This window comes from Trachurus japonicus, chromosome 8 (genome assembly GCF_045865225.1).
Source record: "Trachurus japonicus isolate A0001 chromosome 8, Traja_1.0".
In the NCBI taxonomy this organism is placed as follows: domain Eukaryota; kingdom Metazoa; phylum Chordata; class Actinopteri; order Carangiformes; family Carangidae; genus Trachurus; species Trachurus japonicus.
The window spans coordinates 30,039,192-30,178,063 of NC_140914.1; the positions used below are offsets into that span (position 1 = coordinate 30,039,192).

The window sequence follows — 138,872 nt, forward strand, 5'->3', positions numbered from 1 at the left end:
GTAGATAGTCAGAAAAATTATCTTGCATTGAAATAGGCTACAATAAAAACAAATAACTCCCAAATCTGAATGAAAGGGAGCATAAAGAAGAAGAATCATATTTAATATGCCTCTTTATCCCAGAAAACTTTTTTTCACAAACAATGTAAAGCAGGGTTTCCATTACTTTGCACCCCTTTCCACTATACAGTTACAGCTCTACTCGACTCGGACTTGCTCTCTTTTTTCTCTCCTCGTCAGCTCCAAGCACACTCGTCTACACCTCGTTAAGCGTACAGCTATTTCATAGCTGTAGGGGCCAGTGCTCGGTGCGATTGCCCCGTGGCCCTAATAACTATAAAGACAAAACAATATATTTATCGAAAATGGACCCAGAGGTTAACAAGTGTGGGTAATGTAGATTCATCTACATTAATATGAGGCTCTTTTATAACCAAAAGAAAACTCCCCGGGGTCTCTTTAAGTCTGGTCTGGATAGGCTCAAGCAACATGAAAAATGTCCAACACTCTGGTCCAGAACACCATATATCAACAACATCTGTCAGCACCGCATATGAGAAAAGGAACTAGTTATATTAAAGCGGCTTCGCAGCAGTGGCCAGGCCAGGTAATTTCATGCATTTATTCATATTTATTGCATTAGCTGAGGCTTGAACCTCGCAATCTCTGACAAGAACCGTCCCCTAACTCATGGAGCTAGCTGGCTAGAGGTGAGACCTGTGTGGCTTCCCAAATTGATTAAGCCAGTTTCCAAGATGACAGCAGTTGTCAAGGCAGATTTTAAAACAGCTGTCAAATTTCTGTTATCAAGACAAAAAAACTGAAAATACATATATTGCATCTTGACAGCATGGAAATGTTGGTCATTTGTGTTTTGCTCCATAAGTAAAAGTTGAAGATTTTCTTGTTAATGTCTCCTGTTGTGCAGTAGTTGTGTCTGTCCCTGCATCGCCACAGCAGCGTATAATGGGAGCGGACAGATCTTAGGCTGTTTAGGCTGTTGACATCCCACAAAAACGCAATTTTCTTTCCACAGACAATGTCAGATGGCTATTCAAACATACACCGAGGGGTTTGTTTACTTCAAGAATTGTGGTGATGTCATCATCCCTTCATCATGCTGCTATTAGTCTGAGCAAGTATATTACTGTAACAATAAATTCACATATAAATAGTCACTTATAGGGGACATATGGAAAACAACAATATGATCAACTGGGCGGGGTGAAGAGATGAAATGCTGCCCCCTAAGGATATGGAGCAAGCAATTCAATCTAACACATTACAGCTTTAATGTCCATGCTGCAGTTACCAACACCTGTGTAATATGTCTGTCTGACCCACCACAGACAGCTCTCCACTCTGCAGCTGCACTGCAAAAACTCAAACTCAAACTTATTTCCAGTAGAAACAATCTCATTCTTCTTAAAATAAGACTCATCACATACAAAGTAGCTTATTTTTTTAGACACTTTTTTACTTCATTCAAGGGTATTTTTCACTTAAAAAAATTAGAAAAATCTGAAATGAGTTTTTCTTTCTTATTACAAGCACAAAAAACTTGCTTTCACTGGCAGATTTTTCTACTTATTTTAAGTGAAAATTTGTTTGACACAAGTGAAAATGATTTAAACAAGATAATTTTTAGGTGATGAGTCTTATTATAAGTGGAAAGAGGTTAGTTTGACTAGAAATGAGACATTTTGACAAGAAATAAGACAAATATTCTTGGAAAGATTTGGGTTTTTTGCAGTGAGACAGTCAGTAAGTATCCCCTCCAGTCAATATCTCTGTGCACCTAAGTGTGCCACTCCCTTCATCCCAACCAGTGATTGTCATTTCAGATGGGTGGATTTATGAGACTAACATGCCACGCAGCTCTGAACTCTTCAGTCATATAATGGTGCTGTCCGGTAAGGCCTTTAAACAGTCCCTCCAGGATTTCGCGGGCTTTTTTTTGTGATTGTTGCGGCCTAAAATGCCTGATTTTGCGGCCACATTTTGAAAAAATTGCGGTGCATGTTGCGATGTTTTAAGCGCTTTTGTTGCGATTAAATTGCGGGAGACAGCTAAAGTTGCAAAAAAAGTTGCAGTTTTGTTCTGAATAATTAAAAATCAAAGGAAAATTGAAAATTTTGAAATGTCACAAAATAATGTGAGGTCCTGTTATACCAGCAATTTTCCACTTGTTAAGAAAGGCACAGGAAAATTATATAGAGTTGAAAGTTGTTTTACTTTTAATTAAAATGTCTGTTTAAATATCGTGGTAAAAGAACTGTTTTAAAATGCCATTAAAACAGTCCAGTCTTTGAATAAAAAGGGGAGGGTGGCTACTCAAGTCCAGGGCCAGGGCCTTAGGATGGGGGAAGGGGCACCTGGCCGCCGGCTGCTCTGCTCCGGCCCTGCAGTGGCGCACTCACTGGATTCCCCCTCGGCGAGTGCTGCGGGGTTGACACAGCCTCGGGTGGTCAACCAGGACAACTCACACACTCAACACGTTAAACTCAGCTTGTGTTCCTTTACTTATCACTTTGTGCACGTTGTATCAAGTTTCTTGCCGTCAGCCAAGCCACGCTGTTCCTCCGTTGACTCACTTTCAACCACCGCTCCGTCCAGACTCGCACTCTCTGCTGTGTAACTCGCGGAAAGCACCGACTATTGGTCCAATTTGCGGAAAGGTTGCGGTGATTGTCCAAAATTGCAAGATCGCAAAAATTTGCGGGGATTGGTTGAATTTGCGTTAATTGTTGCGATCGCAACATTGTGAATTCCTGGAGGGACTGTTTAAACTGTAACTCAGCACTGGATCCCTAGCTAGCTAATGCTACCCTATTGCCCATGTATTTTCAAATTATTTAAATCATCATCTTTCCAATTACTTACTGACAATGCCAACTTCACAGAATGCATTAGAAAACATATACATAGTATGACTTTTATTATTATTATTCCACTGCAGCCACCACTATCATGCCACTCTCATTTAAATTATTCCACATTCATGAAGTCAGCTTCTGAGTGGTGCATACCACCCATCGTAAACACATCTCAGACAGTCTTAACCCTTGATTTAAAAATATGAATGCAAATTACTTTATTAAACCCCAAAGGGAAATTCATTTGTCTGTCAGCTCATCACCATTTACAGAAGAATCAAAAAGCCCAATGGCTAAAGGTACAAAGCTCTATATTAGAAAATAAGAGTTAACTATAACGTATAAGTTATAGTTCAAATAGGAGAACAAGGTACTAAAAGTACAAGATATTAAGAGAACAAGGTAGCTTTGTACTTAAAGTGCAACATAATAATATAATTGTCCCACATATATATCTAACTTAATAATATAGAAATAGAACTTCATTCAATAAAAAAAAATCAAAAAGTTTTAATAGGATTCAATGGGGGGGGGGGGGGAATCCAAAACTAGCCTTTACTGTTGTTAAAAGCTACTGTTGATATTATTGTGTTACCATGCATCAGAGACTGAAGATGAACTTCTGAGATTAACAAAAAGGAAATAAATACCACACATGGCCTTGGTCAAATGTATTCATCAGCATTAAGACAGCGAGAATAATAGGAAACACAAAAATGCTCTCAAGGATTCATTAATGTACAACTTTGATAGCGTGATTTAAGTTGCACAGTTATGCTGTAACAAATCAAACAGCTTTTGTGACTGTATGAGCTAAAACTGTAAAAAATTAAGCTCACTCTCTGATTCCTGGATAGAGTGGCAGCATGTGACCAAAGTCTTATGGAGGTGAAAAACTGTTATGTGTCAAAATAGAATAATTCCCAAATATCTATCGGTTGTAGATAGCCTACAGGTTTTGATAGGACAACATCTGGGTCTGGACCTCAGCTGACAGCTCACTCTAAATAACCTAAATCAATAATTCCTCATCACAAGTAGTTGTGGACAGTTAATGAGCTCCTGTTTCACAGCAGCAAAAAATTGAATCCAGATGCAAAAACCACAAAGTTCATTAAATACATGACATGGTGCATCAGTGTATAGACTCAGATACTGGCTAATTCCGGTGCCAGGATCTAAGACAGAGTCGGAGGCATTACAGACATTGTGTCAGAATCAGAGCGTGTCCAAGTCAGACACAGACAAACAAAAGAGATGCACTGCTCAGCTAGAATGGCAAGACAGACGGAGTAGAGAGAAATACACCACAAGGTAGCAACCCCCCCCCCCCCAACACCAATACACCTGATCAGCCCTGCAGTCAGGCTAATGACCAAAGTTATTCAATCTTCTCTACAAGCTTCCCCTGTATTTGTTAACAATGCCCACACTTTTAATACCTCCTGTTTAACACAACCAGCCTGCGGTGACATCATGATCCAACACCTGAGGCAACAAGATCAGCAATTCATAAATAGCCTAAAGATTTTCATTGAGAAAAAAAAAAAAAAATCAGCACTTCATCTCAAGTAGCCAAAAGATCTGAGCAACAGATTCCACAGTTATTATTGCAGCCACATGAATCCAGGTGCGTTTACTAAGAAGCCAGTGGAGTTGATGCAATCCAAACAACTTCAGCATCAACTCCATAGGTGATCCCCCTTTCCACCTCAGTACACGAGCCGTGCACCATCATTCACTCTCATTAACTTGATCCGCGGACAGCTGAGCAGAGCGGGTCGCCCCATGCTCACCCCGTCACCCCCCCGCTGTCAGGTAGAGAGAGAGAAATCAGCACCTCACCTTCCTATTTCATGTCAGTGAGCAGGCTGAGCCTCGAGAAGCGCTGGATGAATCGGAGCAGCAGCGGTACGCCGCAGGTATTCTCCCCCGGCTTTCAGACCGCAGTCGCCGCGTTGCTCACCTGGCTGCGTGCCGCTGGACGCTCCGCGGTGAAGAGACACAACCAGCTGCTGGGACTCTACCTCTCTCTCTCTCCTTCTCTCTCTCTCTCTCTCCTTCTTTGCTCCAATCACCAGCAGCGATCGTGAAGTTCGTCATTCCAAAGCCCACAGACCGGAAACTGTGAGATGTTGTCTTCAAAATAAAATGAGTGATATAGATAGGCTACTGTATCTGAGGTTTCATGGTCACAACGCTTTATTCTCTTCAGATATGTTATCCTGAATTATAGCCTATTATAGAGACTGGTGCAGATAAGAGCCTCAACCCCACCCCAAAAAAGAAAATAGAAGAAAATTCGAAATATGTTAAAGAAATAGAGAGGTAGAAAGAGGTGATAATTACAAGCCTGTTAACAGAAAAAAAACAACAAAAAAAAAAAAAAAAACGATGCAGTGTACAACATCAACAGAAAATGTGACAAATGGCAAAACAGTTTTTATTTTGAAGCCAGCAACATGTCTTAAAAATCAAAAAGAGTAACTTGTTTCCTCAGTTCCCATATTGATTTTTAAGTGGAAAGTCTGCCAATTACTTACTTGATGTGATTTCAGCTGCTCAACAGTTTCAGGTCTCTTTCGTCATATTTTACATTTCCTAATAAGTCTGAATATTCTCATTCATCCAGGTCATTGTCTCTCTTAAATTGAATCATAGGCAACTAGACTTGTATTTGTCTAGGAAGACGTTTTGCCTCTTATCCAAGGGGCTTCATCAGTTCGTACGCATCGGTCTCTCTAGTCCGCACTAGTCTGACCCTAATAAAATGATAATAATCACAACATTTTCAGTGGGTGACAAGTGGGGGCAGCAGGGCAGGTTAGCACCTGGACTCGTTGACTTCTTTCATACCACCTCTGATCACATGGAGGGCAGTGATGTAGCCATGCAGCAACTATTCTGTGGAAGGTATTCATGAACCTAAAATATCTAATAAATTGAATCTAATCTAGTTATCATACACTACTTTCAGATTAATTTTCAGAATGCACCTAAAATGCACTACAACCTTTACAGGTTAACTTAATTTGACCTTCTCTTAACTTTTGAATGCACACATGTCCAACTGTTAAATGTTTTAGGAGAGCGTGTCTGATTATCTGGGACCCGAAAACCTTATGACCGTGGGTTCATCACTGAGGATGTGTCCAAGCTGCACCATCTGGGTGTATGAAATAGCTGTCAGCAGCTGGGCCAGTGTACCTGATAAAGCTATAAGTCATCAGTAGATTCAAGACAACATTCAGTTCAAATTTAATTGATCATATCTATCCATGGGACATAAAGGCATTTGTAAAGAGAGCAATACATTAGCCAAATAAAGTGTTTATACCTGTTTCAATGAACATCCTTAGAAAGCCAGTGATGGGGCACATGGACTCTAAGTCAAACTCTTCACCATCACTGTCCTCAACTGGCAATGTGATTTTTTTTTTTTTTTTTGGAACATCTTAAAGTACACAAAAAGCAGCATAAGCATAAGCAGCATAAGAATAGCATCCAAGAGGCTGATTTTCTTTGCGATGTCTGCAGCAGCAGCACTGTTCCCCTCATCAATTTGGCGCAGTATGGAGCAGGCCATCTCTTTGCGAAACATGCACCTGTTCTGGCATACATTTATGAAATAATGCAAAAAAAACAAAACAGTGTGTGCGTGTGCACGCCTGTGTGCAAATGTATTACAAATGGAGCATACAGCCCTATAGAACTCTGCTGCAATCTCCCAACACTGTAAGAAACAAAACAACTGTGTGAGGAGTGTGTGTGTGTGTGTGTGTGTGTGTGTGTGTGTGTGTGTGTGTGTGTGTGTGTGTGTGTGTGTGTGTGTGTGTGTAGACAGTGATACATTACACAAAAGAACAATGTCTTAACATATTAGACACAATCATATACAAAACACAATAACTGTGCAAGGAATCTGTGTGAGTGAGTTAACATCTGTGTGTTTATGCATTACAATGGAGCTGGAACAGTGTCAACACTGTATTTACAATCAAAACAACACAACTACAGTGTGACCGTGCATTCACACCAAATGCGATGAACGCCACAAGTTTCCATTCAAAGTCAATGTAAATGACGCAATGTCACGTCGGGCAACACATTCCAGGCGATAAGAGCGACGCAGTGAAGCGTGTATCGCTTGAAGTTGAAAAATGTGAACTTTTCAAGCGACATTGCATGACGCTGTGCCGCGACATCCAATCAGCGTTGATATCCAACCACGTCACTGACACAGCTACCATAGTTATGCGAGACAAACATTTCAAAACATGGTGGGGAAGATTACTGTGGCTGTGTAAAAAAAAAAGAAAAAAAGGTTGGGGCTATGTGCCGTTTCCTCAGATCAATAATATAATACATCCATGGCCTTTTCCCGGAACTTTACAACACAACGTCATACTTTTACCGCGATCGTAATTAAAAAGATAATGCCTGCAGAGGGTCGGCGAGGAGGTACAGCTTCCTCCCAAGTGAATATTTCATATGTATTTATATTTATTAATATTTCAATATTCAGCCATGGTTGACGAGAGAAAGAAAATAGCGGGAGGTGGGTTGCGTTATCGGGGTGAAGTCTGTCCAACTACCCATTTCTCCGACCATTCATTTCTTTATTTTTGCGTCCATTAGTCCGACCACCCATTTCTCCGACTTAAAGCAGAAGGAAGTGATCCGGTTGTTTTGGCTAACTTTTTGTCAGCTGATGGAGTTAGCAATCCCCACCCTCATGAATCTATTGGTCCTCGTCCCTACGTCACCACATTCACGCGCATCCCTTGGCTGCACACACAGCCCTTCATGCTGTTCTCTCTCCTCATTGAATAAAGGTTGTAGGATACAAGGAAAGTTTTCTCCTCGGCTTACAGCAGAGCAGAGTGACTGACAGACCCGTGTTTCAGATCAAACACTCTATATAAGTGATTGCCGTCGGAAGATATAACTATTTAAGACTTATATTAACACACATATTCCGCTTACTTCTGCTTTAAGTAGCCCTAACCCTTAACCTAACCTTAACACTGTAGAATGGGTAGTCGGAGAAATGAGCCGTCGGACTTTTGGGCAGTTGGACTGATGTATGCTCCCTGCGTTATCGCGCAAATGAAGTGATGATCAAAAATGTGACAAATGTGTCAAGTGATGCGATACTCGCGTTACAGTCGATGACAAAGCAATTTTTCATCCTGACTTGACCATTTCCTATGCAGACTATTTAAAATTCCAGAGCTACATGGTTGGTGAAATAATGGTGAGGTGTGACGCTGGTGCAGGATTTGACCATTTGAAGCCAAAGTACCATCTGCATTATTTTGTGGAACAGAAGCAAATCTTTCATCTTCCAAGAGAAAACAACTGTCCCTTTCTTTAACAGAAACAAACACTTTAGGGTGCCTTTTGGTCTTGTTCACTTCTGAATGTTCGATTTCTGACTAACGCCCTGGTGACTTGTTCTAGAGGATTTCTCCCACTCCTCACATGTTCTTTGATTAGTTGCAGGTTGTTTTCAAATGGAAAAAGCAGGGTGGTTGTGCGCACATCCAATGCCTATTTTAGGCTAGGTGCTGGACAGTCAGGATAATTGAAAAGAAAAAAGGGAATATGCGCACACTGATTTAAGCTCCCATTTATTGGATAGCCTACTTGCTTACAACGTTTCGACTGATGTGGTCTTCCTCAGGCAAATGGCGTGACAAGTGGCAGGCATATACATATATAGGCTGAAGGCCTGATGACACCACACCTCTGTCATTAGTTGGATGGGCTTCAGGTGAGCCAATTCTATCAACCAATCTCTATCCAGGGGGCCATCACATGCAGTACCACACATGTGATTTATATGATCCGGTGTCCATGTGGCCTTTCTTACGTTGGAAAAACATCAAGGGAATTGCGTACCAGGATCAGTGAACACAGAAGCAAGATCAGATCAGGTGACGAGCGCAGTCCTGTGGCCGCCCATTTTAAACAGGCAGGCCACAGTGTCAGCGCACTGCATTACCTGGGAATAGAGAGGATCCAGAAACAGCGTAGAGGTGGTGACATTGAAAGAAAACTCCTTCAAAGGGAGACCTACTGGATCTACTCCCTCAATACCATGTCACCTAATGGCCTTAATGAGGACTTAGACATTAGGCCCTTTTTGTGAACTAGTATTTGGTGTCTAAAAATCTCCATATTAGTGTTCTTTAGACTTTGTGTATTTGTTTTATTGCTGATTATTGACTATAATCTCATGTTTCTTGTGTACATCTTTTTAACACTTGACCTGTGTGTCTGTGTATATTGTGTATTGTGTTTGTTAAGATTTATTGTACTTTCTTGACCTCTGGGCACACCAAGTGGCCTAGAATTGGCTCACCTGAAGCCCATCCAACTAATGCCAACTAATGACAGAGGTGTGGTGTCATCAGGCCTTCAGCCTATATATATGCCTGCCACTTGTCACGCCATTTGCCTGAGGAAGACCACATCGGTCGAAACGTTGTAAGCAAGTAGGCTATCCAATAAATGGGAGCTTAAATCAATGTGCGGATATTCCCTTTTTTCTTTGTTTTCAAATGGAAAACAGAAAATGTCATTTAAGGAGCAGTTGAAGTTGCTGGCATCTTAATGGAGATGATTTAGTCCATGTACATTGTATACAGGAAAGGTCTTGCCATACAGGACAGCACAGCTGGTGACAAAGTGTTTGATGAGTTCATATTGGAGATAGGCATTTCAAATCCTTTCATCTGACTCCAGCAGTATCGACATGGCTACCGTTAAGGACAAGAAATGCTTGTACCTTTCAGGGGACACAACGATTTTTAATACCACGGGTCCTGTGTATAGCAGAAACTGTCGAATTTCAGTGGCTTTCCACCTATCCATTCCATGTAGACCACGTGGTTGCCGAGCAAATTCACTAGGCATCCTCCCTCTCAGTGCAATTAGTTCTTGAGAAATTGCATCCTTTTGCCTCACAGATAAACGACAGATTTTTGGGCCACGAGTCAAGTAAATTAACAGGCGTCTTACTACTCCCAAGCAGACCATATGCATGTAATCTAACACAAATGAACTGATACAAGGAATTCCTGCAGCAATCTATCATCTGTTCGAGAAGTGCATTGCTGTTCACCTCTGATTATACATCTCTCACAACTCTCATACCAAGTATGACCCTTAATACATTTGAGATATGCTCTTGCTGGCGCATCACAGAGGAGAGCATCAATATTGACAGTGTAGATTTGACTTTTATAAACTATACCATTGTCTTTGAGATGTTTGTACTCGGTCAAAAAGTCTTTCATATAGTCCTCAAGTGGACTTGGCATACTTTTTCCACTAAACATTGCTGCAATAAAGGGATCAAAATGGTCACACTTTACTAGCCTCGTAAACCAGCCTCTCGCGGAACTGCATTTCATTTCATTCTGAGGGAGAGTCTGGCCTCATCCCCATTCTAAGCGTTTGGACTGAAACCCTCAGAAGGCCGAGCCAATCAGCGTCGCCGCTGTGATTGACACAGCACGTTGGCCAATCAGGGACCGACTGGTGCAAAGCCCCGTCACTACACCAACTTGCTGATTGGCTGAATGGGGTTGTCTGTCAACGCTACTACTCCCGCCCAGCTCCCGCCCACCCCAGACGCATGGAGCGGGGATGAGGCCAGAGTCTCCCTCAGAATGAAATGAAATGCAGTTCCGGGAGAGGCGGGTTTACGAGGCTAACACTTTACCAGTATTGGCCAGAATTGGACTCCCAGGGTTTCGAGACACAAGACATTATGAATGGATTAATGGGGAAATTCCACTTTCTACATTTCAGCAACTGCACTCTGAGCTGATGTTTCAGGCCTCACTGGAACACTGTCACTGACTGTCTCTCTATCATTTTCTTTACTTTGGCCTTGTTCTTGTTCTCTCTCTCTTTCCTGCTTAGGTGCCCTTGAAGTTAACAAAATTGAAATTATGGTCATACTCCCGTATTTGTGTGCACAACACCTTAAGGGAGACATTTTCCCGAAGAAAATTTATATGCTACCCTTGTATTTCTTTAGGAAGTACACACCCATTGCAGCTCAATCTGTGCAGCTTCAAGTCAAGTGGAGACGGGTCTTCCCAAAGAACAGCTCCTCCAGTGCCAACTCAGACTGAAAAGCCCGCCACACTGCGTCAAAGACTGACCTGACCCTGAAGTTCTCAAAGTCCCCCTGGAGCCTGTCTGTAAGGAACCGTATTGCAGCGGTCAGGGTGGGCAGCAGACCCTCCCCTGTGACCGTATCCTTGAATGGGAGTACCAGGGCGTGATCAGCAAACAAGAAATGGAGGGCCTTCAGGTCGAAATGCTCAGCCGGTTTGACGTCCATTGGGATTTCGGTATCGAACCGTATGACCGCCTCGATCCGGCATCCCAGCTGTGTCACCAGCCTTGCCTGTAGGTCTTTCATGTGTTGTAAATACCTGGCCGCACGTCCCTGCATCGCTGCGGCGTAGTTGGGGTGAGCCAGGCCACAGGACACTATCACCCCAGTCACCGGGTGTTTGAATGGCATCTAGACATGGGCATGAGGTGAGTCGACATACATCTGGAGGAACGTCAGGTTGCCCTTCCACCCAACTATACCCCTCAGATCCTCTGAGATGGACATAGCTCTGTTGTCCAGATTAGACTGAAAATTTGTTGCCTCTTGGATGCAGAGTGTCGTGAAAAGTGGAGTGTGCCTATGTTCCCACAGCCCTATGTTCCCTCAGCCCTATGTTCCCACTGGACTCTCTCTACCTATCTGGACTCTAATCTATCTGGCCTGTCTAGCCTCTACCAGGTCTTTTTACTAAACTTAACCAACTGCTTTCTTCATTGCCTAAACCCAATCAATGGTGGGACCAAAGGGTTGTGGAAACATAGGGCCTAATTTTCAGTGACAACAAAAGTTAGAAATGTGGGAACATAGGGCTGTGGGAACATAGGAATGACCCCGTGAAAAGTGCCCCCTTTGACCCAACAATCTCCTCCAGCCCATACCTGAGAGCAGGTGTGTGTCAGGGTCCCTGGCTGACACTCTACATGCCATATGGACTGACATTGCTCTTAACTGCAGAGGGGTCAGCCAGGTCACTCATCTCCAGTGTTTCTTGCATTTTCTGGCCGAATTGGTTTAGATAGACCCCAATGTTCAGGAAGTAACAGGAGTCTGCCAGTTTGATGGCCTGATCCAGCAGATCCATAACAAACATGGCATCCTGAGACAGGATGTGGTAGTTTTTGCTGTCGAAAGACCCCTGTTTTTATCTCTGAAACGGGAACTTCTGACAAGTGATGCAGGGGATGCCTGGACGAGAGGCAGGGCGTGAGCTCTCCTAACAACAAATGGCTTTTAATAAATGGCAACCGCCATTCCGTCATCCCACCAGTCCGACATAGGCCTCTAATTGTCTAAATGGCAACACTTAATTTTCTATCAAACGTCCCATCATTCCAACAATTCCAAACCTATGACGTTAGGGGAGCATACATCAGTCCGACTGCCCAAAAGTCAGATGGCTCATTTCTCCGACTCCCCATTCTACAGTGTTAAGGTTAGGTTTAGGGTAAGGTTAAGGGTTACGGTGCGTTCACACCAAACGCGATGGACGCGATGAACACCACAACTTTCTATTAAAAGTCAATGTAAATGACGCGATGACGTGGCCGTCGCGTCCATCGCTTGAAGTTGAAAAATTTGAACTTTTCAAGCGACATCGCGTGACGCTTTGCCGCGACATCCAATCAGCGTTGATATCCAAACCACGTCAGTGACAAACCAGTGACATCAGACGCACATTTCAAAAAATGGAGGAGAAAATTATTGTGGCCGTCTGTGGGTACGTGGAGCTGTACGACACCACATCTCACTTTTACCGGGACCGAAACAAAAAGGATAATGCCTGGAAAAAAGTCAGCGAGGAGGTACAGCTACAGCTTCCTGGTAAGTTGTGAATATGTAGGTTGTTTACAGCTATCAGACGTGACTGTGGAGGTTGTTAGCAACGGTTAGCACTAGCATGAATTCACATTGCAACAGACTTGTCTGCCAACGGTATGTACATGGGTCAATGACAAAAACAGCTTCTAAAAAGGATTTTTTTTAAAAGTATTTTCAATATAGATGTAAAGCATATATTTGAGTCCAGAACAATGTGTTTAAACAAGTTTCATTTCTTGAATAATTTTTCTAACTGTTTTAACTCAATTTTTAACAGTTTTTTTAACTTCACAACAAGAAAAATGTCAGGTGGCGCAACCAAATATTTATAAAAATATATATACATTCCTAATATTCTTTTTTAATTAAATCTTTGGCAACTATCCTTCAGAGTGTGTACACTAGGTAACACATTATTATTTTATCATTGTGGTTTTTCTTTTTACAATAATTTAAGATTTTGAATTCTGTAGGTCAGGTTATAAGTATCGTTAACATCCCATTTTACAATTAAAAACAGGAAAATAATTACACAAATACACAAATTCATATATTCAGTATAATAACTACACAAATTACATTTAGAAACCATTTGGTCATTTTAACCTATCATTTTTTGATTTAAATTGGTTGCACCACCTGACGAATATTGGTTGTACCACCTGACAACATTAGTAATGACATGAAATATGCTGGAAAAAAATTACATTTTCATTTCAAATAGTAACATGTGTCTCTATTTAAGTGTTCTTAAATATAGACTTGAACCTAACCCTAACCCATCAGCAACACTTCACATAAGATTACATTTGATACAACACTAACTATAACACTATTCTAAATGGCAACAATGAAGTATCATTTAACAAAACCGGAACATTTTCTGAGTTGTTCGGTCAACATCAGTAGACAATATCTGAGCTCAGTTTTGTGTATTGAAGTATTCCCAGTCAGAATGCATTAGACGCGTGTGCCGTGAATTGAGAGGCTCTGGCTCTGCAATCACTTTGAGGACTTCAGCTGCGTAGAAAAAAATGATGCCAGCACGTTCGGGCCAAGTGAATGCATTTTTTCCTCCCAGTTGCTGCATGCAGCTCACCTCAATCTCTTCCCCCACTACTTGAAGGACCTGCCCCACAAATGGCTGACCTTCGTAATTCACCATGATAAACTTCCCATTTAGATCACTGCTCTCATGGGCGCTGGTGCTCTCATGGGCGCTGGTGCTCTCATGGGTGCTCTCATGGGCACTGGAATGAGCACTGGTCTGGACACTGGCTGTTTGGAGGTTTACCATTATGGGATTGTGGCACTGGCAGATATGTGGTCTGCTACAGAAGCAGGAGATCTCTCTGTGCATGACTTTCCCTGGTTCGGTGGAGAATACTTGGTGCATCGCCAAAGTTCCCTTTACAGGAGGCACAACGTCAGGGACCGCTTCATCGAATCTTCTGATGTCCTCTTCAGTCACCCAGAAGAACTTGACATCAGATTTCTTCTCTGTTAGGAGGTTGTAAAAATCTTCTGGGGTCTGGACATCTTCACCCCTTTGGACAGCAGAGTCAGCAGTGCGCTTCACTGCACCGCCAACTCCATCGGGGGCGCCTCTTCCATGGGACTTCTCCGAGAAGTTCCATGTCACCTGCCGGAAGCCTGAGAGGAAGGGAATGGTGCTGAGCAAATAAAAATTCTTTTTATTGCGGTATTGGGTGACTGGACCATCGCTCATCACATGGAGAATTGTTGGAGATGGATGCCAATTCTTCATCACATCCCTCATCACTGGCTCCAAGTGGGCCCACACAGATGAAGGGATGCAGAGATGGTCGCATAGGACTGTGAGCCTGCTGCTGTATAAGCCATACTTGTGTGGACTGTGGCCTGCTTCCGACTCCCTCCAAAATGAAAAGCCTGCACCTCACTGTTAAGTTTGCAGGAGAAATTCTCTGAAAAGTCCACATGGAGGACAATTTCATCTTCTCTTAGGCTTTCTTTTAAAGCCCTGCACTCTTTGGCTTGGTGCAACCAGTTATAGTGGTGTTTGGCTAGGCTGTCAAGCTTCTGATTAAAAATGTTCAACAGTTCAGCACATGTTCCAGTTTGTGTTTCTTTTACAAAATTCATGTATGTTTTTGGCCCCTCTGACACAGATCTGATCCACTGATGCCATGTGATGGTCTCTTCTGCCTGTGGTATTGGAATTTCAACCTCATTATAACAACATTTGGGGCAGACTCGATACATGCATGTCTTGTTGTCTGGACTGCATACAATAGAAGACAACAGCTGAGACATGCTGGTAGTTTTCAGGAGACCTTTCTGGTGCAGTTTTTCTGTCAAAAGTTTGACATTCTCATGGTCTAAGCACGCACATGTATTCCTGTCTGATAATTTTGGCTGCGTTACAAAAAATGGACAATATCGAACAAACTGTCTGTAAGACAGCCTGTGACACTTTTGCACTTCAGAATTATACTGCAGGTGGAGTTCAGTGAGGGGTTTAACTAATACACGTCTCTGTTGTTTGTTTTTGTTTTTTGTGACTGTGTCCTTTCTCCCTGGCAGTAAGCGACTGTTCTCATCTCGACAGAGGAAGTCTACAACTCTTTCTTTTCTCTGAATGGCCACTGGACTTGATCTGTCTCCTTTAGATTTCGCCTTTTGCTTTTCAGGCTTCATTTTCTTTAATCTTTCTATGCGTTTTCTTAACTTTTCAGACTCTCTTTTGGCAGCTTCCACTTCTCGTTTCATTTTTTGCATTTTCCTGCGCAACTTTGCTTTCTCTCTTCTCCATCTACTGCATCCTGCTCTTTGTGGTGTTGAGGATGCCTTAGGTGTCTCTACACTCACAACATCATCAATGTTGGAAGGGTTAGGTTCAAGCTCTGCTGGGGATTCTATTGACTCTGGTGTAAAATTCAAGATTTCCTCCATGGCCCTTTTACTCTCCCTGTGCTTTCTCTGATCTTGCCTCCACTGTTGCCTCGTTTTTTTCTTTTCTTGCTTAGACAGTTGGCTGATGGGGGGCTTCACAATTTTTCCCTCTCTCTTCCTCCTCTGATAACTATAAAACACAAGAACTAGTAAACTGACAAATTCCCATTTAAGAAACTGAAAGTTGTAATATAATAATAATAACTGTAAAATGAACTGTTGTGTCTCGATTAATTACCTCTCTTTTCTTTTTGCAAGATATGCTTCCCTTGCAGCTGGATCATTTTTAATGTGCGCCCGATGTCGTGCTGATTTTTCTTTCGTTGATAGTGGCATCTAAAATGTACAAATTATCATGTCAAATGTTTTAAAGTGTATAATATCTTTAAATTTAAAAACTAGTAAACATTTTAAAAGTCTCATGGATAATCTTAGAGCTTTGAATAGCATTATATAGTAGGGCTCGGCCGATATGCTTTTGTGCCGATTCGATTCTCTAACGATTTTTGGGTCCCGATTCGATTTAAATTGCGATTCTGATTAAACAAGTATTTCGATTCGATTTTACCAAGTATTGCGATTTTATGTTTCAATTATTGTGATTTTCTTTCCTTAAACAAGAGAAGGTTGAACCAAACACTTGACAATAGATCATAAGTCATATTTACAAAAAACAATCACATCAGTTTGTCTGTTGTGTTCGTTTGTTCACATAGATATCTGTGAACAAACACAACAGGCCGGTATGACTTTGTCGAGTGTAAAGGCACAGAATACATGATTGTACAATAAAGATTGGTCGTCCCAAAAAAAAAAAAAAAATTTTTTTTTTTTTAAGAATCAAAAAAAAATCGATTCTCATATGAGATCGCCAGAAAAAAATCGCGATTGATATAAAAATCGATTTTTTTGGCCCAGCCCTATAGTGACATTCCTTGCGGTTGTGCCACCTGACAAACTGGTTGCACCACCTGACGATCGCAACTAATCTCAAATTAAACAGGCTATTGTTTGGATGCTAGCATTAGCTTAGCCTTGTCATGAAGTTCAAACAGACAACTTTCTTAAAAAATAAAGAGTTTTATGATAAAATTACATTTTTTTTTTCAGTATTTGACAGAGATCTACAAACCTTTTAGCTTAGTCCCAAGGGTCTCTTGGGGTCCCCTGGCTGATGCAACATCCTGTTCACAGCTATTGTCTCTGACTTCAAAATAAAAGTCCAATATTTATGGTTGCGCCACCCTGACATTTAGGAAATGTTAATTGCTGGACAAAAGTTTTGCAGTTATTATAAAAGCTTTAAAACTATTAATATAAGAAAAAAAACATTATCCAAAAGACTTAAAACATAAAACAATGCCAAAGTATTTTATTTTGAATTCATCATTATTAAAATTACATTTTTTTATAGTTTTCTTAGCCTGCTCACTTGCTTGGACAGTTGCACCACCTGACATTTTAGGGTTGTGAGAAGCCAAAACATAAAAATTTTTTTTTTTTTGAATTAACTAAAAAATGTATTAAAATAAATAGGTTTTATAGAATAAAGTGACAGATGTCATGAATAGATTAAATTATTTTTTAAAAAAAGGACTCGGACACAAAAATATGCATGTCATCTCATTGACCCACATACCAGTCTACCACTCAGTCCTCCCATTAAGCTGGCCTGCTCTCCCTGCCTTTCCTCCCACCACAAGCTGCCTCCATCAGATCTTGTTAAAGGGATAGTTCACCCTAGAATGATATTTCACTCATTATCTACTCACCCTCATGTTGACTAAGGGCTGGAAGAATTTTCAGAGTCCACCGTCCCTTCTCTGAGTTACAGGGGGTCTTGGTGTAGCAGTGCATTTCAATGCCACGGTAGCAAACGGACACCAGAGCTCTTCGTAAAAAAACACACACAAAAAAACATCCAAATACCTCCATGATGCTCGTATGTAATGTCCGTCTTGTGCTGAAGCCCCAAATTGCGTAATTGTCCCGAAAAAAATTAAATAAGTCCACATTCCAAGCATGTTTGTAGCATTAGCTCCTATGTCTGTTGTCCGGGCTCTCCCGCTGCCAGCGCGCATGCGCAAGGTTCGCACTGAGACCGACGCGCTGGCAGCGGGAGAGCCCGGACAACAGACATAGGAGCTAATGCTACAAACATGCTGGTGGACTCCGAAAATTCTTCCAGCCCTTAGTCAACATGAGGGTGAGTAGATAATGAGGGAAATATCATTCAACTATCCCTTTAACATTTCCGTGTTTCCCACATTCTCTGTTATAAACTGTTTTCTTGTCTGTAACACAGGGGTGAAAGTAGTTTTAAATTCTTGCCGGTACTATTACCAAAAGTTATTTTTCCCGGCATTATTATTATTATTACTGATTTTAATTGGGACATTTTGCAACAAACGTTAAACGTGGTACACGTTTCGAAGGCTGGGTCAGGGGTAGACAATAAAGGAAATTTTGAAGATCGCTGGCCCCACCATTCTAACCACTGGCCCAGGACAATGTCAGGTAGCCTATTGATCCCCATAATAAATAAAAAAGAACATATCCTAGCCTGCAAACAGCCTACGGTCTCGCCATTGAGGCTGGAGCTTTCTTATATATCAATACCAATACTAGTAAATTTCCACGATTCTCGATACTTATACAATACCACGATTTAATTAGAAGAAAAAAACATGTGCTTCTAAATTGGCTACTTTATTTAATAAATAAATAAATAACTGTTTCTCATCAAACTTGTATTTAAGCTCTAGCCTACTGTGGTTTAACAATGAAGTAAAAACAGAGTTACAATGGTAACTAGAAAATTTCCTCTCGGGAAATTTTGAATGGGCCACGGGAGCTACTGCCGGTTGTGCCATCTCTGTCAACATGGGAATCAAACCCACGATCTTAAGGTCAAGACAGTGCTGATCAGACAGACACATGATCATCTTTCTATAAGCACTGATATGGAGGAGCTGTAACCACATTAGGTTAACTGTGTGTGTGTGTGTGTGTGTGTGTGTGTGTGTGTGTGTGTGTGTGTGTGTGTGTGTGTGTGTGTGTGCGTGCGTGCGTGCGTGCGTGCGTGCGTGCGTGTGTGTGTGTGTCTTGTGTAATAGGGCCAGGACTCAATTAAAACAATCTAATTAATTAGTTTTGTAATTAATCAATCACAATTAATTGCATTTTAATCGCATATAAATATTTGACCTGAGAACAGTGAGAAGCATTTTTTTCACATGGATTTTAGTATACCATTGAATGACTGAATAGCTTAAGCAACAAAACATTGTTTTTTTTTTCAAGGTGGTACTTAACCAAGACCAACATGCAAATTATCGATTAATTCATTAAGCGATATTTGATACAGATTTAAATGGTCTTTCCTGCCAATACACTATGATGATTACTGTAGTATTTAACTAGGCTACATAAATCACAGTAGCATAAACTGATTTGTTGAACGGACCAGGTGATGGGCTGACTGGTCCTGTCTAACTTCTGTGTACTGGGTGCCATTGTGCAGGGTGTTAAAGCCTTTGGAAACCTGACTATATATGGTAAAAATGCTTATATTATATCAAAGTCAAGTGCCTCATTAAGCATCCACAAAAGTCTGAGTGACAATAACTATTCATAACTATTAGAAAACCTTGTTTAAAAACAGCTCATTTTGCTATTGAGGCACTATTGATGCCACTGGTCAGGACAGTGTGGGCGTGGCAGATAACGCTATGATTGACAGCTCCATTGTCATAGCAACACGTCAATGGCGACCGTTAAAAAAAAAAAAAAAAAAAGTCCTCACCGGAGGACGTGCATCGATTGATTGATGCTATTTAGCAGCTAACTAGACTACCAGCTTCGTTTTGGAGCGTCATAACCGTCTTTGGTCGTAGTCTCACAGAAAAAAAGAAGCTTTTAACCGTCACTCATGTCTGTGTGAGCGCCAGGAGGGGCTGACAGACACACACACAGAGACAAGGCAGGTCGCGCTGGAAAGCTAATAAATGCTAAAAGCTAATCGCCAATTTACACACACCCTCCCTCCCTCCCTCCCCTCACCCCCCCAAAAAAACCGGCTGTATCGGCTGTATGTAGAGAGGAGTTGTGAGGAGTTGTGGGCACACACACAGACAGACAGACAGACAGACAAGGTAGGTCGCGCTGGAAAGCTAATAAAGGCTAAATGCTGATCGCGGATTTACACCCCCCCCACACACACACACACACACACATAAAAGAAACGGCTGTATCGGCTGCATGTAGAGGAGATGTGAGGAGTTGTGGGCACTGACAGACAGACAGGGCAGGTCGCGCTGGAAAGCTAATGAATGCTAAAAGCTAATCGCCACACACACACATCCCCGGTTGACATGGCTCTGGTTGTGAGGACTTGAGAGGAGTGGAGGAGCGACCGTTAGCAGAACGGTTTTGTTCGCCGCCACTGGGGGGCTGGGTGAGAGAACTGACGTGGCGATTTATGAGTGGGTAGGATTTATTGCGTGATAAATCCCAGAGATAACTCCGCCCAATTCAAACCTACTGTACAAAACCTTAAAAGACAAATATTTTCAATTTGGATGGAAACTTTTTTCTAATTATTTTTACATGTTTAATAATATGTACATAAGACCCTAAAATACATGGTTAGGAGGCTTTGGTGGATTTGGGTTTCCAGAGGCTTTAAGGCAGCCTTCCTCCACTGCAGTCCCTATGGTCCTGGACCCTCTGGCTGGTGGGGTGGGCTGCTTTCAGCTGGGGGGGACTCTATCAGCTGCTCCCACGAGAGGCATTTGACGCATTTGACACCAACAAGGTTTAACTTTAAAACCAGATTAAATCATGGTTTAAGTTTAAATTCTGTTGCACGTTAACTGTGTTTTAATCACATGAAGGTGTGTGTGTGTGTGTGTGTGTGTGTGTGTGTGTGTGTGTGTGTGTGTGTGTGTGTGTGTGTGTGTGTGTGTGTGTGTGTGTGTGTGACTGTAATCACATGAAGCTGGCTCTAGAGTCTGTGTGTGTGACTGACTTGACAAATGGTTAGTTAGTAGCTGCATCCTGTGTCAGTCTGATTTAGCTGTGTCTGTGTTTATAAACATTTAAACGAGCGCCAGGTGGATTGTTTATGAAGTTAACGAGCCCCCGCAGGCTGAGACAGACAGAAACGTGGAGAAAAAGAGCCATTTTCTGCCTCTGCACCGGTCTCACATTTAGGCTTAGGGTGAGAAAACGGTAACTCCTATCAGAACAAAACACAGATCACATTGCTCTAAGGACTTCCTGAAAATTTTGGTACGATTTGGTGTTTCTACAGTAAATATTTTGGCGACGCTGGCAGTTTTAAAACATCAGGCCGTTCTGCTTCTCTCAGAAAATATTTGTATTGGACTCAATGAGGAGCAGAGACAGACGTGGCCGCACTTAGAGGCTCAGAGTTTAAATTCTGTAAGTCTCTCTGATATTTTGAGCAGATGATGAGTGACAGGACAAGTTTGTCTTACAAATTCTGAAAAAATTATTTGTGTAGGGTGTGAATTGTGGCCGTTTGGAGTTTGGATAGAGAAAAAATCTGGAGTTTTTCTGGCATCTCTCCCACTCTAACCGATGATGTCACGCACTCTGACACGAACATTCCGTGCAATACACACCCATTATAATCTCATAATTTCTCCAAAAATGATCATGGTCATTGATCATGGATTGATCAAAAACTATATGACCTATCAAAACGTGGAGTAATACAACAATACACAAGACTTGTGTCTACTGTTTAAAGTTTAAATGGAGTCTCTAGGTGAAAGTATGCCTGAGCAGTAGACGTTTGTTAAACTCCAATGATTGGTCTTTTTCGCTCTTTTTTTTCCGCCCGTCCCATTGACTTACATGCAAAAATTTTGCGCAGTTTTTCGCGACTTATGTTGCGAAAAATTCGTAAACTATTGAGAAAAGTAATAGCATACCGATCCCGATCAAACGCACGTTTTGATATATAATTTGGCTAGTAGCGAATCGAAAATCGTCCGGAAGATGAAAAATAAAAACTAGGAAAAAATCCACACAATAACAGTAGTGGTCCCTGCAGCTATTTCATAGCTGTTGGGACCAGTGCCCGGTGCGATTGCCCGTGGCCCTAAATATGCCCCAACACAAACGGAAAGTCATGTAGTCATTACTTTTATCTGCAGTAGTTCAATGATACAACTGTTGCTGTCATTCATTCACTTTAGGCTGTTTCCACAGACTGGTGCAAAACGGACTTATTGTTTCATTTTCAGCTCCGTTTTGTTTTGACACACGTTTGTTTTTTCTCTGCTTCAAACCCCATAATGTAGCCTACTATGGTCTAAACGCGCACCACCGCTGTGGCGCACACCGAGCAGCTGGAGCCGCGTTCACATAAACAGACCGCAAGCTCGACTGTAGCCGCACCGAGACCCAGCACGTGCTCTGGCCCGCGTGTAACGTCCGCATCGGTCCCGACAGGACTCGCCACGACGCGCTGAGGGCAAAGTTTCACGGTACCGGAAAAAAAGGTTCAGTCTTCAGCAGCAGCAGTGAGCGAGCGGGCGGCGCGCGTTCCGCGGTGCACAGCTGCACACTGCAGGTGCTTGCAGGTGGTGCTGACGTCCCAGGGCACAGCGCTGCTGCGCACAGAAAGTAGGGGCGCATGACGTCTGTCCGACTACCCATTTCTCCGACCACCCATTTCTCCGACTCCGACCATACATTTCTTTATTTTTGCATCCATCAGTCCGACCTCCCACTTCTCCGACTTAAGTAGCCCTAACCCTTAACCTTACCCTAAACCTAACCTCAACACTGTAGAATGGGTAGTCGGAGAAATGAGCCGTCGGACTTGTGGGCAGTCGGACTGACGTATGCTCCCCAGAAAGTAGATCATGTCTCTGTCTTTGATCGGGTTGGGATCTCGTAACACTGTGTTATAATAATTGAGACAATTTCACAGAAATCATTTCAAACCACAGGGAATTCATGTGAAATTAGATTTATAAATTTTTTTTTACTTTTTATTTTATTTTATTTTTTTAATCTCTCTCATGATCTTCCTGGTACTGCGTACCGCCTCTGAATCTTTTAGTGGTACGCAGTACCGGACCGTACCGGCTTACTTTCACCCCTGCTGTAACAACATCTATTGCACGTCTGTCCGACCTGGGTGAGGGATCCCTCCTCTGTTGCTCACCCTGAAGTTTCTCCAACTTTTCCCCGTTAAAAGGGTTTTCTATGGAGTTTTTCCTCAGTGGATGTGAGGGTCTAAGGACAGAGGATGTTGTTATGATGGGATGTAAAGCCCTTTGACACAAACTGTTTGTAAAAATGGGCTATACAAATAAAATTGCAAGTTGCCCATAACATAACATAAGCGGAATCATCAAGTTTATACTTTTTGATTGCCTGACACTTTTGATTCCTATGTTTGTGTTTTAACAAGTAATGTTTTTGAATTTGGAGGTGCCGGAAGAGAGGCAGGGAGAAGGATGAGAGCAGGAGGATGAAGATAGAGGAGCTCCACATCCATTCCCTTGAGAGGAAACAGGCAGCACCTCCACCTCCACCTCCTCCACCAGCATGTGAGGATGCTCAGTTCCTCAACAGCCTGCTTCCTTCCCTGAAGAGGTTGCCACCCCAACAAAAAGAACATGTTAAATTTGAAATCCACAGAATTATTTATGAAGCGGGCACATACACCCTCAATCTGGAACCTGTAGCTGATTAGCTTATTGGGTGACAACCTCTTCAGGGAAGGAACCAGAAAATGTCATGACCCCCGGAGCTGAGGCGCGAGGTAACCTCCCTGGGTTTTCTGGGGGTTTTTTTCTGATTTTTTTTTGTTGTTTACATATCGTCGCTGTCTGATGAAAAAAACGTATCTCCAAAATTTGTTTTTTCCAGGAGCATGAAAAAACTGTTTTTCTCAGGAGGTAACTTATAAAGTAAACCAAAAAGACACAAATACAAACACACAGGAAGGGACAACAAAGACAGGGGGGAAGGGCTGGGGGTGGGGGGTCCAGTTGTGCATTCAGTCACTCGTCCTCAGCTAGGGCATAGCTACAGTGGGTCCGATTGAAAGTCTATCACTCCAACTGAAGTCCATCTAACCGCTTCACAAATTCAATAAAGCCATCCCACGTCCCATGGAAGTTCTGAAGAGCACCATTAACAGTATACCTGATCTTTTCTAATTTGAGATTACACATGATACTCTTGATAAGATATGTGTGGGTGGGTGGGGCAGAATTTTTCCAATTTAGTAAAATCATCCGCCGTGCTATTAAGGAGGAGAACGCCAAAGCCTTGCGCTGACAGGAGGTCAAGGATATGTTTCCTGAGTTTACCCCAAAGATGGCCATAAGGGGACAAGGAGTTGTGGTCGAGATACTTAACTTAACTTTTCTTAGGCAGTGCTCTTCCCAAGTGGTAACATCAATGTTACCGGCCTTAAATGCAGGTACAGGTATCGCACTGGTCTTTTTTGGGATGGAAAAGAGAAAGATTTAACTCTTGGAAGAGGTTGGAAAAAACTTGCCTTGATAGAGCCTGAACACCGTGTTCTGCACAAGAGTGCTGATACTGTGTGTGGAGGTGACTCATTGATTTAAACACTGGCTCCAGATACATTTTGGAGGAAGATGACCTGCAGTAGTGCGATGGCACTTTTGGTAAGTCCAGAAGGAATTTTTTCAGGAACTCCTTTTCTTCAGTGGCCACTCTCACTCTCTTTCGCTCTCTCTCTCAGTCTGAGGACTTTTTCCTCTCCTCCCCACTCCACCCCAGACCTGCCAACCTTGGCAAAATATTTTGAGTACCACTTGTCGCGCGGCTTTTTTTGCAGACTACTTTGCTTTGCACGCAGTTACTTCCCCATTCACTATCGGTAAAAAAACAACAGTAAAATGATATTTATGACTTATATGGACATTTTAACCATTTTTTCATATAACATGTCCTTCTAAGCCATGTACATTCTGTACTGTATCAGCAACAGCTTTTCAATGGAACAAAAACACTTTCAAAACATACAGCTGTTAACAAACCAAGGTATATTATTTCAATTTTGTTGATGCTTTTTTTTAATGCTCTTTTAACTACAGCTTCACTCGCAGTCATCACTCCAGAACTTGAACAGAACTTGCTCTTAGCAGTTTTTCCTCATAGGTTGCTGACTTAGCTTTCTTCAGAAGAGCCTCAGTGTACCCCTCCACGTGACAGACGGTCCCCTTTGCAGCCATGCTTACTTTTCTCGTAACCAAAGCACTGATCATGTCAGTGCTCAGGCTAGCCCTGTACTGGGTCTTGTTTTTTGTCACGAGGCTGAAAATCCTCTCGCAATCTGCATTGCTGTGGAAGATGACAAGGATTCCAAGCATGACTGCTGAAAGGTTGGGGAAGATCTCTTGCCCCCCTCTCTTCAAACGGCCAATATCAACCCAGGCTTCGTCTGTGCGTTTTTTAAGGATGATGTCATCAAAGCTGCTGGTTTGATACATTCGAAACTCGTCTTCCACTTGATCCACAGTGACCTTCTCAGGCAGAAGAGAAGGAAAGCGGCTGATAAAGAACCGGAGAGAAGCAAATTTCACTGACTGCCTCTTGGTAATATCTGCCACAACAGCATGCATCAGCAGTTCATCCCCAAATGGAAATTTGGAAACCATGTACTCAGCTGCAGATGAAAAGAACTTCCTCACATCTCTGAAGAATGGCTTAAGCTCTAGGTTACCCTGACTTTGGATAAAGCTCAGAGTGTCCTGGCCAATGGAGAGTTCCTCATCAGGTAGCTGATTCCCCCTTGTGCTGTACAGTGTTGGTTTAATACCTCTACCAACTTCATCCACTCCTCCCAACCCAATGTTCAAAAAAGAAGGCGAATGAGGGGCCAGTCCTATCTCGGCAGGAAAAACAAAGAGGATGTTTTGAAGGAGGCGAGACAAATGGGCATACCATGTCATTCCACGGCCTGCCAAAAGTCTTCCAAACTGAACTGCAAACAATTGGATGAATCAAAAAGAGAAGAAATCTTCAGTTACTTCTGGGATGAATTAGATTGGAAAGAGAGGAAAATTTACGTCAAATCACTAGTGGAGTTGAGTGATGTGAAGCGGCGGCGGACAGGTGCAGAAGAGTCCAGGCGTTCAGTTTCCATTTTGTATCACCTTGTCGGCGATGGCAAGAGGCTTAGGGTGTGGGAACATAGGGCCTAATTTTTAGTGACAACAAAAGTTAGAAATGTGGGAACATAGGGCTGAGGGATCATAGGGCTGTGGGAACATAGGAATGACCCCCCACAACAGATGAAGCGCACCTACGGTAGTTAACTCAGCCATGGTTGACGAGAGAAAGAAATAAAACAGCGGGAAGTGAAGGACATAGCGGGAGGTGGATTGCGTTATTGCGCGATGAAGCAATGGTGAAAAATGTGACAAACATGTCAAGCGACGCGATACTCGAGTTACGGGCGCAGGGGCGGTTCCAGAGAATTTTTTGTGGGGTGGCACAGGGTTTAACGACAATTAATCTGGGGGGGGCGCCCAAAAGTAACAGAAACGGGGGGGGGGGGGGGGGGGGGGGGGGGGGGGGGGGGGGCGGGCTTTGTACAGGGAACATAGCAGTTCTGTTTAGTAGTCAGTTTTAAACACCACTGAAATTCTTACAATGTAAAAAAAAAAAAAAAAAAAGCCCATGATATTAAAAATAAATAAAATTAAAATGTGAAATAGATTTTTCAAAAAATAGAATAAAAAGCTCAGTGTTCTGTGTTTTATTAAGATTAAGCAACAACACCAAAATGAAATTAGGACAGCACTGCCACTCAAATTCTCAAAGTGAAATTGACAATAACAACTGCTCAGCTCTTTACATTGTGTAAACAATTTTATGTTCTGTATCACAATCAGATCAAGTAAAACTCAATGTACAGTACTATTCATTTGGGAAGTGCTGACACTTCAAAATAACTGTATTTTGTGATTGCCGTGTTTGCTGCTGAACAACCTTACAAATTCATCCATATCTAAGGCCTTGGCTCTCTTGGACTCCACACTTAGCACTCCAAGATCACTTAGTCTTTCATTGTTCATGGTGGTGCGCAAGTGATTTTTGATCAGTGTCAGTGCAGAAAAACTGCGTTCACATGCAGCTTTGCTTACAGGTAGGACCAAAGCAGTTTTGCACAACCTGAAAAGTTCATAGAAGACCTCTTTAAATGGCTCCACGAACTCTGTAAACTCCAGCAAACTGGTGAGATTCCTCATTCCAGCTGCCTCCTTTCTCTTCAAGATCCGCTTAGCTTGGTGGAGCTCATGCTTCAGATCCTCCAGGTTTGTCTCATAAATGGTTCCAAACAAAAACAAAGGAGCCTCCTCTAAAAAGTTGTTGCTTTTAGGATTGAGTGCCTGAATCCCTCTCATCATATCACAGTTGGTTTTTGAAAACCGTCTCTCTAGCTCAGCATTTAGGCGGTCTAGGATTGGATAGTAAACAGTCTTACAAAAGTAATCCTTGCCGATGCTACTGTAACGCTGACCAACTGTGGACATGACAACTGTGTCGTTAAGAGCAGAGCTTGTTTTAAGTTGCCTTTTAGACATTCTCTCTGTGCTGATGTTGCACTGCTGAGCCATGCTTAGGACTTCTGTACACAGCTGGTCAAAAGATGATTCATCCCTGTATTTTAACATTGAGTCCTCCAGCGCCTCAATGAGGTCAATTGCTCTGGCGAGATGATGAGGACTGCAGCATATCACTCAAAAACTTTGTATCTCAGAGAATTCTTTTAAAGGTTGCTAGAAGGCAAATTAAATCTAGGTTTATCTGCCTTCGCAGTCCACGTGCCTCTACACTTCTGTCTCCATTATTCTCCTCATCAATGTCATGAAGGACTTGTAGCACAGCTGGAAGCCGGTCCATTAGGTTTCGACAGGCATAATATCTGCAACCCTAACCCTTTGTCACTACTTTTGTTTTGCTATTATATGATTTTATGATTTCATGGGCAAAACTACTGTGGATGTGCCAAAGGCAGAAAAAGTTGTCCTTTAAAAAAAAAAAAAAAAAAAAGGTAACAGTTCCATCCCTCGCTTCCTCTGTCCACAACTGTCCTTGCGGTAGGCTACACGTTGAACTGGGAAGAGGACAGACCCTGGTTCGGGAAGAGGGGCTTCAAGAAGCTTCCGCTACAAAACGAGCTTGAAATATAGACTTATTTAATTTTTTTCGGGACAGTTCCGCATTTCGGGGCTTCAATACAAGACGGACATTACATACGAGCAGCATGGAGGTATTTGGATGTTTTTTGGTGTGTCTTTTTGTTACGAAGACAGTTGGTATCCATTTGCAACCGTTATATTGACATGCACTGCTACGCCGAGACCCCCTGTAACTCAGAGAAGCCACGGATAACTCTGAAACTTCTCCCAGCCCTTAGTCGACATGAGGGTGAGTAGATAATGAGTGAAATTTTAATCTTGGGTGAACTATCACTTTAAGTTTAGTAAAAAGACCAGGTAGAAGAGGCTAGACAGGCAGACTAGTCCCTGTCTGTGCTCTGCTGCGTAAGTACGCACAACCATGTGGGTATTCCTCTATCAGCATTGTCGTAAAGAAGAGAGTCACCTATTGAGTAACGCACGTTTCCTTATATTGAAAGCCTTGTCGGAATGGTGGGACGTTCACATGTCGGAACAGCGGTTATGAGAGGCGGTTATGGAGGAGCGGTACCACCGGTCCATCGTTTTAAATCACCCACTAAAAAACAGCCGTCCGTCATTTAAAAATAAAATCGCAGACTACTCAAAAAGCTGCAGACATCTGTGAGTGCTGTTAGAAATGTGCACGTGCAATACTCATGTCTGACAACACGATGCAGCAGTGTAGTGGTGCAGTTTCAACCAATCATCATAGAGTAGCGGAGAATAACGAGTCTGCCGAACCCACAGCGTTGGCCCGCTCTCTCCTGTCCTCTGCCTCCCTTCCGCCTCTCTCCCCGTTCCCCGTGCCCCCACCCGCAGCAGCTGGCAGTTAAAACCATATTAAAACGGTAAACTGGTGTGTGTGTGTGTGTGCATGCGTGAATGTACGTGTGTGTCTTTTGGCAAATATGTACTGTTAATAATGTTACTTTCACGTTGAAAATACGATGTCATATTGGGGAAATAAGCACCGAGAGTTTTTATTTCCTATTAACATTAGCGCGAGCGGTGTGTGTGTGTGTGTTTGCGCGTGCGTGTGAGAGAGAATAAAGTAGCGGGGGTCCGCCCGCTATTCAGACATCCCGCTATTCCGACATGTCACTATTTAGACATCCCGCTATTACGACATCCCTCTATCTAGACATGCCGGTAGTCCGACACTTTTTGATACCGCTATTCCGACACGTCTTTTTTATTTTTATTTTTTTTACACAGCTGCGATACCCAGGCGCGTCTCTCTCTCTCTTTTCTTTTCAGCATGCCTATCACCGGTATGATGAGGGAGTGATGTTCTTAATCTCAACAACTAAACTATCAAGTCACAAACAAAACTGACACATGATAAACAAACAGAACTATGCTGCAGTTTGTTTGTCAAGTTAACCTGTGACCTTCAGCACCACGGACAGCGCCGCGGATGAGCCGCGGAGAAGCTGTGAGTGTCTGGGCTCTGGGCTTATGGCCTGGGGCCTCATTTATCAAAACTGTAAGTAAGCAATGTAAAACTGCTGCTACTAAATGTTTTGCTTAGCCCTACGGTGAAAAGACAGCCCAAAATATTTACACCTTTTTCAGATCTATCAAACTGTGCGTGCACAACTCTGCACCTCAACTTTGATAACTGGATCCAAGAATGGTGCGCAGTTGCGCACGTGAACACACCTCCGTCCCCGGAATGCCTACACAACCATATATGGTCAGCACGTGCATATTAATTAGCCATGTGCGCTCTGTGGAGTGACAACAAAGTGACAACGAAGACAACGGGCGGAGGGAGGGGGAAAGAAAGCGAGATACATGGCATCGGGCAATAAATCAGGCAAAAACCTCCCAAATCTCAACAAAAGGGAGCAGAAAAAAGAATAATCTTATGTAATCTGCCCCTTTATTCCAGACAATCTTTTTTTTCTTCTTTTACCTATGTTAAAACAATGCAAAGCAGCAGGATAAACTCAGGTGACAGAATAATAACAGTCTCAGATAGCTGCAGATCAGTGTGCGCTGCTGCCGGTGTGTTTTTAAACTTGGAGGGTTTGTTTTTTTCTTCTCTAATAGGCCTATGTATTTGTGTATGAGAAACAGTGTCTCAGATGAAAAAATAAAAATAAATCAGAAGGACACGTCTGACTATAACGTAATCAATCAATGTCGGAAAAGCGGAATGTTTGAAAAATAGTAAAGTGCCGCAACTCCGACAATGAAAAAAAAATGTCGGAATAGTGGGACGCTTAAAAAATAATGTTAATGCCGCTATTCCGACAATTAGAAGTCAATGTCGAAATAGCGGCATGTCTGAATAGCAGCATGTAACCAAAGTAGCGTACCTAGATTGTAGTCAAGTAAGCTAGCTACTGTAAGATTATGAGTAGGCCTAAATGTAGTTACTTTCCTCACTGTTTTTCTCTAATTTTAAAGGTAGGAATCAGATATAGTAGGCCTGTATAAGGAGGGAAGGAATTATTTCTACAGATTAAATATAATAATATACCTTGGTTTGTTAACAGCTGTTAACAGTGTTTTTGTTCCATTGAAAAGCTGTTGCTGATACAGTACAGAATGTACATGGCTTAGAAGGACATGTTATATGACAAAATGGTTAAAATGTCCATATTTAGTTTAATAAATGTATTTAAGTCATAAATGTCATTTTATTGTTGTTTTTTTAATCGATAGTGAAAGGGGAAGTAACTGCGTGCAAAGCAAAGTAGTCTGCAAAAAAAGCCGCGCGACACAAGTGGTACTCAAAATATTTTGCCAAGGTTGGCAGGTCTGGGTACCGCTTCTGGTCACAGCAGTAGCGTTCAATTAAGTCCTCGTCACGTAATGAACTCATCTTAACGAGGAAGTCTTCTCTCCCGGCATAAAACTGTCAATATTTAAATATTTTCCGGTAGCTTCTCATCACAGTCCACGCCTTGCAGAGTTTGAGCTGCACCTCAGTTTCACTTGTTTTCATTTGACAGAGTTTCACACAAAACTTTCTGGTGGAGTCTTTCCATGTTTCTCCTTCTGCGACAGTAAAAAGGGAACATTAAAAATTTTTGAGACAAGACAATTGTCTCATAAACTATTTGATTTTTTTTTTTAACAGAACGACTATTCGACTATACGAAAATCAGCCCATCCCTACCAGTAAGCTTTGTTTTGATTATGTATTAAACCAACACTAAGGAACTTTTCAACCTTCATATAATATTTTCATAACTTTTGTGATGGTACATCGACTTACAACAGGTTGAATGACACCTCTGTCATGGCCTGAGGGGGTCTGTATCGCCTTCACTGGCACTAAGCAACTTTGAGGAGCATGGTAGGAACCCGGCTATCACTTAAGTTTCACTTTCACTTTAGCGAGTCACGACGAGGAGGGAGCAGCACTGCTGCACCTTTCTGTCGGATTGTGTATGTGTGTTTACTGAGAAATGATCCGCTGGTAACAGAAACCTAGTTTGGACGTCTTCTGTTAATTTCCATGGACCGGGAGATCAGGATGTTTACGGTGCTATGCGCTGGTTCTCATGGGAAATGGAGTCTTCCTTCAGGCAAAACACTACCGCTTTGGGCCACTGGCGCTGCCAAACTCAACCAAAACTGAAAGTTCTTAGGGACTGTTCGTTATTTATCATCAGTGCCACCGGAGGGATTCACGGGACTTTTTTTTTTTTTTACATGACCCCCCTGTCGGAGTCAGTAAATTTTAACATGACCCTGCATAAGCCTTATCAAAAGATACATGACCCCCCCCCCCCCAGCCATCAAGTACGTGACATCGCATCACGTAGCGCGTGACACTACATTATTTCATTTTGACAACCAGCAACACCTTCTCATCAATCCATGCCATTTATCAGCTGTTATTAAAACCCAACTCATCAATAACAGAATCGCGATTTTGGACCAGCTCACATTACACAACAAGCCATTAACAATTAATCCACACTCAAACCGAAGCAACAATAATGTGAACTGCACTCAACAACGTATAAGGTTTACGACAGATATGACAGACAACTCTCTCTGTGTGTGTGTGTGTGTGTGCGTGTGTGTGTGTGTGCGTGTGCGCGTGCGTGTGCGTGTGTGTGAAAGAGAGGGAAAGAGAGAGAGAAGTAGATAAAACCAGCTAGCTGTTAGCTACCGTAGCTCAGGCGTCGGTCTCCCGTCAGGTAAAAGCTGCCGTTTATTCCTCAAATGAAGCTCATGTCTCCGGTACAGTTATCCATCACTGCTGTTGAATTAGCCGCTAAACTGCTGGACGCTAAAACCGAGGGGGCGTCTGTGTGTTTACAATTCACGAAAGCAAGGTGAACGTACGTGCTGCTCAGACTATGTAGAGTTACGCAATGAGGCAGGCAGGCAGCGCATCCTCTGTACGGTACTGAAGTTAAACTCACTCACCCATAAAACACGTGCTAAGCCGCAGGCAAAACCCTTATTGAGTTCTTGGCGAAGCGGTTAGCATCGTCGCCTGCCGTGCGGGAGACCCGGGTTCGAAACCAACTCAGGGCAGATCAGAGCAATATAAAATAACGTTGTGATTTGGGCCGTTGCTCTCATTGTCATCAGCGTTTGCAGCTTAGAAATGTCCCGTTTTTGTTTTGTTTTTATTTTTTGCGGGCATTGCAGTGTCCTCCAGACAAAATGTTGAATGACCCCCCCTTGCTGACCTTTTTTTTTTAGTGGACCCACCCCTCAACAAAGAATATTATGACATGACCCCCCCCCATTTTCCTCCGGTGGCCCATTCCATAAATAACGAACGGTCCCTTAACTACTGCTTTAAACAGAGTCTCTGTAAATTTATATACACAATCTAAAGGTAGATCCTGTGGATGTATGTGGATTGGACCTGACCAATCATTGTTGATGGATCTTTCAGATAGGCAAGGGTCAAACATATACAGTGCATTTTCAAAGTGGAGAATCGGGTGCTCAGTCGATCAGCTAATCGAAAACAAAGGAAAGAAAAAGAAGCCAAAGATGCCACTTTGGTGAAGCAAATTCCATCCAGCTCAACATTTGTCACCAGAAAAGTGAGGCAAGATGATGGTACTCATAGCAACGGTGCCAGTACTACAACTCACCGGGACGACCTGCAGAATGCTAACACTGCTAGCTCTTTGGTTGGTTGGTTTGGTAGTGATGGAGTGGCGGCGGCCGAGCCAGGTCAGCCTCTCACATCGCCAGTGGAGGATGAGATGTTGGCGGCCGGGAACGAACCTGAGAGTGCTGTACAGCAGAGGGATGATGATGAAGAATCCTGGTGTGAAACTGTTACTGATCCTGCGCTGTGGGGAAATATTTCTAGTGGCAAAGTAAAGAGTGTTCTCATTGAAAGAGGGCCCTCCTCATTTCACAACAGACGAGCAAAATACTCTGCATCGACAAGAGACTGTGGTCTAGGTGGTTGGGTTCTTTCATTAACTAATGACTTGATGTGCAGTCGCCTGCCTAATGGAAAACTAGCACTACGAGAATATGGGTGGTGTGTTCACACATATGTGACCCGCTCTGGCAAAATGAGTCGGAAGTCGCAACGTTCTATTTTTAGATAATCAGCTGATAACGTGGAAAATCAATAAAAATTCAAAAAAATTTTTTTTTGCTAATTTCAAAGAAATTACATTCAAAAACAATCTCCCAAAGTTTCATAGTCCAGATAATTGAGGAAAGGCACGTGAATGACGATTGAAGTTGACTTAGGACAACTTTTAACCCTCTAGAGAGGAGCACAACATTAGGCTAAATAACTTCTGAAACTGATAGAGACGAGCTGTAAACTGCATCTGAATCGTGAGATTCTCCGCTTTCCGAGGGTCCTTGAACGGTGCATTTATGACAACAAGGGTAGCCATGTGTAATCACGTAGTACGGGACCAGATGCTAAACTGAGCGGTAGCAGCGATGCTAAACCAAGCGTAGCATCGATGCTAAACCGAACGTAGTAGCATGCTAACGCTTGCAGATGTTTTACAAAACATGAAATATCTTCTGAACCGTTTATGATAGAGACGAGCTGTAAACAGCATCTGAATAGTTACATTCTGCTTTCCGAGGGTCATTGAACGGTGCCTCTACAAGGTACGTGTAATCACATGGTACTGAACAGACGCCAGATTCACGGAAGGCTTTAAACCACAGACGTTCTAAATTGTTTGAACGCAATTTTCTCAGGTTTTCAATCGAAAGCAGTGAGTGGAAGACCATAATTAAAATCGCCATATCTTAAAAACTATCCAATGTATGACTTTGACTAGGGTATCATTTTAAAGCTTATTTTCTCCTCTTTCTGTTGATACCAAAATCTCAATTTTGAAATTTGGGTCACTGCGACTCATTTTGCTGGATCAGGTCACATATGTGTTTTGCTTTGTCAGCAAACTTTTTGGGGTAACAAAGAATGCATTTGTGGATGGTTTTTGCAACTAGAAACATCCACATAACATTTCAGAACATTAGAGGAGCCCAGTCCATATGTACAACATGCTGACACTGATGTAGAGGATGAGTGGAACTGGCACAATATACGTATATACATATCAGACCAAAGGGTTGGTTTTGGCCCAGTTTGATCACTTCCTTGTCCAATTCCGGGGCAATGGCACCTATCAAAGTACACAGTAATGAAAACACAGTTTTTCTACTAATTGCACTGTACTTGCTGCTTACTTAAAAAAAAAAAATAATAATAATAATATTTAACAATTGAATCGTAAAATACGGGACGACTCTGTATTTTATGAGACGGGTGGCAACCCTAACTCTTAAAAAACAATATTATTTTATATACACTAATCTTTCACTATTTGAGTGGCCTTTGTTCTGCCGTTTGCGTACTGGCGAGCAATCTCTGAATCCGGGAACATATCCTTCACGGATTTGTTGAAAACATCCGCAAATGTGAATGGGATGTTGCTTGTAGCTAACAGCATAGCCATCTTTGTCGTGGGTCTCCCTTTGGCGAGATGGCCCAAAATTCTGGGCTGTGACCGGTGCTGCGTTGCCACAGCCTTGTGCTTCTCTGACCCTTTGTGTGTGATTATATCCATTCAGCGGGGATGGCTCTCCATTCCGACACACCGCTGTTCCGAAACCCCGACCCCCCCAGCTGTCCGTGGTGCTGAAGCACATGTCGTTGACACTTGTTTTGCAGTTAATTATGCACATGATTCGCTTGACTTCGAGGTGTCACCGTTATTATTGTCCGGCCGGAAACGGTGCCCAGTGAAGGATGGTGTAGCAATATTATTGTCCGGGTGGAAATCGTGAGAAATTCGTGAGAATGGTGGCCCTGGGAGATTTTCGGGAGGGGCATTGAAATTTGGGAGTCTCCCGGGAAAATCGGGAGGGTTGGCAAGTATGCTTGTGGTCCGCCAAACAACAGACTGTGTGTGTGTAGCTTGTTCAACTAAAGCCTACCACACATCCAGGCCCAAAATATCTTTGAGACCCCACAGAAAGAGTGCAGTGCAGCCACATCTTAAAGTGTGTGTGTATGAGTGTGTGAGAGAGAACAGTGCGGGAACTTACCTTTAAGTTTGTTCCTTTGTTATTTTGTGTGTTTGTTTGATTATTTGTTGTGGTATGTTTATTTTCTTTCTTTATTTTCTTTTGTAGTAACTGGTTCTGTTGCAACCCATAGATTTGATTAGTCTGCTAGTTTTGTGTTTATTTGTAATAATAATAATAATAATAATAAATTTTATTTGTAACGCGCTTTTCCAAGTGCTCAAAGATGCTTACATAAAAACACAATTTAAAATACAATGCAGTAAATTATCACAGTTAAAATACAAGAACAAAATACACAAATTTAATTTATAGGTTAAAAGCCAGTTTAAAAAGGTGGGTTTTTAAAAGTGATTTGAAGGTGTGGGGGTCTGTACAGTCTCTGATGGGTTGCGGGAGTGAATTCCAGAGGGTGGGGGCGGCAACGGAGAAGGCTCTGTCCCCCCAGGTTCGGTGCTTGGTCCGGGGGGGTAGGGTCAGGAGATTTCCTGCTGAGGATCGGAGGGCACGGGGGGGGTTGTAGTGGTGAAGAAGGTCTGTGAGGTAGGTGGGGGCCAGGTTGTTAAGTGATTTGTAGGTGAGAAGTGGGATTTTGAATTGTATACGGTGTGCGATGGGGAGCCAGTGCAGTTTCTGGAGGACAGGGGTGATGTGTTCTCGGGAGCGGGTGTGGGTGAGCAGACGGGCAGCAGAGTTCTGGATGTACTGGAGTTTATTGGGGAGTTTGGATGACGAACCGTATATGATGCTATTGCAGTAGTCTAGTCTGGATGTGATAAAAGCATGAATCAGGGTTTCAGCAGCAGAGTTGGTGAGTGCGGGGCGGACACGGGCAATGTTTTTGAGGTGAAAGAAGGCAGTCCTGGTGATCTGGTTGATGTGGTGGTCGAACTTAAGCTGGCTGTCGAAGATGATTCCAAGGTTCCGGATGTGTGGGGAAGGGGACAGAGTGCAGTTGTTGAAGGTGAGGCTGAAGTTTTGGGTTGTTCTGGTGCAGGATGTGGGACCGATGATGATGATGTCTGATTTGTTGCTGTTGAGTTGGAGATAGTTTCTTTGCATCCATTTGTTTATTTCGGTGAGACAGTTACTGAGTGTGGAGTGGGTGGAGTTGGTGATGGCTTTGGTGGAGATGTATAGTTGGATGTCGTCAGCGTAACAGTGAAACTGGAGTCCGTGATGGTGGATGATTTTTCCGAGGGGGAGCATGTAGAGCAGGCATCACCAAATGGCGGACCTCGGTCCGGACTCGGACCGAGTGATAGTTCGATCCGGACCCGAGACCAATCTCTAATAAGTTAACATTTTCCTGGAGCATTTTTTTCCGACGGGACAGCGGGCTCAGCTATAGGTCAATACAACAGCTTCACTCAATTGAGCCAATCAGATCGTTTGTTTACCCTGCGCGGCCAGTGTGTCCGAGTGGGAAAGAGAAAGGAGACGGAGTGATAACAGCCTTGCTCCAAATAAAAAAAATGTTGATGCTGAAGTCAAAGGCGAGCCGCTGGGCGGATTGTGGCCGCCGCCTCCCCCTTGGTTTAAGCATGTGTGTGTGTGTGTGTGTGTATGTGCACGTGGGGGCTGTTCAGATGGGTCTCTTGCGCGCACAAACCCATTACTGTCATGTGCGGCGCGCTCACAACCGAGAGCGACGCCGTAGCGGTGCGTATCAGTGCGACGTGCTTGTTTCCTGCTTCTCCGCCGGTGTTGTGTCAGACCCCCGGTTCTCACTCGGTCTGTAGCCTATCTCTCCTAACTTTTTCACGCGGAGCTCTGCCCCATTTGGAAGGAGAAGAAAGCCCGTATGCGGGAAGACGTCGCCTCCGAGATGTAGAATGTGTGTTATAGAAGAGAAACACCCATTTCAGGACTACTGACTTGTATCACCAGAACAGAACAGACATATTTTCAGATTTTCAGCCTCCTTCCATATTTAATGGAGGGGGACAATGCAATGACAGTGCAGCTATCAAGATGCTTTTGACACCTTGGCCTCAAAAAAAGCACAAAACTAACAAACAGGGAAAATCCCTTATTTATTCTGTCTTGTTCTCTTTAATTGAAATACAGGCCTTAAATTAATTTGCCTGAGGGCTACTTTTATTCATGGTAAAAAAAAAAAAGAAGAAGAAAAAAAGCTAGTTGTTTACTATACAAGTGCACTGTTAAATGTTTCCTGTGTTGAAAATTGACAATAGATATGAAAATGCACTTTGGTGATTTTATTTAATTGACATAGGGTAGGCTATAAGACACCATTTGGACTTTATAAGGTTCGGACCTTTCACTTGGATGAAAGTTTGGTAACTGGACCTCAGTTAATTTTAATTGAATACCCCTGATGTAGAGGATGAAGAGGAGGGGACCAAGCACCGACCCCTGGGGGACACCTTGTGACAGGGAAGCGGTGGTGGAGGTGCAGTTGTTTATGCTGATGAACTGTTGTCGGTTGGAGAGGTAGGAGTGTAACCAGGAGAGTGCTGTGCCAGTGATGTGAGCTGAAGATTTCAGTCGGGAGAGCAGGATGGAGTGGTTGATTGTGTCAAAGGCTGCTGTGAGGTCGAGGAGGATGAGGATGTTGAGGTGTCCGGAGTCTGAGGAGAGGAGGAGGTCGTTGGTAATCTTGAGGAGGGCTGTTTCGGTGCTGTGTTTTGATCTGAAACCGGATTGAAAGCATTCAAAGAGATTATTGGAGGTGAGGTGGGTTCTGAGTTGAGAGGCTACAGCACGTTCCAGAATTTTTGACAGGAAGGGGAGATTGGAGATGGGGCGGAAGTTATTTGGGTTGTCCGTGTTGAGACCAGATTTCTTGATGATGGGTGTGATTGCAGCCAGTTGTGGTTATTTTTGATTATTGTGGGTTGCAATTAATTTGTGATTTTGTAGATTTTGGTCAAACAATTTGATTTGCTATGGTGTTTAAATTACTATAGCTTTTGTAAAGTTAATTCTTGACTTTTGTTTTTGTGTTATTAGTTATCGTTTTGTTTTCATCATTTTCCTTCCCTAACTTTCTCTCTTGTCGCCCCTCATTCAGGTGCTGAGCCTACGGTGGTGGATTGGTGTCCTGGTGGCGGTGTTCCCTTTGTGTTGTTAGCATTGGTTGATTCTTCACTTTTTCCTTTATTTGCTCCATGTGTGGCGTCCCTGGAATCTCCCTTTTCGTTGGACTCTTCTGTCACAAGTGGGCCTCAGTCCTGATTGGTTTCCCCTTTAATTCCCTCCAATGAGTGATTCTACTAAATAGAAAATTGTAACTAATAGATTAATATTTTTGTACTGTCTTTGCCTCATTGCTGAACGAACCTGAGTGTCTTCCTCCTTTTTGGGTTAGTCCACTTAAAGAAGTCCCTGGGTGAAACTCCCAGGGTGGCGTTGTCTGGCAACAATTAATTATTACATACCAACCTAAAACATCACCTCCTTGCGCCGCCACAATGCTTAACCCTGACAAGGTGCAGAAGATGGCTTTTGCTACTGTGTGTCTCCACAACTATTTGCGCAAGGTGAGGTCTGACACAAACACACCTCCAGGGCTGGCTGACACAGAGGACGAAAACCACAGGCTTGTGGAGGGTCCCTCGAGAGTAGATGGCCTGGGAGCCATGCTCCCTCTTCAACACTGAAAAAATGGAAGAAGGGGGGTTGTTCAATTTACAAGTATGCATTTTGTATATGCTACATAATTTTTTTTTTTTTTATTTCTCTCTAAAACATGATTAAATCATAAAAAAGTATTTCAATACTGAGCAATGTTAAACCTACACGTCTCTGTCATTTTAAGAAGAAATAAAAAAGTTATGTTTTATCAGCCGGAAGTTGAAAAGCCCGCCTCTAGAGGGCGGTCTTTTCCGGTCTTTTTTTTTCAGGACACAAGACGGTTGTTGAAGACCTGCAGGCTCCGCCATTTTCTCCCTCGCTGTGATGTTTTCTGTGGATTTGGGCTGCTCTGGACACGATAAAGGTAATAAAAAACGTACCGAATATGAGCCAGAGATAGAAGTGGAGTGTTTATAATCAAGGTTTGAAAACGTTTAGCTTTTTATTTGCCCCGTAACGTCGAGTAAAACCGAGTTAGTCTTGGGGCTAACTGCTAACATTAGCCTAACTGTTTGGTCATTCTTTGTTCTGCTGATGGCAGCGGTCATGGGTGCCGTCCTTAAATGTCTTTTCATTAGTTTTTATTTCTGGTAAGGCAACTGTTAATGTGTGCACGGCAACTAGTTTGTATGGGAAAATTCAAAGAAGGTCTATTGTCTTTTCAAACTGGCACTCGGAGGTTAGGCTAATTAGTGTGGGGGATGGGTAGCTCTGGCATTGGCTTTGGCTTAACGTGTCTGCGGTAGCGTTAACAAAATGGAGAAAACTGACTAAGCGACATTAAAGTAATTTATTTTAATATTACGGTAACTCTGTGACTGGTCTGTTCAAATTATCCGTGTGTGTGTGTGTGTGTGTGGGGGGGGGGTCGTCGACATGTTCGTACATGTTTGTACATGTTTGCCGCATGCTAAGTTAATCTATTAGCTAAAGTACAGCAGCATGAGAAAGTAAAGGGAGAGTGACAGTAACTTTTCTTTCTTTTTCTTTTTTACAATAACTTTGTTTACATTAAAATTACTCGACTACAGTCCGTGACTTCTCGATTTTAAGTTTTCTTGTTTTTTTTTAATAGTATATTCCTTGGGAGCTAGAGCTTTCGGCATGACATGCCTATTCTGTCGTGCACGTCCACTGCACACAGCTTCATGGACCTGCTTCTCCGGCAGCAACATGCTAAACTCTAGGTCGCTTTTCTCACGGGGAAGTAAAGCCGTATTTGTAAAGACGTCGCCTCTGAGATGTAGAATGTGTATTAGGAAGACATCTCAGGGCCGCTGACTTAAATCATCGGAGCAGAAATGGCCTGTGATTTTTTTGTTTGGCTGTGTAAGATTAGTAAAATGGCAAGATTATGGGTTTAAAATGATGGTAAAGATTTGCTGTATTTCTGTTCAATGTGTGTGAGCTGAACTTCCATTTGTGTCTCTTTCTCTAGTGAATGTGGCAGTGTAAAGGGTGTTCAGTTGCTGTGCAATATTTGACATGTCTCTGGATGCTGTGTCAAAAGCTCTGTCGTCGTGGTGAGTATAAATATTCAATTGCTTTTGTTGGTCTACTGGATCTGTTTAAACAAGACTGAATGGATTTCCCCACATGATGATGATGATATTATTTTTTAAATGTTAAACATATTATGAGTAAAGATAATTACTGCTCCTGTCCTTTTCTAATGTTCATTTTTTGTAAGTTTTTTGACAATTACAAAACTATATTACTATAACTTTTATGATAAGATTTCCTGGTTTCTGGATTAGACTGTGTGTGTGTGTGTGTGTGTGTGTGTGTGTGTGTGTGTGTGTGTGTGTGTGTGTGTGTGTGTGTGTGTGTGTGTGTGTGTGTGTATGAGCTGAACTTCCACTTGTCTCTCTTTCTCTAGTGAATGTGGCAGTGTAAAGGGTGTTCAGTTGCTGTGCAATATTTGACATGTCTCTGGGTGCTGTGTCAAAAGCTCTGTCGTAGTGGTGAGTATTACTATTCAATTGCTTTCGTTGGTTACTGGATCTAAACAAGACCCGGGTTTTCCCTGCCTGTTTAAGACCAAGGCGGGCTGCCTTGGTGATTTTGGCCACCGCCTTGATTTAAAGGCGTGTGTACATGGTAGGGCTGTCAATCTTCCCCCCAAATCAGGTTCGAATTTCTAACCCATGTTATGTTAAATATTCGACTAACTATCAAATTTTTAATGTGTTTTTTTTTTTACCTCACTATGGGGGGGGGGGGCAGCGATGACAGTGGCGACAACGACACAGCAGAACGCAGAACAATCCTGTCCATGGTTACTTCACCAAAAGTCTCTTGAAGTGTCAAACAAAGAGAACTATGGACTGTGGAAGTTTGAATAGCAAAAATACATAAGTTATCTTGACGTGAACCATATGTTGCCCCCCCCCCCTCGCGGGCGCTGCGGGGTTAGGGCACAGAGTAGTGGTGCAACACATCACAGCTGATCCGTGATCAGCTCACAAGTGGTCCGCGGATCTATCAATTTAAAAAAAAGTGTGTATGTGGGGACACATACGCGCACCGTGGCGGCCGAATGAACGGGCAATTAAAAAAACTCTGCTCGTATATTTGAAGCTGCAGCTTTGCCTTGTGCACAACAACAACTGCTTGTGTCTGTTGAAAAAAAGGTTGAAATATTTCCATGTATGATTTTACTGTTCTCAAATGTAAAAATGGGTCACATAGGACACTCAGCACTATTTCAGGGTTAAATAATGTGCTACTTAAACATTTATCATTGTGCTCCTAAAGTAAACTAACAAATGTTTGTGTAGAAGCAATGTTCAACTTGTTATACCAGGAAAATCACTGCTTATCAAGCCCCTATAATTGTTAGTGTTTCACATTACGGAACATTTACATGTCCTGTGGTCATGGTCAGGCTATGTGCTGTGTACCATAGAGTGAAAAGACAGGTGTGTATTGCGTGTTAAGTGAAAATTCTTTGTGTCAGTGTGTTGTATGTACATAGGTGAGTTTTAATGTGTGTGGTGACTGTAGCTTAGGGTTCTGCTAATTGGTGTACACAATCTCCCTCTGTTATCCACATGCACGCACAAATGTCTTACTCCATGGACAGTCCTTTCCTCTGGTTCACCAACAATTTTCTATTTACACATATTTTTTACACTGCTTTTGTTTTTTAGGAACTGTACGTCCTTAAAGATGTTTACTGCAGTATTACTACTATTGCTTGAAAACAATTTTCCAATAAATATGAATGGAAATTTTCAATTAAGTAGTATTTACTTTATTTTTGCACTGAGTTGTCAATATGTGATTTACTGTACATATTAGATTACCCGGCAGGTTGTATGTTTAGTAGTTATGAATGTTTATTATGCATTGTCTGGGATTAATAATTGAATGTTCGTTGGCCACATGTGCTTTTTCATTTTAGTAAATGTAGGTAAAAGATAGGACTAGATTAAGAGGGGGTAAGGGGTGTACAAATGATTTTTGTAAATTACAAATCAGCTTATAAAAGTAATTTAAATATTTAAAGTATACCAAACTTAATAGTGTCCGATTTACCTGTGGAAGTTAGGTTAGCTTCATGCAAAACAATTATGTTGATCCAACTGATGATAATTATATATAATACACATTAAAGAAACATATTGATTTAACATTAAAAAAAATAAGTCAGTTTAGCATAAGACAATCTAATATATAGAACATAAAATAAATATTTTTGATTTATATAAGAAAGTCATGTTGGTTTAACAAATAATAATTTAATGTACAGAACATGAATATATCAATTTTGGTAAACATAACTTTAATATGTGCAACCGATGTACATGTTTATTTTTTATGTAAATCCAAAAGACTTTTTTTTTCAGTGAACCAGGACGATGTGGCAACAGTTCCATGGCTTGCCAAAGCAGTCAGAGACAATCTGAAGAGGTACTTTGTTACGCCAGCAGGGAAGGGTCCCTAACTACATTTAGACTTTTTGCAGGAAACTGAAAACTGTTTTGTTTATTTTGAAAATACAAATGGTGTAGGAGCCATCATTCATTTGCTTTGTGTAAGTACCTTATTTTTTGTTACAATAAATGGGAACCCAAAAGAGATCAACTTTGCACAGTGCTTTGTTTTTTCTTGAATCAAGTTCAAGTTCACTCCTCAAGCCACCATCAGGTGACTAATTAAAGTTTCTTTTTGGATAGTCACCACAAATGGACTTTGCATTAAAAATTAACATGTAGTTTATTTACAAGAATAGTACAACATTAGAAGTACGAACATTACAGAAATGTAAACAAAGCTGCTCTGGAGCATCATACAACATGGTTTATGGTGTGTCATCTTCATCTAGCATCTTCCGAAAGCTAGTGAAAGGAGGAGGCTGGTATTAATGAGGTGTGTCCGTATATGTTTGAGAAGGTGGATGTACAGGGTGAGGAAGTGTGCGTGAGGATATGTACGAGTTGGGAGAGGAGAGTTGTGGAGGGGGGATCTGGGCATGTGAGGGTGGGTGGTAGGGATGTGACATTAGGTACGATGGAGAGGACATATTGTGCTCAGATTCCTGGGCCTCATATAAATCATTATTTGCCACTTAACCCTTGTTTTGATTATTGGATTATTAAAAATCCTTAACTCAGCTGCAACTTGTACACCAAAAGTGGTGTCGCTGTCTGACTCTGGCCTGCTTCTGTTTTCTGCAATAACTTTTGACATTTGCTGCAAAATGGTCACTTTCTGCATTTCGATGTCATCAGGAGACTGGACCTTCTTGCGCTTTTTGGCCAGATTTGGAGGCTCAGGAGTACGGGCATATGGAGTAGTTGTTCCAGATTGAGAGGCAACTGGCTCCAGATCGTCTGGCAGCTCTGACACGAGTTGTTATTTTTCTCCTTGGTCGGAAGGGGGAAAATCGGGGCAAAATCAGGCAGATTATCTTTTGCCCCTACCAGACATTCCACCAGTCAGACATAGGGCTCTAATTGTCTAAATGGCAAAACTAAATTTTCTATCAAATATCCCATCATTCCAACCATTTTTGCCTCCTATGTTCGGAATGACAGTATTTTTTCTTTTTTTAAACATCCTGCCTTTACGACAATTCCTTCAATATCATATTTTTTCCCCCAAAAGATTTTGCACTGGTTGGGTTTAGGCAATGATGAAAGGAGTTGGTTAGGTTTAGTAAAAAGACCAGGTAGAGGCTAGACAGGCAGACTAGTCCCTGTCTGCGCTCTGCTGCGTAGTTACGCACAACCATGTGGGTATTCCTCTATCAGCAGGAAGTCACCTGTTGAGTAACGCACAATTCCTTGTATTGAAAGCCTTGTCGGAATGGTGGGACGTTCGCATTAGTGATGTTCGATACCACAAATTTCCTTTCCAATCCGACACTGAGTAAAATTCAGGCTGGTATCGGCGATACCGATCCGATACAGATATTTTGTGCAAATGCACCCAATGTGCCTGGTTAATCTAATTTTTAAAAAGTAGTGTATTTCAAGTCATAGCTTCCTAAGGATGCAAGACTTCAGTAATTTTAAATTCTAAAGTATATTGAGGTAGTGGCCTCATTTACAATATAGCCGAAAATGGTGTTTCAAACACTAAAAGAAGAACATAAGTAAAATAATAAAACCATAAATTAAATAAGAAAATGATAAACAAACATATTGTTTATCATTTATTTATCATTATTTATTCCCATAGATATTACAGATTTTGTCTTCACTTTTGTGGCACTGAAATAGCTCCACACATGACTCCTTTTCCGCTCCGCCATTCTACATGGACTGACTTTGTGAGAAGCATGCCGCTGCGCTTACGCGTTACGCACTTACCCAGGCGGAAGAAAAGGTAGTTCCTACTAACCGCGTGTCATTTAGACAAGATCTAAATAGTTTTGTTACTTTCCACTGTGTTCCTGTTAATGATATACATTACCACAAATGACTGAAGTATCAAAAGTATAGATAATTTCATTTGAGAATCGATTCTAGAGCATACAGACCTGGTATCGGAAGTATCAATATTTCAGTATCTATCTGCACATCACTAAGTTTGCATGTCGGAATAGCGGTATGTCAGAATGGTGGGATGTCGGAATGACAGCATGTAACCAATGACAAAAGCACACACACTGACATATAGGGATAATTTTTTCATCTAGCTGCAAACTAATGTAACAGCCGTAATTGTAAGGTTATTATTAGAAACTCACCTAAATCCGTTTTGTACAGCCAAGCCTTGTACTTGGGGTCGGCAGCCCAATCTGGGTCCCATCCAGATGTGCAGTGTTTTCCAGTCTTCCCTCCATCTGCCGTCCTCCTCAGCTTGTTCCGCCCTCTCACCATCGTTCTCCGACTCCGAGGTTGATGTAGCAGGTGTTTTTTTAAAGAAAGATGTAATTGATCCCTGTTTGGGATCATCGGCCTTCCTCTTTGACATGTTGACTGAAATTTGTCATGCAATGGGAGGAAGGACCCAAATGCAGGAGCGTACAGGCAGATTTCTTGCAAACTGAGCTTTTAACAGCCAGGAGAACAGAACACCATGACGACAAACAATAATCCAACACGGAACTGAAAGAAACACAAGACTAAATACAACAGAACTAATCAAACCAACAAGCAACAGGTGAGGAGACAGGAGGGCAAAGAAATCTGATTGGTGGAGACACACACAAGGAGCAGGGCAGGGCTGACGATGTGAAACACAGGACAGGTGTGCTTGAGGAGGGAAAACACAGGAAGACAAGACAAGGACTTCAAAATAAAACAGTAAACTAGGACAAGACACAGACCATGACACAACACAGAACTTCAAAATAAAACAGGAACTAAACTAAACAGGGGAACACAGAAACTAAGAGTCCAACAACAGAAAACAGAACAGAAAACCGAGCCACTAAATAGCGGAAGACCAAGGGCCATGACAGGTTGTCACTTTTCGCGCTTTTTGATTTAGCATCATATCTCTCGTACGCAATGGGGGGGGGGGGGGGGGGGGGGGGGGGTGTTTGGCGCCTAGATTTTCACGTTTTCAAGGGGGGCAGAAGGGTAGGGTAAACACTGCATATATTTTCATTACTGCCTTAGCTGCCTTCAAGGCTGATTGTAGAAACTATGTAGTGCCTTGCAGGCTGATTATTAGGCTAATGAAGCTTTCGCATTTCATTATTGCCTTTGCTGCCTTCAAGACTGATTGTAGAAACTAGTGCCTTGCAGGCTGATTATTAGGCTATATTGTATAATTTTCTATGTTTAGTCAGCAGCCTTCAAGGCTGAAACTAGTGCACTGAAGGCTGCGGACTGAATAATGACAATTATACAATATGAAATTATCCTTAGCCTAATAATCAGCCTGCAAGGCACTAGTTTATATAATCAGCCTTGAAGGCAGCAAAGGCAATAATGAAAATATATGCAATGTGAAATCTGCATTAACCTAATCAGCCTGCAAGGCACTAGTTTCTACAATCAGCCTTGAAGGCAGCTAATGCAATAATGAAATGTGAAATCTGCATTAGCCTAATAATCAGCCTGCAAGGCACTACGTAGTTTCTACAATCAGCCTTGAAGGCAGCTAAGGAAATAATGAAAATGCAATGTGAAATCTGCATTAACATAATAATCAGCCTGCAAGGCACTAGCTTCTACAATCACCCTTGAACGCAGATGACTGAATAATGATAAATTATCATAGCATTATGGCCAGCCTGCAAGGAATCTCTGCTATCAGCCTTTCATGCTGATGCCTTTTGTATCAACAAACAAACAAAGTTAGCTAAGCTCACGTTAGCACTTGCAATTAAAAAATTCGAGCAGCTCAACTAACCATTTTATTTACAAAAATACTCTGTATAGGCTCGGCTAGCTATAATAATTTGTCGTGAAAATCTAGCTCGACGGCTGAAGGCAGTTTCACCCTGGAGCATGCACCTACCAGAGGCTGTCATGTTGCATCGCTATCTTTGAATATGGTACGCGAAAGCGGACAAACCTGGCTCTGTGCTTGTGCCCCCGGAGGATGATTGACTCTCATGGTGCTAGATAAGCAGCATTAGCAACTAGATCTTACAATGTTGAGCTGTTTTTATACAAAGTGCAGCCAAACACCAGGCTGAAAGAGAGAGGAGCAGCAGAGGCTCCTCTGACAGCTCTGGAGCTGCAGCTGAACCGACTGGAGAGCGGGGTCCGCCTGCTATTCAAACGTCTCGCTATTCAGACATCCCACTATTACGACATCCCTCTATCTAGACATGCCGCTATTCCGACACTTTTTGGTACCGCTATTCCGACACGTCATCTTTTTTTACACAGCTGCGATACCCAGGCGCGTCTCAATCTCTTTTTTTCTTTTCAGCATGCCTATCACTGGTTTGATGAGGGAGTGATGTTCTTAAACTCAACAACTAAACGATCAAGTCGCAAACAAAACTGACACACATGATAAACAAACAGAACTATGCTGCAGTTTGTTTGTCAAGTTAACCTGTCACCTTCAGCAACACGGACAGCGCCGCGGAGAAGCTGCAAAAACCTCCCAAATCTCAACAAAAGGGAGCAGAAAGAAGAATAATCTTATGTAATCTGCCCCTTTATCCCAGAAAATCTTTTTTTTTCTTTTACCTAGATGTTAAAACTATGTAAAGCAGGATTTCCAGGATAGTTACCATTACTTTGCAGGCCTTTCCACTACACAGTTACAGCTCTACTGGACTCGGTTATAGGTCATTTTCCATTACAGCTGAGTCCTTCACAGTTCCTCCTCAGGGCCGCGTTGTCTCACTCTTTATTCTCTCGTCAGCTCCAAACACACGTGCACCTCGTTAACTCAGGTGACAGAATAATAACAGTCTCAGTAGCTGCAGATCAGCGGGCGCTGCTGCCGGTGTGTTTTTAAACTTGGCGGGTTTGTTTTTTCTTCTCTCTTATAGGCCTATGTATTTGTGTATGAGAAACAGTGTCTCAGATGAAAAAAATAAATAAATCAGAAGGACACGTCTGACTATAACGTAATCAATGTCGGAAAAGCGGAATGTTTGAAAAATAGTAAAGTGCCGCTACTATGACAATGAAAAAAAAATTGTCAGAATAGTGGGGCACTTGGAAAATAATGTTAATGCCGCTATTCTGACAATTAGAAGTCAATGTCGAAATAGCGGCATGTCGGAATAGCAGCATGTAACCCTGGAGAGCACAGAGACCCACGTCCTTTTTTTTTTAGCAGCACCATTGTTACAGCTGATTATACCGTATCTATGTCCAGTATGTTTGTCCTCTGATCTTCCTTCATGGGACCGCACTACGTAACTGGCAAATCCTGTAAGTCCTCCTGTGTAACTTTTTGCTGTGAAATATGACTAAAGGCATGAGTGGAAGTCTTCATGTGAGTGTGTAAAAAAAGATTAAAAACCTAAAGTAATTGGTCAGAGATATTGTTATCAGTTAGCGGTTAGTTTGCAAACGTGTTTGTCCTCGGCTTGGCGGCCACTGTCACTTTGCTGACGGAAGGGGTGAGCGAGTGAGCACTGCAATCTAGAATCTGAACACTGGATGTCACGCAGAGATGTTCACAAGTATGTTTTTTGCAAGTCCGAGTCAAGTCTCAAGTCTTTGTGGGGTGAGACATCATTAAGTCTCAAATATTTGGTCACAAGTCCAAGTCAAGTCTCAAGTCTCTAAAAATAAAAGTCTCTTGTCTCTTCTGGTGGTTACATGCTGTCATTCCAACATCCAACCATTCTGACATCCCACCACTCCGACATCCCACCATTCTGACATACCGCTATTCCAACATGTGAACGTCCCACCATTCCGACAAGGCTTTCAATATAAGGAAATGTGCGTTACTCAACAGGTGACTCCCTTCTTTAAGACATGCTGATAGAGGAACACCCACATGGTTGTGCGTAATTTCGCAGCAGAGCGCAGACAGGGACTAGTCTGCCTGATTTTTTTTTCTCATAAATAAAAATCTTGAACACCATGTATCTTTTTCTGTTTAGTTCACAATAGTGGGCTACTATGTATTTGTCTATCATGTTAAACCCCAATTACATACATTAGGTTTGTGGTTGTAACTTGTATATTTAATAGGGATGAGCGAGTACAGCATTATCTGTATCTGTACTCGGAGTGGGCGGGGCCTAAACCGGTGAGTAAGAGAGAGACAGAGACAGCTGAATGTCAGCTACTCTCTGTGTATCACTCATTATTCTGTATCACTGATCATGAGAGAGAGAGAGGAGGTGGGAGAGGGAGAGAGAGAGAGCTTAATTTGTAATATTATTTATACCACTACTATTTTTTAAAGAAATACAGCAAGAAAGTGTCAGACACTCAGTGCATGAAGTAACTGGTTAGAGCCAGCTGACGGTTTAAAAAAAAAAAAAAACTCCGACGAACGGCGGAAAGGGAGAGAGGGAAAGCGTGTGTGTGTGTGAAAAAAAAAAAATCTCCGACAGGCAGAGACGCAACGCGAGTCGGCACCACGTCTGAACGAACCCACGTTTACCAGAACTCTACTGGTTAATAAGTAAGTAACTGAAGTAATAACAAACCTGAAGCTGAAGAAACACTAAACGTTAAGGGAAAAGACCCACGAACCTGAGTGACTGGGAGAGACAGACAGCTGTCAGCTGTTCTGTGTGAGTGATCAGAGCGGGACACAGCAGCAACACACCTGCATGTGTGTAGGGGAGGGGCTGTAGCCTATCACAGAACGCTGACACAGTCAGCTATCCAATGAGGATATTCATTCAATCTTTTTTTTTTTCGAGCACAGATATTGACTCGTATTACTCGTTTAATACTCGTACTCGGCAAAAGTGCATTATCCGTACCGGATACTCGTTTCAGCCGAGTATCCGGCTCAACTCTAATATTTAACATACAACATATGACATAACATATAACATAACTAATATAAAGTGTGGCCTATGGAACAACCAAGGAAGAAGAAAAAGAGGAGGTTCCTACAGAGTTTACATTTATTGGCTGTCCACTGTAGCCTCAAACAGCACTTTGTGTATGTTAAATTTCACCCTCTCTCTCCTTTCCTCTGGGACCTTTTTCAACAAGGGGCAAAAGCCCGAGCAAAAACAGCTCATCCAAATCCCTGGGTTGTGGGGTGGTTGGGGTGGGGTTTGATGACTGGGTTCCTCCAGTGACTGCAGCAGACTTTTTCCAAACTGAGTCATTTCAAATCTGCCCTGCTTTCTCTGCTGTGGGGGTGTCTTGCCCTGGCTGGCCTGGCTGCACGGGAGGGTTGGCCTGCTGTGCAGAGGCGTTGGCTGGCTGCGTTGGGGGGTGAGCTGGCTGCAGTGGTGGGTGCGCTGGCTGCACTGGGGGGTGCATATGCTTCCTTGTCCATATTTCTCTCCTCATATTGAACACACATCACCCTGGTCTTTCTTTGGCTTAAATAAGCTCAGGTTCATTTGTTTGAAGACTGTTCTGAGAGTGCAATCACTGGCTGCTTCATGACCATTTTCTCCACAGTATGTCTGGTATTCTCTGTGAAGTGAGAAAAATGTGCTGAACACTCTCTACTGTCGGAGTCCCTCCCGTGTCCGATTCAGCCCATTCATGGACCCTCCATGAGTGTGGACAGAAAGATTGTTTGGCAAACTGGTACCTGCTTGTTATTGACCTGCAGTCTGTACTTGTTAGGTTCTTCCAAGATGGGCCACCTGTCGTTTGTCGTTTTGTAGGACATGATTCAACCTGTGACAACACGAAAACCTTCCTTTGCTCCCAGGTCATCCTCCGAAAATCTGTTAAGATTTTTTGCCTTTATTCATCAGAAATATTCCCACATTGCTTGTTTCTGATTTGACCCTAATTGACCTTTCGTAAAAGCTCCGCCCCCCTTAGTTACAGTTGCTAGCCCGACAAGCTTCTCGACGCTGCCCTTGTGTCAACAGTGTTTTTATATTGAGCGTCTTGAGGCATCAGAGTCTCAGAGGCATATGAGCGCTATATTTATGAATATTAATAATCACTAAACATTCTGACACCACTACAAAATTGCGTGGTCACAATGTCAACATAATGATGATCAAAATATGGCTTTTATCGATTCATAAATTGCATCATGTGGCGCATCTGCAAGAGAATAGGGTAACAGGACGTGGTGTTTGTGTCGCGGACCGAGACCAGAGCTTCTTCTTTTCTTTTTTTCTCCCCACCGAGAGGTTTCAATCTGTGGAAGTACACTATAGTAGGCTACAGTGTTTCCTCATACATACAGCTCCTTCTATTTTTTTTTTTAAATTGTCGCAAATACACCGCTGCATGTCTTCCGTTCATTCATCTCCTCATAGCGCTGTTTGTTATTCACACACACAGAGCTAGAGAGAGAGAGAAGCGTGCATGCAGCAGTGCGTGGTGAAAGTGAAAGTTGTAAGGTCAGATCACCCCCCCCCCACCCTAAAAGAAAATCCTAGAGGAAACGCTGTAGTAGAGAGTGATTTCGAATACAGCCCTAGTCCTGCTAGCTTACCTTGGAGCAGATGTAGCCTATGCTTGTTTATTTTCATGACAAGCTGGGAGTGGGAGAAGGGTCGGGCTGGGGGGCTTCCACACGGTTTGACCCATTGTAGGCACCTCTCCTGTTGTGTTTTCAGCTTTGAGAAGGGAAAGAACACGACTCCCCCAGCCAAACTCTTCAGGTAACTACTGTCCGACAATACACTTTGCTTGTCGGAGGTCTGAAGCTTGACGGACCTTGTTTACATAGTAACGGTTGCTATGATGTCTGATTGGACAATGACCGTTCGGGGGCGGGGTTTTGCGAAAGGTCAATTGCAGCCATGATGACATCTGTCTCCTATGGAGCGTGGACTGCGAATAACATCAATGGTGTTTCGCCACACTTTCTTTTTCCCCTTGTACACTTTTCTAACGGCGTGTTCCCACCAAATGCGATGACGCAAGATTACATACAAAGTCAATGCAAAGACATGATTTGAAGTGTTCATCGCGCTGGGATTCGCGTGAAGACGCACAAGGTGTTCCCTTGGTGCCACTCAAACTACCAGAATGAAGAAAGGAGGAGAAATTAATCATTGCCGTGACCGCTCACCCAGAGCTATATGATTGTTCCTGTCCCCTCTCGGAAGTTACACCCCGCCTTTCCGAAACCCTGCCATTGCGAAAACAGACTTCCATTCATCATAATAGGGGGGGTTTCTATTTTTTCTAAAGACCCCACTATTCCGAAAAGGCTATTGGGGAAAACCCTCCATTCCGAAACCCCCCCACTCCGAACGGACAGACGGATGCAATCAGAAAGGAAATGGAGGCTGCGCATAGATCCTTTTTTCCTTTTTGGGATCAAACGGATCATGTGCATAATTAACGTTCATTATGCTTCTGGCCTGTCTAGCCTCTACCTGGGCTTTTTACTAAACTTAACCAACTCCTTTCTTCATTGCCTAAACCCAACCAAAGCAAAATTTATTTTTTCTCTCCCTCAGTCTGCTGTCAGCAAGAGCAGCTGCAGCAGCCTCGCGCCCGTTTGGGCTCAAGCCGGGTTCAGCCGCGCTCGAGCGGAGCGGGGAAGAGAAAAAAAAAAGGGTATTTCTTTTACTCTGTGGAAGATCTCCCTCAACGGAGTAGGGGAGAAAGCAAGTGGGACAGATCTGCCAAGTCTCTGAGCAGCACACGTTTCACAGACAAGCCATGCGTGTAAACAACGTCAGCCGGTTCAGCACCATGGACAGCTGTGGGGGGGCTCGGAACAGCGGTGTTTCAGGGGGATGTTCTGAACAGTGGGGTTTCAGAGTGGGGGGGCTCGGAACAGTGGTGTGTCGGAATGGAGAGCCGGCCCCCCTGCAGGCGACGGTGGAACTCGCCGAGCTCACACCACCTCCGTAGGGTAGCATGCCGCCGTCGGCGCCTAGCCCGCAGACGAAGCTGGGAACTTCTCCAGAGCAGGTACAGTGCAGCGATGGTGGTTATCTCAGACATGGTCGACAAGAGAATGAAATGGCGGAAGAAATGTTATTGTTTGGGGCGGTGCGTGGCGCAGTGGTTAAAGTGGCCGCCCCATGTAGAGGCTGCAGTCCTCGACGCAGGCGTCCCCGCTTCGTGTCCTGCGTCAGGCAGACCTTTCCCACATGTTATTCCCCCTCTCTCTGCCTCCCCCTTTCCTGTCTATCTCACTGTGTGCTATCGAATAAGGGCAAAAAAGCCAAAAAATATACTTAAAAAAAAAAAGAAATGTTTAGTTTTTTTTTGCATATAGGACCAGCGTCAAAACTGGAGCGTGTAGCGCGACGGGATCTCATTTGACACGCGATTACATCGCTTTCATCGCGTTTGGTGGGAACACGCCGTTAGCTGTCTGTTTTCCAAATTTAGTTTTCTGTAATTGACACCTTTTTCCTCTTAGGTCTATTGTGTTCTTCTTGCTCCACAATATCTTCAGATACTTGATTCACTGCCAGTACTTCCTCTTGCCCACTTTCTCTGCTGGTAGAGCTTTCAGTCTCTTCCTGTCTGTCTTTTGTGGGGATGTAAGTTTTATCTAAATCTGAGTCTTCTAGAGGGGACTCAGTGTCAGACATTTGTAAATCAGATTCATCAATGGACATGAATGTCACAAATTCCTCACAACATTACCGGCTGGTCTGAAGTTCCGGCTGTCCTGAGGAAGGGTTGGGGAGGCCTACCACAGTCCCTGACAGTCACTGGGCGGCTGGCTGAACTGGTATCTGTGCCATGGTCTGGTGCAGTCACTGGGCTACACGTGTTTGTGTTTGTGGAGCATGAGGCTCTTTCGGGACCATGAGAGTTTGAGTTCCGCGTTGGAGTGATGAGGAGATCTGCCGGCTTAGGAGTTTTGTTCATCTGCCCATGAGCTCCAGCAATCAGGGAAGTCACTGATGTTCTGTTCACATCAGCTTATTGATTGGCTCTGGTCCGGTTAGCATACTAAGGCATATTTAACTGTCACCAATGTGTTGATTAAGCATTTTGTTTTGAGGTGACGTGTTTTCGGCCCGACTAGCTCAGTCGGTAGAGCATAAGACTCTTAATCTCTGGGTCGTGGGTTCGAGCCCCATGTTGGGCGTCGTAGGCTCAGAAGGAGAGAACAGACCAACTGGTCCGAGAGCTCCAAAGGAACCATCTCTCATGGAACGAGTTCTCTGTACTCTAGTATGCAGTAAAAGGGCTCCAACGCATCTTGAGTTGCTTGAATGTTAGCACATTGAAGAGTTGAGTGCCGGTTACACTCCTTACATGTGGTGGAAGTTGTTAAAATGGTCTCCATCTCAATAGGGTTAATACTTAGTGTTTGCAGTTTTGGGAAATGCACAGCAGAAATCACACTAGTCACAGGGAGCTCACCACTCATTAGTCAAAATGTCAAAGATTTACAGCAACAACCCTCACCTTTTACCTTGAGCGCAGACTGTGCAATGCAAAAGTGGAGCAACCCTGCACCCTGCTGTCCCTTCGATAGCTCAGATGGTAGAGCGGAGGACTGTAGGTTCACAGGACAGTTATCCTTTGCTGGAAACCTCACATTAAACATATCAAATCTGAACTGTCTCGCAGCATTTCAGTTTTGGTAAAAGCAAAGCATGTCCTAGATCATAAATCACTCTATATTCTGTACAATTCACTGATTCTTCCTTATTTAGAGTACTGTACGGAGACATGGGGAAACACATACAAAAATGAGAATTATTCACAGGGTTGATTATGGGGCACACACCAATGACTTATTTTGGAAATCTAAAACTCTAAAATTGTTTGATTTGGTGGAGCATAAAACAGTCCAAGTATTATATAAAGCAAGGAACTATCTGCTACCAAGAAACATTCAGAGAATGTTTCACGAAAGAGAGCAAGGTTATGATTTAAGAGAGAAATCAAATCTAAAGGTTGGTAGAGCTCGCACAACAAAGAAAAGTTTCTGTATCACCATTTGTGGAGTAAAACTGTGGAATAATCTGAGTACTGAAATCAAAAACATTTCGAGTGTAATCATGTTTAAAAAGAGACATAAAGAAATGATTCTCCAGAGGTACATTGAATAATTCACACAAGGTGTTTGCTTACTTACTATTTGGATTAAAATGTGTAATGTGTAAAATGTTTAATTAGAACATATAGTTAAAATTATAGGGGTAGGATTAGATAAGTTTATACTTCTTCCTACTCCTTTTCGCTCATGTAAACTGCGTTGTTTATGAGATGTTGTGTATACATTTTTTCTGTTCACTTATTATATTATTATTTTATCTTATTTTTTTTATTTTTTTTTACACTGTCGTTTACATGATCGAAATAAAGATATAAATCAATCAATCAATCAATCCTTAGGTCGCTGGTTCAACTCCGGCTCGAAGGATGTGCTTTTCGTTGGGGCTGGTTGACAGCTTCAAACCAGTGAGATTCTCCATACTTGGACGTGATCAGCTTTCCCTAGTCAGTCAGTCAAGCTGACATGAATACAAAGGCCTTCCATTGTCCATCCTCCGATTTCAGCTCTTGAGGTCTTGACCTAAAAGTGTTGATTTTCCATGTTGTGCAATGAATTAGTTGGCCCCCCTCAATGTTGGCCGTTGGACCACAATGTCACAGGGAGGTCATCACTCATTGTGGCCTTTGACCTTGAGTCTCTCCCTGGTCGTTGGCTCTTTGAGCCTAATTTTGTTAAGCCACTGTATAAGGGGAACAATTGAGCAGCATATTTTTGTTAAGCCACTGTTGAATGCAAAAGCGGAGCAACTGAGCACCCTGCTGTCTCTTCGATAGCTCAGTTGGTAGAGCGGAGGACTGTAGGGTCACAGGACAGTTATCCTTAGGTCGCTGGTTCAACTCCGGCTCGAAGGATGTGCTTTTCGTTGGGGCCAATTGACAGCTTCATACCAGGGAGATTCTCCATACTTGGACGTGATCAGCTTTCCCTAGTCAGTCGGTCAAGCTGACATGAATACAAAGGCCTTCCGTTGTCCATCCTCCGATTTCAGCTCTTGAAGTCTTCACCTAAAAGTGTTGATTTTCCATGTTGCGCAATGAAATGGCTGGCCCCCCTCAATGTTGACTCATGGACCACAATGTCACAGGGAGATCATCACTCATCGTGGCCTTTGACCTTGAGCCTCTCCCTGGTTGTTGGCTCTTTGAGCCTAGTTTTGTTAAGCCACTGTAAAAGCGAAACAGTTGAGCAGCATATTTTTGTTAAGCCACTGTTGAATGCAAAAGCGGAACAACTGAGCACCATACTGTCCCTTCGATAGCTCAGTTGGTAGAGCGGAGGACTGTAGGGTCACAGGACAGTTATCCTTAGGTCGCTGGTTCAACTCCGGCTCGAAGGATGTGCTTTTCATTGGGGCCAATTGACACCTTCAAACCACAGAGATTCTCCATACTTGGACGTGATCAGCTTTCCCTAGTCAGTCGGTCAAGCTGACATGAATACAAAGGCCTTCCATTGTCCATCCTCCGATTTCAGCTCTTGAGGTCTTGACCTAAAAATGTTGATTTTCCATGTTGCGCAATGAATTGGCTGGCCCCCCTCAATGTTGGCCCATGGACCAGAATGTCACAGGGAGGTCATCACTCATCGTGGCCTTTGACCTTGAGCCTCTCCCTGGTTGTTGGCTCTTTGAGCCTAGTTTTGTCAAGCCACTGTAAAAGCGGAAAAATTGAGCAGCATATTTTTGTTAAGCCACTGTTGAATGCAAAAGCGGAGCAACTGAGCACCCTGCTGTCCCTTTGTTAGCTCAGTTGGTAGAGCGGAGGACTGTAGGTTCACAGGACAGTTATCCTTAGATCGCTGGTTCAATTCCGGCTCGAAGGATGTGCTTTTCGTTGGGGCCAATTGACAGCTTTAAACCAGGGAGATTCTCCATACTTGGACGTGATCAGCTTTCCCTAGTCAGTCGGTCAAGCTGACATGAATACAAAGGCCTTCCATTGTCCATCCTCCCATTTCAGCTCTTGAGGTCTTGACCTAAAAATGTTGATTTTACATGTTGTGCAATGCATTGGCTGGCCCCCCTCAATGTTGGCCCTTGGACCACAATGTCACAGGGAGGTCATCACTCATCGTGTTCTTTGACCCTGAGCCTCTCCCTGGTTGTTGGCTCTTTGAGCCTAGTTTTGTTAAGCCACTGTAAAAGCCGAACAATTGAGCATCATATTTTTGTTAAGCCACTGTTGAATGCAAAAGCAGAGCAACTGAGCACCCTGCTGTCCCTTTGATAGCTCAGTTGGTAGAGCGGAGGACTGTAGGTTCACAGGACAGTTATCCTTAGGTCGCTGGTTCAACTCTGGCTCGAAGGATGTGCTTTTCGTTGGGGCCAATTAACAGCTTCAAACCACATAGATTCTCCATACTTGGACATGATCAGCTTTCCCTAGTCAGTCGGTCAAGCTGACATGAATAAAAAGGCCTTCCATTGTCCATCCTCCGATTTCAGCTCTTGAGGTCTTGACCTAAAAATGTTGATTTTCCATGTTGTGCAATGAATTGGCTGGCCCCCCTCAATGTTGGCCCATGTACCACAATGTCACAGGGAGGTCATCACTCATCGTGTTCTTTGACCTCGAGCCTCTCCCTGGTTGTTGGCTCTTTGAGCCTAGTTTTGTTAAGCCACTGTAAAAGCAGAACAATTGAGCAGCATATTTTTGTTAAGCCACTGTTGAATGCAAAAGCCGAGCAACTGAGCCCCCTGCTGTCCCTTCGATAGCTCAGTTGGTAGAGCGGAGGACTGTAGGTTCACAGGACAGTTATCCTTAGGTCGCTGGTTCAACTCCGGCTCGAAGGATGTGCTTTTTGTTGGGGCCAATTGACAGCTTCAAATTAGGGAGTTCTCCATACTTGGACATGATCAGCTTTCCCTAGTCAGTCGGTCAAGCTGACATGAATACAAAGGCCTTCCATTGTCCATCCTCCCATTTCAGCTCTTGAGGTCTTGACTTAAAAGCGTTGATTTTCCATGTTGCGCAATGAATTGGCTGGCCCCCCTCAATGTTGACCCTTGGACCACAATGTCACAGGGAGGTCATCACTCATCATGGCCTTTGACCTTGAGCCTCTCCCTGGTTGTTGGCTCTTTGAGCCTAGTTTTGTTAAGCCACTGTATAAGTGGAACAATTGAGCAGCATATTTTTGTTAAGCCACTGTTGAATGCAAAAGCGGAGCAACTGAGCACCCTGCTGTCCCTTCGATAGCTCAGTTGGTAGAGCGGAGGACTGTAGGTTCACAGGACAGTTATCCTTAGGTCGCTGGTTCAACTCCGGCTCGAAGGATGTGCTTTTTGTTGGGGCCAATTGACAGCTTCAAACCAGGGAGTTCTCCATACTTGGACATGATCAGCTTTCTCTAGTCAGTCAGTCAAGCTGACATGAATACAATGGTGTTCTCTTCCATTGTCCATCCTCCGATTTTCGCTCTTGAGGTCTTGACCTAAAAGTGTTGATTGTCCATGTTGCGCAATGAATTAGCTGGCCCCCCTCAATGTTGACCCTTGGACCACAATGTCACAGGGAGGTCATCACTCATCATGGCCTTTGACCTTGAGCCTCTCCCTGGTTGTTGGCTCTTTGAGCCTAGTTTTGTTAAGCCACTGTATAAGCGGAACAATTGAGCAGCATATTTTTGTTAAGCCACTGTTGAATGCAAAAGCGGAGCAACTGAGCACCCTGCTGTCCCTTCGATAGCTCAGTTGGTAAAGCGGAGGACTGTAGGTTAACAAGACAGTTATCCTTAGGTCGCTGGTTCAACTCCGGCTCGAAGGATGTGCTTTTGGTTGGGGACTTTTGTGCCACCTCTCATCCAATGGGTCTACAAACAAAAACTGACTTGTTTAAACCAAAAACAATGTCTGTGTTTGGACATGCAAGTGAACTTGCTGTCAGTGAAGATTTACTCTATGGGCTCTTATAATACAACTGAGATGGAAAACATGATACAGCGGCTAAAATGGGTGTTAGGTAGTGGAATATCTTGGATGTTAGCACGAGTGCAAATTAGACTCCATATTTATGACTTGATCTTGTGGTGAAATTTGTCAAAGGTTCTTACTCTCAGTATGGTCAAGCCTTACATAGGTGGTTGGAGTTCTTTTGGAAATGCACAGCCCCAGCCATACTAGCTAAGAACTACACCAGTGTTGGTGGAGCTTTCAGGGTACTAAAGTGTGCTAAGTATCATGAGTGTGTTGTATAACGTAGTATTTCGTTTTGAAGGGAGGTGTTTTCCTTGGAAGAAGGCCCGGCTAGCTCAGTCGGTAGAGCATGAGACTCTTAATCTCAGGGTCGTGGGTTCGAGCCCCACGTTGGGCGTGGTAGGATTTTAAAAGGGGCAAAAAAGTACAATTATCAACTGTTCTCTGTGCTGCAAAAGGGGTTCTCTGGACACAACTGATGCAGAGTCCAAAGAGTAACCCAATGAAGAAGTTGGCTCAAAAAAGGCTCCTTCACGTGTGGTCAATCAGAGACTCTTAATATCAGCAATATCTATCAGAGTAGAGCAAAAGTCATAATTGCTAAGATACTGCAAGAGCGTTGGTGGAGCATGAGGCTCTTTCAGGACCATGAGAGTTTGAGTTCCGCGTTGGATCTGCCGGCATGGAGTCCTAGGACTTTTGTTCATCTGCCCATGAGCTCCAGCAATCAGGGAAATCACTCATGTTCTATTCTCCTCAGCTTATTTGATTGGCTCTGGTCAGGTTACCATACTAAGGCATATTTAACTGTCACAAATGTGTTGATTAAGCATTTTGTTTTGAGGTGAGGTATTTCCATCCTGAAAAAGGCCCGACTAGCTCAGTCGGTAGAGCATGAGACTCTTAATCTCAGGGTCGTGGGTTCGAGCCCCACGTCGGGCGTTGTAGGCTTAGAGGAAGAGAACAAACCAACTGGTCTGAGAGCTCCAAAGGAACCATCTCTCATGGAACAAGTTCTCGGTACTCTGGTATGCAATAAAAGAGCTCCAATACATCTTAAGTTGCTTGAATGCTAGCACATTGAAGAGTTCAGTGCCGGTTACACTCCTTACATGTGTTTGAAGTTGTTAAAATGCTCTTCATCTCAATAGGGTTAAGACTTAGTGTTTGCAGTTTTGAGAAATGCACAGCAAAAATCACACAAGCTTGTCACAGGGAGCTCACCATTCATTAGTCAAAATGTCAAAGATTTAGAGCAGCAACCCTCGCCTTTTACCTTGAGCGCCTGTGCAATGCAAAAACAGAGCAACTGAGCACCATGCTGTCCCTTCGATAGCTCAGTTGGTAGAGCGGAGGACTGTAGGTTCACAGGACAGTTATCCTTAGGTCGCTGGTTCAACTCCGGCTCGAAGGATGTGCTTTTTGTTGGGGCCAATTGACAGCTTCAAATTAGGGAGTTCTCCATACTTGGACATGATCAGCTTTCCCTAGTCAGTCGGTCAAGCTGACATGAATAAAAAGGCCTTCCATTGTCCATCCTCCGATTTCAGCTCTTGAGGTCTTGACTTAAAAGTGTTGATTTTCCATGTTGCGCAATGAATTGGCTGGCCCCCCTCAATGTTGACCCTTGGACCACAATGTCACAAGGAGGTCATCACTCATCGTGGCCTTTGACCTTGAGCCTCTCCCTGGTTGTTGGCTCTTTGAGCCTAGTTTTGTTAAGCCACTGTAAAAGCAGAACAATTGAGCAGCATATTTTTGTTAAGCCACTGTTGAATGCAAAAGCCGAGCAACTGAGCCCCCTGCTGTCCCTTCGATAGCTCAGTTGGTAGAGCGGAGGACTGTAGGTTCACAGGACAGTTATCCTTAGGTCGCTGGTTCAACTCCGGCTCGAAGGATGTGCTTTTTGTTGGGGCCAATTGACAGCTTCAAATTAGGGAGTTCTCCATACTTGGACATGATCAGCTTTCCCTAGTCAGTCGGTCAAGCTGACATGAATACAAAGGCCTTCCATTGTCCATCCTCCCATTTCAGCTCTTGAGGTCTTGACTTAAAAGCGTTGATTTTCCATGTTGCGCAATGAATTGGCTGGCCCCCCTCAATGTTGACCCTTGGACCACAATGTCACAGGGAGGTCATCACTCATCATGGCCTTTGACCTTGAGCCTCTCCCTGGTTGTTGGCTCTTTGAGCCTAGTTTTGTTAAGCCACTGTATAAGTGGAACAATTGAGCAGCATATTTTTGTTAAGCCACTGTTGAATGCAAAAGCGGAGCAACTGAGCACCCTGCTGTCCCTTCGATAGCTCAGTTGGTAGAGCGGAGGACTGTAGGTTCACAGGACAGTTATCCTTAGGTCGCTGGTTCAACTCCGGCTCGAAGGATGTGCTTTTTGTTGGGGCCAATTGACAGCTTCAAACCAGGGAGTTCTCCATACTTGGACGTGATCAGCTTTCTCTAGTCAGTCAGTCAAGCTGACATGAATACAAAGGTGTTCTCTTCCATTGTCCATCCTCCGATTTTCGCTCTTGAGGTCTTGACCTAAAAGTGTTGATTGTCCATGTTGCGCAATGAATTAGCTGGCCCCCCTCAATGTTGACCCTTGGACCACAATGTCACAGGGAGGTCATCACTCATCATGGCCTTTGACCTTGAGCCTCTCCCTGGTTGTTGGCTCTTTGAGCCTAGTTTTGTTAAGCCACTGTATAAGCGGAACAATTGAGCAGCATATTTTTGTTAAGCCACTGTTGAATGCAAAAGCGGAGCAACTGAGCACCCTGCTGTCCCTTCGATAGCTCAGTTGGTAAAGCGGAGGACTGTAGGTTAACAAGACAGTTATCCTTAGGTCGCTGGTTCAACTCCGGCTCGAAGGATGTGCTTTTGGTTGGGGACTTTTGTGCCACCTCTCATCCAATGGGTCTACAAACAAAAACTGACTTGTTTAAACCAAAAACAATGTCTGTGTTTGGACATGCAAGTGAACTTGCTGTCAGTGAAGATTTACTCTATGGGCTCTTATAATACAACTGAGATGGAAAACATGATACAGCGGCTAAAATGGGTGTTAGGTAGTGGAATATCTTGGATGTTAGCACGAGTGCAAATTAGACTCCATATTTATGACTTGATCTTGTGGTGAAATTTGTCAAAGGTTCTTACTCTCAGTATGGTCAAGCCTTACATAGGTGGTTGGAGTTCTTTTGGAAATGCACAGCCCCAGCCATACTAGCTAAGAACTACACCAGTGTTGGTGGAGCTTTCAGGGTACTAAAGTGTGCTAAGTATCATGAGTGTGTTGTATAACGTAGTATTTCGTTTTGAAGGGAGGTGTTTTCCTTGGAAGAAGGCCCGGCTAGCGGTAGCTGGGGGGGGAGAGTCTGTATAATCTCCTCCAATCACGTCGCTCCATCTCCATCTTTCTCCATCTTTGCTCTCAGCCAATCACAGCGGCTATTCTCCAAAATTGCTGGGACCGACCAATCGCGGTCCACCATCTCCATCTTTCTGACAGCCAATCACGATGCCGCTTCTCCAAAATTCAGCCGGCCGGCGCGCGCAGGCGCAGAACGTTTTTTACTGTCATTCAAAAATTACCGGCTCGAGTCATTTGGACGACGTCAAGTGGACGGGACTTCAAGTTGTCTTTCCCCACGAAAGGTAAATATATCGCTAATATCATTGTATTCTGTCAATTATCTCACGTTAGCTTGGTCGGTATTAAGTATGTATCATTAAAAAAAAAAAAAAAAGATAACAGAAACGACAGCCGTTGGCTCCGCGGACCGGAGGCAATGACAGCGCAAAAAGAAAACACACTCATCAAAATATTGTTGTGTTGTAACGTTGAGTCAACTTGCTAGCTAGGCGGATATTTATTAAAGACAGAAATTACTATTAAAAGCAACAATGTCGACGTCGTCGTATCGCGGTCGACGTTAGTGTTTTCCTGTTCTAACGTTACTTTTAGAGCCAGACATTGTTTTACCGCTTCAGTATCGTTTCCCCCATTGTTAAATACTGTCACAGTAACCGCTACATTTATTTCGACCTCTTTTTGACTTTTCTAAATCGCGATCTTTTTCTGCGAGAGCAGCTAACTGTAATGCTACTGTAACCCTACCCCTCCCCCCGCTCTCACTGTACTGCTTATTAGTACGAGATCAGTATACGGACGGTCAGAGTATATTTTTATGTACTTCTAGCATTAACAGTATGAATGAAATCTGTATAGTATTCACTTCTGTTGTCACAGAAGTCTTGAATATGCACTGCTACAAGTTAATAATAAGCTACAGTACGAATTAAATCTGTCTACCGGTAGTATTCACTTCTGTTGTAACCGAATGTAACCGTCTTCAATATGCACCGCTGCTACTAGTACTAGTTAGCTACGGTATGAATGAAATCTGTGTAATATTCACTTCTGTTGTCATAAATATATAATATGTAGGCTACTGCTATTTGTTTATAATTAGCTGTTTGTTTGTGACTGTACTATACAAGTAAGACCTTGTGTGTGTGCACAAACATGTGTATTAATGAGTTAGAAAGTGTGTACATTGTCCATATTTGTGTTATGAGCAAATATCTGTTTTGGTATAAATATGATAACATCCTTTTCCTGTTAATGGCAGATGGCTTCCAAACAAAAAAAACACAGGGCAATGGGGGATGCAGAGTGGCTATCCCGCCTGCAGAGATTTGCTGCCTTAGGTGTTTGGCCCTCTGAGGCAGGAAACAGACCAGCACCTCGGCAAAAGAAGTGGCATGATCTATATCTGAAGGTAAACCTGTCCTGGACAGAGTGATATGTGTATTAAATGTAAAGCTATGACATATTTAAAGGGAACACCTTCTTATTCGCTGTCAAACTTTAATACAGATTGAGAAATGCCCAATGCAGAAGAGGGGACAGATGTTACTGTTTGGAGGTGCACAGAGCTGCAGCTGTGGTTTCCACGCAAAGAAGGTATGTGAAGTCTCTCATACAATTATGTTGTGCTGGTGTTGAATTCTGTTGTATTACTTTTTTTTTTAATCTTCTCTGTGAATGTGTAGCCTTCCAGTTCGCTCCCTGTCTCAGTGCATCCAGGAACATCATGTACAGTGTCACAGCAGTCAGGGCCTTCATCTGCTGCGACTCCGCAGCCAGGACCCTCACCTGCAGCTCCACCACCACCTACGCAGCCAGGACCCTCACCTGCAGCTCCACCACCACCTATGCAGCCAGGACCCTCACCTGCAGCTCCACCACCACCTATGCAGCCAGGACCCTCACCTGCAGCTCCACCACCACCTACGCAGCCAGGACCCTCACCTGCAGCTCCACCACCAAAGGATGTCTCTAGTACAACAACTAGTGGTGCACCTAGAAGGCCCATTTTGTCTTTGGCATCAGTAAGTAATGAGGATTTACTTGTTCTGATATTTATAGTATAAATATTATTAATAATAATATACTCAACTATATAAAATGTACAAAGCCCCAGTTAAGGTCTTTTTTTTTTCTTTCTTTTTTTTCAGTTTACAAAGCCACGGTTTGGTGGCTCTCATGGTGCCATGTTAAAGCCAAACCTACGTTTGGCTGGGAAGCATTCACCTCAGTCTAAGGTAATGTAAAGAGAACATAGATTTGAGTTGATTTAAAAAATATACACTGGTACACTGTTATTGTTTTCATGTAACAGTTACTATAGTGGTACTTTCATGCACTCATTTCATGTTTAAATTATTTGGTTTATTGACTGCTATACGAATAATGATAGATACATTCATTCATTATCATCTATGGTTATCCTTTATTGTGACCTGTGCCTTTATTCCCTCAGACCTCTGATGTATTTAGCCCCATCACAAGCCCCACAAAAAGAATAGTGTCACCAACTGGCCGCAGTCCCAAGATGCTTCTGCAGACCGTTTCTCCTCTGTCTCTTCCTCCCTCTCCTGTTCCTGTATATAGCCCAGCTTCTCCCATTCTGCCCTCCACTGCTACAGCTGTAAGAAGATATTCTACTACACTTGAAACAGGAACTGCTCTTGAGTCGATTGTTATGTATTCAACTTAACGTATTTTATTTTATCTTTCATAAAATAGCAAGTGGTATCTGCCACCTCCGCCTGTGTCTCCTCTGGAGCCCCCTCAGCTCCTCTCACCTCGACATTGGCTGAAAAGGTTTCAGATTCTGCCTGGCTGCCGACAAAGTTGCTGAAGACCATACCACTTCAGGATCAGAAGTGGATTTCAGCAGCCTTGTGGAAAAACCAGCGCCTGCGCACGGATCTGAAACTATGGTACGATCCACCAGAGCCGTCTCTTATTTACCACCAAGTCCCCACTCCTGAGCGTTTTTTCCACCACCGGCTTCTCGTGTGGATGCCATACCACCTGTGGAAGGTCAGGCTGTCCTGTCCTGCTTGTGGCACACAGCTCACAAGCTATGGTGCTCACAAGAGAGCCCGCCACGTTTTGGATGTGGACAGGTATTACCTGATGGTAACCGAGACGCTCTGGTGCAGTTCAGCTGGTTGCAAGACAACCTATCTCTCATCCAGCAAGACGATCTTGGACCAGCTGGACTTGGCACACAGGCTGGAGTTCAGATTGATTCTGACTCGAAAGTAAGTATATGTAAATCAATTTGACTTAGTTTGATATCAAGAATTTAGAAGGTTTTAATGTTTGTCTCATTCGGTCTCTCGTTCCCTTTATTTTATACAGATTCGCTTGTGATGTGCGGGTGATCCGTTTCCTGAGGGAGAGGACACTAGGTAACAGTCCCACTCGCTTGGTAAGACAGCTGAAGGAGAACCACAGCGAGGAATGGCTAAAGCGTCTCTGCCGGTACCTTGGAGTGTGCTCTGACTTTGCCGCTAGGCCAAGCCTTTTCCCAGTGAAATTCCAGGATCCTCCTGAGCCTGTGGATGTTCCAACACACAGATGGATGCTTGCTGTTTATGGACGCGACATTTTGAGCAGGCTGGACCACATCAAAGCCAGCATAACATCTACCTTTGGCAGCATCCTAAAAATGGACTCCACAAAGAAGGTAAGAATTTTTAACTGCTAATGGTGTAAAGTACAGTAAATACATACATAAATAAATACATAATTATTACCCTGGTGCTCATATTTAACTATTTATTTATTTGAATTCACTGTGTTTTCTGTGTCATTGTAGATCACCAAGAAGCTCTCAGGCGTTGCTAAGGGAACTGCCCTTTGGCTTACATCTGTAAGCAATGAGAGAGGGCAAATCCTAATCAGTGTCCTGTCTGCTCAGGAGGGTCCTGCCCTGGACAGAATGGCAACTGGCCTTATCTCCAGGTACAGTGATGCCGGTGTGGCTCCACCTCAGCTGCTTTACGTCGACTGTGACTGTTGTCGAGAAGGCAGAGGGCAGACAAAATTAAAGGAGAGATTTGGTGGGTGGCCCAACCTGATTGTCAAGTTGGACATCTATCATTTCATGCGGCGACTGGCATCTGGGTGTACAAAGGATGCTCATCCTCTGTACCCTGTCTTCATGGCGAAGCTGTCAGCCTGCATCTTCGAGTGGGACAGAGGAGATGTTGCCTTGCTGCGTCAGGCCAAGCGGGAGCAGCTGAGACAGGAAGGTGTCCCTGGCATCACTGATGCGCTCGTCGATCACAACATCACAAAAGACGAGCTGGCACTGCACTGCCGGAGGCAGACAAGAGGAGAGCGGCAGACAGTTGTCATGATTGAGCAGCTGCTCAATGAACTGATGGGGGCAAAGGGCAGGGACTTTCTCGGTGTTCCTCTGTTGGACCAGGAAAGGATGAGGCACATCTGGGAAGTCCAACAGAGGCACATTAAGTGCATACAGGACGAACCAGGGGTGCTTCTTTACACGCAGACTGGCACCACCACCAAGGCAGGCATTGTCCTGCCAAACTACAGGTGTGCCAGAGGGTCCACATCACTGGAGTCCTTTCACCTGCATGTGAACAGGTTCATTCCAGGTCAGTATGAATCATTGTTCATCAGAAAGATTCTTTAACATCGCACTACTGTTGCGTGTTACGTACCATTATCCTGGAAACAGTGGCACAATTAATAAATTACAGATGACCAAACACAAGAAATAAATGTATCATTGTGTTTACTTTTCTTCTATCTTAAGGAACGAGTGCCAACAGCCTGAATTTCCAGCTGTACCTCTTAGAAGGACTAAACAGGTGGAACCAGGACCGAGAAGCTGCATCCCTAGCAGTCAAGTCTGCCCCACTGCTGAGTTACTCTGGAGACCTTGTTCACTGTGTTAACACCCTCAGTGTCAAGGTCTTTGGAAGGCACATTGTCCCGTCTTTTCAGCCACCTGCTGTTTACACTGGTAACTATATTTTTTCATCCCGATGTAGCTATTTGCTGTATTCACTATTCAGTGTAATCTTTTTATTGCACTGAAAGTGAATTTTTCACCCACTATTGTTCTCCCACCTGTCTCAGGCGAGCTTCTTGGCATCGACTACTTGTACAGCCAGACGGGAAAGGCCTTGCAGGATGTACATCCTGACTCAGAGGAAACTGAGGCACTGCTTGAAGATGTAGGCACTGAGGAGGAGCTGGAAGATGAGGGTTTTGAGGAAAGTGGGCTAGACCCCACTGTGGAGCTGCTGGACCTGTCTGATCCAGCCCCTGTCACCACCAGCTCAGCTCCCACTCCAACTCCCACCTCTCTCCAGTCCTCTCCTGGTCCTGCTGTTTCCACAGCACCTGAACAACAACTGGTATTAATTATAGAATTATGATGCTAATTAATAATTATGCAATACGATGAAGTCCAATTTATTGCCTTCTTATAATCACCTTTTTGTATTACATTTTACAGCCTGTGCGTGAGTCCACACATTCTGTTCAGTCAGCCCTTGCTATCCCTACTGAACTGTCACAACTGGTAAGTGTTCTTATTATGTGTCATATCATTTGTTGCACTTGTAATATGATGTAATATATATATATATATATTTTTTTTTTTTTACCAGGCTCTGCTGTCCTCTGGCCAGTCAGCTAATGCTGCGAGTGCAGCCTCTGCCCTTCCACTCTTCACAGTGACTGCCTCCACTGCTGCAGCTGCAGCCACAGCTGAGTCCAGAATGGCCACTGCCACCCCAGCAGCTCCTGACAAACAGCTGGTTAGTCTTTTTGTATCACAAAGGTGTCACTGGTCTTAATGTCCCACTTGTCAAAGTATTAAATATCATTGATGCGTATTAATGATTGTCTTATTACATTTACCAGAATGCGCACACCCTGTCCTCTGCCCCAACAACTGCCATCCCCAGCACAGCCTCTGCTCCCGCCCTCAACATCCTATCAGCCACTCTCTCCACAGCAACTATTGGTCCCTCTGGGGCACCTACCCTGGCCACAGCAGCACCTGTGCAACAAGCGGTAAGTCCTAGTTCAGTTAAGTTCATTATGACTTCATTTGATAATCACCAATGTTCCTCTAATCAGACATAATGGACATGGATGTATGTTTTTGTGTTACCTTGACATGTTTTGACTGCAACTACTGGGTGATGTTGTTGTGAAGTGTCATCTCAGCTGATTTTCTGTGTAACATCAGCTGGTGTGACACATCACAGCAACATCAGGTGACTCTTCTGAGGAAGACACCAGATGCAGTCAAAATATGTTAAGCAAAATCCTCATCCATATCCATATGTCTGATTAGAATGACATCCTACAGTAGTTGGTGTTTTGTGACTGTTGGACTGTGACAGCTGTACTTTTCTAGTTGTGTTATTGTGTTTTAATTTTGATGTCTTTCCCAGGCTGTTGATGAGCGTGGCATCCCAGGGATGGACAGAGTGGATGACCTGGCTGAGTACCTGGTTGGCCTGAGGACTGTAACTGGTCAGACAATTACCAATCAGCAGGCCAGTACTATTGTAGGGCTGTGGCAGAACCTCCTGCCATATGACCAGCAGCGGGTGGCATACGCTGCTCGTCACCAGGTGCGCCTTACAACAGGACGCTTCAGGTGCTCTAAAAAGAGACCTGAATTTACGCCTGGTGTAGAGAGCACAACACGTTGTGTCTTAGCTTCCTCAGGATCCCCTGCCCAGTGGCCAGACTGTAGCCGTCTTGTGGAGTCCATCTGTGTCAAGCTGTGCACCATTCACAAGAGTCCCCAAAAACAGGGCACTTACAGCTTGACAAGATGGACTCTGATTTTGACAGACTACAGCAAGATCAGGCAGCTGGTCCTGGGGAATGCCACAGTGATGGGGAGCACGACTCTGCAGTTGTTTGAAATCAGCCAAACAACTTTAACCCAGTGGCACAATAAGAGACTGAAGAGGCAGGACAGCAGCATTCTGTTGCAAGGGGTCAACCTGCCTGAATCTGTCCCTCTTGGTGCGAGGCCTCTTCCGCCTGTTCAGGTGTGCCCTCCTGCTGTACCACCACGGCCTGGTCCCCAACATCAGTACCACTTGCCCCAGAGTACGGTTGGACAGGCGGTGGATAAGAGGAAGTCAGCAGCTCAGAGGCAGTTGTTCAGCCAGCCACCACCTCCAGCTCCTGTACTTTCAAACCCCAGCCCTGTCATTGTGCCAGTTGTGTTTGCTACCACCACTGGAAGCAAACAGATTGTGCCATCTGGCCCGCTGCCCTCACCACCGCCGACCCGAAGAGCCTACACCCGCACGGTCGAAAAAAACAAATGCCGTCAGTGCCACCTGCCGCGCATTAAGGAGAACGGTCATGGGCAGTATTATGGGCATATATACTGTCCCAAAAACAACACTATGCCACTGGAAGATTGGATGGAGGAGATGAGGAGAAAGAGGGAGGGAAAAAAAGTGGTGTGACATTCTTTCTTTGTCAATATGTATATAATGTAAATAGGTTAGGTTAAGTTAAGTTAGGTTAGGTTTTATTGGTCTCCACCAGGGAGAAATTTGTTGTGGAGACAGGGAAACAGTTTTAAAAGAAAAAAAAAGAGTCTTAATTTACTGCTGTTCTTTTTTTAAAAACTCAAATTATTTTCTTCTGTTGTTTATTTATTGTATTTATTTTACTTATTTTGTTTTGGTTGTCTTTTTTAATTCTATTTTAAATTGTTTCTTGTGCTAAATTTTCCTAACTTTAAAGATTTTCTGTTTTTATTTATTTATTGTATTTATTCATTGTTTATTTTATTCTATTTTAAATTGTTATTCTTGTCCTAATATTTCCTTATTTTAATCATTTTCTATATTTGTTAATTTATTGCTTTTATTTTATTTTAGTTACCGGTATTTATTTATTTTTTCTATTTTTAATTGTTTAATTTATTTTGGTTTTTATTGCTTCAGGTTTTCTAGTTTAATTTCACACAAGTGTTTTTGTGTGTGTGTGTGTGTGTGTGTGTGTGTGTGTGTGTGTGTGTGTGTGTGTGTGTGTGTGTGTGTGTGTGTGTGTGTGTGAAATTTGTAATAAATTTGTTACGTTTCAGTGAATGTCTTTAGTTTTTTCTGCAAACATGCCAACTTATTCATAGAAGATGATTACATTGTTGCAGTACTTCATTCAGAAATCTAAAATATAAAAGTTATATATATATATAATGTAAAAATTACAATAAAAGTACATTTAGTTACATTTCATAACACTTGGTAGTAGTTTGTGTTACAGGCCTCATGCACCAATGGTGGAATCGAACCAGCGACCTTTTGATCTAGAACCTCCTATGCTACTCTGCAGTAAAGTGTCATGTTTGGTTACATTTCTCAAATTAATTGATCAGAATATGTGTGCTTTCACTTGTGATGGACAGCAGAGACAGAAAACTACAGGTTCCTTCCATTTTTTTTCTCTTTCTCTCAAAATTTCCTCTCTTTTCCTTCATTTTTTTCCTTCCCCCTCCTTCCCCCTCTTTCCTTCTTCCCCCCCCACCCATCCAGACTATTGTTCCCCAGCTTTAGCGGAGTCGGTAGAGCATGAGACTCTTAATCTCAGGGTCGTGGGTTCGAGCCCCACGTTGGGCGTGGTAGGATTTTAAAAGGGGCAAAAAAGTACAATTATCAACTGTTCTCTGTGCTGCAAAAGGGGTTCTCTGGACACAACTGATGCAGAGTTCAAAGAGTAACCCAATGAAGAAGTTGGCTCAAAAAAGGCTCCTTCACGTGTGGTCAATCAGAGACTCTTAATATCAGCAATATCTATCAGAGTAGAGCAAAAGTCATAATTGCTAAGATACTGCAAGAGCGTTGGTGGAGCATGAGGCTCTTTCAGGACCATGAGAGTTTGAGTTCCGCGTTGGATCTGCCGGCATGGAGTCCTAGGACTTTTGTTCATCTGCCCATGAGCTCCAGCAATCAGGGAAATCACTCATGTTCTATTCTCCTCAGCTTATTTGATTGGCTCTGGTCAGGTTACCATACTAAGGCATATTTAACTGTCACAAATGTGTTGATTAAGCATTTTGTTTTGAGGTGAGGTATTTCCATCCTGAAAAAGGCCCGACTAGCTCAGTCGGTAGAGCATGAGACTCTTAATCTCAGGGTCGTGGGTTCGAGCCCCACGTTGGGAGTTGTAGGCTTAGAGGAAGAGAACAAACCAACTGGTCTGAGAGCTCCAAAGGAACCATCTCTCATGGAACAAGTTCTCGGTACTCTGGTATGCAATAAAAGAGCTCCAATACATCTTAAGTTGCTTGAATGCTAGCACATTGAAGAGTTCAGTGCCGGTTACACTCCTTACATGTGTTTGAAGTTGTTAAAATGCTCTTCATCTCAATAAGGTTAAGACTTAGTGTTGGCAGTTTTGAGAAATGCACAGCAAAAATCACACAAGCTTGTCACAGGGAGCTCACCATTCATTAGTCAAAATGTCAAAGATTTAGAGCAGCAACCCTCGCCTTTTACCTTGAGCGCCTGTGCAATGCAAAAACAGAGCAACTGAGCACCATGCTGTCCCTTCGATAGCTCAGTTGGTAGAGCGGAGGACTGTAGGTTCACAGGACAGTTATCCTTAGGTCGCTGGTTCAACTCCGGCTCGAAGGATGTGCTTTTTGTTGGGGCCAATTGACAGCTTCAAATTAGGGAGTTCTCCATACTTGGACATGATCAGCTTTCCCTAGTCAGTCGGTCAAGCTGACATGAATACAAAGGCCTTCCATTGTCCATCCTCCGATTTCAGCTCTTGAGGTCTTGACTTAAAAGTGTTGATTTTCCATGTTGCGCAATGAATTGGCTGGCCCCCCTCAATGTTGACCCTTGGACCACAATGTCACAAGGAGGTCATCACTCATCGTGGCCTTTGACCTTGAGCCTCTCCCTGGTTGTTGGCTCTTTGAGCCTAGTTTTGTTAAGCCACTGTAAAAGCAGAACAATTGAGCAGCATATTTTTGTTAAGCCACTGTTGAATGCAAAAGCCGAGCAACTGAGCCCCCTGCTGTCCCTTCGATAGCTCAGTTGGTAGAGCGGAGGACTGTAGGTTCACAGGACAGTTATCCTTAGGTCGCTGGTTCAACTCCGCCTCGAAGGATGTGATTTTCGTTGGGGCCGATTGACAGCTTCAAACCAGGGAGATTCTCCATACTTGGACGTGATCAGCTTTCCCTAGTCAGTCGGTCAAGCTGACATGAATACAAAGGCCTTCCATTGTCCAACCTCCCATTTCAGCTCTTGAGGTCTTGACCTAAAAGTGTTGATTTTCCATGTTGCGCAATGAATTGGCTGGCCCCCCTCAATGTTGACCCTTGGACCACAATGTCACAGGGAGGTCATCACTCATTGTGGCCTTTGACCTTGAGTCTCTCCCTGGTCGTTGGCTCTTTGAGCCTAGTTTTGTTAAGCCACTGTATAAGCGGCACAATTGAGCAGCATATTTCTGTTAAGCCACTGTTGAATGCAAAAGCCGAGCAACTGAGCCCCCTGCTGTCCCTTCGATAGCTCAGTTGGTAGAGCGGAGGACTGTAGGTTCACAGGACAGTTATCCTTAGGTCGCTGGTTCAACTCCGGCTCGAAGGATGTGCTTTTGGTTGGGGACTTTTGTGCCACCTCTCATCCAATGGGTCTACAAACAAAAACTGACTTGTTTAAACCAAAAACAATGTCTGTGTTTGGACATGCAAGTGAACTTGCTGTCAGTGAAGATTTACTCTATGGGCTCTTATAATACAACTGAATTGGAAAACATGATACAGCGGCTAAAATGGGTGTTAGGTAGTGGAATATCTTGGATGTTAGCACGAGTGCAAATTATACTCCATATTTATGACTTGATCTTGTGGTGAAATTTGTCCAAGGTTCTTACTCTCAGTATGGTCAAGCCTTACATAGGTGGTTGGAGTTCTTTTGGAAATGCACAGCCCCAGCCATACTAGCTAAGAACTACACCAGTGTTGGTGGAGCTTTCAGGGTACTAAAGTGTGCTAAGTATCATGAGTGTGTTGTATAACGTAGTATTTCGTTTTGAAGGGAGGTGTTTTCCTTGGAAGAAGGCCCGGCTAGCTCAGTCGGTAGAGCATGAGACTCTTAATCTCAGGGTCGTGGGTTCGAGCCCCACGTTGGGCGTGGTAGGATTGTAAAAGGGGCAAAAAAGTACAATTATCAGCTGTTCTCTGTGCTGCAAAAGGGGTTCTCTGGACACAACTGATGCAGAGTCCAAAGAGTAACCCAATGAAGAAGTTGGCTCAAAAAAGGCTCCTTCACGTGTGGTCAATCAGAGACTCTTAATATCAGCAATATCTATCAGAGTAGAGCAAAAGTCATAATTGCTAAGATACTGCAAGAGCGTTGGTGGAGCATGAGGCTCTTTCAGGACCATGAGAGTTTGAGTTCCGCGTTGGATCTGCCGGCATGGAGTCCTAGGACTTTTGTTCATCTGCCCATGAGCTCCAGCAATCAGGGAAATCACTCATGTTCTATTCTCCTCAGCTTATTTGATTGGCTCTGGTCAGGTTACCATACTAAGGCATATTTAACTGTCACAAATGTGTTGATTAAGCATTTTGTTTTGAGGTGAGGTATTTCCATCCTGAAAAAGGCCCGACTAGCTCAGTCGGTAGAGCATGAGACTCTTAATCTCAGGGTCGTGGGTTCGAGTCCCACGTTGAGCGTTGTAGGCTTAGAGGAAGAGAACAAACCAACTGGTCTGAGAGCTCCAAAGGAACCATCTCTCATGGAACAAGTTCTCGGTACTCTGGTATGCAATAAAAGAGCTCCAATACATCTTAAGTTGCTTGAATGCTAGCACATTGAAGAGTTCAGTGCCGGTTACACTCCTTACATGTGTTTGAAGTTGTTAAAATGCTCTTCATCTCAATAGGGTTAAGACTTAGTGTTTGCAGTTTTGAGAAATGCACAGCAAAAATCACACAACCTTGTCACAGGGAGCTCACCATTCATTAGTCAAAATGTCAAAGATTTAGAGCAGCAACCCTCGCCTTTTACCTTGAGCGCCTGTGCAATGCAAAAACAGAGCAACTGAGCACCCTGCTGTCCCTTCGATAGCTCAGTTGGTAGAGCGGAGGACTGTAGGTTCACAGGACAGTTATCCTTAGGTCGCTGGTTCAACTCCGGCTCGAAGGATGTGCTTTTTGTTGGGGCCAATTGACAGCTTCAAATTAGGGAGTTCTCCATACTTGGACATGATCAGCTTTCCCTAGTCAGTCGGTCAGGCTGACATGAATACAAAGGCCTTCCATTGTCCATCCTCCCATTTCAGCTCTTGAGGTCTTGACTTAAAAGTGTTGATTTTCCATGTTGCGCAATGAATTGGCTGGCCCCCCTCAATGTTGACCCTTGGACCACAATGTCACAAGGAGGTCATCACTCATCGTGGCCTTTGACCTTGAGCCTCTCCCTGGTTGTTGGCTCTTTGAGCCTAGTTTTGTTAAGCCACTGTAAAAGCAGAACAATTGAGCAGCATATTTTTGTTAAGCCACTGTTGAATGCAAAAGCCGAGCAACTGAGCCCCCTGCTGTCCCTTCGATAGCTCAGTTGGTAGAGCGGAGGACTGTAGGTTCACAGGACAGTTATCCTTAGGTCGCTGGTTCAACTCCGGCTCGAAGGATGTGCTTTTTGTTGGGGCCAATTGACAGCTTCAAATTAGGGAGTTCTCCATACTTGGACATGATCAGCTTTCCCTAGTCAGTCGGTCAGGCTGACATGAATACAAAGGCCTTCCATTGTCCATCCTCCCATTTCAGCTCTTGAGGTCTTGACTTAAAAGTGTTGATTTTCCATGTTGCGCAATGAATTGGCTGGCCCCCCTCAATGTTGACCCTTGGACCACAATGTCACAAGGAGGTCATCACTCATCGTGGCCTTTGACCTTGAGCCTCTCCCTGGTTGTTGGCTCTTTGAGCCTAGTTTTGTTAAGCCACTGTAAAAGCAGAACAATTGAGCAGCATATTTTTGTTAAGCCACTGTTGAATGCAAAAGCCGAGCAACTGAGCCCCCTGCTGTCCCTTCGATAGCTCAGTTGGTAGAGCGGAGGACTGTAGGTTCACAGGACAGTTATCCTTAGGTCGCTGGTTCAACTCCGGCTCGAAGGATGTGCTTTTTGTTGGGGCCAATTGACAGCTTCAAATTAGGGAGTTCTCCATACTTGGACATGATCAGCTTTCCCTAGTCAGTCGGTCAGGCTGACATGAATACAAAGGCCTTCCATTGTCCATCCTCCCATTTCAGCTCTTGAGGTCTTGACTTAAAAGCGTTGATTTTCCATGTTGCGCAATGAATTGGCTGGCCCCCCTCAATGTTGACCCTTGGACCACAATGTCACAGGGAGGTCATCACTCATCATGGCCTTTGACCTTGAGCCTCTCCCTGGTTGTTGGCTCTTTGAGCCTAGTTTTGTTAAGCCACTGTATAAGTGGAACAATTGAGCAGCATATTTTTGTTAAGCCACTGTTGAATGCAAAAGCGGAGCAACTGAGCACCCTGCTGTCCCTTCGATAGCTCAGTTGGTAGAGCGGAGGACTGTAGGTTCACAGGACAGTTATCCTTAGGTCGCTGGTTCAACTCCGGCTCGAAGGATGTGCTTTTTGTTGGGGCCAATTGACAGCTTCAAACCAGGGAGTTCTCCATACTTGGACGTGATCAGCTTTCTCTAGTCAGTCAGTCAAGCTGACATGAATACAATGGTGTTCTCTTCCATTGTCCATCCTCCGATTTTCGCTCTTGAGGTCTTGACCTAAAAGTGTTGATTGTCCATGTTGCGCAATGAATTAGCTGGCCCCCCTCAATGTTGACCCTTGGACCACAATGTCACAGGGAGGTCATCACTCATCATGGCCTTTGACCTTGAGCCTCTCCCTGGTTGTTGGCTCTTTGAGCCTAGTTTTGTTAAGCCACTGTATAAGCGGAACAATTGAGCAGCATATTTTTGTTAAGCCACTGTTGAATGCAAAAGCGGAGCAACTGAGCACCCTGCTGTCCCTTCGATAGCTCAGTTGGTAAAGCGGAGGACTGTAGGTTAACAAGACAGTTATCCTTAGGTCGCTGGTTCAACTCCGGCTCGAAGGATGTGCTTTTGGTTGGGGACTTTTGTGCCACCTCTCATCCAATGGGTCTACAAACAAAAACTGACTTGTTTAAACCAAAAACAATGTCTGTGTTTGGACATGCAAGTGAACTTGCTGTCAGTGAAGATTTACTCTATGGGCTCTTATAATACAACTGAATTGGAAAACATGATACAGCGGCTAAAATGGGTGTTAGGTAGTGGAATATCTTGGATGTTAGCACGAGTGCAAATTAGACTCCATATTTATGACTTGATCTTGTGGTGAAATTTGTCAAAGGTTCTTACTCTCAGTATGGTCAAGCCTTACATAGGTGGTTGGAGTTCTTTTGGAAATGCACAGCCCCAGCCATACTAGCTAAGAACTACACCAGTGTTGGTGGAGCTTTCAGGGTACTAAAGTGTGCTAAGTATCATGAGTGTGTTGTATAACGTAGTATTTCGTTTTGAAGGGAGGTGTTTTCCTTGGAAGAAGGCCCGGCTAGCTCAGTCGGTAGAGCATGAGACTCTTAATCTCAGGGTCGTGGGTTCGAGCCCCACGTTGGGCGTGGTAGGATTTTAAAAGGGGCAAAAAAGTACAATTATCAACTGTTCTCTGTGCTGCAAAAGGGGTTCTCTGGACACAACTGATGCAGAGTCCAAAGAGTAACCCAATGAAGAAGTTGGCTCAAAAAAGGCTCCTTCACGTGTGGTCAATCAGAGACTCTTAATATCAGCAATATCTATCAGAGTAGAGCAAAAGTCATAATTGCTAAGATACTGCAAGAGCGTTGGTGGAGCATGAGGCTCTTTCAGGACCATGAGAGTTTGAGTTCCGCGTTGGATCTGCCGGCATGGAGTCCTAGGACTTTTGTTCATCTGCCCATGAGCTCCAGCAATCAGGGAAATCACTCATGTTCTATTCTCCTCAGCTTATTTGATTGGCTCTGGTCAGGTTACCATACTAAGGCATATTTAACTGTCACAAATGTGTTGATTAAGCATTTTGTTTTGAGGTGAGGTATTTCCATCCTGAAAAAGGCCCGACTAGCTCAGTCGGTAGAGCATGAGACTCTTAATCTCAGGGTCGTGGGTTCGAGCCCCACGTTGGGCGTTGTAGGCTTAGAGGAAGAGAACAAACCAACTGGTCTGAGAGCTCCAAAGGAACCATCTCTCATGGAACAAGTTCTCGGTACTCTGGTATGCAATAAAAGAGCTCCAATACATCTTAAGTTGCTTGAATGCTAGCACATTGAAGAGTTCAGTGCCGGTTACACTCCTTACATGTGTTTGAAGTTGTTAAAATGCTCTTCATCTCAATAGGGTTAAGACTTAGTGTTTGCAGTTTTGAGAAATGCACAGCAAAAATCACACAAGCTTGTCACAGGGAGCTCACCATTCATTAGTCAAAATGTCAAAGATTTAGAGCAGCAACCCTCGCCTTTTATCTTGAGCGCCTGTGCAATGCAAAAACAGAGCAACTGAGCACCCTGCTGTCCCTTCGATAGCTCAGTTGGTAGAGCGGAGGACTGTAGGTTCACAGGACAGTTATCCTTAGGTCGCTGGTTCAACTCCGGCTCGAAGGATGTGCTTTTTGTTGGGGCCAATTGACAGCTTCAAATTAGGGAGTTCTCCATACTTGGACATGATCAGCTTTCCCTAGTCAGTCGGTCAGGCTGACATGAATACAAAGGCCTTCCATTGTCCATCCTCCCATTTCAGCTCTTGAGGTCTTGACTTAAAAGTGTTGATTTTCCATGTTGCGCAATGAATTGGCTGGCCCCCCTCAATGTTGACCCTTGGACCACAATGTCACAAGGAGGTCATCACTCATCGTGGCCTTTGACCTTGAGCCTCTCCCTGGTTGTTGGCTCTTTGAGCCTAGTTTTGTTAAGCCACTGTAAAAGCAGAACAATTGAGCAGCATATTTTTGTTAAGCCACTGTTGAATGCAAAAGCCGAGCAACTGAGCCCCCTGCTGTCCCTTCGATAGCTCAGTTGGTAGAGCGGAGGACTGTAGGTTCACAGGACAGTTATCCTTAGGTCGCTGGTTCAACTCCGGCTCGAAGGATGTGCTTTTTGTTGGGGCCAATTGACAGCTTCAAATTAGGGAGTTCTCCATACTTGGACATGATCAGCTTTCCCTAGTCAGTCGGTCAGGCTGACATGAATACAAAGGCCTTCCATTGTCCATCCTCCCATTTCAGCTCTTGAGGTCTTGACTTAAAAGTGTTGATTTTCCATGTTGCGCAATGAATTGGCTGGCCCCCCTCAATGTTGACCCTTGGACCACAATGTCACAAGGAGGTCATCACTCATCGTGGCCTTTGACCTTGAGCCTCTCCCTGGTTGTTGGCTCTTTGAGCCTAGTTTTGTTAAGCCACTGTAAAAGCAGAACAATTGAGCAGCATATTTTTGTTAAGCCACTGTTGAATGTAAAAGCCGAGCAACTGAGCCCCCTGCTGTCCCTTCGATAGCTCAGTTGGTAGAGCGGAGGACTGTAGGTTCACAGGACAGTTATCCTTAGGTCGCTGGTTCAACTCCGGCTCGAAGGATGTGCTTTTTGTTGGGGCCAATTGACAGCTTCAAACCAGGGAGTTCTCCATACTTGGACGTGATCAGCTTTCTCTAGTCAGTCAGTCAAGCTGACATGAATACAATGGTGTTCTCTTCCATTGTCCATCCTCCGATTTTCGCTCTTGAGGTCTTGACCTAAAAGTGTTGATTGTCCATGTTGCGCAATGAATTAGCTGGCCCCCCTCAATGTTGACCCTTGGACCACAATGTCACAGGGAGGTCATCACTCATCATGGCCTTTGACCTTGAGCCTCTCCCTGGTTGTTGGCTCTTTGAGCCTAGTTTTGTTAAAGCAGATATCAGTGGCACGGCCGTTTCGGCTAATGCTGTGTTCAAGGCAGGCTTTTGAAACCGTAAGTTACAGCTTCAAGTCACAACTACGACTTGGTAGCGTTCCAGGTAACCCGTAGCTCGTGTTTTTACCGTCCTGTTGTCTGTGAAAGTTCCCTATAACGGCCACTCGTAACTTCCGACCCGTGAACTCGTACCAGATCGAACTGGTATGACTTCACAGGAAGGAAAAACACAAAGTACGAGTTTCCTTGAACGCACCATGAGTTAGCAGCCCCCGCCCTTGTCAGGCATCAATTGGTCCTCGTGCTACGTCACCACATTCACGCGCATCCCTTGGCTGCACACACAGCCCTTCATGCCGTTCTCTCCCCTCATTGGATAACACTTGTATCCCACAAGGAAAATTTTCTCCTCGGGTTACAGCAGAGCAGAGTGACGGAGAGACTCGTGTTTAGGCTGAAATACTTCATGTAAGTGATTGCTGACGGAAAATAGGACTATTTAGGACTTATATTAACAAAAACATTCCACTGATATCTGCTTTAAGCCACTGTATAAGCGGAACAATTGAGCAGCATATTTTTGTTAAGCCACTGTTGAATGCAAAAGCGGAGCAACTGAGCACCCTGCTGTCCCTTCGATAGCTCAGTTGGTAAAGCGGAGGACTGTAGGTTAACAAGACAGTTATCCTTAGGTCGCTGGTTCAACTCCGGCTCGAAGGATGTGCTTTTGGTTGGGGACTTTTGTGCCACCTCTCATCCAATGGGTCTACAAACAAAAACTGACTTGTTTAAACCAAAAACAATGTCTGTGTTTGGACATGCAAGTGAACTTGCTGTCAGTGAAGATTTACTCTATGGGCTCTTATAATACAACTGAGATGGAAAACATGATACAGCGGCTAAAATGGGTGTTAGGTAGTGGAATATCTTGGATGTTAGCACGAGTGCAAATTAGACTCCATATTTATGACTTGATCTTGTGGTGAAATTTGTCAAAGGTTCTTACTCTCAGTATGGTCAAGCCTTACATAGGTGGTTGGAGTTCTTTTGGAAATGCACAGCCCCAGCCATACTAGCTAAGAACTACACCAGTGTTGGTGGAGCTTTCAGGGTACTAAAGTGTGCTAAGTATCATGAGTGTGTTGTATAACGTAGTATTTCGTTTTGAAGGGAGGTGTTTTCCTTGGAAGAAGGCCCGGCTAGCTCACTCGGTAGAGCATGAGACTCTTAATCTCAGGGTCGTGGGTTCGAGCCCCACGTTGGGCGTGGTAGGATTTTAAAAGGGGCAAAAAAGTACAATTATCAACTGTTCTCTGTGCTGCAAAAGGGGTTCTCTGGACACAACTGATGCAGAGTCCAAAGAGTAACCTAATGAAGAAGTTGGCTCAAAAAAGGCTCCTTCACGTGTGGTCAATCAGAGACTCTTAATATCAGCAATATCTATCAGAGTAGAGCAAAAGTCATAATTGCTAAGATACTGCAAGAGCGTTGGTGGAGCATGAGGCTCTTTCAGGACCATGAGAGTTTGAGTTCCGCGTTGGATCTGCCGGCATGGAGTCCTAGGACTTTTGTTCATCTGCCCATGAGCTCCAGCAATCAGGGAAATCACTCATGTTCTATTCTCCTCAGCTTATTTGATTGGCTCTGGTCAGGTTACCATACTAAGGCATATTTAACTGTCACAAATGTGTTGATTAAGCATTTTGTTTTGAGGTGAGGTATTTCCATCCTGAAAAAGGCCCGACTAGCTCAGTCGGTAGAGCATGAGACTCTTAATCTCAGGGTCGTGGGTTCGAGCCCCACGTTGGGCGTTGTAGGCTTAGAGGAAGAGAACAAACCAACTGGTCTGAGAGCTCCAAAGGAACCATCTCTCATGGAACAAGTTCTCGGTACTCTGGTATGCAATAAAAGAGCTCCAATACATCTTAAGTTGCTTGAATGCTAGCACATTGAAGAGTTCAGTGCCGGTTACACTCCTTACATGTGTTTGAAGTTGTTAAAATGCTCTTCATCTCAATAGGGTTAAGACTTAGTGTTTGCAGTTTTGAGAAATGCACAGCAAAAATCACACAAGCTTGTCACAGGGAGCTCACCATTCATTAGTCAAAATGTCAAAGATTTAGAGCAGCAACCCTCGCCTTTTATCTTGAGCGCCTGTGCAATGCAAAAACAGAGCAACTGAGCACCCTGCTGTCCCTTCGATAGCTCAGTTGGTAGAGCGGAGGACTGTAGGTTCACAGGACAGTTATCCTTAGGTCGCTGGTTCAACTCCGGCTCGAAGGATGTGCTTTTTGTTGGGGCCAATTGACAGCTTCAAATTAGGGAGTTCTCCATACTTGGACATGATCAGCTTTCCCTAGTCAGTCGGTCAGGCTGACATGAATACAAAGGCCTTCCATTGTCCATCCTCCCATTTCAGCTCTTGAGGTCTTGACTTAAAAGTGTTGATTTTCCATGTTGCGCAATGAATTGGCTGGCCCCCTCAATGTTGACCCTTGGACCACAATGTCACAAGGAGGTCATCACTCATCGTGGCCTTTGACCTTGAGCCTCTCCCTGGTTGTTGGCTCTTTGAGCCTAGTTTTGTTAAGCCACTGTAAAAGCAGAACAATTGAGCAGCATATTTTTGTTAAGCCACTGTTGAATGCAAAAGCCGAGCAACTGAGCCCCCTGCTGTCCCTTCGATAGCTCAGTTGGTAGAGCGGAGGACTGTAGGTTCACAGGACAGTTATCCTTAGGTCGCTGGTTCAACTCCGGCTCAAAGGATGTGCTTTTTGTTGGGGCCAATTGACAGCTTCAAATTAGGGAGTTCTCCATACTTGGACATGATCAGCTTTCCCTAGTCAGTCGGTCAGGCTGACATGAATACAAAGGCCTTCCATTGTCCATCCTCCCATTTCAGCTCTTGAGGTCTTGACTTAAAAGTGTTGATTTTCCATGTTGCGCAATGAATTGGCTGGCCCCCCTCAATGTTGACCCTTGGACCACAATGTCACAAGGAGGTCATCACTCATCGTGGCCTTTGACCTTGAGCCTCTCCCTGGTTGTTGGCTCTTTGAGCCTAGTTTTGTTAAGCCACTGTAAAAGCAGAACAATTGAGCAGCATATTTTTGTTAAGCCACTGTTGAATGCAAAAGCCGAGCAACTGAGCCCCCTGCTGTCCCTTCGATAGCTCAGTTGGTAGAGCGGAGGACTGTAGGTTCACAGGACAGTTATCCTTAGGTCGCTGGTTCAACTCCGGCTCGAAGGATGTGCTTTTTGTTGGGGCCAATTGACAGCTTCAAATTAGGGAGTTCTCCATACTTGGACATGATCAGCTTTCCCTAGTCAGTCGGTCAGGCTGACATGAATACAAAGGCCTTCCATTGTCCATCCTCCCATTTCAGCTCTTGAGGTCTTGACTTAAAAGCGTTGATTTTCCATGTTGCGCAATGAATTGGCTGGCCCCCCTCAATGTTGACCCTTGGACCACAATGTCACAGGGAGGTCATCACTCATCATGGCCTTTGACCTTGAGCCTCTCCCTGGTTGTTGGCTCTTTGAGCCTAGTTTTGTTAAGCCACTGTATAAGTGGAACAATTGAGCAGCATATTTTTGTTAAGCCACTGTTGAATGCAAAAGCGGAGCAACTGAGCACCCTGCTGTCCCTTCGATAGCTCAGTTGGTAGAGCGGAGGACTGTAGGTTCACAGGACAGTTATCCTTAGGTCGCTGGTTCAACTCCGGCTCGAAGGATGTGCTTTTTGTTGGGGACTTTTGTGCCACCTCTCATCCAATGGGTCTACAAACAAAAACTGACTTGTTTAAACCAAAAACAATGTCTGTGTTTGGACATGCAAGTGAACTTGCTGTCAGTGAAGATTTACTCTATGGGCTCTTATAATACAACTGAGATGGAAAACATGATACAGCGGCTAAAATGGGTGTTAGGTAGTGGAATATCTTGGATGTTAGCACGAGTGCAAATTAGACTCCATATTTATGACTTGATCTTGTGGTGAAATTTGTCAAAGGTTCTTACTCTCAGTATGGTCAAGCCTTACATAGGTGGTTGGAGTTCTTTTGGAAATGCACAGCCCCAGCCATACTAGCTAAGAACTACACCAGTGTTGGTGGAGCTTTCAGGGTACTAAAGTGTGCTAAGTATCATGAGTGTGTTGTATAACGTAGTATTTCGTTTTGAAGGGAGGTGTTTTCCTTGGAAGAAGGCCCGGCTAGCTCAGTCGGTAGAGCATGAGACTCTTAATCTCAGGGTCGTGGGTTCGAGCCCCACGTTGGGTGTGGTAGGATTTTAAAAGGGGCAAAAAAGTACAATTATCAACTGTTCTCTGTGCTGCAAAAGGGGTTCTCTGGACACAACTGATGCAGAGTCCAAAGAGTAGCCCAATGAAGAAGTTGGCTCAAAAAAGGCTCCTTCACGTGTGGTCAATCAGAGACTCTTAATATCAGCAATATCTATCAGAGTAGAGCAAAAGTCATAATTGTTAAGATACTGCAAGAGCGTTGGTGGAGCATGAGGCTCTTTCAGGACCATGAGAGTTTGAGTTCCGCGTTGGATCTGCCGGCATGGAGTCCTAGGACTTTTGTTCATCTGCCCATGAGCTCCAGCAGTCAGGGAAATCACTCATGTTCTATTCTCCTCAGCTTATTTGATTGGCTCTGGTCAGGTTACCATACTAAGGCATATTTAACTGTCACAAATGTGTTGATTAAGCATTTTGTTTTGAGGTGAGGTATTTCCATCCTGAAAAAGGCCCGGCTAGCTCAGTCGGTAGAGCATGAGACTCTTAATCTCAGGGTCGTGGGTTCGAGCCCCACGTTGGGCGTTGTAGGCTTAGAGGAAGAGAACAAACCAACTGGTCTGAGAGCTCCAAAGGAACCATCTCTCATGGAACAAGTACTCTGGTATGCAATAAAAGAGCTCCAATACATCTTAAGTTGCTTGAATGCTAGCACATTGAAGAGTTCAGTGCCGGTTACACTCCTTACATGTGTTTGAAGTTGTTAAAATGCTCTTCATCTCAATAGGGTTAAGACTTAGTGTTTGCAGTTTTGAGAAATGCACAGCAAAAATCACACAAGCTTGTCACAGGGAGCTCACCATTCATTAGTCAAAATGTCAAAGATTTAGAGCAGCAACCCTCGCCTTTTACCTTGAGCGCCTGTGCAATGCAAAAACAGAGCAACTGAGCACCATGCTGTCCCTTCGATAGCTCAGTTGGTAGAGCGGAGGACTGTAGGTTCACAGGACAGTTATCCTTAGGTCGCTGGTTCAACTCTGGCTCGAAGGATGTGCTTTTTGTTGGGGCCAATTGACAGCTTCAAATTAGGGAGTTCTCCATACTTGGACATGATCAGCTTTCCCTAGTCAGTCGGTCAAGCTGACATGAATACAAAGGCCTTCCATTGTCCATCCTCCGATTTCAGCTCTTGAGGTCTTGACTCAAAAGTGTTGATTTTCCACGTTGCGCAATGAATTGGCTGGCCCCCCTCAATGTTGACCCTTGGACCACAATGTCACAAGGAGGTCATCACTCATCGTGGCCTTTGACCTTGAGCCTCTCCCTGGTTGTTGGCTCTTTGAGCCTAGTTTTGTTAAGCCACTGTAAAAGCAGAACAATTGAGCAGCATATTTTTGTTAAGCCACTGTTGAATGCAAAAGCCGAGCAACTGAGCCCCCTGCTGTCCCTTCGATAGCTCAGTTGGTAGAGCGGAGGACTGTAGGTTCACAGGACAGTTATCCTTAGGTCGCTGGTTCAACTCCGGCTCGAAGGATGTGCTTTTTGTTGGGGCCAATTGACAGCTTCAAACCAGGGAGACTCTCCATACTTGGACGTGATCAGCTTTCCCTAGTCAGTCGGTCAAGCTGACACGAATACAAAAGTGTTCTCTTCCATTGTCCATCCTCCGATTTTCGCTCTTGAATTCTTGACCTAAAAGTGTTGATTTTCCATGTTGCGCAATGAATTAGCTGGCCCCCCTCAATGTTGGCCCTTGGACCACAATGTCACAGGGAGGTCATCACTCATCGTGGCCTTTGACCTTGAGCCTCTCCCTGGTTGTTGGCTCTTTGAGCCTAGTTTTGTTAAGCCACTGTATAAGCGGAACAATTGAGCAGCATATTTTTGTTAAGCCACTGTTGAATGCAAAAGCGGAGCAACTGAGCACCCTGCTGTCCCTTCGATAGCTCAGTTGGTAAAGCGGAGGACTGTAGGTTCACAAGACAGTTATCCTTAGGTCGCTGGTTCAACTCCGGCTCGAAGGATGTGCTTTTGGTTGGGGACTTTTGTGCCACCTCTCATCCAATGGGTCTACAAACAAAAACTGACTTGTTTAAACCAAAAACAATGTCTGTGTTTGGACATGCAAGTGAACTTGCTGTCAGTGAAGATTTACTCTATGGGCTCCTATAATACAACTGAATTGGAAAACATGATACAGCGGCTAAAATGGGTGTTAGGTAGTGGAATATCTTGGATGTTAGCACGAGTGCAAATTAGACTCCATATTTATGACTTGATCTTGTGGTGAAATTTGTCAAAGGTTCTTACTCTCAGTATGGTCAAGCCTTACATAGGTGGTTGGAGTTTTTTTGGAAATGCACAGCCCCAGCCATACTAGCTAAGAACTACACCAGTGTTGGTGGAGCTTTCAGGGTACTAAAGTGTGCTAAGTATCATGAGTGTGTTGTATAACGTAGTATTTCGTTTTGAAGGGAGGTGTTTTCCTTGGAAGAAGGCCCGGCTAGCTCAGTCGGTAGAGCATGAGACTCTTAATCTCAGGGTCGTGGGTTCGAGCCCCACGTTGGGCGTGGTAGGATTTTAAAAGGGGCAAAAAAGTACAATTATCAACTGTTCTCTGTGCTGCAAAAGGGGTTCTCTGGACACAACTGATGCAGAGTCCAAAGAGTAACCCAATGAAGAAGTTGGCTCAAAAAAGGCTCCTTCACGTGTGGTCAATCAGAGACTCTTAATATCAGCAATATCTATCAGAGTAGAGCAAAAGTCATAATTGCTAAGATACTGCAAGAGCGTTGGTGGAGCATGAGGCTCTTTCAGGACCATGAGAGTTTGAGTTCCGCGTTGGATCTGCCGGCATGGAGTCCTAGGACTTTTGTTCATCTGCCCATGAGCTCCAGCAATCAGGGAAATCACTCATGTTCTATTCTCCTCAGCTTATTTGATTGGCTCTGGTCAGGTTACCATACTAAGGCATATTTAACTGTCACAAATGTGTTGATTAAGCATTTTGTTTTGAGGTGAGGTATTTCCATCCTGAAAAAGGCCCGACTAGCTCAGTCGGTAGAGCATGAGACTCTTAATCTCAGGGTCGTGGGTTCGAGCCCCACGTTGGGCGTTGTAGGCTTAGAGGAAGAGAACAAACCAACTGGTCTGAGAGCTCCAAAGGAACCATCTCTCATGGAACAAGTTCTCGGTACTCTGGTATGCAATAAAAGAGCTCCAATACATCTTAAGTTGCTTGAATGCTAGCACATTGAAGAGTTCAGTGCCGGTTACACTCCTTACATGTGTTTGAAGTTGTTAAAATGCTCTTCATCTCAATAAGGTTAAGACTTAGTGTTTGCAGTTTTGAGAAATGCACAGCAAAAATCACACAAGCTTGTCACAGGGAGCTCACCATTCATTAGTCAAAATGTCAAAGATTTAGAGCAGCAACCCTCGCCTTTTACCTTGAGCGCCTGTGCAATGCAAAAACAGAGCAACTGAGCACCATGCTGTCCCTTCGATAGCTCAGTTGGTAGAGCGGAGGACTGTAGGTTCACAGGACAGTTATCCTTAGGTCGCTGGTTCAACTCCGGCTCGAAGGATGTGCTTTTTGTTGGGGCCAATTGACAGCTTCAAATTAGGGAGTTCTCCATACTTGGACATGATCAGCTTTCCCTAGTCAGTCGGTCAAGCTGACATGAATACAAAGGCCTTCCATTGTCCATCCTCCGATTTCAGCTCTTGAGGTCTTGACTTAAAAGTGTTGATTTTCCATGTTGCGCAATGAATTGGCTGGCCCCCCTCAATGTTGACCCTTGGACCACAATGTCACAAGGAGGTCATCACTCATCGTGGCCTTTGACCTTGAGCCTCTCCCTGGTTGTTGGCTCTTTGAGCCTAGTTTTGTTAAGCCACTGTAAAAGCAGAACAATTGAGCAGCATATTTTTGTTAAGCCACTGTTGAATGCAAAAGCCGAGCAACTGAGCCCCCTGCTGTCCCTTCGATAGCTCAGTTGGTAGAGCGGAGGACTGTAGGTTCACAGGACAGTTATCCTTAGGTCGCTGGTTCAACTCCGCCTCGAAGGATGTGATTTTCGTTGGGGCCGATTGACAGCTTCAAACCAGGGAGATTCTCCATACTTGGACGTGATCAGCTTTCCCTAGTCAGTCGGTCAAGCTGACATGAATACAAAGGCCTTCCATTGTCCAACCTCCCATTTCAGCTCTTGAGGTCTTGACCTAAAAGTGTTGATTTTCCATGTTGCGCAATGAATTGGCTAGCCCCCCTCAATGTTGACCCTTGGACCACAATGTCACAGGGAGGTCATCACTCATTGTGGCCTTTGACCTTGAGTCTCTCCCTGGTCGTTGGCTCTTTGAGCCTAGTTTTGTTAAGCCACTGTATAAGCGGCACAATTGAGCAGCATATTTCTGTTAAGCCACTGTTGAATGCAAAAGCCGAGCAACTGAGCCCCCTGCTGTCCCTTCGATAGCTCAGTTGGTAGAGCGGAGGACTGTAGGTTCACAGGACAGTTATCCTTAGGTCACTGGTTCAACTCCGGCTCTAAGGATGTGCTTTTCGTTGGGGCCAATTGACAGCTTCAAACCAGGGAGTTCTCCATACTTGGACGTGATCAGCTTTCTCTAGTCAGTCAGTCAAGCTGACATGAATACAAAGGTGTTCTCTTCCATTGTCCATCCTCCGATTTTCGCTCTTGAAGTCTTGACCTAAAAGTGTTGATTTTCCATGTTGCGCAATGAATTGGCTGGCCCCCCTCAATGTTGACCCTTGGACCACAATGTCACAAGGAGGTCATCACTCATCGTGGCCTTTGACCTTGAGCCTCTCCCTGGTTGTTGGCTCTTTGAGCCTAGTTTTGTTAAGCCACTGTAAAAGCAGAACAATTGAGCAGCATATTTTTGTTAAGCCACTGTTGAATGCAAAAGCCGAGCAACTGAGCAACCTGCTGTCCCTTCGATAGCTCAGTTGGTAGAGCGGAGGACTGTAGGTTCACAGGACAGTTATCCTTACGTCGCTGGTTCAACTCCGCCTCGAAGGATGTGATTTTCGTTGGGGCCGATTGACAGCTTCAAACCAGGGAGATTCTCCATACTTGGACGTGATCAGCTTTCCCTAGTCAGTCGGTCAAGCTGACATGAATACAAAGGCCTTCCATTGTCCAACCTCCCATTTCAGCTCTTGAGGTCTTGACCTAAAAGTGTTGATTTTCCATGTTGCGCAATGAATTGGCTGGCCCCCCTCAATGTTGACCCTTGGACCACAATGTCACAGGGAGGTCATCACTCATTGTGGCCTTTGACCTTGAGTCTCTCCCTGGTCGTTGGCTCTTTGAGCCTAGTTTTGTTAAGCCACTGTATAAGCGGAACAATTGAGCAGCATATTTCTGTTAAGCCACTGTTGAATGCAAAAGCCGAGCAACTGAGCCCCCTGCTGTCCCTTCGATAGCTCAGTTGGTAGAGCGGAGGACTGTAGGTTCACAGGACAGTTATCCTTAGGTCGCTGGTTCAACTCCGGCTCGAAGGATGTGCTTTTTGTTGGGGCCAATTGACAGCTTCAAACCAGGGAGAGTCTCCATACTTGGACGTGATCAGCTTTCCCTAGTCAGTCGGTCAAGCTGACACGAATACAAAAGTGTTCTCTTCCATTGTCCATCCTCCGATTTTCGCTCTTGAATTCTTGACCTAAAAGTGTTGATTTTCCATGTTGCGCAATGAATTAGCTGGCCCCCCTCAATGTTGGCCCTTGGACCACAATGTCACAGGGAGGTCATCACTCATCGTGGCCTTTGACCTTGAGCCTCTCCCTGGTTGTTGGCTCTTTGAGCCTAGTTTTGTTAAGCCACTGTATAAGCGGAACAATTGAGCAGCATATTTTTGTTAAGCCACTTTTGAATGCAAAAGCGGAGCAACTGAGCACCCTGCTGTCCCTTCGATAGCTCAGTTGGTAGAGCGGAGGACTGTAGGTTCACAGGACAGTTATCCTTAGGTCACTGGTTCAACTCCGGCTCTAAGGATGTGCTTTTCGTTGGGGCCAATTGACAGCTTCAAGCCAGGGAGTTCTCCATACTTGGACATGATCAGCTTTCACTAGTCAGTCGGTCATGCTGACATGAATACAAAAGTGTTCTATTCCATTGTCCATCCTCCGATTTTCGCTCTTGAAGTCTTGACCTAAAAGTGTTGATTTTCCATGTTGCGCAATGAATTGGCTGGCCCCCCTCAATTTTGGTCTTTGGACCACAATGTCGCAGGGGGGTCATCACTCATCGTGGCCTTTGACCTTGAGCCTCTCCCTGGTCGTTGGCTCTTTGAGCCTAGTTTTGTTAAGCCACTGTATAAGCGGAACAATTGAGCGGAGGACTGTAGGTTCACAGGACAGTTATCCTTAGGTCGCTGGTTCAACTCTGGTTTGAAGGATGTGCTTTTGGTTGGGGATTTTTGTGCCACCTCTCATCCAATGGGGACTTGGGACTTTTGTTCATCTGCCCATGAGCTCCAGCAATCAGGGAAGTTACTGATGTTCTTTTCTCCTCAGCTTATTTGATTGGCTCTGGTCAGGTTAGCATACTAAGGCATATTTAACTGTCACCAATGTGTTGATTAAGAGATATTTTCATCCTGAAAAAGGCCAGACTAGCTCAGTTGGTAGAGCATGAGACTCTTAATCTCAGGGTCGTGGGTTCAGACGATGTATGTTTGAGGTTATGTGATGCTGATATGAATGTATATTTATGATTACAGTTAGAGTAGCGGTGTGGATACATGTCAATGACGTTCACATCAGCTTGCTGCATGTGCAGGATTGTCCAGTGTGGTCTGTTTACTCCACCAGTCTTTTAACTTGATGTTCTTTTTTGCACTGTATGTGTTTTTTATGTATGCAACATGTTCCCTGTCTCCACGACAAATTTCTCCCTTTTGGAGACCAATAAAACTAACCTAACCTAACCTAAGAAGTGAACAAACCAACTGGTCCCAGAGCTCCAAAGGAACAATCTCTCATGGACTGAGTTCTCTGTATTCTGATATGCAGTGAAAGAGCCCCACTTCTCTGTATTCTGATATGCAGTGAAAGAGCCCCAATGCATCTTGAGTTGCTTGAATGTTCGCACATTGAAGAGTTCAGTGCCGGTTACACTCCTTACTAGGGGTTGCATGACTTTATGATTTATTAATGTGATGTGAATGTAATGTGATGGAAAAAAATTTAAAAAGTAAGTCATAGCTTCCTAAGGATGCAAGACTTCAGAGTAGCATATTTATTTTAAACTCTGAACTATATTGAGGTAGTGGCCTCGTTTAGAATATAGCCGAAAATAGTGTTTTAAACACAAAAAAAAGAACATATGTAAAATAATAAAACCATAAATTAAATAAGAAAATGATAAACATATTATTTATATAATTTTTTAAATGTATTTATTTATAATATTGTTTATAAGTTTCCCACAGATATTACAGACTTCGGCTTCACTGTTTGTGGCGCTGAAATAGCTCCACACATGGCTCCGCCATTGACTCTATAAGACTGACTTTGTGAGCAGCATGCCGCTGCGCTTACACGTTACGCACTTACCCGGGCGGAAGAAAAAGTAGTTCCTACCAACCGCGTGTAATTTAGACAAGATCTCAATAGTTTAGTTACTTTCCACTGTGTTTCACTGTGATATGCATTACCACAAATGACTGAAGTATCAAAAGTATCGATATTTTCATTTGAGCATCGATTCTAGAGCATACAGACCTGGTATCGGAAGTATCGATATTTCAGTATCAATCTGCACATCACTACTGCAAACCTATTCACCTCCATCAAAGTCCTGCTCAGACACAGCTCCTGTTTTTCGATCCTGGTTTGCGTGTAAAAACACAATGGCATCGACGTGGGCAGGATGAAGGCTCGCCCGCTGTTGTGTGATGGTATTTCCAGCCAGAGAAAAAATTCTCTCGCTCGGCGTGCTGGTGGCTGGAACAGCCAGGTAATGCTTGCCCAATTTAGCCAAACGGGGGAATCTGTCCTCATTCTGAGCCCACCACTGCAGCGGGTTTCGCATGGTGGGAATTTGCAGTGTTTGCAAATAATCACGGACCTCTTCCTCTGCAGTGCGCTTACCGGCTCTCAGTCCACTGAAAAGTTGTTCAAAATCCTGCTTGAGTCTGGCTCCCCCCCCCCCACTGGCTCTCCCTCCCTGTCATCCACCTCCAGTGTCACAGGTGTGTGCCAGTACGATGCTGTGTGCTCCACCCCTCCCCCCTCTGTGTGTGTGTGCACACGCGCGTGCATGATTGAATGAATTGATTACACCTGTGTACCTGCACGGAGGACGGCGATTGGTGGAGTGTGGGTGTGTGGCGGTCTTTTCTTCCCTTTCTCCTAGTGTAGAAGCAGAGCAGCCACAGAGAAGAGCTCGAGAAAGGAGCGGTGTTGAGGACGGAACGTGTACAGAGAGTAAAGAGACGAAACAGCAGCAATGAGCAGCGTGATGGCGGAAGGACCAGAGAGCCCCAGTGTGAGGACACGAATCCAACGCCACGATGGGTCGCAGCCGCCAAGAGAGAGAGAGAAAGAGAGGGAGGACGTCTTGTGAGACACGGGAGAGGTTGAAGTGCACTTCACCTCTCCGTCCAGCTAAGTACCCCTCTCCATATTTATTTTACTTGTCTTGTCCCGGGTCTAAATGAAGGCTTATTCTTCGCCCTGGTCACATTTATTTGTTTGATTTGAATTATTTCTTGGACTTGGATTCCTTTAGTTTTGTTTTGCAGTATGCATGTTTAATTGACCAGAGGCAGAGGCAGAAACTAGTTAATAGACCAACAAGGGACAGTGAGACTTGATTCCTCTAGCGGCACGTCGCTCTCTCTACCTTTAGACACCTTGGTTCAGCTACGCCCAGTGGCGGCGCCAGGGAGGCGCTAGGTGGCGCTGTAGCTCCCCCTATCATAGCTATAGCACCCGCCCAGCACCCCCAAGAAATGTCCGTGATTTTTTATATTTATTTTTTAATGTCATGATTGAATAGTATTTTTCATGTTGTTTAAAAATGTGAATTAAAAAATAATTTTAAAATATATTTTAGTCTAAAAAAACATAAGGCCCAAACGAGTGATCTTCTTCGGCCAATGGGCGCAGTGCGGGGTGAACTTTTGACCTTAACGTATGTCAGTCGGCTGACTCGGCTTGTTTTGATGGTGAGTTTGGAAATTTAGCAGAGTAAAATAAACCAAAATGGATCGTTTTTTGCTCCCTAAACGTCCACGTTCTGAGTCACAACCTGAAGGTAAACGAGACCATGAAGGTGCAGACTCACCGCTCGTCACAGAGCCCCAGCAGGAACAAAATCCGGAGGATGAAGACGATGGAGAATCATCGGCGGCGGTTTCCATTGAGGATGCTAACGTTACGGGAGCTGCAGGTGATATTAGCAACCAGCCCGCAGAGGGCCCAAGACGGCCAGTCCTTTAAAAATACCCCACACGGCAATTTGGGAACCAGCACAGAACTTTTAACAGAAGTTGGATGGACCAGTATCCATGGCTGGAATACAGCGTCGACAAAGATGCAGCATTTTGTTTTGCTTGTCGGCATTTTCTGAAACGAGGGCACGGGTTTCATTTAGAGCCAGCATTTACAAGCAACGGATTTAATAACTGGCGGAAAGCTTCAGCATCTCTGAAGAGCCATCATGAAAGTGTGGGGCACAAATTTTCTATGGAAGGATGGAGTGAGTTCAAGCTAAAAGAGACAGACGGATCTAAAATAGCAAACATGCTTGATAAGGGGCATTCTGCCTTAGTTATAGAGAACAGAAAGTACATGAAAGCTGTGGTGGAGAGCCTGCGTTTCACAGCCTGTCAGGGGGTCGCACAGCGAGGCCACAGGGAGGGTGAGGAGTCTCACAACAAGGGAAACTTCCGTGAGCTGCTGCATGTTATTGCTAAATTTGATCCAACAGTGGACAAGAAGTTAGCTACTAACCAATCAAACGCTAAATACACTCACCACGATATTCAAAATGAGATATTTGCTGTAATGGCAGAAATGATAAGAAAGAAGATAAGTGATGAGGTGAGAGATGCCGAGTGCTTTGCTGTTTTGGTGGATGAGAGTAAAGATGTAAGTAAAAATGAGCATATTTCTGTTGTTGTGCGGTATTTGCAGCCAGAGTCAGGGGAAGTGCATGAGGAGTTTTTGCATTTCACTGCCGCAGATGGATTGGATGCAGACTCTCTGCTAGCCAGCATCAAACACACATCCAGTCAGTGTAATATTGATATACGTCGCTGTGTCGGTCAATGCTACGACGGAGCATCTGTGATGTCAGGATGTAATAATGGTGTGCAGGAAAAATTTAGAAAGGACGTGCCGCAAGCTATCTACATACATTGCCACGCACACAGGCTGAATTTAGTGTTAGTGGACTGTGTACATAATGTCAGCGCTGCAGCAGAGTTTTTTGAGACACTACAGATGCTCTACAAGTTTTTTTCCGGATCGGTAGTGCACGATCTATTCATGAGAAAACAAAAAGAGCTTGACCTGACAGCACAACGCGTGGAACTTAAGAGACTGTGTGACACTCGCTGGGCTTGCCAGTATAATGCGATCAGCGCTGCCAAGAAAACTCTCCCCGCTATCCAAGCCACCCTGCGTGATGTCATCACTCAGCCAAACCCACATCGGAGGGCAGAGGCAAGAGCCATCAGTGCCATCATTGATGATAAGTTTGTTTTGCATCTCATCATGTTTGAGGATTTATTTAGAACAACAAAGTTTATGTCAGATCAGCTACAGGCCCCCAGACCTCGTTGCGGCAGATGATTTGGCCCAGTCTGTACTAAATGCTCTTGCAGAAAAGCGCACAGACACTAAGTGGAAAGAAATCCGACAACAAGCAGAGACTCTGTGTGCAAACACAGGCACAACACAGACTTCACGTGAGAAAAGGCAGACCCAGAAAACTCGACACCTGGAGGGTTTCATTGTGGAGGCCCCGACAGAGAGAACACAGACAGAGAACATTGATGACATGAAAACGCACTCTTTCTATCCAGTTATAGACAGGTTGATCGGAGAAATGAATCAGCGCTTTTCAACAGAGACAAGTGATGTACTGAGAGGTGTGCCAACTCTCAGCCCAAAACACACAAAGTTTTTGGACGAACAACTTCTGCTGCCCATGGCCATGGTGCGGCGGCTTCTGCAAAGGAAGGAAGAACAGGGACATGCCATCCACAGCACACAGGAGTTCCTATCCTTAATGCAGCCATATAAAGATGCATTTATGGACCTATACAAGTTAATATGCATAGCCCTGACACTCCCTGTCACATCAGTGAGCTGTGAACGCAGTTTTTCCTGCCTGGGCCGTATAAAAATCTACCTGAGGAACAGCAGTGGAGACACTAGGACCAGTAATCTGGGACTTTTGGCTATAAACACTGAGAGAGGACCCTTGACTGCGACAACATCATTGATGCCTTCGCACTCAATCACAGCAACAGACGTATTGTTTTGTTGTGAAGACGTCTGTGGTAAGTGCATGATTTCCCCCTCTGGTGGCTATTACAAATTTAATTAATTTGGTGGTTAAAGCACGAGTATAGTTAATGTGGGTGTGTATGTGTCTGTGTATAGGGTGGTCCGATGCAACCTCCATGATGAAACGCCCCAAAATTCAAAGCACCTTCTCCTAAGTGTTGAGCATCCCCATAGCACCTGCAACAGAAAATCTCTGGAGCCGCCACTGGCTACGCCACCACCTACAACAAGATGTCGACCAGAGTTGATGGACTGCACCACCCTGCTGTTCTCTTCCTAAACAAAGACTATTTTAGTTTGGACTCTTTTTAAATCATGTTAATAAATTGTACAGTTTGTTCCTCCCGTATCTGACTTGTGGTCATTGGCAGAGTGCTCCTCACAAAACTCCTAATTTTTACAAACAGGGGTCTACCAACCCCCCGTTACACCAGTCCTCACCTATAATAAAATGAATAACCAAGTTTACCAATGCTGCACATTCAGAAATAGACAATTTAAATCAATAGGTTGGATTAATTTCATTTGGCACACTCACCTGTCGCTGCCAGTGGCTCTCCCTCCTCTTCAAGCAGGGCGTTGAGGTGGGTCTGGGCAGCCTCTTTTTTACTCTCCGGGATGAACTGAAGATGCTTGAACTGGGCATCCACCAGGTCATCTGAGTCCAGTCTGAGGCCCCGTTTATACGTACCCGGGTATTTTTAAAAACTGAGACATTAACCATCGTTTGCACCCTCCGTTTACACGCAAACGGAGAAAACGCCCCTGAAAACGATGCTTTTTAAAAACTCCGGCCAGGTTGGAGATTTTGGAAAACTCTGTTTTCACGTTTGCATGTAAACAGAGAAAAACAGAGATTTGGGTAGCCGACGTCAGACCCTGACGTCTAACCGTAACCATATTACATAACTTAATAAATAAATAAATAATAATAATGATACAATTTAATGCAGACTGATGTTCATTGTAAAACATTTATTTATTGATGTAACGTTAAATGGGGTGATTACTGTACAGAGTCCCGAGGCTGAGCTGCTCTTCTGTCCAGTAACAGTTAACACACATGAAGCTTCACTTTTCATTCAAACAAACTGCTACTGCCACAATTGTTAGATTTCATCAATGAGACCAACATTTATCTCCTAAAAATAATTTAACCAGCCGGTGGTAAACCTCTAAAAACCTGCGGGTAAGTTAATTAGCCATTGTTTTGATCCCGGGAGGACGACAGAGGCTGGCCGGAGCTTCACTTCTCCGAAAAAAAGAAAAGAAGCTTCACCTCTCCGAGAAACATCGGAGCAAACTTCTAAACAGCCGTCATCTGGATAAACTGGCCGTATATTTGGCATCTAAACAGTTACTTTCTCGCATGAAAAAATATTAAAACTTTACAGGGCAAGTGACGTTGTTGTTGTTGCTGTTGCTATGAGGTTGCTATGCGGGATCATGTGCGGGATTCTGATTGGCTGATGTGGGCTTGAGCTTCTCGCTACACTGCCACCTACAGGTTTGGCATGCTCTTGACGGCATATATACACGGGTTAGTGTAAACGAAACGTTTTCTGAAAACGGACTGGTGTGCACGCAGTGTTTTTTATAAACGGAGAGGGTGAAATGTCCGTTTATGAAAATAGCCAGGCACGTGTAAACGCAGTCTGAGTCCAGTCAGTAGAGATGCGCGGTTTGCGGACACAACCGCGGAGTCCGCGGATAAACCGCGGGTCGGGCGGGTGACATGACGAAAAAATATATTTTAATTAGATTCGGGCGGGTGGCGGTTGAACCAATTAGGAAAAATATATACATAGTTAAATATTATATATATGCACCCACTGGTGTCTGTGCATGAGAGATGGCAACACCTTATTCATTTTGTGAGGAAAGCACTCCTGATCTGAGGGCATTGGCAACAACAGTCAACACTTTCTTCATGGAAATGACAATACAGTGGAAACCACTTATAGTGATCACGGATATAGTAGCCTAATCAACCGCTTATGGATCAAAAGGCTTGGGACGGAATCATTTCTATACAAATGCTGTTTAAATAATTCGTTATAGTGATCAAGAAATCCGCTAGTGTTCATTTTTGGTCATTTTATGGATGAAAACATGCGCAAAAACAATTCAAAAACTATGTGTAGTCTATTTATTTTATTTTCGGCGGTGTCCCTTTGACGTGCTGCTGCAGCAGCCTGCACATGTTGTTGTGCTGTGTGCGTCACCTGGCTGGCTGAGCCACATGGCTGTCGGTGCGGCGCAACTCATTATCACTTGTCTGTCAAAACATGGATGAATGAAACCTATCCACTTTATATCGACCGCACCGCGGACGTCAGGAATAGATTTTCAGCTTTTGGCTCGTTCCGTTCATCTCCGCATAGCGCTCTGTTCCCGTTATTGGTAGAGAGAGAGAGAGAGAGAGAGAGAGAGAGAGAGAGAGAGAGAGAGAGAGAGAGGCGCACACTGCATGACAGCAGCGCGCGGCAGAAGTGAAACTCAGATGGCCTGACCCCCCTCATCCATATTAGATGTTGGCCTACAACAACGGGCGGATGGCGGGCGGGTGTGGTTTTGAAAAAACGTTGGTTCGGGTGGATGGCGGGTGGATGACGACTTTTGTGATGCGGTTGCGGATGAAATAATTGCCTATCCGCGCATCTCTACCAGTCAGATGATTGAACACGCAGAGTTATGTTGACCATGTTGAAAATCACCGGGTAGATGAAAGGCAGTCCCACGTGCAGTTCACCACACATTATTTCAGTGGCCTTGGCCAAGGGCAGCAGTACTAGAATAAGCTGTTCCACTAGCTCCCACTGTGACACGTTCGTGGCGAGGGATTTCTGAACGTTTGGTTTTGTGACCGCTATTCATCCGAAAGCACAGACTGAACCGCAATTCATTGCTCGAAAAGCCGCTGGAGCATGATGGTGGAATTCCACCGGACCGGGCAGTCATTCTGGAGTTTGTTGGCTAGGTCGAATGTCTTTGACAATGAAATTCACCAGCAAATTGGTGATTTGCTGCTGTCTTTTCTAGGGCTGCCCCCAAATACTCGACCAAGCACTGGTCGACCAAAAAATCATTAGCCGGCCAAAATTTCATCGCAGGAAAAAACAAACAAACATTTGGAGCCGTGTCTTGTCAAAATTAAGTCAAAATCAATATGACTGAACTTTATATGAAAGTAGGGCTGGGCGATAATTCAATCTCGATTCTGGATTGCGATAAAATTTTGATCGATTTCCATTATAAGCTTGGGTCATATTATTCGATATCATATGGAAAAAGTAAGCGCAATAACAACAGTATCAGAGTCTGCCGGCTGCCGTACACCGGTAGGACACGCCCACTTCCTGCACTGTGAGCAGCGTGTGGCTGCGTGGACAAACTGATTAATCCAGGTGTGTCTGACCATTGTGACTACTCAGACACACCTGGATTAATCCGTGTGTCCAATAATGTAAGACAGCAAATGAAGGATCTGCCTTAAATCCAGGAAGTGGTGGAGCTGTGCATAGCCGTTTTAAAGTTTGAAGATCTAGGAAAAAATAGTTAAAAGTATTTTTTCAGTATGAAACTTCTTCTGCTTGCCTTAAAGCAGATAACAGCGGCACGGCCGTTTCGGCTAATGCTGTGTTCAAGGCAGGCTTTTGAAACCGTAAGTTACAGCTTCAAGTCACAACTACGACTTGGTAGCGTTCCAGGTAACCCGTAGCTCGTGTTTTTACCGTCCTGTTGTCTGTGAAAGTTCCCTATAACGGCCACTCGTAACTTCCGACCCGTGAACTCGTACCAGATCGAACTGGTATGACTTCACAGGAAGGAAAAACACAAAGTACGAGTTTCCTTGAACGCACCATGAGTTAGCAGCCCCCACCCTTGTCAGGCATCAATTGGTCCTCGTGCTACGTCACCACATTCACGCGCATCCCTTGGCTGCACACACAGCCCTTCATGCCGTTCTCTCCCCTCATTGGATAACACTTGTATCCCACAAGGAAAATTTTCTCCTCGGGTTACAGCAGAGCAGAGTGACGGAGAGACTCGTGTTTAGGCTGAAATACTTCATGTAAGTGATTGCTGACGGAAAATAGGACTATTTAGGACTTATATTAACAAAAACATTCCACTGATATCTGCTTTAATTAGTGTAATCAACATATAATATGAAAATGGTTCATCTGACATATTTGCAAACACCCCCTGCATGTTTATATCACATAGATACTGTTCGGGTCAATTTGACCCAGCAGTCAAACTGGAGGTAAAAGGGTGTCAGAAATGTCAGACTATTTCTTTCTTTGCAACTGTGGGACATGTTTCACCCCAATCTCACACACACAGACACACACACATAGACACACAGGTGCAGGTGTTATGACTTTGATGGGAACCATTCATGTTCTTGCGGGAAAACTCCACCCACATTCAGTGGACACTCAACAGTGGAGGGGCAAAACATATAAAAGATTCTCTGCATGGGAGTCCTACCAACATTACACTCTTGTCAGGCAGACCTTTACAAAATGAGCAGCAGAAGCAAAAGGATGACAGTCCAGGAGGCTCTGGAAGAAATCATTGAGGATGTGTCTGAAGAAGAAGACTATCTTGAGCTAAATTCTGATTCTAATGATTCTGATTTTGAACCAGATGAGGGAATTGCTATTCCTATTCCTCCAAGCATGACATTCATGTCAAAAAATTGTGAAATACAGTGGTCTTCATCCCTAAATATTTGTCAGGAAAAACTGTCTGCAGAAAACATAATAAAGACAGTGCCAGGGCCCACTAGGATGGCAGTGACTCGTGTGACTGACATCAAGTCAGCTTTTGAGCTGGTCATGCCAGATTCAATACAGAAAATAGTTCTGGAAATTACTAATCTAGAAGGGAGGCGTGTTTTTCGGGAGAAGTGGAAGGAGCTGGACAAAACACATTTAGATGCGTATTTGGGGCTCCTCATCCTGGCTGGGGTCTATAAGTCGAAGGATGAATCGACAGCCAGTCTGTGGGATGCAGAGACAGGCAGGGCTATATTTCGAGCCACAATGTCTCTGGAGACTTTTCACATTTTATCCAGAGTAATCCGATTTGATAATCAAGAGACAAGGGCTGGTAGACGAGAGAGAGACAAGTTGGCAGCTATTAGGACAGTGTGGGACAAGTGGGTAGAGCAACATCCACTACTCTATAACCCAGGCCCTATAATATCACAGTGGATGAAAGGCTGGTGGCACTCAGAGGTCGCTGCCCATTTAGGCAATACATGCCTTCCAAACCAGCTAAATATGGGATGAAAATCTGGGCAGCATGTGATGCAAACACCAGCTATACATTGAACATGCAGGTTTACACTGGAAAGCCGGTTGGAGGAGCCCCAGAGAAGAATCAGGGCACAAGGGTCGTGCTCGACATGGCACAGGGTCTCAGGGGCCACAAAATAACCTGTGACAAATTTTTCACAAACTACAAGTTGGGTCAGGAGCTTCTAAAGAGAAAGCTCACAATGGTCGGAACTGTCCGAAAGAACAGGACTGTACTCCCTGCTGAACTGCTGGTAATCAAGAACAGGGCCCCTCAATCTTCCATGTTTGCCTTCACAGACACCACAGTTCTAGTGTCTTACTGCCCCAAATAGGGAAAAATGTTGTGCTCAAAAATGCTGAAATCAGCACAAGAGAGGACCAGAAACCAAGCATGATCCTTGATTACAATGCCACCAAAGGGGGGGGGGGGGGGTAGACAATTTAGACAAAGTAACAGGGTCCTACAGCACCAAACGAATGACTGCACGCTGGCCATTGGTCATCTTTTATAACATGATCGACGTAGCGGCCTACAATGCATTTGTCATCTGGACTGAGATCTTTCCTGACTGGAATGTGTCAAAGCTGTACAAGAGGTGCATCTTTCTCGAGGAGCTGGGGAAGGCGCTTGTGCCACCGCACATCCAATTGAGGCAGCACCTGCCAAGGACCCCAGCCACTGCAGCCACGGTGAGGGAGATCCAGGAGAGGACTGCATCAAGTACACAAGTGTGTATGTTAGCTAACTTGCACTCTCTTTTTATTTTATATTCTTAATGTGAGAGCACATGTGTGTGTGAGACACCAGATGCCAGAATAAACGGTGAGTGCCAACAGTGATACAGCTTTTCTCATGGTTATATGTACAACCCAAGACAGAGTACACAACTGCTACATAAACATGGCCTAAGACACTGCATGTGGTGGGAGTGGTGATCAGGGAAGATGAATCACAGGTGTGTGTGAAGGTCTCGGTGTGGGGATGACGAGCAGGAACAGCCCCGCCCACACAAGCACACGCACATCCACACACTCTGGCTCGGGAAAACCAAACCCGGACATTATCAGCAGCTTCTCTCTTTGTACTCCCTCTGTTTTTGACAAAAACAACAAACACCAGCCACCACCCAAGCTGCAGATCACCACACATCCACCACCTGCACCGCTGCTGTGAAATCTGCTGTGCCACTGTGTGTTGTGACCACTGAGGCCTGTAGACACTGTGCAATGTCTGTGCTCGTCCCTCCAGACTGTTCCAGGTCCAGCTGATGTCTCTATATCAGTGGACAGGAGAGCACATGGGCATCCCTCCCGCACTGCAGCGTAAATAACTACTACAGGTATTAGAACAAACAGTAGATCAGATTTAAAGGGATAGTTCACCCAAAATTCAAATTTCACTCATTATCTACTCACCCTCATGTCGACTAAGAGCTGTGAGAATTTTCAGAGTCCTCCGTTCCTTCTCTGAGTTATGGGGGGGGGGGGTCCACGCAGCAGTATTTGTCCATAATGGTTGTGAATGGATGCCAACTTTCTTCGTCCAAAAAGACACACCAAAAAACATCCAAATACCTCCATACTGCTCGTCTGTAATGTCCCTCTTGTATTGAAGCCCCGACATGAGAAATTGTTCCGAAATTTTTTAAAATAAGTCTATATTTTAAACTTGTTTGTAGCGGAGGCTCCCAGTGTCTCAGTTCACTGCTCTTCCTGTGTCCGTGCAAATCTCGCGTGATTTGCACTGACCGGCGGAACAATTTCTCATGTCGGGGCTTCAATACAAGAAAATTCTCACAGCTCTTAGTCGACATGAGGGTGAGTAGATAATGAGTGAAATTTGAATTTTGGGTGAACTATCCCTTTAAGTGAAATAACAAAACAGGTTCTAACACATATCTCTTATTTATAGAACAATAATAAGAAGGAATTAGAGGGCCTCAGAGTGATTTAGGGCCACATACACTAGGAAACCCTTTCCAAATATAGTTATTCACACAGAGAGAGCTTTACTGGCACAGTTCCTGATAACTCAGTAGGCTGTCTCAAAGCAATTTGCTGCTTGAATGGTTATTGTCAGACTGCTGTAGGCTACAAGACAATACTCACATTAGGATTCCCTGAGAGATAAAAATGAGAAACAGAGAGGTACATGTGAGGTGAACACATGGGGCTGCACATTTGTTGTAACCTTGGAGAATGGAGGTTGAATGTAAGAAGAATGGGACAAATATGTCACGCAACAAACCTTCTCCACCATTTATTAGATACACAAACCTCCACAGCAGAGAAGTCTTTTAAAGTACACATACAGTGACATTGCATAAGTCTCTGAATGTGTAAGTTTACTGGCCAGACTAGTGCCAATGTGTGCACAAGCATTAAACTGAAATATAGTTTATTGTACATTTTGTGTTGCACTATTTGTGTGGTAATACTTGCACAGTGTTTCCCCTAGAATTTTTTTCAGGCCCGGTGGTACCCACCGAAAAAACCCTAAACAGACGCGACGCGTGTGGCACACGCACAGCAAGGCACAGCAAGCAGTCTGCAATTCTGCAATTATTATATATGCATTCAAATTTTTGTTCACCCAGAGCGTATTCAAGATCACAAGGAGAGAGTGACTTATTAAGGTGCATTTATTGCATACAAATGGAACATGCTACATTGGCACTTCAACCACACAGTGTACATCGTTCTCTGCTGCACTCGATTTTTCTGGGTTTTGTGAAGAACTTCACCAAGGCCTTGTCATAGGGGAACTTGGCCACAGGGGGACCATTGATAGAAACTCTCATGCAGGCCCCCAAGTGCTCCCCCTGAGGTCTGTTTTCACCTACCAAAAATGAGAAAGCTTATTTAGTAAATTGTTAAATTTAAGGATCATTTATTGTGTGTGTGTGTGCTCAACGTACTCTGTTCATGGTCGAGAAATCCCGCTCACAGTTCACACTGCCCACAGGGACAGTGAGTGCAATGGCTGCAAGCTTGCTCAGGCAGGGATACAGCTGGCCAAGCTCACCATACTGTGATGCCACCTCACGCAGGACAGCCAACTGAGGCTTGTCCTGCAAATAGATTAAGCAGAAGACAAGACACATGAATAAGATAATTGATTATGGACAAGACTAGCTGTGGAAAATGTCTCTCACCTTTAGCACACCAGTCAGAAGGTGTTCTTTAAATGAAGGCCATTACTCCAACAGTGTCTCCTCGTCTATGAGAGGGAACTTGGCAGCCAGGGTCTTAAGGTGACTTACATCTTGGTCTGGGTTCTTGGCTGCTTGTGGACCAAGTACACTGAATGCTCCCAGGATGTGCAGATGTTTGAACCGTCCATTTAGTTCAGTTGTTAAGTGATCCAAATATGGTTCCATCACCTTGTTAAAGAAAATCATATAATGTCTGGATTATCTTGATAAATGATAATTTACAAATACTAAATGTTATTATTATTTGTAGCTTTCTTTTTGCAGTAATGACAAATACTAAGATTCCAAATAATTGTAAATACCTGACTGCGAAATCGTTCCCAGAGTACATCCAGTGTTTCAGGATTTCTGGACTGCTGGCCTCTCCTCCACCTCTCCTCTTCAACTTGAATATTTAACAATCCAAGCCCATTGGGATGGTGAAGGTCTTGGAATGTAGACAGGGCTGAACCAGGAGGCTGATGGTCACCTGCCTGTTTAATTTTACAGAGGGTCTCAATTGTGACCGGCACCTGAGGGGGGGGAAAAAACAGTGGAATTTAGGATGCAATGTGACAACCACACACCTAAATCTTGTCCATAAATCATTTTTTTTGTTTAAGAGAAGAATGGGGAATAATTTTACTTGGTCTTTAACAGCAAGGAAATTAACATCCTCCCTCTGGAAAACCTTTGACAATCTTGCCAGATGAGGTAGCACATCAGCCTGGAGGTACAGAGCAGCCACAAATCGGTATGTGGCACAAAAGGAGTAAAGTCCTTTTGCCACAGGACACTTGTTGTGCTCCACCTCCTCTGCCAGGGCTGTAAGCACTGCAGGTAGATTCCTCCTTAGATTGGCTACTGCCTGGTGCTGCGAAAGCCAGCGGGTGTCTTTCACCTCCTATAAATTGTTGTGGAGAAATAATTAGTACATTAGCAGAAAGCACAGTTAACCCTAAATGTAAATGATCTCTAATTCTCCTGGAGGAAAAGTAAAGGTTTGTTTTACCTTCACCTTCAGGTCACTGATGCCCAGGGTGGTGGCAGCTGCCTTTAGGACTGCAGTTCTATTAGCGCTGTAGCTAAAATAGAGGTGCAGTTGCTGCAGGTGATCCCTGAAGGTCTTCATGTACGGGGTTTTCTCTGAAGCAGTTTTACAGACCAGGGCCAAACGGTGGGCAGCACAGTGCACTGTAACTAGCCATGGCATAGTGTCACAGAGTTGTTTTGCCACACCATTTTGACTCCCTATTCATATAAAAATACAATAAAGTGAAGAGGAAAGAAAGTTTAATTGAACAAACGCAATAAATTACAGCACAATGCACTGAAGGATGCAGTAAATTTACCTGTCATCACTGCTGCACCATCTGTCCCAAGACCAAAAATCTTCTCCTGGGGAATGCCCTTTTGGTGAATGAGGTCACGGATGGCAGTCACAATTGTGTTGGCCTTCCCATCAGGAAGTGGAACCAAGTCCAAAAACTGACTAAACAGAGCTCCTTCTTTATCCAGGTACCTGAAAGAAAATTATTTGAAAAATAGACAGATACTAATTAGCTTGATCATTTAATATTAATGACATGATATTTGTAAGAGAATTTGTAAGTGAATCCATGTTTTGTGTCGCATAAAAATATCTCTTTACCTAACATGCACATCCAGCTGTTTAATAACAGCAACATCTGTACTCTCATCAATTTCGAGTCCAACAGCCTGAGAGCTTCTGATGTCTTCCAGGATGGGTGCTTCGATAACACTGGCCAGGATTTCAAGCATTTCATCTACCATTCGATGGGACCTGTAGTTGGTTGATTTTCCGATCTTTGAAAAAATACACATTAACAGTTACTTTCAGACGTGAATATTTATGAAGGATGACAGTTGCTTTAGATGTTAATGAGTATGATGTGTTACCTTAAGTTTTGCAAAATAATCACAACCCAGGAGCTCAGCAAGCTCAAGTAGAGCTGGGTAGTTTGTGTGGTGGGCAATCTCATGCTTCACCAGCCAGTAAAGACATTTAAAACCACCACCACAGCCTCATGTTCAACTCTCAACACAGGTTCAAAGGCTGTTGTGACAGTGTGACCTGCGAAATACAGCAATAACAAACATTTACATTAAAAATCATTGTAGGCCTATATTACTGAATGATATCACTTAAATGAAATTAGGCTTAATCTAACCTTTAATCAAAGTTGCATGGGCCTGAAAGGCTGCAGCGTGGTGGTCTGAGCCCATATGAGCATCAAGTGCATCTTTTCTGTACATTGCAGAAGGGATCTCAATGAAAACCCTCTGGGATGGTCCTCTTTTAACGGGCTGCTTATGCTGACGGCATAAGCGACAAAACATCCCTACACATAATTGAGATTCTATCAGTTATAAATATTTTTTTTAATAAACACATACGTTTTTTATTCATTTTATTATAACAGAGTTACATACATTTGACAATGCCTGGGAAAACTAGCCTATTGTCTGTGTTATTTTCATCATTATTGCTTACCAAAAAAAAAAAAGAAAAGAGAGAGAAGCTCCGCAATCACAAAAATATAAGCTAAACAACAAATTGTAAACTTACCATGGGGAGTGTGGTACAACCAAGGGCTGTAGTTGTGGTTGTTAAGCCATTCGGGATCCCAGCCAGATGTTCTGTGTTTAGCTGTATTTTTTTTTGCTGGGTCAACGTTACTAGTCGGACCGGGCCCGCAGTCACCCGTCGGACGGGGGTCGGTGGTCGGACCGGGCCCGCGGTCACCCGTCGGACGGGGGTCGGTGGTCGGACCGGTGTCAGAGGCAGTAACCGAGCAGCCCCCCTCTCCACTGCAATCTGCCCCCCTTTCTTCCGTCTCACCTGCACCTGTCATTTTTTCTGGAGTTGCCTCTGCTACTCTCCCTTCATCTATTTTTCTTGGCTCCGGGGTCTGGCAGAAAAATTTCTTTATATCAAGTTGTTTGTCACCCGCGATATTTTTTCTTTTCTTCGGCGGCGCCATAGTTGGTTAGCAAATCTTAAACATCCCAGAATATATGCCCGCGCTCTCAGCAGCGGTACTCGCATCGTTACTAGGCAACGAAGCAGGTTGACTCGCGTTGCGCTACACAGAGGCGCTCCTAATGATAACTGATTTATGAATGAATTGAATTGGCTTATTTTTGGCATATTGATTTTTTTTTCTTGGCTTGGCGGCAGGTCACCTTGGCCTGGCGGCCCGCCAGGCCTGTACAATGGTAGGGGAAACACTGTTGCACTACTGCAGCCTCTTGAACTGATTTCATGGTAAATCTCTGCACCTGATTATTTATTGGATAGTTTGCTACAGAACTTTATGCAGACATTCAAGGTCCCTAGAGGATGAATCCTAATGATTTTGTTGAGGCTGTAACTTTTCACTTTCACACAGAAGTGTTTTATTTATCTTGTGACAACATCTATTACAAGAGTTAATAGTGCCACCGAGGAGAGTTTTTGTTCTGCTTATCCGAGGTGAGGTTGACTTGACTCCTATTGGGACGATCATTTACTCTGTGTCTCCTCTCCCATTCTTTCTCCCTATTTCCTGTCATACCTCCACTGTCTTATCTAATAAAGAATAAGAAGAAACTTTATTTGTATAGCACCTTTCGCAGGTTAAAACCACAGTGCTTCAAAATGTTAAAACAATGGCAACAAGGCAGAACAAAACAAAACAAAAACAACATTAAACCCACAAATTAACCAAATGCCTGTTTAAATAAGAGAGTCTTTAAACACAGTCCAAACAGCGTAATGAAGAAGGTAAAGCATTCCACAGCCTGGGAGCTACAGCAGCAAATGAAGTGCGTGTGGGGAACAACTAGTAGCCGTTGGTCAGAGGACCTCAGACTGCGGGTGGGGGTGTACAGCTGTATAAAGTCAGACGGGTAAGAAGGAGCTTGACATTGCAAAGCTCTAAAAGTGAGAACTAAAATTTTTAAATTTATTCTAAAATGCAAAGGTAACCAATGCAGTGAAGCTGAGACAGGCGTGATGTGTGCTCTTCTGTTTGTGTGAGTTAAAAGCCTTGCGGCGGAGTTCTGGATAACCTGGAGACGGTCAAACTCTTTCTTATTAAAACAAGTAAAAAGACTGTTACAGTAATCTAAATGAGACGCGATAAAAGCATGGATAATCATTTCCAATTCAGCCTTTGACACCAGTGTTCTTAGCTTAGAGATGTTCCTTAGTTGAAAGAAGCAGTTATTTGTTACTAGTTGTGAGTGGTGCTCAACAAATGTAACGCCATAAAGGCAAAGATGTTCAAAAAATAAATGAAAAGGGATAAAAAAAAATAAAGTAATGGTGAAGTGATCTGATTTTAAATACTGCTGCAGAGTGTGGGGCTGATTGACAAGATGAAGGTCAGGTATAGGAGGAGACTACTGGGAACTACAAATCTCAGGAGGCCTCACTGATACACACAGACGCGGAGAACAGCATGCTAGCAAACACACAAGCGGTGGGAGATCAGATCATAGCAACGTTCCTGGAGAACCTCCAAAGGAAAATCCAGTAGTAATCTAGTAGTAGGCCAGGCCAGGATGCACACACCTAAACCGGCTCCCTCTGTCATTAAGTGGCAGCTCCCTCTGGATGTCAGAGTCCCTCACTGTTTCTCTAAGGCTGAGCCCTGTCACCTACGCGACTTGTAGTCTTTCTGGTCACGGATTCTTCTGAATTTTATTTTACAATAGTTTTACAACAAACTGCTGATTTCTTGGGATGAAACGTGATGTTTTAAACAGGTGGAGGTCATATTTTTTTCTCATGGCACAATTAAAACGGATCACGAAATAAAACTTTGACTCCCGTTCACTTACATGGAGACTTTCTCCGAGTTGAGGTCCCATGGTGACCGTTACTTCCTGCTTCCGCTTAGGCTCTCTATAAAAACAGCAGAAAAACCAGCCCAATACCAGAACTCAAAATGTGCTCATAAAACACGTGTTGCTTTTCAAGTCCAACAGTGTTGCTATAATTGCAAAATGTACTATTATATCTATAAAATAACACCATAAACATTAGAGGTAATTTTCCCAAAACAGTTATTTCACCTATAAATCAAAGGTCTTACATAATTTACAGTATATTATCAGAACTTAAAATACAATATGGAATACCATACTTCAGTTCAGACATTCATATACTTACAATAAATACATAAGTAGACTATGCATTTACTGTGGTACCGGGACACTGGTGCTGATGCTGTGGTTGGTTATGTACAGCATTAGCATATTATTAGTGTGTCTGTGGGGCATGCGGGTGACGTATGTGTGTCTATGCTGATGTGGCCCTGAGTCAGTCTGACAGGATTAGGGGGTATAAACATTTGTCATTCAAAAAATGAATCGTCATTCATAAGTATTCTCTAGACAATTGAATCAGGTCAACTGGACTTAGTTTTTGTCTTTGAAGACGTTTCGCCCCTTATCTAAGTGGCTTCATCAGTTCCTGTAGACTAGACAGGCTAGTCTGCCCAAAAGCCCCACAGTCAAGACAGCATTTTATGAAAATCATAATATGTAACAAAAGCAGCTTCACCTCACAAGAATGACCCTGGTAACTCTTCTGACTTGGTGGCTCATAAATCACATGGCTGCCATAAAACATGAGGAAGACAGGGAGAGAGGGAGGTGACATTGCTGGAGCAACTGATCCTGTGCCAGGTTTAATTTGTGTAAATGCACAGAGGTGAGTGTGTGTTTGTTTTGTGTGTCACAGCTACAGAGTGAATGGCAGCACCTTAGTTATATTATCCGCAGAGGTGACATGAATCACTGTCGACAGGTCCGAGGTGCAGCTGTGACATCACCATGTCGCTTCACACAGCTCCTGTTCAGCCTCACTCTCACCACACTCATAGTGTCATTTGCAGAGGAACATCTGTAAACAGCCTCTGTCCTCCACCTGCTGAGCAGTGAGCAGCAGACAGGCTGAGTCAGAGAGCAGCTGGTGAACACAGAGCAGCATTCAGCAGATGAAGAGACAGATACTTCCCTCAGGAGCTGGTGGAGACCAAACACTGAGCTAAAAGACAGGGAGCACTGGACACCACAACGCATGGATCACCATGTTCCTCTGTGACTGTGGATGTGGAGATAAAGAGATATAAACTGCAGTTATTTTAAAGCAGAAGTAAGCGATCCGGTCGTTTTGGCTAACTTTCTGTCAGCCGATGGAATTAGCAGTCCCGCCCTCGTCCCTACATCACCACATTCACGCGCATCCCTTGGCTGCACACACAGAGAGGACCGCCCCTTTATGCCGTTCTCTCTCCTCATTGGACAAAGGTTGTAGGATACAAGGAAAGTTTTCTCCTCGGCTTACAGCAGAGCAGAGTGACTGACAGACCCGTGTTTCAGACCAAACACTCTATATAAGTGATTGCTGTTGGAAGATATAACTATTTAAGACTTATATTAACACAAATATTCCTCTTACTTCTGCTTTAATGAACTGTAGTTGAAGTTTTGGATGGGAGCACAGATTTTCTGTTATGTCTTTGGTCAAGAGTGTGACCACCACTGCCTGACTTTAAAAGGAACCCTGACTATGATAACCTATCCACCTTTTTCCGAATGTTGAAAACGTAAACTGGTTTTGCTCTTCCGGTGGAATTTTGTGTTCATGTTTCCATGGTTTCAGTAGTCACGGTAAATGCATGGATTTTTTTTTTTTTTTCCAATGAAAATCTGTAAAACACATGGATCATCACACCAGCTTTTAACAATATGACATGCGTGTTAAAAGCCAACGTTAATAGATCCATGCGTTAACCGCAACTATGACAACGACTGAGAGAGAGAGCCCTTCCCCTCCTTCTTCCCGGCGGCTCCTGTGACGGGGGCTGCGGGGACAGACATGCCTGGGGAGATGGTGCTAGGGGGTTAGCCTAATTTTAGTTTTTTAATTGGGGTGTATATAGTCGGTGTGAGCCTAACTATATAACCTGCCGTGTGGAGAATTAATAACTTGCCGCTACGCGTTAGCTATACTCCAAGCTAACAAGCTAATGTTAGCTCCTATCCGAGCTCGAGTGAACGTAGCCCAAAGCTCGCACAGGACACCGGACAGGTGAGCACCTGGTGACCTGTCAGGAAGCTCGCCACAACGCGGTCGCAATCCCACCGAATTACCGTCAGCACAGTTAAGCATCAGTCGGTGCCACGCTAGGCAACGTTTCCCTTGACGGGACGTTTGATAGCAGTTAAGCTAGCAACCAACCAGACAACCAGCTGCACTGAGGGAGCTCTCGTAATTTCCCGGAGGAAGAAAGCGAGAATGGCACGGACGGGGCGGTCGAGCGTGGTATATAGAGGGGGCGGGGCCTTCCTTACATGTCGACCAGGTCTGTCAGAGACAGACGTTGTGTCATTTGAGCTTCCGTAATGGTCTCGCCAGAAGCGATTCCCATAGTTAAACACCGAGCGAAGTTAGAAAAAGAACCATGGAAACGTAAAAGTACAATTCCACATGAACACATTGGGGCAGGGAAGACAAGCGGAAAACTTGACAGGAAGACGGGGGAAGGACACAGATTTCAAAATAAAACAGGAAGTGAGACAAAGACAGAAATCTCAACTAAAACACTAACCATAGACAGATGATATCATGTGGTCCTGACAACAGTCTAGCCTGCATGTCATCATAGTCGGGGTTCCTCTTAACCTATCGTCTTCATCCTAAGGTGCTGGAGTCCTGCTGCTGTCCTTATTTGTGGATTCTGGCTGATCAGGAGCACCTGGGCCCGGTGCTGTGTGTGGCTTAACAACCCTGCCTCCAGCGCTCCAGTTTACTCTCCCTAATCCCCACCAGCACCTGCACATTTGGTTCTGTTGTCTTTTGGTTTTGTATCCAACACACACACACACACACACACACACTACAATTGCTCGTACACACTTGCACGACTGATACAGACTAACCCACCTTGTGCATTTGATTATTGTGTAACCGACCTTTATGGCCTTACAAGCCAGGCTGTGACAAGAGGATGTTATACAGTGTTGTCCACGGGCAACATACCAATTTTTGACCTGTCACATCTCTACAACGCATCCCTTTTAATGCTGTAATACTTTTAAAAAAAAAAGAGGGAAGACCACAGAGAACCAATAGCAATGCTTTAATTTATCAAATGACTTTCAGGAAGCCATACTGAAACCCTTTTTTGTAGACTTTTTCAAAGGAAACAGGTTTGCCATTTTGCTCCACTAAAACAGTCTGAAAACATAACTTACTCTTTTTGTATGGAATTTTTTTTTTACACTAATAGATTAGTGAAGTTTAATTTTTAATAGTTCCATGCAATTTATTTGCTAATAATGGAAACTTGTTAAAATGCACCTGCTACCCGAAGGCAACAACGTACCATTATAGAAAACTTTTACAGAGACTGGTATTTCTAGTAGGCTACAGTATAAGGCAACAAATCCCAAGAATTAAAAAAAAAAAAAAAAATTCTAAAAGTTTCTTTAGATTATGTTTATTTAGTCTATTTTAATAAATAAAAACACTCCAAACATTTTTTTTCCCCTAACTGGCTTCACTGAGCGTATATAGAGGGTTAAGATTTTGAAAAGAAAACACCTCCACTGAAATTAATGAATGAAGATATTCTCTGCACTTTCCACATTGTGACGGAAGGCAAATTAACGTTTCCACATGCACATGCTGTGAGCGTGACAAATGTCATCTATATACAAAACAGTGGGTACAGGTTCCTATATCAGGACTCGTACGTCATTCATATCATGAAAAAAAGAATCTGAGGTCAGAGTCCATTTTCTTTTATCTGTAGGGTACATTAATATATTGCTTGACCCATTTCTGATTGAAGACATGATAGTTGAGCAACTGTATTTCACAACCGTTTTGGCCTTTTGATCTTTTGACCAAATGTGTAAAAAAACAAAACAAAAAAAAACCTCTCTTCCTCATTGTCTTATCAGTGTTTTTTTTTAAATTTACCTAATCTGACAAAGTAAGGGTTTCCCTCCGGCTCCCCTCTAAGATGACCCTAGGTGTTTCACTGTAAGGCCTCTAAATTTATACCTTTTTTTCTTTCTTTCACTCTTGCCATCAGTTTGAACACATGGCTGTAACCCATTGGATATTCCTTACCTGTATAACTGTCTCCCTGCTCTTCACTCTGAGCCAGTCTGTATCCTCTCTCTCTCAGTAGGCTCACTGTATTTTGGGATATATCAATAAACTCACCCCATTACAGTGAACTGGAGCTGAGCGCACACGTGAATTTTCTCCTGTATAGAATTTACACAATAATGTGAAACCATTACTTAGATTTACTTTTCACAGCTTTCAACCACCTGGACATTAAGGCAGATTTGCATCTCACCAAGAACAAGCTTTCTCCCTTTTGGAAACATAGTTTTTGTCCCTGAAAGGAGCCCATGACAGAACACAAGATACACAGCCCAGAGAAGGCACACCTCGCTATCTTATCTAATTGAATGGCAGGGTGGCTAAATTAACAGCACGACAAGAGCTGTCGCTGTGTATCACACACAAATCAACATCCGCGGCACTGTGTGAAAAAGCAACGACGGGAGAGAGTGAGCAGTGCAGAGATACAGATAGCGCACACACTTCTGAGACTGCAGAGCATGAAAAAACATGACACAGGTTGTGGAGCAGCAGAGACCAAATCTGTTAGGTAACATGAGTAAAGGAAGACATGAGGAGGGTGTGTGGTTTGAAAACGTATTCTCTCTGATAAAAATATCTTAACTCACACAGGCATATTAATACAGCCATAGACTACATGTAAAAGGTGGAGGTCTCAATGCCAAGTACACGCATTAAGACCTCTTAATTAAACATATAACCACTACCAAAAAAATGAAATACAGAAAATAATGCCTCTTGAACTCAGTGCAGAAAAGACAACCAAACCTGCACAATCCCCATATCTGACCCACATGGTTTTTAATCAAATTATTAATCAATGGTAACCTTTAAATAAATAAATAAACTAATTTGCATGAATTTGAATATGATTTTGATTGATTTGAAATAAACCGCAAATAAATTATCAGTTGCATACTTTTTCATTTGTGTCTTATATAATATTCATGTCACTCTATCACCTGTGGAGTACCTCAAGGCTCTATTCTAGGGCCCATTTTATTTGCCTTTTACCTGCTCAATTTAGGCTTCCTTTGCCACAAATAAAACATTTCCTGCCATTGGTTGGCAGATTGCACACAAGGATATGTCCCATCTCTCTAGGATGTGAAATATTGGATGGTTAATTACAGCTTTAAATTATTAATTAAATTATACTAAGGCCAAGGTGGTCTTGTTTGGTCCATACAGCTCCATTGTGGGTCTAGCTAATCATTCAAAAATCCCTGTGTGTTGGTGTCATCTTTGATCTAACTTTAGAAATGTGTTCATGAAAACATGTCAAGATTAAAATCTATGTTGTGGAAGGTACTGCTACAGAGTGTGATATAAACACACTCACAAGTCATACATAAATAAACACACCAATGTTTCCAGCACAGCGACTGATGTGATATGTCCCTCTCTTTTCCACAAACAAAGCAGCAGCAGCAGCAGCTGCAATAAAGCTGCTCTGTAAATTATGCATAAACTCATATACTCACTAAATAAACAACAGTCTATAAACCAGGAAGGTACTCACTCACTCTCTCTGTTTTCTCATTCCTCCATTCATATCTTGTGTTGTCCCCATCTCCTTCTTCACTTCTCCATGCTCCTATACAGTATGTTGCAATCATACACATTTACATCAGTATCACATGGACAGAGCAAGGAGGTAAAAGAAAATAAATCATAAAAAAGTAGTAAAGGAGAGAAGAAGGAGAATGGAAGGTTCCAGAGTAATTTAAATTTGCTTTGTGAGTGCTGAAGCATGAACGTGAATACAGATACACAGCATGAACTAGTGCTTTGTCATAGAAAAAACACTGATGATTTTGATGGAAAAGGCTATAGATAAGATATTGGAACATTATACTTGTCCCTCGCAAAAGAGATTTCTGATCTTAGTGGGACTTCCTGGTTAAAAAGATTAACAAATAAAAATATAATCAAACAGAACATGCTTTACAGGTCACGCCCCCTGTTTTGACTATGGACAGCTGTCACTGCAACAACAACAGACCTCTGATAATTGGCCATGGTCTAAGGAGGATAGGGATTTCACACAACTGGAATGCTGAATTGTTGGAATTCATAATAAAACTAACTAGATAACACACTTTGGCTACAGCTAATGACTCAATGACATGGCCATGCTGTTTTCTGTGGCTAGTTGCAGCATCTGTCAGAGGCCATACCCCACCGCTACCACAAGAGGGCAGTAAAATACATGATGAATGCAAACATGCTTCAGTTGTGAGAGAAGAACACTATTCCATAATGTGAGGAGATACAGCATGTCACATCACTTCGATATTGTTTTAATTTCTCCTCTTTTAGGTTTTTGAACCACTTGCCTTCCTTGCCCTGACAGCACACCACTGATTTTAATTGTTCATTTACGTCTCTTCATAAATTCTTATTCTTTTACAGATCTATTCGTTTTTCTTTAACTGCAGTATAGAGAACAATTTGTCCTTTTTGTCGAATTGTTGATCATTTGTTACTTACAAAATGCTTGGTTTCATTCCAATTCAGCCATCACTCAGTGAGCATGATGTGACTGTTCATGCTGTCTTTTTTTTGGTTTGTGCAGCCTCCTGTAGCACAATCTGTCTCTAAAACTACACACACCACTCACCACTCTGCAACTTCACATTCAGCCAATAGTTGTGTTCTTAAAGCCCCACGACACTGTTTTAATGTTCACTTCAATGAGCTCTGCCCATGGCCCTGGCCCCAAAGCTGTAATTGTACCATGATGATGTGATTTGCTTTTAAAAGGAAAAGTACCCTCATAAAATGTAAGTGTTATGTGTTTAGGCAGATCTATGTTGCCCTCTGCTGGATTTTAGCCCCAACCCTTCTTTTGATCCGTGACATTTTCCTCAGCTTGACCAAACAGTTTCGTTGCCCAAACATCAACAAACAGCTGAAGACTGAATATAATAATTAATAATTATCTTGTTTCTTGGCAGGTAATCAGACTCTCACCTCTTTTGGTTTGTTATTCCTTTTCCTTTTATTAAACTTTACACTTTGTTTTGTAGTTTCTGTTTGCAGCTCTTTGACACTTTGCATTAACATTATCTGTTTAACAGCTGTCTCCATCGCCCTTCGTGTTACAGCCGCATTGAGCCTTATTCATTTTAAAAAGGGTCTGTAACATACCTCACCTGACTAAATGCAGCCACTCCACCAGAAAGTGGTGTTGCAACAGTGTACACTGTCTTTTATATCAATTTAATAAGAAAAGCATTTATAAAACTATATTTTTACATTGATGTTGATGCATTTACCCAAATAAAGAAAATGAATCCAAGAGCAGAGCTATGTAACGCTGACCACTTTGATCGTTAAGCTCCTGTAAAGGAGTCCTAGCACATCCTGCAAAGATGTTTCACAATAAAAGCCTCTCAGAGCTGGTACATGCACTTTATTGACACGGAAACCTATTCCTGCCTACAGCAGTCAGATTATATAATGCATCTCTCTGACTCATCTAGAACACCCTTGCATTGTCACCTCTGCACTTTGATCCATATGAACACACACATACATATATATTTTTGTATTGAATACTTGTGAATCTTGTGTTTTATTGTTATTATGTGAATGTTTGCAGACAGGTACATTAAGAATATCTCATTAGGTTGATGGGATTGTAATTCAGGCAGCATTTTTTGTTTGTTATTTTGCAAAAATATTTACTGTCTCAAATGATTCTTTTATAAAGATATACAGTCAGTTTCCTCCTATTTGCCTCCTGTCTTTGTGCTAAACTAGGCTAAACCCACACATAGGACCAACAATTATTTTTTATTTGTTCTTTGAAAGTAGCCAAGTAAGTATATTTACCAAAATGACTCTGGCTCTGCATGGAGACTGTCAGTCCTCTGAAACAACAGCCAAATCCAAGCAGCTGCACCAGTGATTAAAACCCTGCCACCAGTGTTAATGTGTTAATGTGTTAGAACTCTGGACCATAATCATAATGAGTTTCAGACTGAAATTAGCCCCAATTCATTTGGTCTCTATGCTCTGCTGAAGCGACTACTCACTTAATCCTTTGTCTCTGACACACACACAGACACACACCCGCACTTTTCTGCTCCAAGCCAGTAGCAGCAAAGATCAGTAGATGGTTTTGCTGTTTGAATCTTTCCATGTGCCCTCTTTGGTTTTAAAACAGAGCTTCTAACAATCAGAATAGAGTTGATCACACTACATATACATAGTAACTATTACAGCTTCATCTGACCTGAACACAGATTCTTTAACCTGGCAGGATCCTGACAGTGATGAAGGTTATACTCTCCTTCATCACCAGTATTCTGCAGCAGGGTTCCATACATTAAGAACATCAGTGGTTTGACAATGTGATCCTAAAAACCTTAGAATTACACTGAAACAGTAAACAACAACAAAAATGTGATTGTGATGTGAATAATGTGATGTTGCATCTTTAAGGCAGAAGATCAGGAAAACCTCCTGAGAGCAGCAGGACCAGGTACTGAAAAACCTTTCCCAGTTCATATACTGACAGTAAAACATTTGGGCTGTAGCGTTTCCTCTGGTGAACTGGAGCTGGGACCAAACAAGGACGAGCTGTGAGCTCAGGTGAGGGCCACGAGGTTTCTAATGGCTCTGTAAAACCTCCCATGAGCCCCAGCAGCAGATTATGGGAGGAAGCTGTTGAGGCTGTTCTGTGGTTTTCTTTTGAAGGAGGGGGTTTTTACAGGGGAAGTGAAAATGATCATTTCATGGAAGCAACATTAAAGTGTAAAAAGTGTCTACATTTCAGGGTGTGTTGGACAAAGTCAGACCTTCAGTCTCCAACATGGTGTTTCTGTTCAGTCTTCAAATGTCTTAAATGTCTTCAAATACATACAGTATATACACACACACACACACACACACACACACACACACACACACACACACACACACACACACACACATCTATATAATAATAATAATGTAATTAATTCTATATATTTGTATAATTTACAGGTCGTGCATCGAGCAGAGGTCGACCATGGGGCAGAGGTCATGTGACAGCATACAAACCTACAACAAAGTTCATGCATTTTTAGTTATAATTTTGCCATCAAAAGTCCTTTCTCAGTGTTGTTTTTGTTGTTTTACAGAAGGAAAACACTGTTCAGATGTTTGAGGTGTCACTAAAGCAAAAAATATTAACGTCAAAGTCACTGTTCTGCTTGACATGTTTCCACAAAAAGCTTGTTTTCTCAGTGTTTTGGTCAAAAACTGGTGTTTTTGGTGAAACCAGCCTATGTTCTATTGCTGTTTACTAAAGAACGGAAAAAGGTAGAAACAAACTTTTTTTCCTATTGAAAGAAGAGAGTCTACTCTTTCTCTTGGTAGTTTCAGTGTTTACATGTCAAAATGCTCTAAATCAATCAGTCAATCAATCAATCAATCAATCAATCAATCAATCAATCAATCAATCAATCAATCAATCAATCAATCAATCAAACAAACAAACAAACACATTCGTCCCCAAGGGGAAATTTAAAAGGCATAAAGAGCAGCATTAGGACAGGCAAGACATCAGACAACATAAAAACATTCACAAAGTGCTTCAGTTACAGTAAAGAATTCTAGCAGCTGTCAATTTCAAAAGTGCTCTGTGCATCATGTTAAAGTGCTATGTGCATTCAGTCTGATGGGGCCTGGGCAATGTTGTTGAGACAGGGAGGGGTCAGTGTTCATAAATTGGACTGCTGTGGGAACAAAGGTGGCCCTCCTCCTTTATGTCCTGCGACGTGGACAACGCAGTCTGTGTCCTGATGGGAGCCACTCGAACACAGAATGTAATGTGAGGAATTGTGTAGGATCCTGTGAGCGGTGTGGATTGTTTGCTGATCACAAAAGGCAGACAAAGCTCTAACAGGGTGTCCAATGATTTTAGAGCAGACTTTGGTGATGCTGAGTAAGCGTGGCTGGTCTTGCAGGCTGATGTAGTGAAACCAGGAGATGAATGAGAATGTTAGTACGCTCTCAATGAAGGAGTGGTAGAAGGTCAGGAGAATATCTTTATTCACACCAAACGATCTCAGCTTCCTGAGCAAGTACTGTCTCTGGTGGCACTTCTTGAGGATCTCCTCGGTGTTGGAGGAAAACCTTAGAAGGCCGTCGAAAATTGGCTGTATGGGGCTCTCTGTTCTGAAAATGGCTGGCGGACAATGAGTTAAAGCAGAAGTAAGTGGTCCGGTCGTTTTCGCTAATGCTGCGTTCCAGGCAGGCTTTTGAAATCGTAAATTACAGCTTCAAGTCACAACTTACGACTTTGTAGCGTTTCAGGCAACCCACTCGTGTTTTTCCACTTCACGGTCGGAAAAATACGAGTTTCCTTGAACGCACCATAACAGTCCTCGTCCCTACGTCGCCACATTCACGGCATTCCTTGGCTGCACACACAGCCCTGCATGCCGTTCTCTCTCCTCATTGGATAAAAACTGTAGGATACGATAAATGTTTTCTCTTCGGCTCAGAGCAGAGCAGAGGGACTGAGAGACCCGTGTTTCAGTCCAAACACTCTATGTAAGTGATTGCTGTCGGAAGATATAACTATTTAAGACTTATATTAACACAAATATATCACTTACTTCTGCTTTAACGTCTGTCCAGGTAACAATTAGGAGTGCAAACAAACCTGCAGAAGATGGTGGGCTTTTTCACAATCCCACAGTTGGATAACCAGGAACAAGAAGACTGAACCAGGAACAGGAAGACTGAGAATCTCTCAGAGCCAGCCATTGGGGACACAGTGCAAACCACTACAGAAAAGGTTTGCACATGCAATAAAGCACTGCCCCGTGTGAGGCTCGAACTCACGACCTTCAGATTATGAGACTGACGCGCTGCCTACTGCGCCAACGAGGCCTGGATAGTGAAGTCAATGGATGAGTATAAACAGGAGGAACTCTCAATGTGTGTTAGACAAATACTAATACTATTACTAATTAATTAGTTATCATTATGTATCCATTACTCAGCATTAATTAACACATTAGTTTACCTATTAAAGCTTAATAATGTACTATCTAACGTTAATTAAGGGACCCTTATTGTAAAGTGTTACCAAACATGGAGGACATTTGGCATATTGTGGCTCATCACTGAATACGAAAAATATATGCAGCAGCAAATTGTGTTTATTTTGGAGGCAAATGAACAGGAGAGGAGACGCTGCAGGTTTGTGTACACATAACCTTATAGCCTAGATAACCATTAAACGTTATTTATAACTAAGGAGGCCTCACGCCAGGAGAGGGAACCCAAAAAAGAAAACACAGAAAAAAATATTCTCCGACCCACCCCCCCAAAAAAGAAAAGAAAAACTCAGATAATCATAACAGTCCATTAAAAAGTAATATGCACAGCAACATGAACTGTGACCTTTGCCCACTTTGAGACGTTGCCTTGTATTGCTTGCCTATTTCAGTGAATCAGAGAGGCTGAGAGAAAATGACGGGAGAACGAGACAGAGGAAAGTTTGCATCTAGGAATGAGAAGAAGAAAACAAGGAAGAGGGAAGAAGCTTTCAGGGCCTCTATGAAAGGTTCCTTTGTCAAGTATTTAAAACGTGATGATAAATCGAGTGATTCTGCGGAGACCATTAGCGATTAAGCTAGCACTAGCCATGGTGGAGGAGATAACGTCGTTGTTGCTAGCAGCAGCATGTGCATGTCTGTTGTTGCAAACATTGCGGACTTGGAGGACCAGTACGCCATGGTCAGAATGGGTGTAAATGTACGCACTTTTTCCCATCAGGTTCTGGCTTGATAGAAAAGTGCGTATACGCACAAAACGGTGGAGAAAAGTGCGTACGCACAAAACGGGGGGAAATGGGTGTAAAAAAAAAGGTGTATCCACAATGATGAATGAGGCCCCAGGCATTTAAATATGGATGTCATACCAAAGCCGTTTATGGTGAAATCAATGACCTCCCAAAGCAATGCCCTTTCCTAACAAACTGTCAAGGAACTGACAATAGCTGGCCACAACCGCATGAATAGCAAAACCATCTCAGAGGAATAATAGGAAATCAAGTCTGACGACTGTTGTTTACACATGGTCTCAGGTGAGTCCAACAACTCTTAACGTCTGTCCAGGTAACAATTAGGAGTGCAAACAAACCTGCAGAAGACAGTGGGCTTTCTCACGACCCCACAGTTGGATAAGCACGAACAAGAAGACTGAGAATCTTTCAGAGCCAGCCATTGGGGACACAGACCAAACCACTACAGAAAAGGTATGCACATGCAACAAATCACTGCCCTGTGTGAGGCTCGAACTCACGACCTTCAGATTATGAGACTGACGCACATGGACGTCGGAACTATTTTCTGAGAGGGGGTGCGGGATTTTTGTTGGGAGAGTCGGACGATGTCTGAATCCCCCCCACTCCCTCTCTCACTCACACACACACACAGTGTGCCATCTCTCTTTTACGCACGCATGCACGCACGCAGCCATTGCGCATCACTGAAACAACTGAAGCTACTTGACCACACAGCCAGATGCAGCATACATTCAGACAGGACACAACCCCACGCAGCTTTAAGTGTTATAAACAATGCCACGGCGGGCAAAATGCATTAAAAGAGGCTTAGCGTTACCTTTAGAAGAGTTGTATGCGGTGAGTGTGGCCATTAAAGAACAGCATCTTTCATGGGTTGGACATTTCCGGGTCCAGTCTCTCTCAAAGGCCAGCTGAAGCACCTGGACTTTTCTTTTATGAAGCATTGCACATCTGTGCTCCGAAAACACCCAAAACGGATCTTTTCTGAACCGATGATGTCATATCCCGACCGCTCTATCTGTACCAAGACACACCGCGACGTAGCCTACAGCTTCAGTCTATGGACGTAACTTAACTTAACAACAGCGTCTGACTTACTCGGCCCCTCGGACATTGCAGCTGAATCTCGCCCGTTAAATCATTATCGATCATTTGCACTGACACGACTCCCAGTCAACATTTAATCCACTCATATGTCTGGAGTTTGAATACTGCGGGGAAGCTTTCTGTCTACTTCTTTGTTGTTGGTGTTTATGTGTGGCAGCGCTACAGCGCCACACACGCTCCACACAGGCCTGGAGTACTACAGCGTTTTCTAATGAAATGGTTGGAGTGAAGCGCTACAGCGCAACGGTGACAGAGACCCCGGTCCGACAGCGCAGCGAGGAGAACAGTACGTGAGGAAGATGAAGATGAACTAACGATGAGCTTCGTCGCTTATGTGTAAAAAGAAACTGAGGGATTTAGAAATAAAGGCCGTCGGCCGTATGTCACACTGAGCTGTCAGATGCAGCCTGACTCCATACGCCAGATGCCAGGCTGCTGCATGGAGCCAGGCAGGCTGCATATCACATCAAACACATAGATCTGCATCATATGAGATAAGTGTAAGTCAGACAAATTCAGTTTTTTCAGATTTTATTTTATTTTTTTAAAGCTAATTCTGTGGATATAGGGAGGCTGGTGGAGTGCGGGAGGGGGAGGGGGTGCGGCCGCACCCCCCGCACCCCTAGTTCCGACGTCTATGCTGACGCACTGCCTACTGCGCCAAGGCCGGCGCGCATTGGTCTACGTAAAGGTACCATAAATGTCGGAAAATACATCACGGGACCGCGGTATCGAATCCCGTTTCGGGTCCCGCTTGCTCGCATTATTTGATGTAAAACTGCCATAAATGTCGTAAAAATTACCATATTTGACTACTTTACATTAATATTGTCACACAAACAGCCCAATCCTTGTGAAAATGAACGATAATGTTGTTGTTTCAAGCAGTGATAAACAATGGTAATAAAGGTAATATGAATGTAAAATACAGAAATTTTATTTCTGTATTTTACATTCATACCAACACACAAAGATGTGAGGAAATGTGAAACAGGCTTATAAAATCTATAGTCAATCTAAGGAATGTATGTGACAGTTGATGTTAGTGTATGTGACATATACATATACATTAACACCCTCTACACAAAACCCTCACAGGTCAGAGGAGCAGCCGCAGTAAAAGGCTCATGTCCCTGACCTGCAGAACTGAAAGATTTAAGAGGTCATTTGTTCCTGCTGCAATCGTTTTATATAACACTTGTTAAAATGTTTTTTGTGTTCATCTTTTTTGTCATTGTTGTGTGAGCTACTGGACTAATTTGAATTTCCCTGCTAGGGATGAATAAAGTATTCTCTATTCTATGGTGATTATTGTTACAGTACATAGTGTAAGTTTGTGCAGGTATTAAAAGCTGTAGATTTTGATTTAAGTCAACTAACCAAATAATGATAATAATAATAGAAAGATAATGAAGAAATCAAGTCACAGAAATCGTTTTCATGCTTTTTTTTAATATAGCAAGAAGCACAACAACAATAACACAAGATAAATAATAATAGTAGGCTAAGATTAGCAACCTAAATAATAAGATGAAATATAAATAAATAAAATAGAAGTAATAATAATAGTAAGACAAGCAACCTAAATAACTATAAGATGAAATATAAATAAATTAAATATAATAGTAAGACAAGCAACCTAAATATAAAATTTTAAATATAAAAATAAGATGCATAACAAAGATACAAACAAACAAGTGAGACGCATGGCAGGTTTAGAGGAGACAGGCCGGAGGAGACCCAGTCCTCCGACCTATGGCAGTGTCCTGAACTATAGCAGTGATGGTCAGGCCCAGTCCTGACCCACACTGCCATAGGTCAGAGGACTCATCTGACCTATGGCAGTGTGGGTCAGGACTGGGCCTGAACTAAAGCAGTGATGGTCAGAGGAGGCCTGGCCCAGTCCTGAACTATAGCAGTGATGGTCAGACCCAGTCCTGACCCACACTGCCGTAGGTCAGAGGAGACCCAGTCCTCTGACCTATGGCAGTGTGGGTCAGACCTAGTCCTGATCTATAGCTGTGATGGTCAGAGGAGACCCAGTCCTCCGACCTATGGCAGTGTGGGTCAGACCTAGTCCTGACGTATGGCAGTGTCCTGAACTAAAGCAGTGATGGTCAGGCCCAGTCCTGACCCACACTGCCGTAGGTCAGAGGAGACCCAGTCCTCTGACCTATGGCAGTGTGGGTCAGACGCAGTCCTGAGCTATAGCAGTGATGGTCAGAGGAGGTCCAGTCCTCTGACCTATGGCTACAGTGGACAAGTGGAGGCAAGTCAAAGAAAAAGAAAAAAAGGGAAATGAGCAAAGATAGAATTAAGAACTATACATCAATTTAAAACTACTTTCTGGAACTCTCTCTTGAACAACTTGAACTGAATGAAAGTGCAATATAAACTCCCACTGCATGTAAATAAAATAAACATTTTAAGCTGGAGGGTCGTCATTTCTGGCCCTTTTTCTCCCATAACCCCGCTGCTCCAGCACAGCCCTCCATTCACTGTATGTCTGAGTCTCAGACTTCTCACAGTACCAGTTTCCAAAGTACTGGAGATGTGATGGTGGCTTCCTCTCCTGACTGCACTTGCTGCAAAGGATGACGTCTGTCTTCTTTGTGTACTTTCTGGTCACAGTGCCACTGTGCTCCCTTTCTTCTTTCCTCTTTCTGTACTGCTGAGTGGTGTACGGGACAGATTCCTGCATCTGAATTGATGGTGATGGTGTAGTTGAAGGAAGAGATGAAGGAAAAAAAGTTGAAGGAAGAGAGAGGTTGAAGAACATTCCAGGTGCAGACTGCTACCCTTGGAATGTGCAGGGTCCTGGCACTGGAGGAAGCTGCGCAGAAGGAAAAATGAAGGGGAGAGAGACAGACGGTGCTGGTGCAACGGCTGAAGCTTGTGGACGTCCTTTAAGCTTCGCCTGCCCAGCAGTGTTTGGTGGCAGGATGAACAGGTGAGGCTCAGCTAAAGTGGCTAGGATGCAGAGTTGGTACTTTTTGCATTGCTGCAGGAAGCTTTTCAGGTGCTTGCATGGGTGCTTGTATACCCTGCTGTAAAATGCTTTGCTCCTGTGACCTGTCACGCCTGCTGAACCTGTGAAAACATAAAACCACCAATATTAACATGCTTTTAATAATACACAAGATACACAATAATATTCCAATTTGATAATACCCAAAACACAAGAGAATGAAAATCAATTGCTATTTGATGACTAAGATATAACAGCATGACAAAGCTGTGATCACAGAACAACTCATCAGATTTTTATTATTGCTTTTGTAAAATGGCTGCTTCATTTAGATTTACATGTCATTTACTGAGCCAGCCATCATGTCATGAAAACTGATTACTGCTGGAATGCAAACTGATATGAAATGGAAAGGATATCGAGTATTCTAATGTACTCACCATTGTGTCACTGTTGCAGCATTGACTTCTGGGAGCTGGAGAGTGGTGTCAGTCATAACTTTCGCATTGGTGACGATGCATTCCCGGATGTGCTTATACACACGCGCCACCATCGTAAAACGAGACATCCTCACTCACACCGCACAGCATTGGGGTACAGTGCACAAAGCCTTACAAAGATGGCCTCTACCACTCTGTTACAGTCAGGCCACTGTGCAGGACTGTGAGCCCCAATGAAACACCTGAAAATGACAGAATACATATATCATTATCAATAACATACAAGTGTGTAATCAACGTGTGATCCTTACTCTGTGGTGTTATTGTTCAATTGACCCTTCGCGTAAGCCCCGCCCCCTTGGTTACTGTTGCTACGGCGGGCAAGCTTTCACTCCCAGCCATGCTCCTGGCAGTATTTGGTATCGATTTCAAAGGAAATATCAGCAAATTTCTGGATAAACTGTTCTGAGATAATAGAGAGAAGAAGTCACAAAGATCATTCATAGTTTTCAGTGACGTGACTCGCGCAGGAGGATAAAACATCTGTTCAACGACACGACTGGACAATGTACAGAGCAGCAGTAAGGACCGGTAATTTTACTGTCTATCAACCCACGAAGACTTACGTCATCTCACTGGTCATGAAACGTTGTCAAACTGCAAGTTTTTGGGCGATTGTGAACCACATACAGCTTTCGCTGCTGTTTTGTTTTCTCCCACCGCTGTATCAGTCAGTGAAAGCAGTCCCTGCCTGGAGGATCCCTCGCCTAAAAGCCCAGGTAAACGCGGTAAAAGTCCAGCTGTCATTTCGGAGGTGAACATATGGTTATCCCCATATTTACACTTGCTCAAGTCGAAAAAAAAGTCCGCTCGTATCTGAACATCTCTATATTGCTGCTGCCGCCGCCGCCGCCGCCGCCGCCGTAGTAGCAGCAGCAACAACAACATCTTTCTCTACAAACAAATGTTTTTCGTCCTAGTCTCAAAATGTGTCCACAAAAGCAAACGTAATGACTCACTGCGGAAAGCTTGCCAGGCCTATAGTTACGGTTGCTAACGTAGGATTGGACAATAGCCGTTGGTGGGAGGAGTTGGCGAAGGGTCAATTATCCCTTTTTGTTTGTTCTGTTTTTTGTTTTTCTTATTTGGTCTTCAATGTTTTGTTGTCTGTCTTCTTTTTTAATGAATGTTCCTATTTGTTTAAGTTGTTATTGTGCATCATATGTAATGGACCCCAGGAAGATAAGCTGATAAGATAAGCTTTGAAATATCATCTCTATCTTTAGTATAGTTAATCAGTGTCATTTTCTTTAAAGATGTTTAGACAATCAAGTCGCTGTGTTAACTTAATTTAACATACCTTTTGGTGCTCTCTACACCTGGTGCCACAATCTTTTTAGTGGCCCTGAATCGGCCCTGCTTTAGGGTGGCCTGGTGACGTGGACGGTAAACAGTCTTTTTTTTTGTCATACTCCCCCAACGCCTGCCACAGGGTGACCTGGTCACATTCTTGTCCTGTCAAGGCCAGACGGTGGTCTCTGAGGCCAACCAGAAACTCAGCCAAGTCCTGCACTGCTCCATAGCCCTCAACATTGTTTGGTCCAACCGAATCCTAAAATGAAAGATAGTTTTAGAACTTTTGATAGTAGCAATAATACTATTAATCCCATGAAAGCACAGACTACAAAAATATAAATTTAAAAAAGGAACCTGGCCCTTACATCATGTGAAATGGACGCTTCTGCCATTAACTGGTCCACTGGGGAAAGAAGAAGGTAAATATTAAGTTGAAAGTTGTGTTATTATCTTTATGACGATTACATTTCTATGACAACAAATACCAAAACTATATTAATACTCTAGTAAAACTCACAGCTATGTGCTCCAGGAGGAAGTACGGGAGGGACCGCAGATGGTGATGTCACAGGCCATGGAGGGACAAGCGCAGACAGTGATGTCACAGGTGATGGAGGGACAAGGGCAGACAGTGATGTCACAGGCGATGGAGGGACAATCACAGACCGTGATGGAGGAGGGACAATCACAGACCGTGATGGAGGCACGACCACAGGCGATGGAGGAGGGACGACCACAGACCGTGATGTCACAGGTGATGGAGGAACCACAGATGCTGCAGATTGTGTGGACACAGGAGGTGCTCTTTCTGTGGCAAAGGTCGGGACAGTGATGTCTTGAAAGTCCTCAACCTCCCCACATCCTTCATCCACCTCCACAGCAACATCTGATGTCTCAGACTCCTCTATCGCGGACTTGTAGTCCTGCAGCACTTTCCCTGTTTGGTGGTACAGGTACTCGATGCCCAACAGCTCACCTTTAAAATATAAAAACCATTGAGAAACAATTTGACAACATATCAGGACAATATAGTAAGTGAGTGTTAGAATGTGTTATGTCCTGTTGTTTTAAAGCTCAAAAACATTCACTGAGTTTTTTGAGTGTTTTTTCTGTGGACTCTAACTTAAAGCAGATATCAGTGGAATGTTTTTGTTAATATAAGTCCTAAATAGTCCTATTTTCCGTCAGCAATCACTTACATGAAGTATTTCAGCCTAAACACGAGTCTCTCCGTCACTCTGCTCTGCTGTAACCCGAGGAGAAAATTTTCCTTGTGGGATACAAGTGTTATCCAATGAGGGGAGAGAACGGCATGAAGGGCTGTGTGTGCAGCCAAGGGATGCGCGTGAATGTGGTGACGTAGCACGAGGACCAATTGATGCCTGACAAGGGCGGGGGCTGCTAACTCATGGTGCGTTCAAGGAAACTCGTACTTTGTGTTTTTCCTTCCTGTGAAGTCATACCAGTTCGATCTGGTACGAGTTCACGGGTCGGAAGTTACGAGTGGCCGTTATAGGGAACTTTCACAGACAACAGGACGGTAAAAACACGAGCTACGGGTTACCTGGAACGCTACCAAGTCGTAGTTGTGACTTGAAGCTGTAACTTACGGTTTCAAAAGCCTGCCTTGAACACAGCATTAGCCGAAACGGCCGTGCCGATGATATCTGCTTTAAACTAGAAAAAGCATTTCCAAGAATGGAAATGGTGTGACTGCTGATAGCAACTGAACGCTGTTGCAGAATTAGCAAATAGTGCAAGCAGTGATCACCATACAAATGTTTGACCAAGGTCGGAATTGAACCCACAACCTCATGGTCATTAGACTTCCACTCTGCCTCTAGGCCACAGTGCACACACAGTTATAGAGACTGTTGTCTGTTAATGATCTGCACACTGTCAACATCAAGAAAGCTTGAGAGTCAAGCTTGAATGACTTAGAATGAAAGTTTCTGTGAATTTCAGGCTGAGAGCAGCAGTTTCAACATGAAGCAAGTTATCAGAAGTCAACAGAGGACAACTGGGAAAATAATTCACTATAATTGTTGTTGAGGCAAGATTTGAACCAGCAACCTTCAGGTCTCCAGACCAGCAAGCTAACCACTAGGCTATAGACAGAGACAGTATGTGAGGGGTAAAGAAAACCTTTGATAAGAGGATCACTGGCTTCTGCTTAAAAAAAAAAGTAAGGAATCGAACCCATGACCTCATGATCAATAAACCTTTACTCTGCCACTTCGCCACAGAGAGCACAGACATAAGCATGTTGCCATTGTAATGTGATGATGTGCTGCAAACGGTGGCAGAAGCAATTAATGCATCTCTTAACGAACACCTGTAACCAATTGAGGGTGGTAAAAATATTTAAAATTATTATCTAAGTCTCTTTGCATTTTTGACCAGAATTTTAGCCAGAAGACAAGTGTGGCTACAAAACTGGAGAAAATAATTTGTCTAGAGTTTAATTTGCAGAAAAAGTTAAATATTTGAAAAAGTATAAATAGTTAAAAAGAGAAAAGTAATGCCGATAAAGTTCAAAAAAAGCTGCACGTTTTGATATATGAATTGTTGAAATAGCACAACACCTAACACACTAACCATATGGCCACAGAGAACCTGAGTTACAATGAGCTTTATACTATGAGGAATCAAAGACTGTCCAATGACAGCTGAATAATTGGAATCAAAAGTCAAGCAATGATGTGAAATGACTGAGGCAGGAATCGAACCCATGACCACATGATCACTAAACCTTTACTCTGCCACTCGGCTACAGAGAGCACACTGCTTTCAAGACTGTTGTCATTCATCGTAATGTGATGATGTGCTGCAAACTGGTATGAGTAATCAAGGAGATAACAAACACCTGTAACCAATTGAAGGCGGGGGAGGAGAGCAGAATTCAACATAACATAACAAGAGTTCTTCCCTTGGATTCGAACCAGTGACCTTAGGGTTGGCAAGCAGCCACCCTAACCCCTACACTACAGTGGAGTTGTGAAGAAGAGAGGTTGAGACTTTGATGAATGTGAGATTTTTCAATGATGCTTAAATTAAAAAGAAATGAGTATAGATTAGCCACACCAAGTAAGGAGAGGACTTTTTTGTGACCTGTGACTATTTTTTGGTGAATTAAAATGAATTAAAAAGCACTTAACAGCAAGTTACAAAGTTGAGCTCCTTCTCCTGCTGATGTGAAAAAAATGCATTGGGCTGAATGAGAGCAGAGAGCTCCCTGGCTGCATTTAAAAAATATTTTAAATTATTATCTAAGTCTCTTTGCATTTTTGACCAGAATTTTAGCCAGAAGACAAGTGTGGCTACAAAACTGGAGAAAATAATTTGTCTAGAGTTTAATTTGTGGCCGTGCTGACAGTTTAGCCAGAAAAACTCTAGAATGTTTTTTTGCCTCTATCCACTCTGACACCACTCTTGCTCTGCTCGTTAGACGCAATACACACCCATTATAAAGCTGAAAAAAATCAGAAAAAGTTAAATATTTGAAAAAGTATAAATAGTTAAAAAGAGAAAAGTAATGCCGATAAAGTTCAAAAAAAGCTGCACGTTTTGATATATGAATTGTTGAAATAGCACAAAGTATGAAGGACTAGAAGAAGACCGTAAAAAGGCGGAAGAAAATGGCCAAACAGAAGAACAATAGTGTGACTGCTTCCAGTAGTCACACTAATTACAAAATCCTACTGTTATGTTCTAAGTTGTGTAGTTGTATTGCCTTCTCCCCCTAGTGGCGTTTAAAAGTAGCTAAAGTAGCAGTGAGCCACAACTGCAGCTATTTAGCTTGCATTGTGTTCTTTGTGAATATATTATGATAATTGGTAACAATTTAATAATTAGCAATTATCTCTTGTCATTTCAGTTTTACAATAAATGTTCATGAGAATGAAGACGTCATTAAAGCTCATTCAACTCTGGACAATGTTTGCTATCTGTCAATTTGTGGACGCACACACTGAGGACAGAATAGAATGATTTTTATAAACTTGAATGAAAATGTCAAAAAAATAATATAATAGTCACCTACCAGTGTATTTTCTCGGCCCCACGTAACAGATCATCTTCTCGCCCATAACCTCCTCTGCCAGGGTGTTGACAGCATGGCGGAGAAGATGACTGTACGATTGTGGCTGTTGGACATCGCTGGTTGCTGCAGCAGCCCGGTCATTGTTCCACCTTGCGAGCCCATCCAGAAGGTACGCCTGGAAGAAGGTGTCACTTGCCAGGGTACCTGTAAGGAAAATTAAAATGGGGAGGGGGGGACAATTATTAATTGTTGTTACAATTCAATTATTAATTAAAAATAATCATAGTTCACTATTTTAATGAAGTTAGTAGAAAAAAGATTTGTATATTTACCTGGGATGAACCGGTTCATGTGTAGATGGAAGGACTCCAGCGACGTCGACCCTCTTGCACAGCGGTACGTCGGCAGACGGTGCCCTCCTTTCACAAGAGTGCCCGTCTGCGTGTACAGCTGTACACCTGGAGGATCCTGGATGCAGGCAACGTGCTTCCGCTGTGACTTGAGGATCTCTCTCATCCGGGCCGAGTTGATCAGAGGGACCCCCAGCGTATCACGGCCTGCATCACCATCAAAGGCCTGGATGAGCTCCTCGATCAGAGCCAGTGTCTCCTGGGCCCCACGGGTGGTCCTTCTGCAATGCAGAGCGAGCTCGCTGCGGCTGATGGAGCGCATGACATCAGCCTCAGACGGATGTTTGCGCTCAGCTTCCAGCTCTGCATGCTTGGCCTCCTTCAGCGCCGTCAGGTCGTCCTGGTCCCACATGAAGATCGAGTGGCTGAGGCGACTCATAAAAGGTGGCGTAGAGTTGGTGGGAGTCGGTGGTGCAGCCCACAGCAAACCTTCGCATGAAGTGCCATATGTCCAACCGAATGGCCATCTCTCCCCACTCTTCAAACATTCTCCTCAGGAGAGTGTTCCCACAGCAGTCGCGGTCGACATACAACACCTCAGGAGGAGCCACCCCAGCCACTCTGTATCTTCCGATGAGGCCTTCGATCATCGGCCCAAGACCGAAACCCTCACTGGCAGTGAGCACGGACACGATGACCTGTCCGTACTCGTTCCCCACATTTGTTGCCCAGGTAGCCGTCCCGTAGCTGTGTCCTGCGAGCTTTCGGGCGATCTTCTTGGTCGAATCCATTTTCAGGATCCGACCGTACAGCGATGTGATGTTGGCCTTGATCTCCTCGAGCCTCTGCAGGACATCCTGGGCATACACCTGCATCAGCCACCGGTGTTTTGGGACGACTGGCATTGCAGGTACTGGCTCAAATGTGAGGGGCAGGATCAGGCCTGACCTGACAGCGCTGGCAATCCCCTTGCAGTCAGTGAGGTACTGGACAGTCTTATGCAACCAGACCTCAGTGTGACGCTCCAGCAGCTTCTTCTGGATCTGGCTGCTGCTGTTTCCCAGGCCTAGCTGACGCATTAAACTTGCCACCTCGGTGTCACAGGCAAGTTTAGATGTCAGGATACAAGGGAACTGCACCCTGTGGCCGACGTCAAGCTGGGAGACGACGGCATGGCTCCAGCGGATGACCTTCCTCTTGCAGTTGCGGCAGGCGAGGTACTCTGAAGCGACAAAGTATGTCTTCCCCACACCCACCACCTGCCTGACCTTCTGGTGAAGGCCAGCTGAGGACAGCTGTACTTTGTCGCAGCCCTCGTGCGGACAGGTGAGTTTCACCTGACACAACTTCCTTGGCATCCACAGCAGCAGAGGGTGGCCGAAGTAGTTCTCCAGGGTAGGGGTCCGACAGATCTTCAGCGGCACTGGTGGTGGATGCCACCAAAGTCTGTCCACTCTGCTGAAGTCAAGCTCAGGGTGGCCCTGGGCTGACCACCTGAACAGAGCCTTGGCAATCCACCTCTGGTCCACCTCTGGCAAGATTTTTATCCAGCCGGCTGGAAGACAGACTCGTTGAGCTGGAGAAAAAAAAACAAAAAAACAAGGAAATAAACACATTAATAAACAAATGCAAATTCACTTTACTTGACTCATTTTTTCTTCATCATTCATTTAACTGACTGGCAGCACAGGGAAACACAGGAACATGGGAACAAATAACACAGACAAAGGGAGACACTGAGCTAAATACACAAGGGAGACACAGGTGGTGCAGTCAGCACAGGTGAGACACATTAGGCAATCAAGGGCAGGGGGCACACAGGAAGACAGGACAAGGACTTCAAAATAAAACAGGAACTAAACTAGGTCAAAGACACACACAAGAAAACAAGACAGGAATTCCAAAGTAAAACAGGAAACAACTTAACTCGGGGGGCGGGGGGGGGCCCACATGACAAAATTAAACTTACGTATCAGATGTTCATCCTCTAAACGAGTGCCCACTGCCAGCAGTGTGCTGTCATCCACCTCAGAGGACAGGGGGGCGTGACCGAGGGCGGCTGGAGGTCCAGAGGCTGCTGTGGACAACAGGGGGGCGTGACCGAGGGCGGCTGGAGGTCCAGAGGCTGCTGTGGACGACAGGGGGGCGTGACCGAGGGCGGCTGGAGGTCCAGAGGCTGCTGTGGACGACGGGGGCGTGACCGAGGGCGGCTGGAGGTCCAGAGGCTGCTGTGGACGACAGGGGAGCGTGACCGAGGGCGGCTGGTGCTGCAGACGTGGTGCCGTGGCTGAGGCCGAGGGTGGGAGCACAGCCCAGTGAAGCCGAAGGCCCAGCAGACGTGGTGTCGTAGCCGAGGGTGGGAGCACGGCCCAGTGAAGCTGAAGGCCCAGCAGACAGGGAGGCGTGACCGAGGGTGGGAGCACAGCCCAGTGAAGCCGAAGGCCCAGCAGACGTGGTGTCGTAGCAGAGGGTGGGAGCACGGCCCAGTGAAGCCGAAGGCCCAGCAGACAGAGAGGCATGGCCGAGGGTGGGAGCTCTTAGCCATCCTTTTTTCAAAGCTAAAAACAAAACAGAAAGTAGGACAAACATAGACACTATGAGTTTTGAACAGCAATAAATACAAAAAAAAAATACTAGACATAAAAAATGTGTTATACAAGTAAATGTTTGCTTACAAGGTTTGGCTTTGAGGGGGGAAGTCAGCCTTTGCACAGCCTTGGCCAGGTTCTGCTCCGGTATCCTCCTGGCCAAGAGTGAGCAGAGGGAAGAGGAGGAAGTGTGGTGGGAGGTGGGAGCTGTGTGCTGGGCAGCGGCGGCAGCAGGGTCCTGGGTGGGGGCTGCGTGCTGGGCTGTGTGCTGGGCAGCGGCAGCAGCAGGGTCCTGGGTGGGGGCTGCATGCTGGGCAGCGGGAGCGGCAGTGACGGCAGCAGGGTCCTGGGTGGGTTGGGATGGTTTTTTTGTAACATATTGCTCTTCCTTCATGGCAACGGCAATTCTGCCAGAAGGAAAGAGCTCCATGTACTCTTTAAAATATATTTTACTGTGGGCATGATCAAAGGAGTCTTTGCTCCCTCCAGTGGGGTCCCTGTTCATGGCTGCCACTAGATAGGCAGCATATCCCAGGGCATTTTCCAGAACCCACTTGAATGTTTGCCCCCGAAACACACCAAACTGAATCTCAAAGAGACCCAGCAGGTGTGCTCGGTTTGTTGTATCTCCATTGAGCTTCATCAAGGCATTTTTGGCCTTGACGAGTACGCTCTCTGGAGACAGAGGCTTGACCCAGGGCTTCCCTTTATTAGCCTCCTTCACAGCACAGGCCTCTACAGTGTCAGTGAGGTTGAGGCTGCCGTCTGCCCGCCTCCTGAAGCGAGGTTCCATCTAAATAAAAAAATTAAAATATAAAGAAAACAGAAACAGGTGTTTATAACACAGTTATGAAAGAAGAGATGAACAAAACATTTGATAACACACACAGACACACACACAGCTGTGCATATTATATTGCTATCAGTTATATAATCACCTTGAGTTATACTATGTTCTGTCTATGTATATTTTTTCCAACATCACAGAATCACTCAGAAATGTTTTATTCATTCATTTACATGTAAATATCACTAAAATAAAACAGAATAGAGAAGCCCTCGTCACGGTCGTTAATGTTACTGAGCCACAGGTTATTCATCACAAAACATTATACATACATATACGTCTGCCAATTAATTTTTAATGACAATATTATTTACTTACGTTCACAATGTTGGTCAGAAAAAACCAATGTAGTAGCAGGTTCGTTGTCGGCTCTGACGGACTTTTTTTTCCTTTTTTTTCTCCTCTTCTCCTGGTAACCAGAGGCTTGATGCTGATTGGTCAATTCTTGGTAGAGCCCGCCTCCCATTCTTGGTAGCGATACGAGCGGTGATTGTCCACGACCTTAAAATTCTTGGTAGCGATACGAGCGGTGATTGGCCACGACCGAAAAGTCTTGGTAGATTCTTGGTAGCATACGGCAACGTGATTGGCTGTCACAGCTCGACTCACAGGCGGCAGGGAGCGCCAACGAGGCCTGCATTACAAGGTAAATGGATGAGTACAATCAAGAGGAACTCTCAATGTGTGTTAGACAAAGAACCACAAATTTGATGTGTGGGAATGAAAATTGTAGTGTTAGAATTGCACGGGGAGAGGACGATGAGGAGGATGCTTTTAGCTCAGAGGCAGATGACAGATACGACAAGGGTACCACTGACACTACCAGCAGCGGCACCATTACCGGCCGTTACCAGCACAATTTAAGTGAAAGGTTGAAGTCACACGAGACATCCTCAAATCATCTTGCCAATTCTTGGAAATAGAAAGAGACAGCCAGAAGACAAGAAACAAACAGTGGAAGGAAATGGAGAGAAAGAAGTCATATTGGCAGGGCGTGTTGACATGTGTTGTTACAGCGCTGCAGTACCTGGCGGCACATAATTTGGCATTTTTTTTAACCTTTCTCAACTTTAGTGCCAAACATTGTGAAATCTTCATAGAGTTTGTGGAGTTCACAGACTCAGAGACTCTGAAGATACTCTGATACTGTGCAACCAGGTGGCTCAGCTTGCTGACTTGCATAAACTGGGTGCTCTACCAGTGGGATGCACTGCAGGCATATTTTGCCAGTCATGAAGATGTGGAGAAGCCTGGCAAGGTGAAGATGCTGGCAGAGCATTTAACCAGCAAGAAGACAAAGTTCTTCTTCCTCTTCCTCTCCCAGGTTCTGAAACCACTGGCAGAGTTCAGTGTTATGTTTCAGGTCAGCCAGCCTATCAAAAGATAAACTTAAATAATTATGATAATAAACAATGCTGATATCATCATTTTTCATAACTGATAATCCATCCTGTGTTTCTAGGCTGAAGGAGTGATGGTCCATAGGCTGCACCAGGAGATGACCAGCCTGGTGAGAAGATTCATGGGAAGATTTCTCCCTGCCAGCCTAATTGCTGACGTCCCACTGAAGGACATCAAGGTCAAGGATGCCAGCCTACAGTTGCCAGACGAAGAACTCTTTCTTGGAGCAGTGCTTCAATCAAACGTTGGGAGATTCTGAAAGCACTGTAAAGCCGCTATCCGAGACGAGGTGGGAATATGGGGTCGACAGCATCAAAGCAATCTGTTACAACACAAATGGTAAAATTAATGCTTTGCTAGAGGTGGCGGAGAGCAGTAATGATCCCCAAAGTCAAAAGCGAGGCTTTGTCCCTGGTCAACTACAAACTACAAGACTTGAATTTATTGTTGCCATGGTCATATGGTTTGATATTTTGTTTGCTGTTAACACTGTGAGTAAGACTCTTCAGTCTGAGGATATGCAGCTGGATGTGGCCTTGTCTCAGATTAATGGACTGATTAAATTCATGGAGTCTGGGTTTGCATCTGCAAAAGTAACCGCAACAGAGATTTTTTCAGAAATGCATCTTTATGCAGCACTGGTATTCAGGGAATCCCGTGTGATACGGAAAAGAAGAGATGCTCAAAATATCCCACTAACCCCAGAGCGAATGTTCCAAACAGAGTATGTTTAGGTTATAATGGACAGGACGCTAGTAGCACTAAACTCTAGATTCACACAACTACAACAATCTGACCAGACATTTGGGTTTATTTAAGACCCGTTAAATCTTTGCAAAATACTATGACACTGAAGTGAAAAGGAAATGCGGAGCCCTCTGTGCATGTTTGAGAGATGGATTATCCAAGGACATCAATGCAGAGGACCTACACTCCGAGCTACGTGTTTTGCGTGAAATGGTGCCCGAGGGAGCCAAGACGGCACTGGAAACACTGAACTTCCTTTAAAAGGTTGGTGGAACCTTCCCCAACTGTGAAGCTGCACTAAGAATCCTGCTGACCATCCCCGTCACCGTCACATCAGGGGAGCGCAGTTTCTCCAAGTTAAAGCTGATAAAAAACTACCGACGACTATGTCAGAGGAGTGAGAGAGTGGACTTGCAGTCTTGTCTATAGAGAAGGATGATGTGTCCAAGCTGGATTACAAGGACATCATAGCAGAGTTTGCTGTAAGGAAAGCAAGGAGGAAAGTGATGGTCTGGTTCTATGTGGTGAGTAACATATTTTATTGGTGGGTGACTATTATAATTCTGCTGCATCACTAGGTTTGAAATTCGGAATGATATATCGTGAATCTGGTATTTTTTTACAGATCCCAGGACACCCCTCCCCTGCTGATGATGATGTCCAGTGATCAAACCAACAACAATAAAAGTAAAGGGCGAAACTCGTTGCTTTACTTTTACTTTTAATAATAAATCAGTGTTGAAATGACCACATAGTGTGCGGTGGAACTCCTTCCTTTCTTCATGGACTCAGTTCCTGACACCACCGGCACCAATGTGAGGATCTAATCTGTGCGGTGAAGGGCAATCTCCTCTTTCTCAATTATGGATGACCACACATTCAGGAGGCATCTTAGGGTCAGCCATGCCCAGTTTGACAGGAGCAAGGCCTCAAAGAAGACCATCAGGCTGGAGGTCGTCCTTAACCCTTATGTGGTGTTCGGGGCAAATTGACCCGTTTCAAATTTTTACTAAAAGAAAAAATATACAAGGATACGACTTTTCGACCTGAAAATCCATGGCCTTGGCTTATTTTATGTGAAGGACGTGTGAAAGAAAAAAAAAATATTGACATGATATGCTACAATACCCCTACGCATTTAGGTCCTTCATAGGATGTTCGGGTCAATTTGACCCGGATGAAATACATTGACTGACAGACAGGCAGACACACACACACAAACACACACACACACACTTACATGGACGCAGACACACACAAACACACACACATATACAAACACACACACGCACACACAAACACACAGAGACACACACACACTTACATGGACACAGATACACACAAACACATGGACACACACGCACAGACACACAGAGACACACACACACTTACATGGACACAGACACAGACACACAAACAACCACACACAGAGACACACACACACATGCACAGAGACACACACACACTTACATGGACACAGACACACACACACACAAACGCATGCACAGACACACAGAGACACACACACACACACACACTTACATGGACACAGACACACAAACACACAAACGCACGCACAGACACACAGAGACACACACACACACACACACACACTTACATGGACACAAACACAAACACACACACACGCATGCACACACAGAGACACACACACGCAAACACTAACATGGACACAGACACAAACACACACACACACGCACACACACAGACACACACACACTTACATGGACACAGACACACAAACACGCGCACACAGAGACACACACATGGACACAGACACACACAAACTTACATGGACATAGACACACACAGACACACAAACACACGCACACACAGAGACACACACACACACACACTTACATGGACACAGACACACACACTTACATAGACACAGACACACACACTTACATAGACACAGACACACAAACACGCACACACAGAGACACACACATGGACACAGACACACACGCACAGACACAGACACACACAAACTTACATGGACACAGACACACACAGACACACAAACACACGCACACACAGAAACACACACATGGACACAGACACATACACACACAAGACACACACAAACTTACATGGACACAGACACACAAACACACGCACACACAGAGACACACACACACTTACTGTATATGGACACAGACACACAAACACGCACACACATGGACACACACACGCACAGACACAGAGACACACAAACTTACGTGGACACAGACACACACAAACACCCCAAGGCTTTACTATAGTGGATTTTCTACATACATTATAACTTTATCACAAAAAACGAATGACACTTCCATTGTTAAATGTGATCTAGCAGAGATTAATTGCAAACATGATTCATGTATGTTATCTATATTGTTTGGAACTGAGATAAAGAAAATATAT

At 43.8% G+C, this 138,872-nt stretch overlaps 3 protein-coding genes, 44 non-coding genes and 3 pseudogenes across 47 annotated transcripts in view; 45 read left to right on the top strand and 5 right to left on the bottom strand.

The window, feature by feature from the left end:
* The window catches only part of rbfox1 (RNA binding fox-1 homolog 1), a 455,321-nt gene extending 450,383 nt beyond the window's left edge, over positions 1–4,938 (bottom strand). Inside the window, exon 1 of the mRNA XM_085785152.1 lies at positions 4,722–4,938. The gene's annotated coding sequence lies outside the window, so the exon portion shown is untranslated. The remainder of the gene's footprint in view (positions 1–4,721) is intronic.
* A 49,135-nt stretch (positions 4,939–54,073) lies between these two features.
* On the top strand, positions 54,074–54,146 carry trnak-cuu (transfer RNA lysine (anticodon CUU)). The gene has a single exon. It is a non-coding gene; the product is annotated as a tRNA-Lys (tRNA).
* Positions 54,147–55,830: 1,684 nt separating this feature from the next.
* trnay-gua (transfer RNA tyrosine (anticodon GUA)) lies at positions 55,831–55,918 on the top strand. Its single transcript is given in 2 exon segments — positions 55,831–55,867; positions 55,883–55,918. It is a non-coding gene; the product is annotated as a tRNA-Tyr (tRNA).
* A 397-nt stretch (positions 55,919–56,315) lies between these two features.
* Positions 56,316–56,403, top strand: trnay-gua (transfer RNA tyrosine (anticodon GUA)). The gene is given in 2 exon segments: positions 56,316–56,352; positions 56,368–56,403. It is a non-coding gene; the product is annotated as a tRNA-Tyr (tRNA).
* A 1,367-nt stretch (positions 56,404–57,770) lies between these two features.
* trnay-gua (transfer RNA tyrosine (anticodon GUA)) lies at positions 57,771–57,858 on the top strand. The gene is given in 2 exon segments: positions 57,771–57,807; positions 57,823–57,858. It is a non-coding gene; the product is annotated as a tRNA-Tyr (tRNA).
* A 396-nt stretch (positions 57,859–58,254) lies between these two features.
* Positions 58,255–58,342, top strand: trnay-gua (transfer RNA tyrosine (anticodon GUA)). Its single transcript is given in 2 exon segments — positions 58,255–58,291; positions 58,307–58,342. It is a non-coding gene; the product is annotated as a tRNA-Tyr (tRNA).
* A 401-nt stretch (positions 58,343–58,743) lies between these two features.
* trnay-gua (transfer RNA tyrosine (anticodon GUA)) lies at positions 58,744–58,831 on the top strand. Its single transcript is given in 2 exon segments — positions 58,744–58,780; positions 58,796–58,831. It is a non-coding gene; the product is annotated as a tRNA-Tyr (tRNA).
* Positions 58,832–59,304: 473 nt separating this feature from the next.
* On the top strand, positions 59,305–59,377 carry trnak-cuu (transfer RNA lysine (anticodon CUU)). The gene has a single exon. It is a non-coding gene; the product is annotated as a tRNA-Lys (tRNA).
* Positions 59,378–59,849: 472 nt separating this feature from the next.
* Positions 59,850–59,922, top strand: trnak-cuu (transfer RNA lysine (anticodon CUU)). The gene has a single exon. It is a non-coding gene; the product is annotated as a tRNA-Lys (tRNA).
* A 384-nt stretch (positions 59,923–60,306) lies between these two features.
* Positions 60,307–60,394, top strand: trnay-gua (transfer RNA tyrosine (anticodon GUA)). The gene is given in 2 exon segments: positions 60,307–60,343; positions 60,359–60,394. It is a non-coding gene; the product is annotated as a tRNA-Tyr (tRNA).
* Positions 60,395–60,790: 396 nt separating this feature from the next.
* trnay-gua (transfer RNA tyrosine (anticodon GUA)) lies at positions 60,791–60,878 on the top strand. The gene is given in 2 exon segments: positions 60,791–60,827; positions 60,843–60,878. It is a non-coding gene; the product is annotated as a tRNA-Tyr (tRNA).
* A 396-nt stretch (positions 60,879–61,274) lies between these two features.
* On the top strand, positions 61,275–61,362 carry trnay-gua (transfer RNA tyrosine (anticodon GUA)). Its single transcript is given in 2 exon segments — positions 61,275–61,311; positions 61,327–61,362. It is a non-coding gene; the product is annotated as a tRNA-Tyr (tRNA).
* A 401-nt stretch (positions 61,363–61,763) lies between these two features.
* Positions 61,764–61,851, top strand: trnay-gua (transfer RNA tyrosine (anticodon GUA)). The gene is given in 2 exon segments: positions 61,764–61,800; positions 61,816–61,851. It is a non-coding gene; the product is annotated as a tRNA-Tyr (tRNA).
* Positions 61,852–63,568: 1,717 nt separating this feature from the next.
* Positions 63,569–69,893, top strand: LOC146983544 (uncharacterized). The gene is made up of 14 exons (XM_085785622.1): positions 63,569–63,762; positions 63,861–63,947; positions 64,037–64,375; positions 64,502–64,588; positions 64,807–64,974; positions 65,073–65,596; positions 65,697–66,024; positions 66,157–66,961; positions 67,123–67,332; positions 67,410–67,729; positions 67,831–67,896; positions 67,985–68,134; positions 68,241–68,393; positions 68,780–69,893. The coding sequence occupies exons 1-14, from the start codon at positions 63,613–63,615 to the stop codon at positions 69,818–69,820; spliced, it is 4,428 nt and encodes a 1,475-aa protein (XP_085641748.1). The 5' UTR covers positions 63,569–63,612; the 3' UTR covers positions 69,821–69,893.
* A 1,557-nt stretch (positions 69,894–71,450) lies between these two features.
* On the top strand, positions 71,451–71,523 carry trnak-cuu (transfer RNA lysine (anticodon CUU)). The gene has a single exon. It is a non-coding gene; the product is annotated as a tRNA-Lys (tRNA).
* A 384-nt stretch (positions 71,524–71,907) lies between these two features.
* trnay-gua (transfer RNA tyrosine (anticodon GUA)) lies at positions 71,908–71,995 on the top strand. The gene is given in 2 exon segments: positions 71,908–71,944; positions 71,960–71,995. It is a non-coding gene; the product is annotated as a tRNA-Tyr (tRNA).
* An 881-nt stretch (positions 71,996–72,876) lies between these two features.
* On the top strand, positions 72,877–72,964 carry trnay-gua (transfer RNA tyrosine (anticodon GUA)). Its single transcript is given in 2 exon segments — positions 72,877–72,913; positions 72,929–72,964. It is a non-coding gene; the product is annotated as a tRNA-Tyr (tRNA).
* Positions 72,965–73,437: 473 nt separating this feature from the next.
* On the top strand, positions 73,438–73,510 carry trnak-cuu (transfer RNA lysine (anticodon CUU)). Its single transcript has one exon. It is a non-coding gene; the product is annotated as a tRNA-Lys (tRNA).
* A 472-nt stretch (positions 73,511–73,982) lies between these two features.
* Positions 73,983–74,055, top strand: trnak-cuu (transfer RNA lysine (anticodon CUU)). The gene has a single exon. It is a non-coding gene; the product is annotated as a tRNA-Lys (tRNA).
* Positions 74,056–74,439: 384 nt separating this feature from the next.
* Positions 74,440–74,527, top strand: trnay-gua (transfer RNA tyrosine (anticodon GUA)). Its single transcript is given in 2 exon segments — positions 74,440–74,476; positions 74,492–74,527. It is a non-coding gene; the product is annotated as a tRNA-Tyr (tRNA).
* Positions 74,528–74,923: 396 nt separating this feature from the next.
* trnay-gua (transfer RNA tyrosine (anticodon GUA)) lies at positions 74,924–75,011 on the top strand. Its single transcript is given in 2 exon segments — positions 74,924–74,960; positions 74,976–75,011. It is a non-coding gene; the product is annotated as a tRNA-Tyr (tRNA).
* Positions 75,012–75,407: 396 nt separating this feature from the next.
* trnay-gua (transfer RNA tyrosine (anticodon GUA)) lies at positions 75,408–75,495 on the top strand. Its single transcript is given in 2 exon segments — positions 75,408–75,444; positions 75,460–75,495. It is a non-coding gene; the product is annotated as a tRNA-Tyr (tRNA).
* A 396-nt stretch (positions 75,496–75,891) lies between these two features.
* trnay-gua (transfer RNA tyrosine (anticodon GUA)) lies at positions 75,892–75,979 on the top strand. The gene is given in 2 exon segments: positions 75,892–75,928; positions 75,944–75,979. It is a non-coding gene; the product is annotated as a tRNA-Tyr (tRNA).
* A 401-nt stretch (positions 75,980–76,380) lies between these two features.
* trnay-gua (transfer RNA tyrosine (anticodon GUA)) lies at positions 76,381–76,468 on the top strand. Its single transcript is given in 2 exon segments — positions 76,381–76,417; positions 76,433–76,468. It is a non-coding gene; the product is annotated as a tRNA-Tyr (tRNA).
* A 473-nt stretch (positions 76,469–76,941) lies between these two features.
* trnak-cuu (transfer RNA lysine (anticodon CUU)) lies at positions 76,942–77,014 on the top strand. Its single transcript has one exon. It is a non-coding gene; the product is annotated as a tRNA-Lys (tRNA).
* Positions 77,015–77,486: 472 nt separating this feature from the next.
* trnak-cuu (transfer RNA lysine (anticodon CUU)) lies at positions 77,487–77,559 on the top strand. Its single transcript has one exon. It is a non-coding gene; the product is annotated as a tRNA-Lys (tRNA).
* A 384-nt stretch (positions 77,560–77,943) lies between these two features.
* Positions 77,944–78,031, top strand: trnay-gua (transfer RNA tyrosine (anticodon GUA)). Its single transcript is given in 2 exon segments — positions 77,944–77,980; positions 77,996–78,031. It is a non-coding gene; the product is annotated as a tRNA-Tyr (tRNA).
* Positions 78,032–78,427: 396 nt separating this feature from the next.
* trnay-gua (transfer RNA tyrosine (anticodon GUA)) lies at positions 78,428–78,515 on the top strand. The gene is given in 2 exon segments: positions 78,428–78,464; positions 78,480–78,515. It is a non-coding gene; the product is annotated as a tRNA-Tyr (tRNA).
* A 396-nt stretch (positions 78,516–78,911) lies between these two features.
* trnay-gua (transfer RNA tyrosine (anticodon GUA)) lies at positions 78,912–78,999 on the top strand. Its single transcript is given in 2 exon segments — positions 78,912–78,948; positions 78,964–78,999. It is a non-coding gene; the product is annotated as a tRNA-Tyr (tRNA).
* Positions 79,000–79,949: 950 nt separating this feature from the next.
* On the top strand, positions 79,950–80,037 carry trnay-gua (transfer RNA tyrosine (anticodon GUA)). Its single transcript is given in 2 exon segments — positions 79,950–79,986; positions 80,002–80,037. It is a non-coding gene; the product is annotated as a tRNA-Tyr (tRNA).
* Positions 80,038–80,510: 473 nt separating this feature from the next.
* On the top strand, positions 80,511–80,583 carry trnak-cuu (transfer RNA lysine (anticodon CUU)). The gene has a single exon. It is a non-coding gene; the product is annotated as a tRNA-Lys (tRNA).
* A 472-nt stretch (positions 80,584–81,055) lies between these two features.
* Positions 81,056–81,128, top strand: trnak-cuu (transfer RNA lysine (anticodon CUU)). Its single transcript has one exon. It is a non-coding gene; the product is annotated as a tRNA-Lys (tRNA).
* A 384-nt stretch (positions 81,129–81,512) lies between these two features.
* trnay-gua (transfer RNA tyrosine (anticodon GUA)) lies at positions 81,513–81,600 on the top strand. Its single transcript is given in 2 exon segments — positions 81,513–81,549; positions 81,565–81,600. It is a non-coding gene; the product is annotated as a tRNA-Tyr (tRNA).
* Positions 81,601–81,995: 395 nt separating this feature from the next.
* On the top strand, positions 81,996–82,083 carry trnay-gua (transfer RNA tyrosine (anticodon GUA)). Its single transcript is given in 2 exon segments — positions 81,996–82,032; positions 82,048–82,083. It is a non-coding gene; the product is annotated as a tRNA-Tyr (tRNA).
* Positions 82,084–82,479: 396 nt separating this feature from the next.
* On the top strand, positions 82,480–82,567 carry trnay-gua (transfer RNA tyrosine (anticodon GUA)). Its single transcript is given in 2 exon segments — positions 82,480–82,516; positions 82,532–82,567. It is a non-coding gene; the product is annotated as a tRNA-Tyr (tRNA).
* Positions 82,568–82,963: 396 nt separating this feature from the next.
* Positions 82,964–83,051, top strand: trnay-gua (transfer RNA tyrosine (anticodon GUA)). The gene is given in 2 exon segments: positions 82,964–83,000; positions 83,016–83,051. It is a non-coding gene; the product is annotated as a tRNA-Tyr (tRNA).
* Positions 83,052–83,524: 473 nt separating this feature from the next.
* trnak-cuu (transfer RNA lysine (anticodon CUU)) lies at positions 83,525–83,597 on the top strand. The gene has a single exon. It is a non-coding gene; the product is annotated as a tRNA-Lys (tRNA).
* A 472-nt stretch (positions 83,598–84,069) lies between these two features.
* Positions 84,070–84,142, top strand: trnak-cuu (transfer RNA lysine (anticodon CUU)). The gene has a single exon. It is a non-coding gene; the product is annotated as a tRNA-Lys (tRNA).
* Positions 84,143–84,519: 377 nt separating this feature from the next.
* trnay-gua (transfer RNA tyrosine (anticodon GUA)) lies at positions 84,520–84,607 on the top strand. The gene is given in 2 exon segments: positions 84,520–84,556; positions 84,572–84,607. It is a non-coding gene; the product is annotated as a tRNA-Tyr (tRNA).
* A 396-nt stretch (positions 84,608–85,003) lies between these two features.
* trnay-gua (transfer RNA tyrosine (anticodon GUA)) lies at positions 85,004–85,091 on the top strand. Its single transcript is given in 2 exon segments — positions 85,004–85,040; positions 85,056–85,091. It is a non-coding gene; the product is annotated as a tRNA-Tyr (tRNA).
* A 402-nt stretch (positions 85,092–85,493) lies between these two features.
* Positions 85,494–85,581, top strand: trnay-gua (transfer RNA tyrosine (anticodon GUA)). Its single transcript is given in 2 exon segments — positions 85,494–85,530; positions 85,546–85,581. It is a non-coding gene; the product is annotated as a tRNA-Tyr (tRNA).
* Positions 85,582–86,054: 473 nt separating this feature from the next.
* On the top strand, positions 86,055–86,127 carry trnak-cuu (transfer RNA lysine (anticodon CUU)). Its single transcript has one exon. It is a non-coding gene; the product is annotated as a tRNA-Lys (tRNA).
* Positions 86,128–86,599: 472 nt separating this feature from the next.
* On the top strand, positions 86,600–86,672 carry trnak-cuu (transfer RNA lysine (anticodon CUU)). Its single transcript has one exon. It is a non-coding gene; the product is annotated as a tRNA-Lys (tRNA).
* A 384-nt stretch (positions 86,673–87,056) lies between these two features.
* On the top strand, positions 87,057–87,144 carry trnay-gua (transfer RNA tyrosine (anticodon GUA)). Its single transcript is given in 2 exon segments — positions 87,057–87,093; positions 87,109–87,144. It is a non-coding gene; the product is annotated as a tRNA-Tyr (tRNA).
* A 1,855-nt stretch (positions 87,145–88,999) lies between these two features.
* On the top strand, positions 89,000–89,087 carry trnay-gua (transfer RNA tyrosine (anticodon GUA)). Its single transcript is given in 2 exon segments — positions 89,000–89,036; positions 89,052–89,087. It is a non-coding gene; the product is annotated as a tRNA-Tyr (tRNA).
* Positions 89,088–102,508: 13,421 nt separating this feature from the next.
* LOC146983576 (zinc finger protein 862-like) lies at positions 102,509–105,972 on the bottom strand (annotated as a pseudogene).
* A 13,635-nt stretch (positions 105,973–119,607) lies between these two features.
* Positions 119,608–119,680, bottom strand: trnam-cau (transfer RNA methionine (anticodon CAU)). Its single transcript has one exon. It is a non-coding gene; the product is annotated as a tRNA-Met (tRNA).
* Positions 119,681–123,826: 4,146 nt separating this feature from the next.
* LOC146983578 (uncharacterized) lies at positions 123,827–131,031 on the bottom strand. The gene is made up of 4 exons (XM_085785623.1): positions 130,848–131,031; positions 130,516–130,719; positions 127,167–127,449; positions 123,827–123,959 (listed from the first exon to the last, which is right to left on the bottom strand). Exons 1-4 carry the CDS (start codon positions 131,029–131,031, stop codon positions 123,827–123,829), a joined length of 804 nt encoding a protein of 267 aa, XP_085641749.1.
* A 269-nt stretch (positions 131,032–131,300) lies between these two features.
* LOC146983579 (uncharacterized) lies at positions 131,301–134,246 on the bottom strand (annotated as a pseudogene).
* Positions 134,247–135,564: 1,318 nt separating this feature from the next.
* The window catches only part of LOC146983580 (uncharacterized), a 4,092-nt pseudogene continuing 784 nt past the window's right edge, over positions 135,565–138,872 (top strand).

Excerpts from the sequence above, each read along its gene's own strand:
- LOC146983544 (XM_085785622.1), top strand. The coding sequence starts at position 63,613 with ATGGCTTCCAAACAAAAAAAACACAGGGCAATGGGGGATGCAGAGTGG. Across the intron at positions 63,948-64,036 it reads GTGGTTTCCACGCAAAGAAG|CCTTCCAGTTCGCTCCCTGT; the intron begins GTATGTGAAGTC and ends GTGAATGTGTAG. Across the intron at positions 67,730-67,830 it reads CAGCACCTGAACAACAACTG|CCTGTGCGTGAGTCCACACA; the intron begins GTATTAATTATA and ends TACATTTTACAG.
- LOC146983578 (XM_085785623.1), bottom strand. The coding sequence starts at position 131,031 with ATGAGAGAGATCCTCAAGTCACAGCGGAAGCACGTTGCCTGCATCCAG. Across the intron at positions 130,720-130,847 it reads CATGAACCGGTTCATCCCAG|GTACCCTGGCAAGTGACACC; the intron begins GTAAATATACAA and ends TTTTCCTTACAG. Across the intron at positions 127,450-130,515 it reads GGGGCCGAGAAAATACACTG|GTGAGCTGTTGGGCATCGAG; the intron begins GTAGGTGACTAT and ends TATATTTTAAAG.